The 144,179-nt window shown below is 37.0% G+C and overlaps 1 protein-coding gene, 1 non-coding gene and 1 pseudogene across 2 annotated transcripts; 1 reads left to right on the top strand and 2 right to left on the bottom strand.

The window, feature by feature from the left end:
* The first annotated feature begins 41,454 nt into the window (after nucleotides 1-41,454).
* On the top strand, nucleotides 41,455-131,274 carry FAM83B (family with sequence similarity 83 member B). Its single transcript, XM_019457450.2, has 5 exons — nucleotides 41,455-41,519; nucleotides 60,463-60,984; nucleotides 116,830-116,994; nucleotides 117,770-117,894; nucleotides 124,758-131,274. Exons 2-5 carry the CDS (start codon nucleotides 60,541-60,543, stop codon nucleotides 127,057-127,059), a joined length of 3,036 nt encoding a protein of 1,011 aa, XP_019312995.2. The 5' UTR covers nucleotides 41,455-41,519; nucleotides 60,463-60,540; the 3' UTR covers nucleotides 127,060-131,274.
* On the bottom strand, nucleotides 114,052-114,165 carry LOC128777915 (small nucleolar RNA SNORA51). The gene has a single exon (XR_008423219.1). It is a non-coding gene; the product is annotated as a small nucleolar RNA SNORA51 (small nucleolar RNA).
* Nucleotides 131,275-132,190: 916 nt separating the features above from the next.
* LOC109271823 (transmembrane protein 258-like) lies at nucleotides 132,191-132,578 on the bottom strand (annotated as a pseudogene).
* Between the last annotated feature and the right edge of the window lie 11,601 nt (nucleotides 132,579-144,179).

Here is a 144,179-nt window from a genome sequence, read left to right as displayed (position 1 = left end):
TATTTTTGGTTTGCTCTTCTGAGCAACAAAGAAGAGAGAGAATGTTTTTAACACTAAGGTTTTCTTCGGGGAACTACAAAATCACTGATGGAATCATAGAAGTTAATTGAGAATGTTTTAGTTTTGAAGCAGTGGTTGGGCATACATACAGATATACCCAATAAGTGCTAGGAAACCATTTCTGAAGAGCTTTTGAGAAATGCCAAAGATAGAAATCGAGACTCAGGAAATATGCACAGAGAAGAAACAGTTAAAGGTCACTTATGTATGTATTCAACAATTTTATCCATTGCCTTCTATATTTAAATGTACAGTGCTAGCAGCTAAGGATACATTGGAAAACATATGGCTAGATAGGACTATCCTTTTGGAGTCTATATTTCAGTGCAAAGGGGGGAGAGGGTGGAAATGAATTTCTGAGGCTGAGTATGCGTGCAGAAAATAGCAGATGGCTACTATGTGGAAACTAGGAAATGTTCACTTTAATAAGCAAGAGGAGGAAAATGAATTATTAACAGTGGAGTAAGAATAGAAAAACAGTAGAGGAAGAGTCAGAGACTTTAAAAAATAATGAAAACTATTGGTGAATGAAAGATCATAGTTTGAAAGTAGATCTTTTAGCTTAGAGATTGTTAGAAATAGATTTTTCAAAATAGGAATACTTGTGTGCAATTTAGACATGATTGCTATTTTTCTCTTAATCCTTTCCTCAGAATTTCTTTCTTTCTTTTTGAGAGTCATACCAAATTTTCTTTGTTCTTACTTTTGGCCCTGTGGTAATTCCCCGGACCAACCTCCATATGTGTTTGGAAAGGCTATATTCAGGCATGATTCCCACATAAGCTTTGCAGCTTGCCTATGAGGATTTTAATCCTTCCTACAGATACTTTAACTATGGAAGCATTTGGTACTTGCCTTATTCAGCAACTTAAAAGAACTGTAACCCGAAACTCGACACTGGATTCACTGCTGCTACATAGAAGACTGGCCATGTAATTTGTGGATTCCAGTGAAAAATGATAATGTTGCATATCTTATTCAAAATTATTAAAATTTTAAGATGGTGACTGAAAAATATTAAACAAGTATGAAACTCTACATGACTACACAGATCACACAGATCCACATGATCTAGATGTTTGCCAAAAACTCAGTCAAAGGATATTCTGTAGGCCATTCAGTCCAGTACTCTTTCCTTCAACACTGTAACATATTTCTCTGAATTAAGCATGGCCAACTGAGAATTTATGCCAAGTAGAGTAGTTACATAAAATATAGCAAGTCCAGTTAAATTAATTTTCAGATAAATGAAAAATAATCTTTTTAGTATAAGTATGCCATATGCAATATTTGGGACATACTTGAACTAGAATTTATTTGTTGTTTGTCTGAAATTTATATTTAACTGGGAATCCTATATTATTAGTTGCTAATTTTGTGAACCCTAATTGCAAGATCACATCATCTGACTCTTTGTAAAGTATGTTTAATATATTTTTCTTCAGAATGTTGTCCTATATGGAGATAATTTATGAGGGGATAAAACCTAGTAAATTTGATACAGTAGCTTTTATAAGTTTCCTGTTAAAGACATTGTTCCTTCCATTATAAAATATTGTCTTAAGGAAATCCAAAAGAGAAAACTCTTTTAGGTATCATTTTTATATATATTTATGCCTCCATCAGTGTTTGTATCTTTTAGACATAAATGAGATACCTGGTACCATCATAACCATGTGGGAAACTTAATTCCTGATTTTATCTTATCTCTCCTGTGGTTGTTTCATCTTCTTTCCAATATCCTCATTTATTTATTTGTTTTTAATTTTTATTTTATATCATTTTGTGATATATGTGTTTATATATGTGTATATATATATATATATATATATATATAGGCAGTCTGTTTTGGAAAAAGCAGGTAGTGATTAACAAATCAAATAATTAACAAATAAAGAGGCTTCCTGGAAGATTTACATATTGTTGGTAATATTAAATTTCTTACTAACTCTAAAAGTATTCACCAAAAATAGAGTTTCAAATAACAGGAGAAATCAAACTGAGCAATATTGTTTAATGGTAGGTCTTTAACTTGAAGTTTAGATATTTGATTGGTGTTATACACTCATAAAAATTATGCCCGTATGTGATTACTCACTCAACAAATACTTATTATTGATTTTATTAGAAGAGTTTAAAGTCAGAACATTAAATATATTACATAAATTTTAAAAATCTACTCAATTATACAACTTTATTGTTGATCATGTAGAATTGAATAGGTTTATGTTATGTAAAATAAAAATAAATGTTTAGACCAAATTGTTCATTCCTTTTTCCCAAAAAGATTGGTACAAATCATTAGCTTTTGAATTGACTTTTATTTCACTCTCTATCCTACCCAAATATTAATAAATTACACATATTGGCTCATTTATAACAGACATTCACTGAATAAAAAATTTTATTCTTCAGGAAGATTTCTGCCACTGTTATCAATACACACTTTAATTAATTTTATGACTAAAGAATCTTACCATCTGGGAGACAAATGTTTGCAACCCTTCAACCATAAGAATAAATATCTCCTATATGTGAACAATGAACAAATAGATTTTTTTAGTGTTTATTTATTTATTTTGAAAGAGAGAGAGCTCACACATGCACAAGTGAGGGAGGGTCAAAGAGTGAGAGAGGGAGAGAATCCCAAGCAGGCTCCATGCTGTCAGTACAAGGCCCCAGACAGGGCTCAAATCTCATGAACGTGAGATCATGACCTGAGCTGAAATCAAGAGTTGGATGCTTAACCAACTGAGCTACTCAGGTACCCCATGAACAAATAGAATCTGAAACTAAAAACATAATGCCATTTACATTAGCACTCCACAATGAAGTATTAGGTATAAATCCAACAACATGTATATAAGATCTGTATGAAGAAGACTATAAAACCCTGAGAAATAAAGTCAAAGAAGAATTAAATAAATGAAAAGATACCCCATGACTGTGGATAGGAAGACCAAATATGGGCAAGATTCAATTCTTTGCAAACTGATGTATAGATTCAATGCAATCTCAATTAAAATCTCAGAAAATTATTTTATGTATATCCACTAATTGATTCTAAAATTTATTAGGAGAAGCAAAAGACTCAGCATAGGGAATATAATATTGAAGGAGAAGAATAAAGTTGGAGGATTGATGCTACCTGATTTCAAGACTAACTGTAAAGCTATACTTATTAACACAATGTGGTATTGGAAAAAGAATAGGTGAATAGATCATTGGAACAGAAAAAAGAATCCCAAAATAGACTCCCATGTATATTAGTCAACTGATCTTTGGCAAAGGAGCAAAAGCAATATAATGGAGCAAAGATAGTTTCTTCAACAAACAGTGCTGGAACTCTTGGACATCCACATGCAGAAAACTGAATCTAGACACAGACATTACACTCTTCACAAAAGTTAACTAAAAGTAATCATAACCTAAATGTAAAACACATAACTATAGAGCCACTAGGAAACAACATAAGAGAAAACCTAGATGACCTTGGATCTGGCGATGCCTTTTTAGATACAACACCGTAGACACAATCCATGTAAGAAATATTAATAAAGCTTGGACTTCATTAAAATTAAAAACTTCTCTGCAAAAGAAAATATCAAGAGAATTAGAAGACAAGTCGTAGACTGGGAAAAACATTTCAAAAGACACATCCGATAAAGAGCTGTTATCTGAAATGTAGTGAGTTCCTAAATCTCATAATAAGAAAACAACTCACTTAAAAATGACTATACGACATTATTAGTCACCTCACCAAAAAAGACACACATTTGGCAATTAAGCCTATGATGATCCACATCATATGGTATTAGGGAAATACAAATTAAAACAATGAGATACCAGTACATAACTATTAGAATGGCCAAAATCTGGAAGACAGATGACAGTAAAATACTAGTGAGAATGCAGAGCAACAGGAATTCTCATACATAGCTGGAGGAAATACAAAATGGTATAGCCACTTTGAAAAACAATTCAGCAGTTTCTTGTAAAACCAAATACACCTTAGCCATATAATCCAGCAATTATGTTTCTTGGCATCTACCCAAAGGAACTGCAAAGTTGCTGTTCACACAAAAACTTGCATGCTGATGTTTATAGCAGCTTTATTCATAATTCCCCAAATTTGGAAGCAACCAAGCTCTCCTTCAGGAGGTAAATGGATAAACTGTGGTACACCTAGACAGTGGAGTATTATTGAACAATAAAAAGAAATGAGCTCATGAGTTCTGAAAAAAAAATGGAGGAACCTTAAATGCCTATTGCTAAGTGAAAGAAGCCAATCTGAGAAGGTTATGTGGTGTATTATACCAAAATAGGACGTTCTGGAAAAAGCAAAATATGGATACAATGAAAGGATTAGTGGCTGGGGAGGGCTCAGGAAGGAGCAGAAGAGATGAGCTGGCAAAACAGAGAGAATTTTTATGAATGAAAATGTATGATATTGTAATTGTGGATATATGTCATTATATATTTGTACCAAACTATTTAGTGCTCAACACCAAGAATGAATCCTTAGACAAACTATGGACCCGGGTAATTATGATGTGTCAATGTAGGTTCACCTTTGGTAAAAAAATATAACATTTTGGTGAGTAATGTTGATAACTGGGGAGTCTATGCATGTGTGAGAACAGAGAGTATATGGGGAATCTCTTGTATGTTTTTCTCAATTTTATTGAAAACCTAAACTGTTCTAAAAATAATAAAGTCTAAAACAAAGAATGAATCTCTGATTTAATTTTTATTTATTATTGAAGTATAGTTGACATACAATGTTATATTAGTTTAAGGTATACAGCATAGTGATACAATTCTATACATTACTCAATGATCACCATGGTAACAGGAATCTTACCTATTAGGAATCATCTGTCACCATACAACATTATTAACAACACTCCCTATACTATACTGTTCATCTCCATGATTTATTTATTTTATAACTGGGAGTTTGTACCTCTTAATACTTTTTATCTATTTCACTTATCCCCCTACCCACCTCTGGCAACCACAGTTTATTCTTTGCCTTAGAGTCTGTTTGGGTTTTTTGGTTTTGTTATGTATTTTAGATTCTACACATAAATGAAATCATATGGTATTTGTCATTCTCTGTCTGACTTATTTCACTTAGCATAATACCTTCCATGTCTATCCACAAATGGCAAGATCTGATTCTATTTTATAGCTGAGTAATATTCCATTGTGTGTATAGGCAAATATGTGCATATACATATATTTTTACATATGTATATATACACATATATATGTACATGTATATGTATATACAAATATATCACATGTTTATCCATTTGTTACTCATGGGCACTTGGATTGGCTCTATACCTTGGCTATTGTAAATAATGCTGCAGTAAACATAGGGCTGTATATATCTTTTCCAATTAGCGTTTTCATTTTCTTTGGGTAAACACTCTGTAGTGGAATTATGGGATCATATGGCATTTTTATTTTTAATTTTTTGAGAAACCCTCATACTGCTTTCCACAATGGCTGCATAACATACATTCCCATCCATAGTACACTAGGGTTCCACTTTCTCCACATTCTTGCCAACACTTATTTTTTCTTGTCTTTTTGATACTAGCCATTCTGACTGGTTGGGGGTGATATCTCATTGTGGTTTTGATTTGCATTTCCCTGCTGATGAGTGGTGGTAAGCATCTTGTCATGTGTCTATTAGCCATCTGTATGTCTTCTTTGGAGAAATGTCTGTTCATGTCTTCTGTCCATTTTTTCATTGGATTATTTGTTTTTTCAGCACTGAGTTGTGTAAGTTGTTTATATATTTTGGATATTAACCCCTTATCAGGTATATCATTTGAAAATAACTTCTCCCATTCACTACATTGCCTTTCTGTTTGTTGATGGTTTCCTTTGCTGTGCACCACAAAGAATAAAATACCTAGGAGTAAATTTAACCAAGGAGTTGAAAGACCCATTCTCAGAAAACTATAAGACATTGATGAAAGAAATTGAAGATGACACAAATAAATGGAAAGATATTCCATGCTCATGGATTGGAAGAGTTAATAAGGTGGGGTTTTTTTTAATACCAGCATAATTAATGTACAAAGTTATATTAGTTTCAGTGTAGAATATAGGGATTCAGTAAATCTATACATTCCTCAGTGCTCATCAAGATAAGTGTACTCTTAATCCCCTTCAACTATTTCATCCATTCCACCACCCCCCCCCCCAACCACCAGTTCATTCTTGAGTCTGTTTTTGTTGTGGTTGTTTATCTGTTTGTTTTTTCTCTTTTGTTTCTTAAATTCCACATATGACTGAAATCATGTGGTATTTGTCTTTCTCTGACTTATTTCACTTAGCATATACCCTTCAGATCTGTCCATGTTGTTGGAAATGGCAAGATTTCATTCTTTTGGAAGAGTTAATATTGTTAAAATGTCCATAATACCCAAAGCAATCAATTTACAGATTCAGTGTAATACCTATCAAAGTACCAATAGCAATTTTCACCAAAGTAGAATGAATAATCTAAAATTTTTTACGGAACCACAAAAGACCTCTAATAGCCACAGTAATCTTAAGAAAGAAGAACAGGGGTCCCTGGGTCGCTCAGTCAGTTGAGCATCTGACTTGAGCTCAGATCATGATCTCACAGTTCATGGGTTCAAGCCCCGCATAGGCTTCTGTACTGACAGCTTGCTCAGAGCCTGGATCCTGCTTTGGATTCTGTGTCTTCTTCTCTCTCTGCCCCTCCCCTGCTCGTGCTCTGTCCCTCTCTGTCTCTCAAAAATAAAAAATGTTAAAAAAATTTTTTTAAGAAAGAAAGAAGAACAAAGCTGGAGAATCACAATTCCAGATTTCAAGATATACATAAAGCTATAACAATCAAAATAGTATGGTACCCACGCAAAAATAGACAGATCAATGGAATAGGACACAGAACCCAGAAATAAGCCCACACTCATATGATCAATTAATCTATGGAAAAGGAGATAATAATATACAATAGAGAAAAGATAGTCTTCGATAAATGGTATTGGTAAAACTGGACAGCTAAAAAGAATGTAAAGAATGAAGCAAGATTGCACTCTTGCACCATACACAAAAATAAACCCAAAATGGATTAAAGATCTAAATATGAGACCTGAAACTATAAAACTTCTTGAAGAAAACAAAGTGATCTCTTGTATAGAGCTTTAGCAACATTTTAATGGATGCCTCCTCAGACCAGAAAAACAAAAATAGAAATATACTATTTGGGACTACACCAAAATAAATATTTTCTTATTTAAAGTTATTAAAATAGGAAGATAGATTTCTACAAATTTATAATATGTTTAGAAATCTAAATGTTATATCATTAATTATAAGAATAAATGCATTCTTTACCTGTCAGTGTTTATCATATCTGTATGTGCTAGAAGCATCTTATTTTTTTTTCCTAGAAGAGATTCTTTAATGTCAGTACATGCATGAAGTGAGGCTTTTTAATAAATGAAGATTCTTTAGACATTCTTATCCCTTCAACCTGAGGGCAATACCTAGGAACCTGTATTTCAATAATTACAAATCACTAGGCTTATAGTCATTCTCCAAGTGAGTTTCAGATCTCCTGGGAGAAACATAGCTCTACAAGTATGAACGATGTTTGTAAAAAATCTTCAGTATAGAGGTCAGTATGCTTCTCTGTGAAAGCAGTATATAGTTGACCCTTGAAAACACGGGTTTGAACTGTGCAGGTTCACTTATACGTGGATTTTTTTTTTATAAATAAAATATAATATTATAAGTGTATGTTCTCTTCCTTATGATTTGCTCTTTTTTTTAAATGTTTATTTAGTTTTGAGAAAGAAAGAGGCAGAGAGGGAGACAGAGGATTTGAAGTGGGCTCTGCACTGACAGCAGAGAGCCTGACGCGGGGCTCAAACTCAGGAACCATGAGATCATGACCTGAGCTGAATTCTGACGCTTCACTGACTGAGCCACCCAGATGCACCATCTTCCTTATGATTTTCTTAATAACATTTTCTTTTTTCTACCTGACTTTATTGTAAGAATATACAGTACATAATACATACACAAAGTATGTGTTATTGACTGCTTATGTTATCAGTCTGGCTTCTGGTTAACAGTAGACTATTAGTAGTTAAGTTTTGGGGTCAAAAATTATACATGGATCTTTGCCTACATGGGGTGTCATGTTCTTCAAGGGTCAACTATAACCAGAAAATATTGATAATTTTTTAATGAGATTTCTTTGACCAACTGTATTTATAATATTTGTAAAAGTAATAGTAATGAGTTAACTATTTCAAATTTCTATGTAATGTCCAATGTCTTTCATTATTCGGTGACGCTCTGATTTTTGTTTTCATTTCTTTCCTATCCAGCTAGGGTAAGGACCCATAGAGGAACAAAACTTGCCACCCAAAATGTGTCTCTTTGGAATGTGGATTATCTTAAGCTGGTTATTTTTAAGAAACTGAGGCTCAGAAAAAGCCTTTGACCTTTCCTCTAAATGCCAAAAAGAATTTAGATAGAGGACCTACTCCAGGAAGGGAACCATCACCATAGATAACAACTGCATACAGTTGACCTTTGAGCAATGTACAGGTGAGGGATGTTGAACCCCTTTTCCCTTGCAGGTGAAAATCAGCATTTAACTTTTGACTCTCCAAAAACTTAACTAAGACTACCATGGACTGAAAGCTTTACCGATGCCCATAAAAAGTCCATTAATACATATTTTGTATGTTATATGTATTATATGTTGTATTTTTACAATAAACTGCACAAAAGAAAATGTTATCAGAAAAATCATAAGGCAGAGGGAATACATTTACAGTACTCACAGTAAAAAATCCACATATAAGTAGATTCAAACCCATGTTGTTCAAGGGTTAACTATAATATGAACTAAGTATGGTAGACAGGGAGGAACTAAGGAGTCTTAAAATTCCTCTTTATGTCCCATTGTTTCTGTATAGCTTGGCAGCAGACATTTGTTTACCAAATATTTACTCTTTTTCATCTTCCTATGAATTGCCCTTTGAAGTCCCAGACCCCTACCCCTCTCTCTGTTAGTTCAAGATGATACATACATTTCATTTTCCAAACTGTCTTTCAAATCTTTCATGTTTATGTGGAGTTCCTGTACGTATGTAATTAAATTTGACTTTCTCATATTAAGCTGTCTCGTGCCAATTTAATTCTTAGACCACCCAAAAGAACCTTGAAAGGTAGAGAAATATCTTTTTTCCCTAACAAGTCATACCTGTAATTTAGGGTAACTGACAGACCTTTACGATGCAAACAAAATTTAGAAAGACAGGCCAACTACTTTAGAATAAAGTAATTGAGCAGGAAACTTTCACTCTCACTGAGATAAAAGACTTGATTATCTTGATGCTTCACTCTGAGAGTTATTTTTCATTGTATTTGGCATTCATCAGACATATTTAAAGACCTTTCCACCTCAGTGGGGTGAAGTTTTAAAAAAACTGAGCAGCTGGTAAACCTAGTGAAAGGTCTGAATTGGGCCAAGATGATGACATATGTGTGGAAGGAAAGAAAGTCATTTATATGAGAAGAAAGTGTCACTACAAAGAATCTCCATGAAAGAACTGGATAGGGATAGTCAAAGGAACTACTACTCAAAGTGTTATAACAGAGGCTACTAGTGGAATGAGCTGGATGGTTCATAACAGTCACTCCTTATTTCTGCTCAAGGTAGACTCTGTAGGTCACAATAAAGGTTGTGAACTTGAGATACAGGATGGTTCAACACAGCTTTCTGGACTCCATCTGAGTGCTTGGTCACTTCAGGATTTCTGTTTGTTTTGTTTTGTTTAAACTGGGCAACCTGATTTGGCCATATATGTTAAGAAAATAGTAAAGGGATAATATTTCTTATCAGGAGATAGTGATTAGCTAAACTGTTAAATTCAGATCATGTAACAAATTAGTAATGGTATATTGACTAGTATTGATACTACTTAGATATTAATACTATTTGGAGTAATAATGTTAAATTATTGATAATTTCTGCTTAAGTATCTGCTATATATTTCTCACTAAATGCATCATATTAAGTCTGGTTATGTTTAAATCAAGCATTTATGGTTTCAAGCTAGAAGAGCAATGTAACATGATGTAATGTGAATCAGAAGTCTTAGATTCTAGCCTTACTGCCAAGATTTCATTCTAATTAGCCATGTGATCTTTGGCAAGGTATTTCACATTTCTTGAGATTTTGTTTCCTTTGCTCATTTTTCAGATATATTACCAATATGATACAAGATCACTTATACAAAAATGTTTGTGAGCTATAGAAAGCTCTACAAATGTAAGTTATTATTTTCTTATAACACGCAATGTAAACTATATATAAAATAGAGAATATTTTTCATGCTCATTTTAAAATAACTAGCTATTCCAAGTTAGAAAAGTTTTCTTGGAATAACTAGTTATTTTAAAAATGTTTATGAGGGGTGCCTGAGTGGCTCAGGTGGTTAAGCGACTGATTCTTGACTTTGGCTCATGTCATGATCTCACAGTTTGTGAGTTCAGGCCCCACACTGGGCTCTGCACTGACAGTGCAGAGCCTGCTTGGGATTCTCTCTCCCTCTCTTTCTGCCCCTCTCCTGGGCAGCGGCTGGAACTCATGTTCTGTGAGATCATGACCTGAGCTGAAGTTGGACACTTAACCAACTGAGCCTCCCAGGTGCCCCATGTACATGGCCAGTTCTTTAACTTAGAACCTTATAAACATCACAAAAATATTCAGTGAAAACAACTGAGTAGAATATAAGTAATTCTCAGAGACCACCCTGGGAAGTCCCATAAATAACTCAGACAGACTTAAAAGGTGGGGTTGGGACTCTACTCTCATAAAGGTGGAGGCTACCATATTTGTAAGTAGTAGTTATGTGGCTTTATTCATCTCCACTCATTGGTAAAGAGGAGTTTACATACATATAGTAAATTCTACTGAATATAGTGCTTCTACTATACATATAGTAAATTCTACTGAGGTGCTTCCTTATAATAGACCTTCAAGAAAAGTCTCACCTACAGTGATAGTCATGTCTGGTTTAATTCCCTTTCCCACATGTCTCACACAATTCTTGCTTTATGCCACTTGGTCTATTGAAGGTATGCCAGCTCTTTCTTTTCAGACTTTTACATCTACATTTTTAAGTGGACTTATTCAAAGTATCTGTGCTCATCAGCAGGTTTCCTCAGAAGTCTTTCCATCTCTCCAAAGTGACCTGACACATACTGGGTTTGGCTGTGGGTGCTGCAGCTCTCTGTATCTCTGAGAACAGGGCTCTTGAGGGGTATTTTGCAGTGTAGGGGAAAAGGGTTGCAGTACAAAGAAAAGTTTAATCCCCTTTGGCTAAGCAGTTCACTTCCCAGTAGAAGTGGTATCAGAAAATTTTTGTGCCATTATACAAGCTTATTGCAGCATGACCTTAGAACCCAAGTCATGGGCCTCCATGATAAAGTTTAGACCTGAGGGATAAGAGTCAAAAGTGGAGCTGTCCAACTGAATGGGTTCTTCTTGTTTGGGCAGGAAGCTGGGAAAGACCCCACATTAGATGCAACTTCAGCATTGAACAGAAACAACAGACTCACCAGGATATTCTTCATCCAATAGGAACTGAGGTTGCTATGGAAACTGTGGAACTCTTTTCTGAACCAAATAAGCACTTTAGACTGCATGGCTGTACAAACTCAGAGATGGAGAAGGAACTCCTGTAAAAATACTGATAGAGGCAGTGCCAGCTGTATTAAACTTGATTTGGACAATCCAAAAATATGTGACACCACTTCCATTGTTGTTGTTGTTGTTGTTGTTGTTGTTGTTGTTTGTGGTAAGAACACTTAAATTGAGATCTACCTTCTAAGTGTACAATACAGTATTATTAACTCTACACACAATTTTATATAGTAGATCTCTAAGACTTTCCTTTTTGCTCTTTTAGTGTTATTAGGTTATAATAAACTAATATTGAAAGTGAAATAACATTTTTCATCCATCAGATTGTCAAGAATAATAAAGATTTATAATATATAATATTCATAATAATGAGAGAAAATTAGTATTATGCACTTTTGATGAAAGTGATATATTTTGAAATACATTGTTCTGGTTTACTAACATGAGGCTATCATCGTAATCCCAATTAGGAACCCCTTCATTTTTCATAGTCTGCCTTGGACCTCTCCCATCAAAATTTTTAAATCTCGGAAACAGGAATTACTCGCCTATATGGTTCCTTGACCAAAACTCAGTGTGTTAGAGAACATGGTTTCAAAGAGAGTATACTGCTGGCTCATTTTCCTCCAGGCTCATCACTCTTAATGCATCTGTCATAAATGTGGTGAGAGCTGGCCAGGATATCAGCTCTACCTTATTCAATGCTCTTATAATGTTAATTTTTTTTAAATTTTCTTCACATTTTCTTTTTACCTAAAATTAAATTCATAGAAGTGAAACCAGATTGACACTGATTTTGCCTTCTCTGAATTGAATAAGTCACTTTTTTGATTAAGTCCTATTAATTTGTCCTTATATATTAAGCAAGTGCTAAAACACCAGAAGGTCCACATTACCTGTTATCCCCATGGATGCAACCCAGTTATGACTCTAAGAGTCAATTTCACTTCCCACATTCTTTGAATTTCCACTCTTACTAGTGTATCTGGTTACAGTATGGTTTATCAATATTAGACTGGATATTAATTATATGACAATAATATTGAGTAAAATAAGTATGAAAAATCAGCACATCCTTTTATGGTCTATAAAATTTAATTATATCTAAATATATATAAGGCACAGTGCAAAGGGCTATATAAACATAATACTATTCTGACTTCTATTAGTTACTGTTTGCATGGAATAGCTTTTTCCCATTCTGTCACTTTCAACCTATTTGTACCTTTTTGTCTAAGGTGAATCTCTTGGAGACTGCATAAAAATGAATCATGAGAGGTGTTTGTTTGTTTTTGTTTGTTTGTTTGTTGGGGTTTTTTTGTAACCCATTCTTCTAATTTATACCTTTTTATTGAGGTGTTTAATCCATTTATACTTAAAGTAAATATTGGTAAAGAAGGATTTACAATTGCAAAAAATATACCTTATTGCTAGTTTTGTATTTGGGCTTAACTTACACATTTGTCTTCAATCTTTGAAGTTTGCCTACTTAACACTGACATTTTCTGATGAGAGGACTTACCATTTCATTTAAAAAATATTTTTGTCTATTTTTGACAAATACTAAAAATTTCTGAAACGTAATCATCTTATATAATTATACCTGTTGAATAGAAATTCCCCATTTTCCCCTCCTCTTTGCCCCTGGTAACCACTACTCTCTGCTTCTTTGTTTTTGACTATTTTATGTATGTCATATAAGTGGCATCATGCAGTATCTGTCCTTCTGTGACTGGTTTATTTCACTTAGCATAATGTCCTCAGGAGTCATCCATGTTATCACATATGGTGGGATTGTCTTCCTTTATTTTTAAAGCTAAATAATGTTCTATTGTAAGTTCATACCACATTTTCTCTATCCATTCATCTGTTGATGGAAATTTGGATTGTTTTCTCATCATTGCTCTTGTAAATAATCCTGCAATGAATACGGGAGTACAAATATCTTTTCAAGATCCTGACTGCAATTCTTCTGGATAAATGCCCAGAAAGGGGATTATAGGATCATATTTTTAATTTTTTTGAGGAACCTCTATATTGTTTTCCATAACGACTACACCATTTTACATTCCCAATAGTATACAAGGAAAACAAAATAGTATACAATTTCTCCACATCCTCATCGACGCTGCTATCTTTTGCTTTTTTGCCAATAACTATCCTAACAAATGTGAGGTGATATCTCATTGTATTTTTTTTAAGATGTGTTTTATTTTTAGAGAGAGAGTTCACGAGCAGGGGAGAGGGGCAGAGGGAGAGAGAGAGAATCTTAAGCAGACTCCACACTCAGCATGGAGCCCAACACAGGCCTCTATCCCATGACCCTGGGATCATGACCTGAGCCAAAATTGAGTCAGACACTCAACTGACTGAGCCTTGCAGGTGCCCCTCATTATAATTTTAATTTGCATTTCCCAAAAGGTTAGTGATGTTTAGTATCTTTTCATATACCTGCTGGCCATTTGTATATTTTTTTGGAGAAATGTCTATTCAAGTCCTTTGCTCATTTGTGTGTATGTGTGCTATTGAGTTAAAGATTTCTTTGGATATTAACCCCTTGTATTGTTAATACACCAGCTAATATATCATATATACTCTATTTATGGTTTGCAAATATTTTCTCCCACTCCTTAAGTTGTATTTTCACTCTGTTATTGTTTCCTTTGTTGTGCAGAAGTTTTTAGTTTGATATAAATCTAATTGTCTGTTTTTACTTTTGTTTCCTGTGCTTTTGACTGTATATCCAATAAATCATTGCCAAGACCAATGTCATGAAGGTTTTCCCATATGTCTCTCCTAGAAGTTTTATAGTTTCAGGTACTGTGTTTAAGTCTTTGATCCCTTTTGAGTTGCTCTTTGTGTACTAGTTAAGATAAAGGTCCAATTGATTATTTTGCATGTGAATATTCAGTTTTTCTAACACCATTTTTTGAAGAGGCTGTCTTTTCTCCATTGTGAATTCTTGTCACTTTTGTCAAAGATCAGTTGACTTTAAGCCTTTCCACATCATGTTAAACAAAGGCTAGGATCTCTGAAACATCTTCTTCTATGAGTTTTAGGGCTTATGATATTATTGATTTTATTGATAATGCCTAGTGGTATAAAATAGAGATTAAAATACTGGTAAGCACAGCATCCACAGCCTTGACAGTCTACTACCACCAGTGGGTTATTTATGGGGTTTTTTTCTGATCTAATTAATCCCTCTGCCTTTCCCCCCACTCATATAATTGAGATAATGTTTATAGGCTGTGCTTTGGGATACTCAGATGAAGGATGTTATTAAATGTATAGAATATTTTGGAGATATAATCTAATTAACCACCACTTCACTCCTTGGGTTAAGTGTCTCTAATTATTTCTTTGTAAATTTGTAAACTAGAAATGATGAGGTTAAGTGATGTGCTGAAAGTAATATTGTAAATTAGGTACTGTGTTAGAAATACAGCCTAATGATTATAAAACTTACTGGTATAAATCTGAATAGAATCAAAGAAATTCCTTGACTGTTTTAGCTAGATTTTTCTGACTGGTTTGGTTTAAAAAGAATGCCACTCTAATGTAATAAACGAGAGTATTATAAAACATTGTTTTCTTTTAAAGTCCTTATATTTAATATTCACTGCTATTATAGTTATGCAAAGTCTGTGAAAATTCTACAGACAGAATGAGATAGTAATCCAGGAATGGAGTTAAAATGAAAATGCTTTTGAGGTACCTGGCTAGCTCAGTCGGAAGAGCATGCAACTCTTGATCTCAGAGTCCTGAGTTCGAGCCCCATGTTGGGTGTAGATAAATAAAATGAAAATCCTCTGAGTGTTAATTTGAACAGTGAGTTTAACATCTAACTTCTATTCCTTTGGTGCGAGAAATCATGAATTTTATACATCTTGAATTAAAATATTTGTTCTCCATCCTTTTTATCTCTTGAATGTTTTCTTAAACTTTATTCTGTACATGTTTTGGGATATCTCTTTTACATGATATATTAGCTTTCTATTGCTGTTGTAAGAAATTACCCACAGCTTTAGTGGCCAAAAACAACACAGATTTATTATCTTATAGTTCTGGAGCTCAGGAGTCCAAAATGGGCTTCACTGGCCTAAAAGCAAAGTGTCAACAAAGCTGTGTTCTCTCTGTACTCTCTAAGGGAGAATCTTCTTGCCTTTTCCAGTTTCTAGAGGCTGCCCACATTTCCTGCTTATGGTCCACTTCCATTTTCAAATCCAGCAATGGCTGGTCTAATCTTTTCCCTGTTGCTATTTTCCTGGTTATCTCTCTTTTGTTTTCCTCTTACACCTATAATAACTCTTAAGATTGCACAGAGCCCCTCACCCAGATAATCTAGGATAATCTCCCCATCTCAAGGCCAAGTGATTAGCAACTTTAATTCCATCTGGTTCCTTAATATTTCTTTGCCATGTAAGGTAACATATGTTCCCAAATTCTGGGAATTAAAAATATAGACATCTTTGGAGGGCCATTTTTCTGTCCACCACAGATGCTAAGAAATGAAGACTCTCCAATGAATAGTAGGGATAGGAAACTGTTGCCATAACTAATCTTATTAACCTCAAAAATTTTAACTTCTTTTTAGCATGCCTAAATATCATTTTAGTTGCTTAGGAAATATTTTTTGAATATCAAAGCTTTTGTTTCTTAAATTTTTTATTATTAAAGAAGATGAAAATATTTCTGGCTTATCATTATCTGAAAATACGCAACAAATTAAATAATGTAATTATATGTGACTGATAACAATATCAGCTAGTCAGCATACATACATAGAATTTGTAAATCTGCCTGGTAATAAGAATACAATCTTAATCCAGGAGAAAAGTGAGAATTTTAAAACAGAAAACACCACCTTATAATGACGGTGAATGGTTCCTTTCTTACAAAATTATATTTGAAAGTGATCACAGACACTTCATACATCTTGAAGACTTTGTTCTTCTCCTTTTTATTTTTCTAATCAATAAATCTCTGCATTCAAGCTAGAGAGAAACTTTGTTACAGGCAATTTTTAATTATAAGTATAATTTATATCCGTATGATTATCAAAAAATATTGATTGAAATAAATACATTTCCAAAGAAATTTGCCAAATTTACCATTTGAAAACATGAGTCTGGGATGCCTGGCTGGCTCAGTCCTCAGAACATGTGACTCTTGATCTCAGGGTTGCGACTTCAAGCCCCATTTTGAGTGTGGAGCTAAATAAAATAAAATAAAATAAAATAAAATAAAATAAAATAAAATAAAATAAAATAAAATAAAATAAAACAAAATAAAATAACAAAACATGGTAGGCTCTAAAGCATTTGACATTCGAAAAATGTGGGTTCTTTCCAAACGTCGTCATTGTTTGTTGAGGACAGCCATCTTCTTCTAGACACTCAGTGTCACCATGTACCCTTCTCTTTCCTTTATCCAGGTATTTAATTTTGTTATTCTTTTTTTTTGGAAATGATATTCTTGCAGATGCCTTCCATAAACCCTAATCAACCTATACCAAGATTACTATAAGAACATATCACAAGGATTAGTCTACACTGATTCTTTTTTATTTGAAGGTGAAGGGAAAAACATCATTGTAACATTTATTGAACATTTTACTATGTCCTAGGCTGCATCCCAAATGTTTTAAAATATAAAACTCATTTAATGCTCACCTGGCCCTATGAATTAAGTATCTTTTTAACCTTGTTTACAGATGATAAAACTAAGATACAGGGAAGTTAAATAATTTGTCCAAGCTCAGGCAAATATAAGTTGTAAAGCCAGAATTCAAAATCAGATAGTCTGGCCTGAGAATTTCCATCAACCTGCTCATGATTCTATCTGGCAAGTTCTATAAGGCGCAAGTAACTCTGTCTTGGGGGCTTGTGTGACCAACCATACTAATTCTAATATTTTCTCACTCAAACAGATTCCACAGGGAACTGGAGGGCATATTTAATAGAGACAAGGGTCCACTGGGTAAAAGGGCCTCCATCACCAAAGGAGGAGAGAGGAGTAACAAGTCTTACCACTGTCAGACACAGACCAGCAGAGTCCTGCCTCGTCCTCCTCCTTTCAGCCTGCTAGACAATGCTGCCAGGTGCTCCCGTAGTACCTCTTACATCATGTTATTCTCCTACCCAGTAATCTAAACTGACTTTGTAATGCTTACAGGAGCAAGTCTGAACTACTCATCTGGCACTAAAGATTCTTATTATTCAGCTCCATTGTATTTATCTAATCGTCCACTTCTTTCAAACAAAGATTTTGTAATTCCAAAACCTGAGTCATCCTCAACTCCTCTCTGTCTCTTACATCTCATAGCAAGTCTATCAGCAAATCCCACTGACTCTAACTTTGAAACATATCCCAAATTCAATCATTTCTCAACACCTTCACTGCCACCACCCTACACCATGTAGCTATCATATCTTATTTGGACCATTGACACAGCTGCCTAACTGGTCCAGCTGCTTCTCGCCCTTACCTTTCTACAGAATCTTCCAAAGACTTCAGTGGAAACACTGCTTTAATATAAATTATTCCTCTGGTAAAATCCCTCAAGTATCTTCCTATATCAACGGTATAAAAATCTAAAGGCCTTACCAGAGAGTGAAAGGCTTTGCATAATCTGGCCCCAGCAATCTCTCTGACTTGATCTCTTTCCACTCTTGTGCTTGGTCACTTTGTATTAGTCATATTGGTAAATAGTATTGTTAGTAGATGCGTATTTAGGAGCAATTTCTGAAAATAGAGTGTCACTCCCTGCAGTGTTAGGATAAAGTAAAATGGAAACCTTGGGTTTTATATAAAAATATTGGCTGAAAATTCTAGGGGTAAAAATAATTATCATTACAGTTGAACTTGTGGTCTTTAGAAATACAGTTTTTTATACAGTTCTGTTTACAAAAAAAAAACAAACAAACAGATTAAAGGTCATCCTTAAACTCTTTTCTAGATTATGAAAAAACTTATTTTTATTTTAGCTAGATATAATGTATTAAAGAAAGAACATAGCATAAGAGATGTTAATAAATTTTCGTTTTCTGGAGAGAACTTATGAAAAGAAAAATCTGACTCTGACTTATCTTTTATCTGGTTTGAATTTTGGCAATTCCTAGCACAAAGTAAGCGTTAGGGTATCCCCTTTTTTTTCCCCTTTCTGAAATAAAATCACTATTAAAAATAATAAAAGCAGATTTTTTTATCTGCCCCTAAAATAGATATTTCAGAAAAGTCTTCATAATGGTTTTTTTAAACCTTAAAAAATAAATTTGATTTTAATGGAATTAGTATACAAGCTGAATAAATTAATATAAACAAATCAGCATAAAGCTGAATAAATAAATATCATTTTTAACATTTCTTATTCAAAATTGGCCTGGCTTTTGCAACTGAACAATGGATCCAATATTTAAATCAACAAAGTTAAACTATAAAGCTTATTAAATGATATAAGGGAGTAATTCTGCTTGCTTAATTGTGGTAAAATATACATAATATAAATGTTAGCATTGTCATTATTTTAAGTGTATAATTCAGTAGAATTAAGTGCATTCATATGGATGCCACTTAATTCCATTTTCAGAACTTTTTATCATCCCACACCGAAACTGTACTCACTAAACAGTAACTTCCCAGCCCCCTCCTACCAGTCCCTGGCAATCACTACTGTACTTTCCATGTCTATGAATTTGCCTATTCTGATTACTGCATACAAGTAGCATCATATAACAGTTGTCCTTTTGTTCCTGGCTTGTATCATTTGGCATGATGTTTTTAAGGCTTATCCATGTTGTATCATGTATCAAAATTTCCTCCCAGGGCGCCTGAATGGCTCAGTCAGTTAAGTATATGACTTTGGCTCAGGTCATGATCTCATGGTTCATGAGTTTTTGCCCTGCATCTGTCTCTCTGCTGTCAGCACAGAGCCTGCTTTAGATCCCCAGTCCCCCTGTCTCTCTGCCTGTCTCCCACTCTCTCTTTTTCTCAAAAACAAGTAAACATTAAAATACTTTCATCCCTTGTTAATGCTGAATGATATTCCATTGTATGGACGTACCACATTTTGTTTATGCATTCATCTGTGGATAGGCATTTGAGTTTTTCCACTTTTTGGCTGATATGAATAATGTCCCTTAAATATCATTCAAATTTTTGCGTTTAATTCCTCTGTGTATATACCTAGAAGTGGACTTACTGGATTACATGGTAATTCTCTGCTTAATTTTTTGAAGAACTGCCATATTGTTTTCTATAGAAGCTGCACCATTTCACATTTCTATGAGCAAATGCACAGTGGCTCCAGTTTCTCCGTATCTTCTTCAACACTTATTGTTTTCTGGTTTTTTTTTAATAGCCACCCTAAGTGGTATAGGGATAATTCTCTTTTTTTTTTAATCCAGCTTTGTTGGGAAACAATTGGCATACATCACTATATACGTTTAAGGTGCACAACATTATGGTTTGATTTACATATATTGTGAAATGATTACCACAATAGGTTCAGCTAACATCCATTTTTCATAATGATACAATAAAAAAAGAAACAAAAAGGAAAACAAAATTCTTGCTTTGAAAACTCAAAATTAACTCTCTTACCTTTGTTATATATCATACAGCAGTGCTAGCTATAGTTATCATGCTGAATGTTAACCCCTAGTACTTATTTATCTTATAACTGGAAGTTTATACCTTTTATATACCTTCTTCCAACTCTCCCTGCCCTCTAGTAACCATAAGTCTGATCTCTTTTTCTATTAATTTGTTTGGTTATTTTTTTTCTTTTTTTAGATTCCACATATAAGTGAGATCCTACAGTGTCTTTCTCTGTCTCACTTATTTCACTCAACACTTACCTCACTCAATGGCCTTAAGATCCATGCAGGTTGTCACAAATGGTAGGATTTCCTTGTTTTTCAGTGGTTAATAATATTTTATTGTATATATATACCACAATTTCTTCATCCATTTATTCGTTGATGGACACTTAGGTTGTTCCCATGTCTTGGCTATTATATACAATGCTACTGTGGACATGGGAGGGCAGATATCTTTTTGAGTTAGTGTTTTCATTTCCTTTGGATAGATTCCCAGAAGTGGAATTGCTGGATCTCATGGTAGTTCTATTTGTGATTTTTTGAGGATCCTCCACACTCTTTTCCATAGTGGCTGTAGCAGTTTACAATCCCACCAACAGTGCACAAGGGTTCCCTTTTTGCCACATCCTTGCCAGCATTTGTTATCTCTTGTCTTTTTGTTCATGGCCATTCTAACAGGTATCTCATCGTGGTTTTGGGATAATTCTTTTTTAATCTCAGAATGAGAAAGACTTTTCCAAATATAATACAAAAAAAAAAAAAAAGAACAGAAGCTGTGAAATAATATATCAATGAATTTCATTACTTAAATATAGACAAATTAGAAAATTATTGCAATTTTCAGACAAAGGGTTAACTTCCCTAATTTAAAAAAAAAAATCCTTCAAACAAATAAGGAAATAATCATCAACCAATTGAAAAGTGAAAGAATAAAAATGCTAACAGAATAAGAAAGGCAAATAGATCTTAAATATATGAAAAGATAGTATGTGTCTCAGGTATATAGTTCAAAATGGTCTAATGATATTAATTGTATTAGGCTAATGTACAGAATCAATAGTAATTAGTCAATAAATTTTGTATGTTTTATTTTAAAAAATTTTTTAATGTTTATTTATTTTTGAGAGAGAGAGAAAGACAGAGCATGAGGGGGGAAGGAGCAAAGAGAGAGGGAGACACAGGATCTGAAGCAGGCTCTAGGCTCTGAGGTGTCAGCACAGAGCCAGTTGTGGGGCTCAAACCCACCAAGGAGAGATCAGGACCTAAGCCGAAGTTGGAGATTCAACTGACTGAGTCACCCAGGTGCCCCTTGTGTATTTTAATTAACAATCTAGAGTCTCCAGGAAATAGAGAAACACAATCTACTTAGGACTAGGACAAAAGAAAATTAAAAGTTCTTAACTTGGAACTCAGCTTAAAAAAATTAATTTCTTTTGAAGCAAGGTAAGAGATAAATAACAACTCTAAGGTATTAAAATATGAGCCAGATTATTGAATTCGATTAAGTCAAGTTAGTTTCAGTATAGTTGTAATTACAGAACAGAAAGAAGATAGGGGAAATTTTCAACCAAACGTCTGTTTCTAGAAGAAAACTTGAACTTCTTAGATATTAGTAATAGAAAATTATTGGAGGGAGAAATACAAAAATCTCATTCAATACTCCCATCATCAGAGTTTGAAATACCTAATCACATCATTCACATACATGAAGATCTCTAAAAGCCTTTGCTCACCATAAAGTGTGGCTTTAGTGAGTCTTTAACTATTTAAGTATAATCCTAAGAAGCCTCATTAACTTTGAGAACGATTTCTTCTTGAACAAAACTTCTTGGTAAGGAAAATCTATTTAAATTTCATAAACGTTTGATATGGAGGTATGTGTTTAACTGTCTTGTTCTGCATCAGGAGATCAGAATGATCAAAAACATTCATATGGCAGCACTTCTAATCTCACCCATGAAGCCATTATTAAATGAGTAATTAATATTCTTATAGATGTCTACATAAAAGCAAAGCTAATGAACTCAAAAAAATTATTTTCTGCAACAGACTTTAACTTTTTCCCACCTCCCATCAATAAACTTAATTTACTCCCTCATTATATCCTAAATGCCTTCTATGTGCCAAATGCAATTCATCACAAGCATGATGAAGTCTCTGCCCTTGAAAAGACTACATACTAATAGGAAGAGATCGCAAAAATCAAAAAACAACAGCAACAACAAAAAGTTACATAAGAGTAGGTTGATAAAGAAAAATAAAGAAGGGTGAAAGCAACTAGTAAATGAGTGGGTATGGTTCTCCTGTGTAGAGTGGTTGGAAAAGACCTCAGTAATGAGGTCAGACCTAGGAAGCCATGTGAATATTGAGGGAAGTCTAGTCTAGCCAGAAGGAATGCTGGGTGCAAAGGCCCTGCAGTGAGGCTACATTGTGGGATGTGTAAGCAACAGCAAGGAAGACAATGCATGCATAGAATAGTAAGCACGGGCAGGGTGGGTGGGAAGTCAACGACAAATTAAATCATAGAGGTAACCAGAGGAAAATTTGTATATGACCTTTCAGGTTACCGTGAGAACATCACCTATGACTCTGAGTAATATGAGATGCCATTAGAAAGTTTTAGAATGATATGATCAGATATATATTTAAATTTTCACTCTAGCTCCTCTATGCAAATAGCCATTAGGGGGGTAAGAGTAGGGAGATCGGCTAAGAGGCTCTTCCAGTAATTAAGGTGATAGTCTCTTTCCAGTCATGCAGTGGTTAGGTATCTGGACGGTTGTTTCCAAAAACAGCTACAAGTGCTGAAGAATACACTATAGGAAAGTGTAGCAGAAACTGTTAGATGCCCCCCAATATTTACTTTTCTCTTATTCTTCGGTAATAGATCATTAGCTCAACACATCGATGGAAGAATTCATGTACTTCCCCAGTTCTCTTATTGTTAAGCATGGCCAAGTGACAAAATTCTGGCTAATAATAAGTGAAATTTTATGTGAAACTCCTTAAAGAGTGGGAATAAGCTCTTTTTTGTGCTCTCCCCATCCAGCCCCTTGTGCCTCAGAATACAGACCAGTGCCCAGGCTGGAGCAGACATCTTAAATTGTGGGGCAATTCTCTTAATATGATGGAACAGTGAGATAGAAGTCCCTGCTGACTGTGGAACCTCCTGGAAAGTTCTTTCTTGTTCATACCACTCCTTGTGTATTCCAATTAAATATAGTGAGATGAATGCAGGTTGACAAGTGTGGAGGTTTGTGCAATAGTCCAAGTAAGAAATGACCAGAATTAAGAGACAGTGGAATAATAATAAGTGGGGAGATTCATAATATATTTTAAAGAACAATCCAACAATATTTGTTGGTGGATTGAATACAGATTATATTGTAAAAGGAGGAATCAAACATGCATCCATATTTTTATCTGAAATAAAAAGAAATGGAGTTACTATTTACTGACTTGAAGAAGATTACAAGTAGGGCAGAATTTTGTTTTATTTTGCTTTGTTTTTGAAGTCTTAAAATAGCCAAGACTTTATTTTGAATATATTGGTTTTAGATGCTATTATACTCCCAAATTGAAATATGGTGGGGGCATCTGATAAATAATTCCACAGTTCAAGGGAGAGGACTGGGCTGGAGACAAAATTATGGACTCATCAGAGATCACTAGGGAATAAGTATAGATAAAGAAGTGATCAAAGGATGAGCTGAGAAGCATCAGTGTATATGAATCCAAAATATGAGAATGAATCTGCAGAGAAAAATCAGAAGGGACAGCCAAGGAGGTGCCTTAGAGGCCACAAGGCATGGGATAGGGGATTATGTTCCAAGGAGACTAGAGTGACCAACTATGACAAATGCTGCTGATTGAGCCAGTTAAATGTAAATCAAGAACTGACCATTGGCACTGGCAGCATGTATGAAATGAACATGGATGATTTTGTCAAGAGCTGTTTTTGTTAAGTGGGTTGGGCGGATGGGGGTCGGGGTGGAGGTCCTCATTGGAATGGATTTCAGAAAGAATAAGCTAAGCATCAGAGACTCCTGGTACAGACAACTCTTTTTAGCACCTTTGTTATAAAGGGGAACAGAGAAATGAGGAAGTCACTTTTTATTTTTTTTCATTTTATTTAATATGGTAAATACTATAATGTGTTTATATGTTAAAAAAATATTTAATAGAGAACATCAGTAGAAATAATGAAGCAGGAGAGAGGAAGCATGTCCTGCCTTTGAGTGGGTGCCAGGGGTTGGAATCCAGTGCACATGTGGAGGAATTGGCCTTTAGCAGGAGTAAAAATAACTCATGCAAAGGTTAGAGCAGGATTTTATTTTTAAGTTTTTAATATTTGGTTGCTGGAATGTTGGGACACTTTCTTCATGTTTCTTCAGTTCTCTCAGTAAAATAAGAGAAAATGTCATTAGTCAAGATTGGAAAGATATTTGAGGTTCAGGGACAGAGGAGAAAATGGGAAATAGAAAGTACAGCGTGGAGTGAATTGTACAAGGGAAGTAGGGGGGTTGCTCTAGGTGTTTCTGGAAGTTAATAATCATAAATATAAACAGGGACCAGTCAGCATGGTGGTGAGCTTTTCTCCAGCTGTAGTCTCTCCTTAGGTGTAGGTGTAGAATAGGCGGAGGGTTGTATTCACTCAGGACTGGGCTCTTGACCAGGATAATACCATGGAGGGAAGGAGGGCAAGGGAATTGGGAGTATGCATAAGGAACCACTGTAATGATGGACTGTGGAATCTAAGGCAGGGAGGGGAAAAGTGAGGGATGAAGAGGCAAAGAAGAAGGGAAGGTGTTGGAGCTGATGAACTGAAGGTCAACTAGAGTTAGAGTCTTAGATATCAGAGGTGTAGTGGGAACAAACAGAAGAATGAAGGTGGTGCTTAGAGAGTGTGATGTCTGGCATTGATATTATGGAAGGGGCATCTTTGAGGGTAATGGAAAAGTGCAAGGTGTGACCAGGAGAGTGGTTACTTGAGATAAATTGAAGGCTAAAATTGTTGAAGAGATTAAAAACCTGGTCACCGGCATACACTAGAAAGTTGATCTATGTGGATATTCATTCACCAAAGAATTCAAGAGCAAACCAGGTACCAGAATCTTTGAAGAATTAGAAAGGATAACTAAGTAATCTAGATGGCAGCAATAAAGAGAGGTGATAGGTAGCCAAACAACTCATGTACTTCTCAAACAACTCATGTACTTCTCAAACAACTCATGTACTTCTCAAACAACTCATGTACTTCTCAAACTGAACAGCCTGAGGTATGTGAATACACTGGAACTCTGAGATAATCTTGTATTTGATATAATATTGATTCATTTTAACTGTTTTTATCAAGTGCTCACAATGTACTAGGCACCATAGAAGGAAAGGCAAATAAGGGTGGCACAGTTTCTGATACTAAGGAAATCATTCTAACAAGGGAGATAAACATGAAAATAAGTGGTGATGCAGTGAAAACACATTCCAGCAATCTGTGGAACATTAACAAGAAATTGTGATCGTAGTGAATTGTTAAAATGAAAGCTTTCTGGACCATATAAAAGTCATCCCTGGGTGCAGTTAAAATTTGCATCTACCTTTCATGGATTTTCTCAAAAATATCTAGTGAGTACTATGTAAAAGTGTACAAAGTGTGGTGGAAGATACAATGATATATTAGATTCAAATCCTGTAGTTATTTTGGGTTATTTTATGATGAGTCATGTCATTGGTAAGATTTCCTATGGTTAACCTTTTTTTCCAGATAATTTTATTTAGGCAGTCACGTGAGCTCCGTTCAGCAAGGGCAAAACTGTTCTTTCATGTTACATCAAATTGTCTGAGTCATGTAAGCGTTTATTTAAAATTTAAAGCCAGAACTTCAGCTAAGAAAAATATCAGGGGAAAACAAAACTGGATACTGAAGACAGAATGCACTAAGTGCTATCTCTCTGAGCATATTCACAAGATTTTTACTGAAAACTTAAAACAGTGGGGTATCATTTTTTGTTTTGTTTTGGGGGACTTTTTGGGATCCGATAATAGAGTCTGTCAAATGACTCATAATGCCACCTGATGGCTGATATTTACCTCTTAATAACTATCATACTATGCTAGTGAATAACCAATTCCAACAAAAGAACTTGTTCTCTTCCTGGGATTTATTCCTTACCTTTTCTGTTGGAAGTTTATATCACAGTTTATTTAAAGGAATTCGATAGTTATTGATTCTTTAATTTGTAATAATAACTTACTTGAAGACTTTCTCAATGAAACATGTAACACTATACGTTAACATTCATTTCATCACATTTAAATTGGGGATAATAACGTCTATCTCACGAGGTTATAGTGAGGATTAAATGATCAATGTGAAGCTATGAAAAATGCTCAGCAAATTTTAGCTAACGTGGCTATTATCATTACCATCAAATTATTATTATAACACAGTCATTTTATTTTGAAACATCTGGCTACAAGTGAACAGAACCCAACTACTAGTAGGGCAAGAACACAATGAAGCTTAATTGAATGTGCAGAAATCAAAGAACGACATAAGGGTTGGAATGGCATTGAGCCTCAGAAGACAATAGGATTAGGCCCAGGAGAGCCATCAAATTTCTCTTTCCATCTCTTTTGTTTAGCCCTGCACATCTGCATCAATATTTCATCTCTGCATAGTGGCTCTCTCTGCTTTTCTCTGAAAAGGCAGTTTATATGTTACGACAACAGGTTAACTCACAGGCACTGTCACAGCCCCTGTGTTTACCTCAAGGTAAACTCAATGTTGTAGTTCAGGTCACATGCCGGGACTAACTACCTAACTCTCAAAAACGTTTCTAAATAGAAGAGAAAATGTGATGAGTCCAACTGGATTCAGGAATCTCCTCCTGACCTTGTTAGGATCAAAGAGTTGATATAATTTAAAAATGACTGTCTTCTTACCCTCATGATGTTTAGGGCAGCTTCTGGACAATGGAGAATTATTGGTAGCACTGCAAAAAAGACGTACTATGTCCTGCTCTTGATTTCTTAGCACATATATGTCTTTCTTTCCATATATCCAAATATATTCTATCCATCCTTCACCTGTTTGATGCATAACAACGCACACTCAACTGCTCCATCACTGGAGGAAACCTAAAAACAAAATCTGTCATTTCACCCAGAGGCATGCCACAGGGCACGTATCAGGACTTTTTAGGAGAGAAGCAACTCAAATTAATTTAAAGTGGAAACTTATTAAATCATTTAACTGGGAAGTCCAAAGATATTTCTAGATTTAGGCTCATTTAGATTGCAAAGTTCAAACAATTTTCCAGTATGTGTATCTCTACATCCACTGCTTCCCTCTGTATATTGCCTTAATATTCTTTACTTCAGAAGGACTTTATCCATGTGTCCAGGGGTGACAGATCACTATTAGATTCATGGTTTATTATCCCAGTTTTCTCTCCACTATCAGATATACATTACAGAGAAGGACTCTTCTGATTGATCTTGATTTGGTCATAGGCCCACTCAGAATCAGTTGTTTTATTTAAGAAAAATGGTGTTCTGTCTATGTGCAGGCCTGCATCATCTGTTTACTTCTGAAGCTGGGCGTATTTGGGAGCAGTAGGGACGTGCTCTATGATTGACAGCCCCACTGGAACCTCATGATTGGGAAGAACAGATCCACAAAGGTAGAAGTGCTGGCAAAATACTTCCCAACTCATTTCTAAATTCCAACCATGGTTTCCCAGCATCAGCATTAAGACCAATTATTAAATGTTTTCACCTAACTTGCCATATTACTTACAAATGTCACCAAATATATACTCAGTCCCTCTCCAAAGGACAACAAATCAATATCACCTTTAGATGGCACAGCCACAGATGGGTACTCCTCCTGGAACAGGTCCAGATGTGGGTCTCTATGATGTACTTAACCACAATGAGGGGGGATGGGATAAGCCTCTTATTTGTGATAAAGGGGAGAAGAAAAAATAGATAGCTGTTACTGAACCTCAGCATAAATCATATTCTGTAGGAAGTGATAGTAAGGAACTCCTCTTTGGCTGTGGAGTAAATTCTAGGTCTGGAGTAAATTCTGATCTGCCTCCCTTTGCTCTCACTGCTAGGAAGATTACAAGGGTCCATTTTTCACAGTGGACATGTCTAAAAGGAATAGATAAAGGGCTCCCTCCATAGCACTGTAATTGCTTAATCTACCCACTTTCTTTAGATATGGTCACAATGACTTGAGTGTTGAATTAATGGTTGAGCAATAATAGATCCCTGTTTTCCTGGCTTGAGGGTTCTCTGAAAATTAAATTTTCTAAAATTCCCACTCTCTACTTGTTAATTTATTTCTGAAATTTCCACAGAATAATTAGCAGTAGAAATCCTGGATCAAGAACACTGAATCCACTGATTTTCTCCCCATAATTGTTCTAATGCTCTGCTTATCTCTCAAAGTCACTGCTACAGGGCTTCCACTTAGCCCACAGCTGATGGTAGTAAGGATAAGCGCACCTCTGCCTTGTCCTACTACATCCCAGAAGATAATGCATTCATTATTTACCTCCTAGAGAGAGTATTAACTCTGTCAGTCTGGGTACAAATATTAGGAGATGTTTGGAAGATGAAGTCTATAACTTAAACTATTCCTTGATACCAATATTATTTTCTTATCTCTCTGCTTTCACTTGTTCTCACTTTATGGGGGGACAAATAATTTGTTCTGTTTTATGATTAGCAAGGCACTGGTTCTCTTTCAGCCATCCCAGATTCCTATGTTGTGCTTTGTCAACAACTCTAAATGCTGTTCTCCTTCTGCTTGCAGATTTCTGGCTTGGGAATCCAACCTTGTCCCATTCTTGCAAGATCTCACTGGAGGCTGCTAAATTTGCTACTATTCTCGTATATTTGCTAGGGCTCCAAAGGTTCCACCTAAGGAAGGCAGGGGGTCTGAATTCTAGGATACATCGGAGACTTATCAAATATTTCTGCCTTTCAGTCCAGAGACAGAGATCATTGCTGCTCACAATGACATCTGGACTCAATTTCCTATTTTAGGGTCCTGTTACCTGCAGAATTCTTTTTCAAGATACTGTGGGGAATCAGTTTAGGAATCCCCTGGGCTTACACCAATGGGTTAACAAGGCGTAAAGAAATACAAAGCCATTGAATGCTCACACCTGAATTTGGGTAAACCAGATTGGGACCCCAAGAATAGGGAGGTGCAAAGGCATCCCAGAATATAGAGGGAGGGTCAAAGACCCAAAATAGGAATGGGCACAAAGTATCCCAATACAAAGGTATATGAGGTAAACAAAATTAGGCATGCAGGGAAAAAATGGCCCCCAATTTAGTACTATATCAGAAAAGGTGCTTTCACAGGAGGAAAGGGCCAAGTTAGGTAAACAGGTGAATTGGACTATGGACCACTGCACTGCAGGCAAAGCAGCCTAGAGCGGAGATGGTTAAAGAGAGAAAAAGTGCCTTATTAACCCTGAGGTTATTCCCCCTATCTGTCTCATCCCCTAGGCTAGCTAAGATAAATGGATCCAGCACCTCCTGTCTGCCGTTAACAACTATCTGCCCATCTGCCCAGCACCAGGATTTTGTTTTATATTGACCCAAACCCCAAACACTGTATTCCTTCAAAACCCCCCTTTTCCCTCACATCCCTCAGTTAATGTTCCCAGTTTCTTTGTCTCTTTGTACACACCTATCATGTTTGTAAACCTTCTGATTTTAATAAATATGGGGCAAGGACCCTTATTCGGGGCTCTTGTCTTTTCCCAGACATTAGCAATCTTTCACTTTAATCCTGCATCCCCCCTCTTGCTAGACAAGAGAGAACATTAGACTTAGAATCTACGACAGACACCACTTTATATATGAGGATTCTTTGAGGTGCAAGTGTCGAAACACAACTTGGATAAAATATAGCACAGAATGGGTTTGATGCTTTTATACTTGGTTGTATCTAGAACTCAGTCATCATATAAAATTCCTCCCTCCCTCACCCTCCTGTTTATGGTTTATTTTTCTTCATAAATTGGTTTAATTTCCTCCTCCATCATTCCTTCATGCAGTTAAGAAAGGAGTCCAGTACTCCCGGCTCCTTCACCTTAGAAGGAGCTTAGTTTGACAATCTCAGCAGAAAGACAGCTTCTAATTCTCTAGTTGCATTGCGATATTTTGTTACAGTTTTAAGCTTTACAACATAATCCTCTATGTCACTTAGGGATGCATACATATGTGAAGAAAGAATGTGTCAGGATAGACGTGAGAATGAGAAACAACATATCGGAGAGCATGATTATCTCTGTGAGACCACGGGAGAATGAGCTATGGTGGGGTACCTAGGAACTTTAGCTGTATTGGTTTACATGGATCTTTGTTGTTTTATTCCTTATACATTTTAGTATGCCCAAGATATTTTATAATTTAAAAAAGAAAAAAAAATGATGTTAATGTTGGAAGTTCGATTCCAGAGACAATCTGATTGGCCCTATTTAGGTGATTTGAGCAGCCTGTCCCCCAATTTTTTCTTTTCCAATAAAATGTGGAAGGCTAGGTCATATGCTGACATCATGGATGTGGGTGGAATGAAGAGGTGCTGTGATTCTCAACCCATTAGCTACAAAAGGAACAGGGGAAATACGGTTTTCCAAAAAAAGGGGGTTATTGGTTGGATAAAAAACAATTGAGGGGCTTTTTAATGGGTTAATTTTCCCCAAATGAAATTCATTCCTTCTCTAGTTCATTTGAAGCCTATCCCGGTATGGATTCTCATCACATTATATCTCATGACCTAAAAGTATAACATTGACCATGGTCAACATACCTGATAAACAATGATGGGGGAAAAAAAACCAGGATGAGTCTTTAATGAAGTAAATCTTAATCTTTTCCTTGTGCAGTACACTTCCGGGCCACCCCCCAGAGGAGCATGAGGAAGGCTCCTCTGTGTGTGGGCGTGTGTGTATGCACACACACATCGGCATGCAAACACCTCTTACTTCCTGGTGGTGCTTGGATTTGGGTCTGAGAGTGACCCAAGTGGATAACACTCCCCATGCTATTTGTTATCATGGCTCACTGTTCCTCAGAATTTCACACTGCCCTGAAACCTCCTGGACTGTCATCTGGCTTCATTTTGGGGAATTCAGTTTGTTTAAAAAACGTTTCCACAAGACACTACCTGTAAGGACGCTCTCCAAAGCCTATTTTACCATCAAAGTTCTCTGCCTGTAATCATGGGCTGTCACCATTTCTCAACCATCCCCATTTCTCTCTGATGTTGGGCCTAAGCCACAGATCATGATGGGTAACAGTGGGATCCTTCCTTACCAGGACCCCATCCTGGTCCTTTCTCATGACAATGTAGTGATGGAATGAGCTTTACACTGAAATGCAGAGATTATTACTATCAGACACAAATGTTTGAAGGCTGCTTTAAAGACGTAAGAGTGGGAGAGGGTAATCAGGTTTGATATATATGCTCTCAATATTTGGATTCTCTAATTTTTTAAAAACATTTTTTAATGTTTATTTATTTTTAAGAGAGAGACAGAGAGCAAGCTGCAGAGGGGCAGAGAGAGAGGGAGACACAGAATCCGAAGCAGGCTTCAGGTTCCAAGCTGTCATTACAGAGAGCAACACGGGGTTCGAACCCATGAACCGTGAGATCATGACCTGAGCTGAAGTCGGATGCTTAACTGACAGAGCCACCCAGTCGTCCTTTTTTTTTTTAATGTTTATTTTTATTTTTGAGAGACAGAGGGAGACAGAGCATGAGCAGGGGAGGGGCAGAGAGAGAGGGAGACAAAGAATCAGAATCAGGCTCCAGGCTCTGAGCTGTCAGCACAGAGCCCGGCGTGGGGCTCGAACTCACCAAGTGTGAGATCATGACCTGAGCTGAAGTCAGATGCTTAACTGACACAGCCACCCAGGCCCCTGGATTCTGTAGTTTTTTAATCCGTGCCTCAATTTTATCCATCATACCTGGTACATCTACCAACTGTAGTTCATGTGATTCATGATTTTTTGATGTTGTTTAAACCTCAAATATTTTAAATAAGTGACCCAGGTTTTCTTTATATGCTTGCAGCTGAATGAAGGACTGAAGCATATCCTGGGCTAAACCTAAAAATTTCAAGGTGCAAACAACTCACTCCCACCCATGCCCTTATTTGCTACTATTTCCACAAATGTTCGTCATTGGTAGGTGCTCAAAGTCTCAAGAGCCAGCAGATAATAGCTCAAATACTTTATTGTGGTATGGTATGGACTATCAATTTCTTCCCCTGGCATGAGAAAACCCTCCCTGAACCTGACCCTTTACTGACTTAGCCAGTTCCACATTCTCTGAAGGTCTATTATTCTCGCCTTTCACCTGATACTAAAATGAGTCATTAGTTAGAATTTCCTAGATCACAGGCAACAGAAACCAGCTTGTATTTACAAACATAGGAATGGAAAATACATTATGAAACTGGACACATGTCCCATGGTCCCAGGGCAGGATTGCATTCAAGCCCACAACAGAATCTCAATTTAGGAAATGGAAAACAATTAGGACAATTAGTGTTGTCTTTTGTTCCTACTTTGCACTGTCTCTTTGTGTCCCCATCCTCTTTGCAAATCAGGTTTGTTTTTCTGTCTATATGACTAAATACAGTTACTCCACAGACTGATTTGATAGCTCCAGACACACTGAAGTTGTCTCTAAATTCCAAGAGAAAATCTGATTGGCTTAATTTAAGACAAATGCCTTCCTTCTCTTATTTCATAGGTTGTGCAAAGTGAAAAATTAATTTCTGGGGGGTTATTTTGAAATATCAGATGACCACTTTAGAATATGATCATCCTAAATGAAGCATCAGAATGCAATTCTGAGACACAGATACTAAGACTGTGTTTCTGTTTTAATTCATCATAGAGCTTGCCTTGGCTTTGATGTTTGCAATAGATGCAAAATGTCTGTAGTAATGATATCCATAGTAATATCGGATTTTTGTATGGTAATTGCAGGTTTTCTAAGCTACCCAACATCAATTTAAGATCAGTCAGCATTATTATAATTATACCAGATCTAGGGATATGGAAACACAAGAATTTAAGTTGCCATGTTAAGGACTCATGAGTCACCCAGGATTTGAATGAAAATCACATGGCTCTAAAACATGGGCTCAGTAAATTTAGGTAATGGTATTATAAATCAATCTCTGTTCCATCTGAATTTTTATTATCTTCTTACCATTTTTTTTTATGCCAGATGCTCAGTATCCCAATAATTGCTTTTTATAAGAGATTTTTAAAAAGTAAAAAAACTGTATTCCTTGTATAGTAGCAAATACCATGCAATCTGTTTATGGAAATAGTATTCTATATATTTTTGTAACTTTTTTCCCTTTGGTTAAACATTCTCTCTTAATTCTTTTTTTCCAACTAACAACCATAATGATGGTGGATTTTATTTTGCCTATGTTTGTAAGCAGAATTGGAGCCTTAGGGAACATCTGCTTAAAGTGAAGTTTAGTATTTAAATTAAATTCCAGTTTAATCTCCACTAGGGAAATATACTTTTGTCATAAGGGGAGAGTGGTGAAGGCAGAAAAGGGCACTGTTCGAAAGTGTTTCTGCTTGTGTTTATGTGTGAATAACTTCTCTCTAGTGGTTATAAAAATGATTAAGAGATAAATTTTGATATTGAAAGTTTGATATTGAAGAATGTAGAAGTCACATTTTTGAAGCTCACAGTCTCTTCCATTTATCCTTTTCACCCTTATATCAATTCTCAATTCTCAGAAGGAAAGAGGAAATGTCAGCTACAGGAGTTGTTAAGAGATAAAAAGGGAGAGCATGCCAGCATTACTTGTAACAATGAAAGACAGGGCATACTCAGGTATAACACTTAATGAATTCATTTACTTCATCCATTCTCTCCTTCATTCTTCATGTATCTATTGAGTCCCTACTATGCATTAGGGGTACAATGATGATGGGAACAGATGGATGCTTCTCTGGGAATTAGTGGGAGTTCTCTGGGAACAAGAGAAGTCAGGCTTTGCATAAATAAACCTACAATTATAATTTTGATAGTTTTTTTAAAAAAAATTTGATGTTTATTTTTAAAGGAAAGAGAGACAGAGCGTGAGTGGGGGAGGGGCAGAGAGGGGGGAGACACAGAATCCTAATGGGCTCCAGGCTCTGAGCTATCAGCTCAGAGCCTGATGTGGGGCTCGAACTCACAAACTGTGAGATCATGACCTGAGCTGAAGTCGGTCGCTTAACCGACTGAGCTACCCAGGTGTCCCAATTTTGATAGTTTTTTAAAAAATGTTTTAGTGTTTGTTTATTTTTGAGAGAGGGAGACAGAGTGTGAATGGGGAGGGGCAGAAAGAAAGGGAGACACAGAATCCAAAGCAGGCTCCAGGCTCTGAACTATCAGCACAGAGACTAACACAGGACTGGAACCCACAAGCCACAAAATCATGACCGAAGTTGAAGTCAGACGCTTAACTGACTGATTCTCCCAAGCGCCCCTAAGTTTGATAGTTTTTAGGAAGAAAAGGCACATGAAATTTTATAAACCTAGAACTCATCTGGCATGAAAAGCCAGGAAGGCATTCCTTGGATGAAAGCATCATTTAACTCTGAAGGAGGAGCTCATAGATTTTTTGTTTTTAATATATAAGAATATTTAGTTCAACATTGTAAAAAATAGAAAAATATCATCAACATAAAATTCTAATAAATAGGGGAATGCCGCATATAGAATAGATATCCTCACAAAAGGATAATTTAAACCCACTAAAAAAACTAATTGGTGTATTACCTTTTGACACAGGGATTTCCATGAAGTGATATTGAGTAAGAAAAAGAATATTTTTTAAAACAAACAAATACAGGAATAGTTTTACAGAATAAGTTCCTCAAAGAAAAAGAAGGGGAGCAGGGTTAAGATAGTTTTTCAGGCAAAAGAAAGATCATTTGCAAATGCCCTGAGGAAGAGAATCTGTTGAAACAAATTAACTGAAAGGGTTGATAGGGCTAGATCTCAGAAAATAGCAAGTGTATGGGGCACCGGGGGTTCAGCTGGTTAAGTGTCCAAGTCTTCCTTTTGGCTCTGGTCATGATCTCACGGTTCACGAGTTCAAGCCCCACTACTCTGCTTTGACAGTGCAGACCCTGCCTGGGGTTCTCCTGGCTCTCTCCCTCTCTCTGCCCCAGTGCCACTCGCGCTGTCTCTCTTTCTCTCTCTCTCTCTCTCTCTCTTTCAAAATAAATAAACTTAAAAAAGGAAAGGAAAGGAAAGGAAAGGAAAGAAAAGAAAAGAAAAGAAAAGAAAAGAAAAGAAAAGAAAATGGTGGGTAGAGGGGGGTGGGGGAGGAGGGGAGGAGATGCCCTGTGGAAGCAGAGTAGCAGGCCAGACCATGCATGAATATCCATGTGAAGGACTTAGTTGTTATCATTCAGTAAATGTTTTATATTTTTGAACTATTCATTCTTTTATCACTTAGCAGTTCTATGCCATCACTATGCTGGCCCTGTCAAGTACCAGGTATATATTAGAATCTAGGATACCATGCACGGTACAGAGAAATTCCTGGTAAATCCTAGTTTTCTACTTGGCTTACCCCTCCTTTCTGTCCTGCTTCTCCCATAAAAGGGCATATAATCTGTTTCTGTGGTTCTCACCACTCAGACCCAATGCCCCTCTATGATTCTGAACAAATTAGGTTAACAAGGTCAATGTCCCCTTATTATAGTGAAACAGAATGAAATTTCTTGATAAAATAACCTATGTACATATTTTTAAAAAGTGATGTCATGCCTAATTATTATAAGTATAAGCAATTTACAAAACATGCTCTTTGTTTTTGTATATAAATATCCACACACAACTAAGAAAACATGAAGTTGTCAGAGGCCTGACGTACAGACTCCTACATCAGGAGACGGATGAGTTTTATTGGTAACTCTGATGCAGTTCCATTAGCACTGTGATTTAAAAAAAGGAAAGAGAAAATGTCTAAATTAAAAAATATAGTGTAATTGGATTCCTAGGATTCAATATATGTTCAAACTGTGCAAAAAAAAAAAAAAAAAAAAAAAAAAAAAGTCTTGTATTTGTATGCAAAAAAGAGAAGTCCTAGTCTTAGCTAGTCTTAGGTAATTATTAATGGCATTTTCACCTTCATTATGTCCAGCAGGACAGCTGTTAATTGTACAAGACATGGGGTAATTTTCCATTGTGAAGGACATATTATAGGACATATATTATTCCAGACCTCATCCACCAAGTTCCTGTAGAGCCCTGAATCATTATAGCGTTTTCCAAATGTCCCCTATGGGTTGGTATCTCTTCTACCAAAAACTACTGATCTGATTGGAAGACAAGACAAGACAGAGGGAAGATTAAATTATACCAGAAGATAACAGCCCAGAAAACAAAACAAAACAAAACAAAAAGCAAACAAACAAAACAAAAAAACAAAGACAATAGTAGGGATGTTAAAAGGTCACATATCTTTGGTAGCAAAGTAGAAAAGGGATTAAAGCTTAAGCATTTTAAGGAGCCCACACCAGCAAAGCTAAGGTTAGAAAGGATGGAATAGAGGTGAGTCTTGAGTGATGGTATCCTACAAAGAGGCAGAAAGGAGCAAGAGGGCATCACAGGCTGGAGACCCACTGAGCAGGGGTAGACAAAGGCATGAAGTGCAAATGAACCTGCTATATCTGGGAGACATCAGTGATACAGAGTTGCAGACATCTGCAAATTAGACCTTCCGGAAAAGGCAGATGGAATTGGCAGTTCACTGATTCTCCCTCTCCTCTCTCTCTCTCTCATTCTCTTTTTCTTTTAATTACAAAAGTACAATTTATATTGCAGACCTCAGTTGACCTCTGTGAAATCTAGTGCGGGTAAATATTGCCTCTAAGGACACCTAGAATGATCACTGCTGATGTGTTTCTACACAATTTATACAACATAGGATAACAATGGATGCCTGTGATTGTGTTAGTAATTTTGGTGATAATGACTGTTACACATTGCCATGATCAAATAAATACCTCTGAATATGGCATTCCTATTCATCCATAACAATGACAAATAGCTCATGACTTTTTAGGAGAAGTAATTTAAAACATATTTAAATTGGACAATGTTCCTATGTTTTAGCAAATACTGACCAAAAAAAAAAAAAAGACTAATAATGAATATTTAAAACGTTGAATAATTACAATAATCAGTACTTTATATCAAATGTCTTCTATTAACATTACTTCATATTCTGTCCCTCCACTTAATTGCATGACTATGCATTTTACCAGTAATACTGGCAATATTTTAAAAACCCCTGTGTGTGTGTTATGGAAAATGTAAACAACCTTATACGTCTTTTCATATATTTGATCTGCTGAAAAGAGAAAGAAAAGAAGGAATGTCTTCATGCAAGGATAGGATCTAATGAGTTTACCTATTAGAGAGGACCATGGTTTTCTCCTGTTTTGTCATTTTATTTCTCTACCCCATTCCCTGAAATAATTTGTTACAATGATCTAACATTTTTAGATACTTACAGATTAAAAAAAACAACAACAACAACTACATAGTACTACATAATAATTTTGAAGAGTGGAGAAAGTACAAAGTATAAAAATGTATTTTTCTGGGCACGTGGGTGGCTCAGTTGGTTCAGCATCTGACTTCAGCTCAGGTTGTGATCTCCCAGTTTATCAGTTCAAGCCCCACATCAGGCATTAATCTTTTTATCCTCTGCCTAGTGCCTGGCACAATGACTTTCCTACAGAAAATGCTCTATGTGTTGAACTAGTAAAACTTACATAATACCTTATGTAACAATTTACATGTGGCAGATATATGAAATGATTATAAAGTCAATAGTTTTCACAGCAGTCTTAACATGAAATGTCTTAAGACTATGAAACTAATGTGATGATTCAGCCAGTAGTAGGTTTTGCCAACACTATTAGTAATTTTACTTCCTAACTTCCCTCAAAGTACATTGGGGAAATGTGTTTCTTCTTAAATGTCTATTTATTTTTGAGAGAGAGAGAGAGCATGAGCAGGGGAGGGGCATAGAGACAGGGAGAAAGACGGGCTTTCTCTGGGCTGCCCTCTCGGAGCCTGACGGAGGAGGAGCTTGAACTCACTAACCATGAGATCATGACCTGAGCCTGAGTCTGACACTCAGCCGACTGAGCCATCCAGGTGCCCAGGAAAAATGTTTTTGATAAACACATCTAGTTTATTACTCTGTGTGTGTTTTTTTGGAAGAGAGAGAGAGAGAGAGGCAGAGAGACAGAGAGAGACAGATAGAGGGAGAGAATCCCAAGCAGGCCTGCACTGTCAGTGCGGGGCTCAAACTCACACACGGTCATGGGGCTCACACGGGGCTTTCAAGGGCTTCAAACTCAAACTGTGAGATCACAATCTGGGCCAAAATTGAGTCTGATGACTAACCTACTGAGCCACCCAGGTTCCCCTAGTTAGTTATTGTTATAGGTGACATTCTTTCTGTTAGGGGTGGCTTTATCTGCCTTGAAGCCTTGTCTTAAACTGCATTAAAATACATATATTTTTAAAAGTCTTGAAGTGGGGCGCCTGGGTGTCTCAGTCGGTTAAGCGTCCAACTTCGGCTCAGGTCATGATCTCACAGTGTGAGCTCGAGCCCCACGTCGGGCTCTGTGCTGACAGCTCAGAGCCTGAAGCCTGCTTCGGATTCTGTGTCTCCCTCTCTCTTTCTGCCCCCTCCCCACTCACGCTCTGTCTCTCTCTCTCTCTCAAAAAGAAATAAACATTAAAAAAAAATAAAAAAAAATAAAAGTCTTGAAGGGACACAAGCTTAGTCTATTGATACTCGCTTTTGTCATTATTCAGTTCAAATTCCAACAGTTCTGTGAAGCCATCAGCAATCCTTAATGATATAAGCAGTTTATCATTTCTTCCTCTTACCTGTTAAATAAAGACCTACGTGCTTTCCACTTCTAGTTCCTCACACTGGGTTGTGCTATTAGCTCCCTTTCCCTGAGCTGGTGTCCCCTCTTCACCTGGCTTAGGCTCCTTAAGGGTCAGGTCAATTTTACATCTTCCATCCCTCTAAGGGCAGAAAGCCTTTAGCACAGTATCTTTCATAGATTCTCCCTCTCCACTTACAGTTTCCTCTCTTTCATTAGCTATTTAATAATTAACACTCTAGTAGATATCCTTCTTTGAGATTTCACTTGATTTATGTATGAATGAGTATCTTAACAAAATTAGATTTCCTATGGGCCCATTGTAACTTATGTGGTCTAAATATTCTTGCTATTTTTAAGTAAGTGTATATTTATGAATGCAATCCCAAATACTCATAAGAAACATTCAGAATTATTTTTGCACATTGAGAAAGCAAACCAGTAAGTGAAATACCACACAGATAACATGAATTGAATGAGTCGGATGATTGTGTATCAGAAATGAAGACCAGGGTTGCAAAAATATTGGGGTGCTTGGGTGGCTGAGTCAGTTAAGCATCTGACTTCAGCTCAGGTCATGTTCTTGCAGTTTGTGAGTTGGGGCCCAGAGTCGGGCTCTGTGCTGACAGCTCAGAGCCTGGAGCCTGCTTCAGATTCTGTGTCTCCCTCTCTCTTCTCCTGCCCTGCTTGCACTCTCTCTCTCAAAAATAAATAAACATTATAAAAATTAAAAAATATATATTAAAAGGTTAGACATGTAAATTACAGGAACAGAAGACAAAAGTCACATATATAAAAACCAAGATAATTCTCTAGATACTGTGGAAAAAAACAAACTATAAATCACAGATAACACAATCTGGAAGCCTACTTTGTTCTGTCTTGGAACTTGCTTTTACTTTCTGACTTAGTCCTTTGCTCACTGCTGCTTCAGCATCTAGAATATGTAAATCTCATCCTCCAGTCTAAGTCTACTTACTCATCAATCAAGACCTAACTCAAATCCCAATAGTTTCACATTTTCCCCAAGTGTTTTATTCAGGGCAAAATATCCATAAAAGTCATTTTTAAGGTCAATTCCATTTTATGATAATTTACATATCATGCCAAAAGCTTAAAATGTGCTTATTATGACCCTAAGTTTCATTTTTCCCGTACTAGGCTGCATTTTTAACGTTTGCTGCAAGTGGCTATACTTTGAAGACTATATGGTTATACAATCATCAGAAACATTCCTAACAGATTTACGGAGCTGTAGACAAATTTTTAAAATAAATTTTATTTAAATTATTAATAATTGCTGTAATTATTTTGTGTTGAAACCAAATTATAATGCCTCTATTCCCCTAACCTTGCTCCTAGAGTGACCTGCTTTTCACGCAGGTATTCCTATTTTAAAGAATATCTTTTCATCTCAAGTCAGCAACCACAACAGTCCAGAGTGGATGCCCAATCTTTGATGATGTTTAAAACTGCTCTTTCACACAAAAAGGTACCTGCACAAGTACCGTTCTACCGCCTTTCCACCTCCTGGTCTTTTCCAAGCCTGGAAACACTCAGGCGGTTGGGTAGGGGCCCGCATTGCTGGGCTGATTGGAATTATCTACTGCAGGTCCCTTCCGCCCCGCTCTCCCGAGGGCGGTGCAACCCTCCCCTCCCCCCCCCCCCCCCCCCCCCCGCATTCCAGAGCCTAGGACGCAGGGTGGGGGGGGGGGGTGGTGGTGAGAGCTCAACCCGCTCTCCCGAGGCCCACCCTTCCCAGGTAAGCGCGGGGGTCCTCTGGGGTCTCCAGGTGTCGGGACTCGCCATCTCCCGAGAGCCCGGAGGGCGGAGGGGAAGGAAGACTTTATACTTGGCGGGTGGAGGCTTGGGTTTCTGAGTTCAGACAGGTTCCGAGGCGCTTTCTGGCAGCGCGGGGTTTGGCGTGACACGACTCGGGACTTGTTGCAACTGGTCCGCCCGCCCGCCTGCGCTCACTTAGCTGTGCACCCAGGCCGGGGAGGCGCGGTCGGGGCCGGATCCCGCTTCCCTCCGCCGACCTGACGCGCGGCAGGTAACTCCCCTCCCCTCCCCTCCCTCCGCCTCGCCGCTTCCTGGGAGGCAAACGTTCGGCGGCGGGCACGGCTGCGCGCGGCTCGGGGGCGCTCCTGGCCGTAAGTGGGGCTCCGGGCTGCCCTCCGCGGCCCGGGCGGGCGGGGGCGGCGGGGTCCCGAGGCTGCACCCACCGCGGGCCCGCCCGGCAGGGGGAGGGGAAGGGAGGGGAGCTCCCCTGGGGAGCCCGCGCGGATCGGCATTTCGGTCTCCTCTGTTGGGTGTACTTTCTCTCGTTCGCGTGTAGGTGAGAGTGCGTCGGGAAGTTTGAAAAGTTGTCTCCGGCGGGGTGTGGGCTCGGGTTCCCCCGGGGACAGGCGCCGCCCCCCGTGGACGCGGGATCTGTTTCCCCCGCTGCTGTCCGAGCTGGCGGCGGACCCCGGGGAGGAAGCGGTGGCGAGGGTCTGGGAAGCGCCTCGTGGGAGGAAGTAAAGGGGGGAACGTGGTCGGGCCGGGGGCGGGGTGCGGTGGGGGGCGTAGGCTGAAGAAGGGCCAGAGTGTTCTTTCGATCTCCCCTGGGGTTTGCAACTGGAAGGGAAGGTTACTCTTGACCGAATCTCGTTTCTTGTTTGTATCCAATCCGCCTCCTCCCCCGAATTAGTCCAGACCTGTGCTTTCCAACCTCGAGTCGGCCGGCCTGAGTGTGGGTCTGGGTCCTTGGTTCGCTGGCTAGGTGATTCTGGTACATACCGGATTTTGAGAACCACTGCTCTAGAGGGAAAGGAGTTTGTTTCTGGAAAGGTACTTGGAAAGGTACTCTTCTCTGTGACACGTTGGGGGAATTATCACCTATAAAATAAGGTGTGTGAGGAGGCATAGTGCCTGTGTGTTCAAGCTTCTGCGTTCGTGTGTAAAGAGACAGTGGTGCTTTGTAGGGAGGAGGGTGTGGGGACACAGGATACCATGCTGATCATGCATGGAGTGATGAGGTTCTTGGTTCTAGGGTCTCGACCCAGAAGTGGAGATGAGAACTCAGGAGTCCAGAACACTGAGAAAAAGCCATGCTGGCGACAGGAAGTCAAAGCTGTAGACCAAGATGGCCAGCAACTCATTTCCAGATTCCCACACATTTTGCCAGGTCACTGGCAGACACCTCCCCTCTTTCCCTTTCTCATCCCCAACCAATGCAAGAGCCCCAGGGAAATCCATGACTGAGTCTGAATCAGTCCCGACAAGAGATAGGACAAGGCTACAGCGATGAAAGGGAGGGCCTTAGAAGAGAAAGTTACTTAAAATTTTTTTTTTTTAATTTCGTTTTTCAAAATAATTAAATAAGAATGCTGTGAAACAGGATGGAGTCAGGGTTGGGGGTCGGTCTTTTTTTGTTATGTTTGTTTTTTTCCCTGTCTTCCTGCAATTCCCAGAATGGTGACAGTCCCCACACCTTCCAGTTTCAAATTCCACCCCCTGGCTTTTGGGTTTAGGGCACACGTGGTGGACACGCCTATTAAGGCTGCTGGCTGCGCCCTGCACAGCTTGCCTGAGGGGCTGGGTGGATCCTACCTTTAAAGCTGGCACATTCTAGACCACAGATGCTCAGAATTTATTGTGGGAAGCTGTACCTATTGAATAGTTGCTGAAAGGGATTGCATAGGAGACAAACCACACCTCTGGTGCTGACTCAGTGATGTGTTTTGTCATTACTCTTCAGAGATTATTACTGTAACTATAACTGACTAAACTCTTTTGGGATGGGTTAATTAATTTTATTATTCCTTCTGTTGTATCTCCTCCTGCTACCATATCCCCTGTTTATACATTGAGTGTTTTCTTGACCATGACTTCTCCTGCACCTACTTTATTTCTTATTCCATTCCATTATACAATAATAAGTTTCCAAGATGTAACATTGTAGCTTAAGTCTTGAGAATCTGGTGGCGAAAGTATGATCCCAGCAAAGCAGTCCTCTTCTCCATAATCAGGTTGGAGGAGAGCTTTTGAAAAGGCCCCACTTAATCTTAATTTAACTAATTATTTGTCAAATTACAAGTTGTCCTTGTTTAGCTAGTTAGGTAAGTTTGCATATCTGTCCCTCTGTAACTTGTAAAATATGAGTGCTACAAGGATGTTTCACAATTCAGAGTCTGTTCCACACAATGTTACTGCTAATTTTGCAATGCACTTTTGTTTATTTAATTATTTCTAATCTGGAAGTGGCATGTATTTTATAATTTTGTTGGTGAGTTTATCATTTGAGAGTCAGAATACGTTCTCCCCACCACCCCCCAAATAGCGTTCTAACTGTGGATTTCAAGATATTGTGGGTTAAATTTTATGCAAGTAGCATCTAAGCTCCATCACAAATTAAATCCACTGACATTTCTCTGAGAAAACATGCTGGAGCCTTCAGATGGAGCTTCCTTATTACTGAGGTAGGCCAGTGGGCATTAGCATTGTTTTGTGGTGTCTGTCTCAGCTCACAAGGGGCATGGGTGGAGGTGGAGTGGGAGAAAGTTGGCTCCAGGTTTGGGAAGAAGGGTTTATCAAGGAGCCAGGAGGCTAACATATATAGGAAGTAGGGGTAGGGTGATCAGGGAGGCAAAAGATGTTTTCAGCAGCTATGATGCTATGAGGAAGATGAGACTGGATTGGAGAGATGATCCAAATATAAGGGTTATTTACCCATTGGGCACATCTATGTTGGAAAGTGTTTGAATCATGTGATCATGTCTGATATGAGGAACCTTTTCCTCTGGGGACATCTAATTACTACCCAGTTTGTAATTTCGTTTTATTTTCATACTGTCCTTAGGAGTGAGGCTAGATGTCCCCTAAAGGCACATGACTTTTATCTTTTGAGCTGTGTATGAAGTAATTTGTAGACAGCACCCATCTCTGGGAAAGGTAAGTTAGGGACGGTCAGCCTGTTGAGAACTGGCATAGGGTCAGGTGTAATCTCCATGTTACTGGCAGTGGCCTATTCTAAAGAGTTTACACAAAAATTATGCAGTCCTGATACCTAAAGGTTACGACTCTGTGCTCTTATACTCAATCCGTTCATTAAACTTGCATGTATTGACTATTTTGTGCCTAGCAGTGAGTTCCACTCTGGGTAGGAAGGTAACAGGATACTGTTCCTGGATCTCAGGAAGCTGATATTTAAGGGACTTAATAATTATAGTCCATTCACTTAGTGTTTCATTCCTATTCTCTGAAAGTTCCAGCCGGCACTGTGTATGTTCATTAATCCTCTGTGAAACTGAACACTAGCAGACCACTTCGTCATGATTTTGGACAAAGTGCCTAAATTCTCTTGGTGTCTCAGGTTTTCCACTAGCCTGTCCCATCCTGCTCTGAAATTCTCTGTGCTTCTTATTGAGGGTACCATAAAATAATGTTACCTAACATCTCCCCATTGTATCACTGGGAAGCTCATTGTTTTCACTTCTTTTGTCAGATTATCATTTCAAAGGGTTTTAGTTCTCTATCATCAAGTTGCTTCTCTGATTGTATAAGCATTACTCATTTGGGGAAGAAGAGGCAGTTTTCAAAGCCCTAAAAAGTGGCCTCTTCCACCTCAATGGCTGTAGTAGAGTCCTCAGCGGCATGTTCTGCTGTCCTTTATTTCCTGCACAAGCAAGCGAAGGCTTCCGTTCTTCACAGGACTTGGCTCTACTTAGCCTCCTTTGGCTCGTTCAGCAGCTGTTTACAGATGTTTTAAAAGGATCATCTTTTTCGATAAATGTAACTTCTGAATTGTTATAGAAGGGTGAAATAAAGCTAAGCTGTTCTTAGATTAAGGAGCTGTTGACCGTGTTCCCCACCGATTCCTGGCTTCAGGTGAATTTCTTCCGTTCCTTTCTCATCTCTTGTTGTCCCTCCAATCTTCTGTCTGCTCTTATGGTTTCTGGCCTCTTTCTTCCTTCTTTGTGCTTCTCTTCCTTTACTTTCTTTTCCTCTGTCTTCTCTTCCCTTCTTTCCTCGTCCCTTCTCATCCTTTGGCTCCTCTTCTTTCTCTGCGCCACATTTCATCTTTTCTTTTTCCATCTCCCCCATTTCTTACTTCTATTTATTTGTCTAATTCTCCATCTGTTCATCCATTTATTTGTCTTTATTTCTTGCTGTCACCTTTCAATAGCAGCACAGTTTTTTATTGAGGTACATTGTTTCTTTTTTTTTTTTTTTTTTAATGTTTATTTTTGAGAGACAGAAAACAGAGCATGAGCAGGGGAGGGGCAGAGAGAGAGGGAGACTCTCTCCCCTCTGAGCTGTAAGCACAGAGCCCAACACGGGGCTGGAACTCACAAACCACGAGATCATGACCTGAGCTGAAGTCACATACTCAGCTGACTGAACCACCCATGCGCCCCAATTTTGGTACATTGTTTATTTCTAAAAGTCTGTAAAATTCAAATAGTATTTAAGTCAAATAACATATTATGGAGGTAATTCTGTTCTCTAATAGTTAAAGTATATTCTAAATAAAATTGCCAGTTCTATTTTAAATGTTTGATACCCTTTTCAACAGTCATTTCTGGCATTTTATACATTAAAAAATATTTTCCTTCACAATGGAACATGTGTACAATGATCATCTGATTAAAACTAAATATTGGCCTTATTTGCTATGTTCAATAATTTCCATCTTTGCCTTTGTTATACTCAATTTATTAGATAAGCATTTTACGAAAATCGAGACTCTCATTTTTCTGTTTTCCAAAAACTAAAAAAAAAAAAACTAAAGTTGCAATAAAGTATTCAAGTAAGAGTACAAATCAGACAGTAAAAAAGAAGGATAATGATGTTATTGAAACTGGATATTGATATGCCCATACCCTCATTGTGCAGTAAGTTGAAATATTTGTTAATTGATGGATTGAAAAGTGGATTTATCACAGGAAAGTTACTTTGAGAGTTATTGTCTAGTGTAGAATGGTTCAAAGATCAAAAGTACTAAGTAGAGGGCTACAATACATATAAATGAACTTTAAAAAAAATCTCAGTAGGAAAATAATACTAATGAAAATTAAAATTACAGCATATGTCTACAATTTGTGTCTACTAACGTCAGGCAAAAAACATCAGTCCATATACAATGAAAGTAACATAAAATGTGCTTCAATGCAAAAGTTTATTTGTGCAATACTAAGCTAATTCTTGTATACTCATACCTGAAGGTATTCTCTGATAAGTCATTCATATCTTGTGTATACTCAAAGCCTTGATTCAATACCCTGTTATTAAGATAGGGTCTTCCCAATATGTTAAATTCTGTGTTCTGTTTGTAGACTAGATTTACTTCCATTTATCAGGTTAAATCTTACATGCAGAGGAGTTAAAACATGAAATATTAAAAGAAAAGACCATAAAATCTCTCTAAGGTTTGGATCTAAAATATGAGTCCACAAAAGTTTGGACAGGAGCCCATGAACATCCTAAGTAGATGTGTGCATGTATCACAAATAGAAGTGATTGATAAAAACATTAATTATTGGAGTGAAAGAAACTAATTATTATTTTTGGTTTTAAGATCCTAACATAGTGGTACCATTATTTGGAGTCTCTTCTCCCTTCTCCCTCACAGTTGCACTGACCTGGGCCTGAAGGACAAGTGGGAATAAAACAGAAGAGCTCCCAGGTGCAGTTTCTGGTTCAGGTCTAGAGCTTTATAAACACCCACCTTCACTCAGTCATTACAGTCATCCAGGGTAGAAACACTGTCAGAGGAATCAAGCACAGTTGTGAGGAGAGATTGCAGGGAACGCTGTTCACAAGTAATCCACAGGACCTAGAAATCCATCTATACAAATCGAGCAGCGAGCAGCATTTCACACACTTAAAAAAAAAAAAGTATTTATTTATACTTTTTTTGCTTAACTTCCATGTGTGTGAATGAGAGAAGCCAATGAAGAAGACAGTAAAAGGTCTGAACTAGAGTGGGCTAGTTTTCCAATCTGATTTTTGGGGGGAATTTCTGAGGGAAAATAAAAAAGAAGTACTTCATTTCAACTGTGATATAGCTATCTAAGCAGGCTTAATGAAAAGGGAATCCTGAAGGAAAAGACTAATAAAGGATTGTTAGACGTTGGGATTGCTTTGCGTGTTTTATATATCTATAGGGCTCTTTATACAAATTAAACTAAAATCTTACCAAGCTAGATATATTATGACATTTATTGGGGGGGGGGCATTTTAACTAAATAAACTTGTGTCTACTTGAGCAGTTTCCACAATATTATTTCTGTTTTAAACCTCTACTTTTTAACGGTCCAAGATTTTTGTTATTGCTGCTAAATACTTAGAACCCTGACTTTTGGTAGCCATTCCCAACATACATAAGGAAAATACATTTTCTTAAGACATTTTGTTTGCGAACTTTCACTTTAGCATAGATGAAGCACACTGTTTTTGTTACACGTAGTTGGAAAGCCACTTTCATAGTTCATATTGGAGCACATGTTTCTGATGATTTCCTACAGCACCTGCCCCTCTGTAATGTTAGCGTGCACCAAGATTGGCTTTCTTGTTGTCTCAAGTAGACTCAAAAGGTGGGACAAGAGTGCGTATGACACCCATTGAGTATTTCACTCCTTGGGGCCCTTGTAACCTGCATTGTGTGCATGCTCACCTAAATGTATCAAGTCTTTGTTACATATTCTATAGAGGTTCAGAACTGAGGTCAAAAGATCCGAACCCACTTCCTATGGTAATAGGATTTGTGGATAGGTGTAAAGTGGGGAGGGTTATTGAGGCAAATGATGGAGGGAATAGATAGATCCCTAGTAATTTCACCTTTGTGATTGATTACAAGTGAGGGAAGAATGGATCATAGATCCCAGCATACTTAGAATGTAAGACAATAGGCCTTATCTATGACAGCAGTGATACTCCAAATGAGGAATACCCAATATGACTCAGGCACAGATAAATTAGAATAAACAGCTTGGTGGCCTTCCAGGAACTTCCATTTTGGTGAGGGGGATATGGGCAATGGCAAGTAAACAAACACCTTGATTATTTTACATGATGGTAAGTGCTAAAAGTTAAATAAAACCAGGTAATAGAATTAAGCATAGCTGAAAGGTAGGTCTTGAAAAAAAAATTTTTAAGTGTATTTATTTTGAGAGAGAGACAGCACACAGGCACTCACACATGCACAGGGCAGAGAGAGAGAGAGAGAGAGAGAGAAGAGAGACTTCCAAGCAGGCTCCATGTACACCATCAGTGTGGAGCCCAGTGTGGGGCTTGAACTCAGGAAGTATGAGATCCTCACAAGAGCTGAAATCAAGAGTTGAATGCTCAACCAACTGAGCCAGCCAGGAGCCCTGGTTAGATCCTTTTTTTTTTTTTTTTTTAATTAAATTTTTTAATGTTCATTTTTGAGGGAGAGGGAGAGAGATGGAGCATGAGAGGGGTAGGGGCAGAGAGGGAGGGAGACACAGAACCTGAAGCAGGCTCTAGGTTCAAGCTGTCAGCACAGAGCCCATCGCTGGGCTCTCAGGAACTGTGAGATCATGACCTGAGCTGAAGTCAGACACTTAACTGACTGAGCCACCTAGCACCCCTCCCCTGCCCACCCCGGGTAGGTCCTTTTTAAAATGGGTAGTCTGGAATGCCTCTCTAAGGAGGTACCACATGAGTAAGACAGGAATGAAAAGAAAGAGAATTCTAGGCTGTTGGAATAACTAGTGCAAAGATCCTGAAATGGGAATTAACTTGGCATGTTTAATATAAAAAAGTGAGCCTATTAAATAGCGGGGAAAGTGTCCAGAAACCAGTGGAATATATGAGTCTGGAGCCTAGGAGAGCAGTCCTATCTGGAGATTTTCGAGAGTCATCAAAAATTGATATAGAATATTTCCTACTGTAAGACTGGATGACATTATCCTGGGGAGAATATTGACAGAGAACAGTGAAGGTACAGATAAGTAAAGTTCTGAAGTCTAAGCCCAGATAGTAGGAACACATTTGAAAGATACTCTTCGCCTCCTATCCTAGAACCCAACATTGAGGCTATCTCAGCAATGATTTTCAGATACCTTTGGCAGTGACAGTAGTCGGTATTAAAAACCATTTTCCCTGGTACTATAGCATTGTCAAGGGAGAAACAAACAAAACAAAAGAAAACTAAAACAACAGACACTTACCTGTTGTAAGTTTTGCCTACCTTTACAGTAGAGAGATGGATAGGCTTCTTGAAACGAGAATCTGGGTTTTCATGTGGATGATGTGTTGGATAAACTTAAGCATCACAGTGTTCTGTTTTACCATGTTGGAAAATACGGACTTTTAAACTTCTCAGCATTGCTCTGGAATGTATAGTTTAATTGCACCTTAATGATATACCAAACATCTATAATCATAACCTGTTTAAACACCCAGTGAATCCTTTCTTTCTGCTGAAATAAGTTCATATAATAACAGAACTGATATCAAAAACAGAGGAGAAATGAGTCCCACTTTATAACTAATTTGTATCATGTTGAAAAACAAGACTTAGAACTTTATTTCATGAAGATTAATTTAAATACGTAGAAACTATTTTCATAATGACTTAACATAATTAAACATCTCAAAATACAGTTCTTAGGGAGAATTCCCAATTGACACTTGATACCATTTCTATCCTTCTGACAAAGTGCTCATTTGAAATTAGTATTTATGTTTATTTTTAATAGAGATCTATGGATTTATCTATTTACTTTTACGGTGCTCATTAGGTTTCTAATTATTCTTTTAAAAGCCCATTTCAACAGGTAATATTTTGTATTATCAAAAAATTAACCTCCATTTAATTGAAACAAATATGTGCTTCAGTGTTAAAAAGTTCTGCATGGATATTATCATTTTTTTTTTTCTTTTTTACTCTCAAGTTAGTTAACCTATAAATGTAGTTTTGGCTTCAGTAGAATCCAGTGATACATTTCTTACATATGATGCCCAGTGTTCAACCCAACCAGTGCCCTCCTTAATGCCTGTCACCCATTTAACCCACTCCCTGACACTTACTGCCATCAACCTTCAGTTTGCTGTCTGTATTTAAGAGTCTTTTATGGTTTGCCTCCCTCTATGTTTGTATCTTATTTTTTCTTCCCTTCCCCTATGTTTGTTAGTTTCTCAAATTCCACGTGTGAGTGAACTCATATCTGTCTTTCTCTGACTGACTTATTTCACTTAGCATAATTCTCTCCATTTCTGTCCACATTGTTGCAGATGGCAAGATTTCATTCTTCTTCATCACCGAGTAGTATTCCATTGTGTGTATGTACGTATCCATACATACATGTGTATACATACATACACACACACCACATCATCTTTATCCATTCATCAGCTGATGGACATTTAGGCTTTTTCCATACTTCGGCTATTGTTGATAGTGCTGCTGTAAACATTGGGGTGCCTGTGTCCCATTCAAATCAGCATTTTTGTATCCCTTGGATAAATTCCTAGTAGTGCAATTGCTGGGTCATAGGGTAGTTCTATTTTTAATTTTTTGAGGAACCTCCACACTGTTTTCTCACAGTGGCCGAGCCAGTTTGCATTCCCACCAACAGAGCAATAAGGTTCCCCTTTCTCATAAAACAAATAATCCAGTGAAGAGACGGGCAGAAGACATGAATAGACACTTTTCCAAAGAAGACATCCAGATGGCAAACAGACACACGAAAAGATGCTCAACATCGCTCATTATCAGGGAAATACAAATCAAAACTATAGTGAGATACCACCTCACACCTGTCAGAATGGCTAAAATTAACAACTCAGGAAACAACAGATGTTGGCGAGGATGTGGGTATGATCATTGAAAAGAATTTATACTTCAGGATTTTTTTGCCGTATCCTGTTTAGTCAACTCCTTCTGTAATGCTGAGTTATTAAAGCAGTATATCATTAGCTTGCTATGTGGCACTTATGTAGTGAGCATTGATAATTGTGCTCACCACACATAATCTCAACCATCACAGAGCTTACAGTCTAGTGAAGAAGACAGAATAATGCATTTAAATAATGCATGGAAAGTGATAATATGTGCAGAAATTACTATGGGAGCTCCTTGCCGTAGCTCTGTTCCTAGCTGCTGGGAGCTGGGGACGACAGGGCACATCAGTGAGCTACTTACTCAGACCTCATTAAGTGTATGAGTTATTTTTATTTAAGTTTTTTCCTTTTTGATCCCTGAACCCATATGGCTTTAGTTTCTCATATTCTGTACTTGTTCATGTGTTGTGCTGTAAGACTTACTAAACTGTTTTATATGCAGGGTTTTGAATTACATCTGACAGTAAACTTAGAAAGTGAATGGAAACAGAGGAGGGTATTCTAAAGTAAAAAATAACTATTGGAGTAATTCCCTTAAAAAATTCCTTTTTTTTTCCTGTAGCAAAACTATAGATAGATAGATAGATAGATAGATAAACATTTGATAGGAACAGAAAAGTATAAAGAAGTTTTAAAAAAATCACCCATAAAACCACCAAGGCAGCCATTATCATTTGTATGTATGTGTTTTTATTTTTGCTTTTGGATTAATTTTCTTAATTATAATTCTGTTCTTATATGGTTTGATAGCCTGCTTATCATCCATATAGCATCATAATATAAGCATTTTTGCTTGCTATCAAAACTGGTATGGCAGCTTTTGACTTTCTTGGCTTTTTGTTTGTTTGACATTTGAAAATGGATATGTACAATATTCATTTAACTTCGAAAAAATGAAGCTGAACTGTGAAGGCTGACTTAGGAGAAACTGAGGACAGCAGGCAGTTCCTTGTCACACTAGAGTAAGAAACTTTCTTTCTTTCTTTCTTTCTTTCTTTCTTTCTTTCTTTCTTTCTTTCTCTCTCTCTCCCTCTCTCTCTCACTCTTTCTTTTCTTTCTTTCTTTCTTTCTCTCTCTCTCCCTCTCTCTCTCTCTCACTCTTTCTTTTCTTTCTTTTTTTCTTTCTTTTTTCTTTCTTTTTTTCTTTCTTTCTTTCTTTCTTTCTTTCTTTCTTTCTTTCTTTCTTTCTTTCTTTCTTCTGTTTAGAGAGAGAGTGGAGAGAGAGAGGGAGAGCATGAGTGGGGGAGGGGCAGGGAGAGAGAGACTCCCAAGCAGGTCTGTGCTATCAGCGTAGAGACAGATGCAGGACTCCAACTCAATAATCAGCCGATGCCCAACAAACTGAGCCACCCAGGCACCTCAAGAAACACTTTCTTAACCACCTCCCTCTTCCAAACAACATTAGCAAGTTTGTGGGTATATCAGATCTTTTCAGCAGGCAAAGTAAGTTATCATCTTAGAATTTTGAAGCCAAAGGTGCCTGGAGCACAACTTGTTAAACATGATAGGACTCTTTAAAAAAAAAAAAAATGTCCTCTGCTTGATTACATACAGAAAGAGGATACTCACTAAGAAAGTAAGAGAAATATAGATCCTTATTATTAAGTACAATTCTCTCCTATATTGCTGTGACCAGGGTATGGGGGTGCAAGATCACCTCTCTCGGGGTTCGCAAACAGACCAGATTCGGCCACTCGCCACTGACAATGTCCAGAGCAGAGGCCAACACTGGGAAGATAGAGGATTAGCCCGAAGACAGTGGACTGGGATCTTGAAGACTATCTCCAAAGGGCTAAAATTACTTCCTGGTTTATATAAAGCAAATGTGGGACAAAGGTTAGTGGATACTTGCTGGGAGGCATGAAAGTTCAGGCCCATCCTTGTCTTGGGGTCAGTCACGCGGGTCTTGCTGGCTCAGAGTAGGCCTTACTGTTTGAGAGCATAGTTTCATTTCCCCATCACAGGATGCTTTGCCTGCGGGGTCTTTTGCCTGAGTTAACAGATAAGCTGGAAAGAAGAATTTAGTCAATTAGAAAATGCACACTGAGGTCAAAATGGAAGTATTTGAAGTTGTGTTTCCTTACTATGTAACAATTTATTTTAGCGGATTTTAAGGCTGATACAGAATTGAGGGCCTCTATCTCATTAAACCTGACAGGAACCCTTTGCAGTCAGTACTGTTATTTTAACCATTTTTCTGATAAGGGACATGAGGCTTAGAGCCCTGAAGTCACATGACCAGAATCTTAAACCTATTTGTGGCGGAGCCAGAGACAAAACTTGGGCCATCTCACCCACTCTGAGTCACTGAGCCAACCAGTGATTTGTCACTCAGTCCTACTTTCCCACTTGACACAATTAAAAACTACTCTTCTGTGTCTCTTTCAGTGTTCTCTGTAGATTAAACACTAATTTTTCAGCTGTTCTTCAAGATGTAATCTGTCTTAAAGTCTGCTCAATCCTGTAGTTGTATGGTACATTTTTCTTGTTTTTAAAGAGAGAACCCTAAGCAGGCTCCATGCCCGGTGTTGAACCTGATGTGGGGCTCGATCTCTAGACCATGAGATCATGACCTGAGTTGAAATCAAGAGTTGGACACTTAACTGAGCTACCCAGGCACCCCGTCTGATTAATTTTTATTTTGTTCAATTTTTAAAAATTTTTTAATGTTTATTTTGAGAGAGAGTGAGAGAGAGCGAGTGGGGGAAAGACAGAGAGATGGAAAATTCCAAGTAGGTTCTGCACTGCCAGTGCAGGACCTGACGCAGGACTGGGGCCTTGAACCCATGAACCATGAGATTATGGCCTGAGCCGAAATCAAGAGGTAGATGCTTGACCAACTGAACCACCCAGGTGCCCCCTGTATAATTAATTTTTAATGTAAACTATTACTTTTACATTTGTTGTATTGGATTTAATCTTGTTCATGTTGACTTATTATTTTACCACTTTAAGGTCATTTTGAATATTAATTGTGGCATCTGATGTTTATGCTATTTATTTCTGCAAAGTGTAGCAATGCTTTTCTATTTATTCATCTGAATGATTGATACATACATTGATCAGGATCAGGACAAGATGGAACACTTTACAGCACAAGATGCCACCCTATTAGGATTACCTTATCCTGTTCATTGGACCTTCTGGAGTACTAGTATCATAATATAATGCCATTTAGGAGTAGTTTAGGTGTTGGTAAAACAGTAATTTGTTTTAATTCCACTTGCATTTTAAGCCGTGCTTAGAGTATTCCTCTGCAGTTTGACTATCTAGTATATGATCTCTGAGAAAAGGTTTGTTTGTTTGTTTTTTTCCTCCTGTGGATTTCTCTGCAGGAATCACTCAGTGATTCTAAGTGTCAGTGAATGATGATGTTTTAATGTCATTAACATATTTGGGGGCCTTTATAGTCTTATATCTGGACTAGAGTTTAAACTGGGGATTGAAAATATATTGAATAATGGGTATTTTTTTTTTTTTTTTTTTTTTTGGTCTTTATTTATTTTTGAGAGACAGAGACGGAGAGACAGAGCACAAGTGAGGGAGGGACAGAGAGAGAGGGAAACACAGAATCCAAAGCAGGCTCCGGGCTCCAGGCTCCAAGCTGTCAGCACAGAACCCCATGCGGGACTCCAACTCATGAACTGCAAGATCATGACCTGAGCTGAAATTGGACGCTTAACCGACTGAGCCACTCAGGCACCCCTTGAATAATGGGTGTTTTTTGAGTTAATCTGATAAAGCAATATTGTCAGACCATCACCCAGTGAAAAGAAATGAATAAATGTTTAGATATTGAGCAAATTGAATTTTTATTTGGGATTTATAAAGTGAATTAGAGATATTTAGTTTCCTTTTCATAAGTCTGATAACATAGGTGATTCTGTTTGTGATCTACACATGGAGATGTTTGCATCCAGACCCCTGTGACTGAGTGTGCTATATGTTTGTGTAGTCCTTGGCCTCCTGAAAAGCATACCCTGTGGAAGACTTAATCTGTACTAATGGACCATTTTGTTGTATGATTATAAAGCCAGCTGAGAAATTTTTAATAAGTTAGGATGCCACAATTTGATATCAAATTGCACTTGGCAGCTTGAATATTATAGTAAATTTTTAATTTAATAGTACCTTCTTTAATGTTTTAATTGTCATCTTAAATTTCTGGTAATCAAATTCAAAATCAAAGACAATCTTGACAGGTAAAAATTCAAAGGAAAAAGAGATCTATAATTTTCAACTATTGTGGACCATGGATTATGATTTTATAAGGCAGAGGTGTTCTGAAATACTCTTTAATGAAGCATTTTCTCATATTCTCTAGGTAGATATTTTGACATATAAAGTCAGTTATCCCCTCCCCAAAAAAAGGTTGATCGAGCTTTTTTGTCAATATTTGAAAGACTATCAAATGTTCTTTAATAAATTTGTTCAACCTTAAAGTGTGTCAGAGACCTAGTTTTATATCATAACATAAGCTAGAAAAAAAAGTGCTTGAAATCATTTCTGGATGGTAAATTATTTTTTAAAATTTCTTAAGTATCTCTATTTAAAATTTTTAAGGTTTAAAAATAAAGATGATTTTTATATGCATTTGTATTAGCTTCTTGGTGCCACTATAACAAAATATCACAAATTTTGGCTTAAAACAATGGAATTTATTTTCTCATCGTTCTGGAGGCTAGCAGTTCCAAATCAAGGTGTTACTAGGACAGTGTTCTCTCTAAAGGTTCTAGCGAAGAATCTGTTCCATGCCTTACTCTCAGCTCTAGTGTTGCCAGTAATCCTCAGCATTTCAGTCTCTGCTTCTGTAGTCACTTGGAATTCTCCCTGATTATTTGTTTGTGTCACTCTCCTTATAAGGACACCAGTCATATTGGGTTAGGCCCCACCCTAATTTAATATGATCTCATCTTAACTTGATTACATTTGCAAAGAAGACCCTATTTCCAAATTAGATCACATTCCACTGGGACCAAGGGCTTAGACTTCAACATACTTTGTTGGGGGACATATTTAACCCATAAAAGCATTCAGTAGTTGAATAGAAACAGCCTAAGACAGAAGTTGGAAAATGGACCTCAGAGACGACAGCAGCTGTGATCCTTTTTGTAGTTTTTTAAATTTGTTTATTTTGAGAGAGGGAGAGAGAGCACAGGAGCAAGAGAGGGGCAGAGAGAGAGGGAGAGGAAGAGGGAGAGGGAGAGAAAGAGAGAGAATCTCAAGCAGGCTATGCACTATCAGTGCGTAGCCCAACAGGAGGCATGCATCCACAAACCATGAGATCGAAACCTGAGCCAAAATCAAGAGTTGGGACACTTAACCAACTGAGCCCCTCAGGCACTCCCCTTTTTGTATGGGTTTCAAAGTCTTGACTTTGGGTCACCTGCTTGCACATTGCTAATCATAACCTTGGACTATTTGTGATCTAAGGAAGTTATAATTTCTCCTTGGAGCATTTTTCCATTGACCTGTTATTTCACAAGTCTTTCCCAATGAATCTTCTCAGATCAGAAACCATAAACAAGTATGCCATTTACATATTTAATTTTATAGTGAAACTACTGAAATGTTTTCCAGAGTAGCCCATGAATTGAAGTCTAGTGTTTACTATCTTGTTTTATGTCCTTTGTATTTACAGATTTAACATTGGGAATTTATACTTTCCATGAATGATACCAAAGATTCAGTATCAAATGAATTTGTAATGCTTTTGAGGCATGGTTTTGAATCCCATATTTTATAAGCCTGTTTTTTTTGGAATGAGTCACTTAACTAGCAGATGAGCCTACTGATCCGTTTAGCTTTTATATCATGGTGAAATTTTATTTTTCTCTACTCATTAACTCTATTACGTATGTTTATATAGTTTCTAGGAGTTTTAATGGTTATTAATAAAATAATACACCTTTGCCTGTTTAAAGGCATACCCAATTAATTTTGTCCTCAAATTAAACCCTTAAAATGTTCAGTGATTAAACTCCTGAGAGTGCCGTATTAAGTCTATAACTAAATACAAGTGCTATTTTATTGCAGTACCCATTTATGCAAGTGCCATTACCTTACTGTCTTCCCTTAAAATTTGTTTATAAATGGTTCCTCACAATTATCCCTTGTATACAGCTTTTGTGATAATTGTGTATCTCTAGAAAGTGGTTAGAAAGCATAGCTTCTCTAGCAGGACAACATCAAGCATATTTTTATTTTATTTAAAAAAAAATTTCATGTTTATTTATTTTGAGAGAGAAAGAGAATGTGTGCCCATGTGCAAGCGGGAAAGGGGCAGAAAGAGAGAGAGGGAGAGAGAATCCTTAGCAGGCTCCACGTTATCAGCACAGAGCCAGACATGAGGCTCAATCTCACAAACTGTGAGGTTATGACCTGAGCTGAAATTTAAGAGTCAGACGCTTAACTGACTGAGCCACCCAGGTGCCCCAAGCATATTTATTTTTTTTATCTTAATTCTTTTACATAATAACTCAATTTCAGTGCTCATAGCTGTTGCATTTTTTCTATGATGTCTTTTTCTGCATTGTATCTGGCATTCCTATTTAATTAGTCCCACAATGTTTTCCCTTTTTTTTTAAATATTCATTTGTTTTTTTCCCCTCATAATTAACTTTTCATCTGTGTTTTATGGTTTTATTTTGCTTTCATGGTCCTTTTGATCTCTATGATTTCTCAGCTTACCCATAGCTGAAGAATGAATTTTTTACAGTTACAGAGTATATATTTATGTAGGTAAAGCTCAGAAATCAATACAGTGTTTTCAAGCATTGTCATGCGCTTTAACTTCCAAGTAGATAATTATAGTGTTTACCATCACATTACAGGAATTCAAAAGTTAAATTAAAAACTTTAGGAAATAAGTGCTAAGGAAATTTAAAATTGTCACAAACCAGTAGTTAACTACTATCTTAAACAATTACAAATAATAGATGTAATTTTCATGTGATCACTGGATGCCTGTCCCTTCATGGACTGGAATTGTCAAATGAAAACCACAACTCACTAAACCTTAGGGAAATACACTTTAATCAAATGGATTGATTCTATGAAGAAAATAAAAGCCTATTTTTTGTTAAAAATGAGTCTAGTATCATCTACAGAAAAGAACCTTAATGAACATCAGAAAGGTCATAAATTCGTAGTGTGATACCAGGCACATTAAGTGAGCAGCTTGATGAAGATTTCTCAACCTTGGCACCATTGACATTTTGGGCCACATAATCTTTTAATGCAGGTGGTCGTCCTGTGTATCCAAGAAGTATGTTTAACATTATCCCTGGCCTCTATGTACCACATGCCAATAGCGTAAACATGTTCTTTTTTTTTTTTTCCTTGTATCAGATTTGACCTTTAGGTTTTCTATCCTTTTAGGCTTTGTTGGTAAAAATTTTGAGCCTAGGGGACAGGATTGTCTCCACTAAAAGAGCCAAGTGGACCCTATAATCTTCTTTCTTCTTTAGTTCTGCCTTTGTGTTGATTTTTTTCTGATCCCTCCACCCTTTAAGCAAAACTTGTGGCACTATTTTCCATTCCTTCACAACTGTCTCTCTGATTAGTGACTTGTTATATCTTTTGAGCTAAGGAGTTAATAAATGGTTATGGCTTTATGGGTTATCCTCCCAAATCAGATTTGAGTTTCGGTAGTCCTGAGTCTGAAAAGGCTGGGTTAAGTGGAGAATTTTAAATTAAGACAGGGCCCTTAACAAAGATGTTTTTGGTCAAATTAGCCCTTTAGTGCTTGTAGCACATCATAGAACTTTATTTTGTTTGAATCTGCACAATGGAGAGCATGGCTTCAAAAGATTGGAAAGGCCCTTATTTGAGATAAAGTCTAGTTAGGTATCTTATGCAGTGAATGAATGACAGTTTGTGAGCATTGAGAGGGCTGGGGTATGAGCTTGGTTAGGCAGATTTGGATTCCTAAGAGAAATCCCTGAATTATCTTTGATATCTTAAATTTCTTTATCACCTAAATGCTGTCAAAGCATCTAATCTCAGGAGTTCTTACTTTGAATCAGCTCAGAAATATTGTCACTTCTTCACTGGGTGTTTGAACACTGAAAGACCTAGATAGTTGTCTCTCAAGTCCCTAATACTGCCAGACTAATTGTTTTAAACACTGGTTTTATCGAATCGCAGAAATCTGTGTCCCTCCACCTGGCTGCATAGTGTCTATTCAAATTTATCTCCTACTTCTAGTGAAAGGAGCATACTTTCCAGCAGACCAACTTTTTTTTTTTTTTTTTTTTTAACTAGCTCATGAATATACCAAGCTCATGCCTGTTCTGTGCTTTTGTTATGTTTTTCACTCTTGTGTGGGATTAAAATGCTCCTTCTTGCCGCCTGATCATATTCTTACTCATCACCCCAGGTTCACCTGAAGCCTGCGTCCTGCACAGGGCTATCCATAGCTTGTTTATTCCACATTGATATCTACTTGCTTTTATGTGAAAGCATTGACTACAAGCAGTACTCATTTTGGTCCTTAGCAATATATGGCTTTGTTCAAAGTGATAATAGATTTGTGTGTATGTTTCATTTTGCCTCTTCAGCTAATTCATACATTTCTGGAAGGCAAGTGTTTCATGCTTTTTATATTTTTAGTATGGGATTATATGCATAACAAGTACTTAGTAAAAGCTTCTGTTAATGGATAGACAGGTACTGATTGTATTCTATTAAAAAAAAAATTGTAAAACCAAAATCAAGAAAACTTATAGGAACAAACACCATATGTAGTCCCAGATTAAAGTTAAGAAGGGTGATCTTTCTGGATGTCATTGAAAAGGTGTATTTCCTTAGGTGAGAAATTGAAAGTAAAGGTACCTTGGAAAAGAGTAATCAACTAGTGGCCTATAAAAGGAAATCTGGGGACGCCTAGGTGGCCCAGTTGGTTAAGCGTCCAACTTCAGATCAGGTCATGATCTTGCAGTTCATGGGTTCGAGCCCTGCGTTGGGCTCTATGCTGACAGCTCAGAGCCTTCTCACTCTCAAAAATGAATAGATGTTAATAAATAAATAAATAAATAAATAAATAAATAAATGGAAATCCGTTTAGCTCATTTGTAATACATCTGTGAATTATGGTGCAATTAATGCCACTTTGGTCGTGACATGTATGTCCTATTGAGCTACTGGTAGTGGAAATGAGTAAATGTAAAAATAGTGATTGATGTGGGTCAGAAAACATTTCGTTACAGAATTCTAACTGATCTTCATTTCTTTCTGTTTAAGCACCCAGATACCTCTCGTCACTGCACAAATGGACATTTGAAAGTGTTTGAAAGTGCTGGTTGTCAAACACTCGCGAGCATGGAAACCTCGTCAATGTTGTCCTCACTGAATGATGAGTGTAAATCAGACAATTACATTGAGCCTCACTACAAGGAATGGTATCGAGTAGCCATCGATGCACTGATCGAACATGGGTTAGAAGCATACCAAGAATTTCTTGCCAAGGAACGAGTATCAGACTTTCTAGCTGAAGAAGAAATTAATTATATTTTGAAAAATGTCCAGAAAGTTGCACAAAGTACAGCATATGGTACTGATAACTCCTATGATGATACCTCATCTTCAGGGACTTACTGGCCCATTGAGTCTGATGTGGAAGCTCCAAATCTTGACTTAGGCTGGCCGTATGTGATGCCCGGACTCTTAGGCGGTACCCATATAGACCTCCTCTTTCATCCACCAAGAGCACACTTACTTACAATTAAGGAAACTATTCGGAAGATGATAAAAGAAGCAAGAAAGGTAATCTTTTCCGTTTCTAAATGAAATTGTTTTTCAGTGAAACTTTTTTAAATTGAAGTATAGTTGACATACAATGTTACATTGTTTCAGGTGTGCAACATAGTGATTCACCAAGTCTATACCTTATGTGGTGATCACCACTAGTGCAGTTACCGTCTGTCACCATACAACACTATTAAAATACCATTGACTGCTTTCCTATGTTGTACCTTTCATCCCTGTGACTTACTCATTCCACTCTAAATGAAAAATATGAAATGTGGAAAAGCATCAAAGTAGTATAACAAATATGTATGTTAAAGGAATCTCTATATGTCTGGACCATGCCTGTTATTCTCAGGAAATACACCTGTGAATACAAATACATGGGAGGATTGTACTTCCCATATCTTGTGTATATTTAACAGAGTGGTGTTAGGATCCTGTTCTAGGTGCAGATTTCCTTCTCTTCTTACTGTACATCCACCTTCTTCTGCCCGCGTGGACTGGGAATGGGATGGGACACATGGAGTTCAAGGCACTTCGATTTTCCTTAATGTGTTTTTGGTAAATCAGTTGAAATTTGTTTTGTACTCAAAAGGACTGAGCCCAATTCTTGCTGTAGATATAGTTTATACTCTTAAATAAACCATAGATGTACTTATTTATTTCCTCACTTTTGTGGAAACAGTATGAAGTCAGGCATGATAATGTAAAATTCTGAAGTTAGATCCTGAGGTGCTTTGCATTTTAGGGCTTCTGTGCTCTTTATTAAATATTTATATTGGCTTATAAATCTCAGAAATTCTATTTTAGAGCTTGAATTAAACTGTAGACATTCTCTTTTAATCAATCAAATAAAAGTTACTGAGTATTTTCTAGGTACTCAGTACAATCATAGACAATTTTGAGATTATAACAAAATTTCCTAAGCTGTTCATTAAACTCAGCCTAGAATTTTGAAATGAATGGATAAAGAATTAATATTTCTTGCTATAAAGTGTCTATTTCTTATTTACTGATACCATGTAACATAGAAATGTGACCTAAAAGGAACCCGAGGATCCACACATACATGACATGGCTTTATTTCATGTCAACAAGACCCAGAAATGCTTCAAAAGCTTGATTTTATGAAGTACAGAAATAGAAGACCCTTGAAATCCACAATGACATTGTAGTTTGCAAGACAGGCAACTAAAAGCCTTGCAATCATGTCAGGGAGACATGATGTTCTGAGGCTAATGTCAAATGTAGGCTTTGCAAAAGTAAGGGGATTTTTTCACCGCCACACCTTTTGAATTCAAACAATCTGACTTTTAGCCATGAACTTAGCAGTATTACATTAAAGAAAGTACTAATCTATCCCATTTGCTAAAAATTAGCTACAAAATCAGGTATGTGGTAGGGGTCCAAATTTATTGAATGAATTGGACTGTGAGTTCAATTTACTATGGGTGAGTATTTTTAAAACTGTACTATCCTATGCTCTGTGGACTCATTATACAATTGTGTTTTGTAAAACAGCAGAAGGAAAGTCAAGAATATAGAGGGGCGCCTGGGTGGCGCAGTCGGTTAAGCCTCTGACTTCAGCCAGGTCACGATCTCGTGGTCCGTGAGTTCGAGCCCCGCGTCGGGCTCTGGGCTGATGGCTCGGAGCCTGGAGCCTGTTTCCGATTCTGTGTCTCCCTCTCTCTCTGCCCCTCCCCCGTTCATGCTCTGTCTCTCTCTGTCCCAAAAATAAATAAAAAACATTGAAAAAAAAAAATTAAAAAAAAAAAAAAAAAAGAATATAGATGAATCCTTATAAATGTAAAATAACAAATATCTTGTACCATAGCATTTGCTAATTTCTGTTTAGGGAGACAGTGTATTTTTGAACTATAATAATAATTGAAAATTGATACATCAGTGAAGATTAATATTATTATGGTAAACTTAGTAGTTATGAATTCATCAGCCTACACCACAGCTGGTTTCCTTTGGAGCATTGCATTTCTGTGATGCAAAATGAGTCAGGAGATACCATGAGTTTTTGGGTTAGCATTCATTGGAAACTGAACGTAGTCATGACTGTTGTATTTTTCTTTCTAATGTGACAGCTATTTATTTAGTGAGCCTCTAAAAGTAATATCCTCTGCTTGCTCATTGTCTGCTGGGAATTCCCACTTGCAATGGCAAGATGAGGATCTTGAAGTCCATACTGTTAAACAGTGATCTAATGTTCTGCTTCTCTTCCACAAAGTCAAAATGTCATGATATAAGAAAGAATTGTGCCTGTATTTGATTTTGTGTATACATATCCAAGCTAAATTCAAAGAGAATTATTTAAACCTTGTAAATTGAGTATATAGCAATTGAATATAAATCATACCAGATAACTTAGAGTTTTGTTTTGTGTTATTTTGTTTTCCAAAAGCATTGGAGAACATTTTAATTTCAACTCAGATGCATTAAATATCGAGGTCAAGTGGTCTATGTATGTATGTAATGTATATTTCTCCAGTCTTTTGGAAATACCTTCATGTGCCACAATGTCTATTTAAGGATTTTTGAAGTACTCCAGAAAAGAGTTATTGACCCCATTTTTACAAAAGGTTACACTGTTTAGCCCATACCAGACAAGGTCTTGTGAAAAAATTGTTAAATAAGAACAAATATTATTTTAAAGTGAAAGCTTATCAGAACACATTGCTTTGTAGATTAATTGTGGTTTTTATGGCTTTTATGGCTATCATTTACTCAGCAGATATAAGTTAGTTTCTTATAATTTCAGAATGAATGGGAGCTCTTTAGATTTCAGGATCAACTTCCTGTTTTCAAACTATTTTCAGAAGATACATTCTCTTTATTAGATAACTCTCAATGAATTGTCATGGCATTATGAAGAGGATGTTTGTTTTTTTTTTTTTTCATTAAATGTTTGAGTAATGTATATTTTGATGAATAGAACAAATTTTCTTGCCTTCACATTTCTCAGGCAAATTCTTTAGGTAATCAACATTATACAACTGTTGAGATATGAGGCCAAACAAGTAGGGTTAGGAACCAGCAAAGCAGAACCGACGAAGTGATCTCAGAGAAGAATTTCAGTCCATTTTCATTGTTCTGTTTGCAGTTGACATAAGGTATTATGAAAATAAAGGTCATATTATGGGACAATCTGAAAATAATGTAAAGAATCCAAAAGCATTTTTCTTAGAGGTCCAGGCATTAGAAGTCTGACCACCAAATTAACTTTCTAGTCCCTTGAGAATGGAAATAAAAATGATACCATATCATATCCATCTTTACTGGCAATATCTTGGTTTTAAACTTCACTGATTTATGTGTTCTTGTTTCTATCTAAAGTAACATAGACTCTGAATCATTCTACTTTGATAAGCAGAATATACTCTTTATACTATTTTAAAAATCCATAGATTTGTTTTTATTCATTTTATTTTTGCCAGTTGTCAGAAGTTGTAAAGAGGTTTTTTTGTTTTGTTTTCTTGTTTTTTTTTTTTTTTCCTTTTGTTTGTTTTTTTCTTTGTATGTCTGCTTATTTTCTTATTAGAGAATCTTCCTCTGGGAAAATCTAGTTATAGGTAACTTCTTACTTGTGCCCTAAGGGGGCCATATTTTCATTTACTGGCTCTTTTCTCTAACTCCTTCTTAGTTTTCCCTGTGCGCTTGCCATAATTACATTTGGGTCGACTTTATAAAGTCTGATAGCGTCTAGCAAGACTTTTCCCAGGTAATTACTTGTCTCTCAAGAGGTGTTCCCAAGATGATATATGTATGTATTACTAATTACTGTGAACACCTCTTATGAAAGCATCCTCTCTAATTACTTTAAAAAGCTATCTTTCATAAAAGTCATTTTTCTTCTAGCCAACCCAGTGGTGGATATTCATAAAGTTATAATTCCTGATATGTGAATGCTTAACCAGAATGCTGTTTGCATCTGTTTTCTTATTCTAGGCTAGCTTCTTCTGTGACGTGTGAATCTTACTCTTGTGAAATAGGGACTCAGGAAGACACGTAAGCAAGAGTCTAGTGAGAATTGGGGCAGAGTAGTACCTGAGGTGTTCTATACTGCCTCTCTTAAGTTTAAGTCTTGGTTCCTACATGACTCACTGTTGTTGGGTGTGGCTGTTATGGCCTGGGGAGCTATTAGTAATGCCTAGAAACTTTAACCACCAGTTGGCCCATGGCCACAAATGGAAAGGTGAACAGAGGATGGGGCTTTTCCTGGGATTTGCCTGGCATTATAAAAGCAGTACTAGACTAGAGGCTCTTTTATCAGGGGTCTACCACTAACTAGTTAGAGATTGAACAAGTCATTGCACCTCCTCAGGTAACTTCATTTATTTAGTGAAAGTCATGAAGCAAAGCCTTTTAGTGTTTTGTTGTTGTTTATTTAAATTCAAGTTAGTTAGCATACAGTGTAGTACTGGTTTCAGGAACAGAATTGCATGATTCATCACTTACATATAACATCCAGTGCTCATCCCAACAAGTGCCCTTGTTAATGCCCATCACCCATTTAGCCCATCCCCGTACCTCCCCTCCTGCAACCCTCCCTCTGTTCTCTGTATTCAACAGTCTCTTATGGTTTGCCACCCCTCTGTTTTTATCTTATTTTACTTTTCTTTAACTTCCCCTATGTTCATATGTTTTGTTTCTTAAATTCCACACATGAGTGAAATCACATATTTGTCTTTTTCTGACTTATTTCACTTAGCATAAAACACTAGTTCCATCCACAATTTTGCAAATGGCAAGATTTCATTCTAATATTCTTGTCCACATCTCTGATAGCGCTTACCAATTCAAGATTATTTCAATATGTTATACTCCTTGTTGAATTAGTTCATTATATGAATAATTTTAATTGTGTCATAGTGTGTCACTTCCATCTGTATGACTTTGTGATCATATCCTGCCCAGCTGAGTGATATGGATCTATTTATCAATGCCTTTATTAGGCTAGGATCATCACTCTCCTAATGTTCCCAATTTTTATTTAAGACTTTCCTCTTTGCCTTTCTTATTACAACTCTTACTGTGAATACTTTCATGCTTTGAATTTGAGTCAAAATTATTTCCAGGAAATGTGTTTTGCTTAGATTTAATGACATGTTTCGATCTTGTGACATTAATTTGAATACCTCTTCTCTAAATAAAATGCATTACATGTTTATATATGAATGATATATAATATATAATATAACAATATAACATTGTATGTGTATGTATATGTGTATGTATGTGTGGGAGAGAGAGATATCTTGTTAAAATTGCACAGACCTTGCTATACTAACCATTGCTATCTCTGAATAGGAATACTCTTTAAGCTCCTGGAGCTATACAGGAAGAAAAACTCCCCATTCTTCTCATTTCATTTACTCACTCCCTTCTCTTACTATTAGTAATAGCTCTAATATTTAGCTTTAATTAAGTTAAACTAAGTTGATTTTAATAAAATTTATTGTCAAGTTGGCTAACATACAGTGTATACAGTGTGCTCTTGATTTTGAGGGTAGATTCCCATGTCTCATTGCTTACATACAACATGCAGTGCTCATCCCAACAGGTGCCCTCCTCAATGCCCATCACCCATTTTCCCCCCGCCCCCCCCCTCAATCAACCCTCAGTTTGTTCTGTGTATTTAAGAGTCTCTTATGGTTTGCCTCCTTCCCTCTCTCTAATTTTTTTTTTCCCCTTCCCTTCCCCCATGGTCTTCTGTTAAGTTTCTCAAGTTCCACATATGAGTGAAAACATGATGTCTTTCTCTGATTGACTTATTTCACTTAGCATAATACTCTCCAGTTCCATCCATGTTGCTAAAAATGGCAGGATTTCATTCTTTCACATTGCCAGGTAGTATTCCATTGTATTTATAAACCACATCTTCTTTATCCACTCATCAGATGGACATTTAGACTCTTTCCATAATTTGGCTGTTGTTGAAAATGCTGCTGTAAACAGTGGGGGTACATGTGCCCCTATATATCAGCACTCCTGTATCCTTTGGGTAAATTCCTAGCAGTGCTATTGCTGGGTCATCGGGTAGTTCTATTTTTAATTTTTTGAGAAATCTCCACACTGTTTTCCAGAGCGGCTGCACTAGTTTGCATTCCCACCAACAGTGCAAGAGGATCCCCGTTTCTCCACATCCTCGCCAGCATCTGTTGTTTCCTGAGTTGTTAATTTTAGCCCTTCTGATGGGGGTGAGGTGGTGTCTCAGTATGGTTTTGATTTGTATTTCCCTGATGATGAGTGATGTTGAGCAATTTTTCTTGTGTCAGTTGGCCATCTTGATGTCTTCTTTGGAAAAGTGTCTATTCATGTCTTCTGCCCATTTCTTCACTGGATTATTTGATTTTGGATGTTGGGTTTGGTCAGTTCTTTATGGATTTTGGGTACTAACCCTTTATCTGATGTCACTTGCAAATATCTTCTCCCATTCCATCAGTTGCCTTTTAGTTTTATTGATTGTTTTCTTTAAATAATGCTCTTCTTTAAGAGGTTCATGGAATGGTATGAAGACTCTGAATCTTGGAGTCAGGGCTGGTTTGAATCTCAACTCAAACAGCTGTTTGTATTAGGTATTATACTATAACCTCTCTAAATTTTATTTTTCCCATCTGTGAAAGGGAGATGCTTATACTCCCTAGGATCCTTGTGAGGATGGAATGAAGTAGTTGACATGTCTAACATGACACATACCACACATGTAATACAGTATGTGTGCTGTTGATTCCTCCTCGTTTTCCATCACCTCCTCCTCCTCTTACTACATTATTCCAGGCCTTTATTAAAAAAAAATATATTTTATATACATATATAAAATATATATTATATATATTATATGTTATATATATAACATATAATATATATAATATATATTATATATGTAATATATATTTTATGTATGATATATATTATAATATATTTTATGTATGTAATATATATTTTATATATTATATATAATATATTTACGCATATTTTGTTTATATTTATTTATTTTATTTATATATTTATATATTATATATTATGCATATAATATATGCATAATATTTTTATAATTTTTAAATAATATACATATATTATATATTTATATATTATATGTATATATTTTATATATATATTATATGTATATAGTATATTTTATATATATATATTATATGTATAATATATATAAATCAGTCTGTATTTTTGTATCATTGTGATTTGGCATTTGTTCTTTAAAAGTGAGAGCAACATTTGACCAAGTTTGATATCCACTGAGATAGTGTGTTACTAGGAATGCCAGCTAGGATTATTAACTCTTCATGAAAAGGTTATTCCTAAAAAGACTTAAACCCATTTCTGAGGTATTAAAATGATTATAATGATTATAATGATTATGCATACCACATCAGCTGTAGAGCAATACAACATTTTCCCAATGTTTGCTTACTATTGATGAAGAGGTAATATTGACTCAATGTAAATATATTTGAAAATAAGACGTATATGAAGCCAGCTTCAGAATGTGCAAAGAAGGTATCCTTTTTTTATAGAAAGTTGTTGAAGAAAAAATTCTAAATTATCCTTTCTCACCTAAAATCTGAAACCTTGAAAAGAGTGCTCTGGTGAAAACCTAAGGAGGGGGAGTGAGAGGGGGACATATTAGTATAGATCAAGGGGAAAAAAAATCATTCCATTTTCATCTAGAATTTTAAAGTGATAATTTTATTAGATTTTTTTTTTTTTTTAAGAGAGAGAGTGGGAGCGAGGGGGGAGGGGAAGAGAGAGAATCTTCAGCAGGCTCTACTCCCAACACCTAGCTGGGTGCAGGGCTCCATGCAAGGCTCAATCTCACGACCATTAGATTATGACCTGGCTGAAATTGAGTCAGATGCTTAGCTGACTGAGCCATTCAAGTACCCCAATTTTATTAGGTTTTTAAAGAAAGGCATTATACACTGGTTTAATATTTATGAACAAGAACAAGATTTTGTAACTTTTAAAGTTTATATTTATTATAGAACTGTCATTTGGTGTCAAAGTTGGTTTAAGTAACCGAGTTCATGAGATAGTATCACTTGTTGAATATTTCTGATATAATTCAAAATTGATAAGGAATATTATTTAAGGCTTACCATAATTAGTCTTTTTAGATGTTTTATCAGACACTGTGTTATCAGGTGAAATCTAAAGATCACCATGATTTTTTAACAGATTTTCATTTGAACATTGGCAACTTAAGAAAGAACTTAGCTTTTAATAAGAAAAATTAGAAAAACTTAACAGGGGTAATAAATTTATCAGAAACTCTGTCTTGATATATTAACATATTATCTCCATTAATATTTGGAAGAGAACAATATAAAATTTGACTTATTTCAAAGTGCATTTGACTTCTCTGATTAGGGGAAAAAAATAAGTTTATTTATTTTGGAGAGAGAGAGTGAGAGTGAGGGTGAGCATGAGCAGGGGAGGAGCAGAGAGAGAGAGGGAGATAGAGAATCCCAAGCAGGCTCTGCACTGTCACCATACAGCCCAATGAAGGGCTTGAACTCAGGAACCCTGAGATCGTGACCTGAGCTGAAACCAAGAGTCCGATGCTTAACCAACTGAGCCACCCAGGTGCCCCATGGGGAAGTATTTTTAAGACTGTTTTCTCTACTCAATTATTGCCCTTTGGTGCTCTGTTTTTGTTTGTTTGTTTGGGTTTTTTTTGTTTGTTTGTTTGCTGGTTGTTTTCCCCTTCAAAGTAATCCATGAGAAAGTTCCTGTATGGATTGCATGTGGTATGTACAATCTGTATTGAACTTTGAAGTACAATTATTAATATTTGGTTCTGTGTATTCTGGGATCTCTGAAGTAGATGCTTATTTTTTATGATGATTTCCGTTTAGTCATTTTCCTTCCTATCACAGGATTAAAATAAAAACCAAATACTTAGGTAGTTACTGAAACGTGTAATATTTTCCTGACAACACACTTTTAGTAGTTTGTTGGAGTGGCTAAGCTAATGGTCACCATAACACATTATGTCCCTAAGATACCAGTTTTCCTAATGTTTAAATAACACCTAAATTCCAAAAGGATAGAATTGTAGAATCTTACAAACTCAGATCCCTTTAGAACCAAGCTAAAAATGTAATGAGTGAAGTGTTGCTCATGGCTAAATGAGATAAACCTGGGACCTGAAGTGCACATTGAGGCATCTTATCAAAAGTTAACTTTCATAAGAATAAGAGGATATAACTGTCCTTTACTTATTTGTCCTTCTAATGAAATGTAAAATGTAATGGGGGTTTCCTGCAGGAGCCTTTGAGATGGTGAGGGCTGTAACACCAGATTAACATTTTGTACGTAAAGGATTCTGCCTGCTTTTTTATAGTTGCCACAGATTCATCATATAGTGTATACCTTTATATTAATTATTCTTTTTTTAAATTAGTTACTCTTCAAATTATCTCAAAAGAAATTGTTGGCTTTTATCATCAGGACTGAAACAAGGATCTGATTTTGAGTAATGGGTTTATGTTATGTAATCTAGTAACAGTAATAGCTATTATTTATTGAGCACTTACGTGTCAGGCACTGTGTTAAGCACTTTACATGCATTACCTTAAATTGATCTTCACAACCACCCTGTGAATTATGTACTTTTTATCGTCTATATTTTACTGATGGATAATCTGCTTTTTTGTGAGAGGTATCACTCTAGAGAGTGGTAATGATCCAAAGTGATCATAATTGGAAAGTAGTGGTGACAGGCCATTTCTAAATGGAGGTATCAGAAGATATGATTGAGAGGGTCTAGGATTAAGACCAATTGGTGGAGGTGTGGAAGCACTGGTTTCTAAATGAACCACATACAAAAGCCTTTCTGGGATTGCTATTAGAAGTCAAAATAACGTACCTGCCATTGACAGAAGGTTATGATAGCTTGATGAGATGTAGAATGCAGACTCCATCAGGAGGCACGAAAAAGAAATGGGTTCTCTTGAGTTCAAATGCAGGGGAAATCTGAAGAAGTGAGAGAAGGGCAGTGTGATAATGAAGTTCTCCTTTGGCCCCTTCAGGCTTCAACTATAAGGGGCCAGTCTTTGGCCAACCTTATAGGTAAAAAATATGGCAGGATGTTCATTCATTCAAGCAAACATTTAATGCCTACTGCATGTCAGGTACTGTTCTAAATTCTATGGGTACATACATACGAGTGTAAAGTACATAAGAAATCCTGCCTTTGAATGGAGCTTACATACAAATGAGGTAGATAATAAGCATAAGAAATGAGTAGTGCTATGAAGAAAAAGAAAACAAAACACAAATATGGTTGGGTAAGAAGGATTTAGAGTGGTGGTGGCTATTATTCTTCATTTTAAATAGGGTGTTCAGAGTAGGCCTCATCAAAAAGTGACTTTTGAGGAAAGAGGAAATGAGCCATCCATCTATTTAGGGCAGAGCAGGCTAGATACAGGGTAAGCTATAGGCCAGGAACATGGCTTCCTATTTGTTAGAGGATGCCAGTAAAGATGCCAACTGCTGGACCCAAGAAAACAAAGGGGAGATGAGTAGGTGAGTAGGTGAGTTTAGGGAAGTAACATGGAGGTACTCATGAGACATTATGAGGATCTTGGTTTATGCTTTATGTAAAATGGGGAACCACTGGAGAATTTTGAGCAAAAGAGACACAGTCGTTTTCAAAAATGCTCTATTTTAAAGAATACATCTGGCTGCATTAGTGAAAGTTGACTATAGGGCTTAAGAATAAGTATATCAGAGGCTTTTAAAATAATTCAACTGTGAGATGATACCTTAGTTGGTCAGATGGCAGCCGTGATGGTTAGATTTTTGGATATATTTTAAAGACAGGGGTGTGAAATAAGTTAAAGAATACAAAATTACTCCAAAGTTTTTGGCCTGAGCAATTAGAATGATGGCATCGTTATTTGAAGTTGGTGTAACTCATCAGAGAGTTGGAATCAGGAAGCACAGAGACCAAGTTACAGAGGCCTCCAAGTTACTGTTTTCACCACTTTCCCAGGATGGTTGACAAGTAACCTCACCACCAAGACCTACAGACATCTCTGAGTGGAGATTCGGGTTCACATTTGAATCTAAACACAGAGAGACTGGACTTGGAGATCAGTCCTGATCCAGAGGGCACAGTTGAGGGATGGAAAGTAACTTAGATAAGATTAGGATACAAAGAAGTAGATAAATAAGGAGCAAGAGATAAGCCTGGCTGGCTCCTGACCCTGACTTGGGAAAGCAGGAGCTTATATAACCTGCTGAGAAGTGGAACCTCCCAAAGGCAATGGTTTAGCCACTCTCTTATACTGGGTCAGGTGAGCGAAAGGGAGAGTTGCTGGGAAGATGTCCCTTGGGAAGTCACTTTTTTCATTGGTTGTTTAGGTGAATAAATTTGGCATTTTTAGACAGTAGGGAGTGTGGGGCCAGTAGAGTAGGTTTGAAAAAGGAAGTCAGGGGTTGGTGGGAGAGGTCCATTGACCTCAAATTGTGGAGATCTTTCAAACCAGTTCAGTGGATTTGCTGGTAGGAAGTCATGAAATGTTTTTGAGTAAGTCAGTGATGCCAGGAAACCTGGTTTCGGACATCATAACATTTAGTTGGTTAGTTAAAACAAAGGGGAAAATATAAAACAGCTTGTAATATATGTTGGGATAATGCTCACCAACAGGCTAACAATAACTTGAGGCAGACTAAAATTCAACATAAAACAAGATGTCTTTCTGAAGTGAAAATATATGTACTGTTCTCTTCTAGAATAGAAAAAAAGAACTACTTAATTCTGTATCTATAGGAAGGTGATTTTGAAATGTCTTTTTAAAAAAATTTTTTTTTAAATTATTTTTGAGACCGAGAGAGACAGAGCATGAGCAGGGGAGGGGCAGAGAAAGAGGGAGGCACAAAATCCGAAGCAGGCTTCAGGCTCTGCGCTGTCAGCACAGAGCCTGACGCGGGGCTCGAACTCATGAATCGCGAGATCATGACCTGAGCCGAAGTCGGACGCTTAGCCGACTGAGCCACCCAGGTGCCCCAAAGTGTCTTAAAGCTACTATTTAAATGTCTTAATTACAGATTTTAAGTCAAAATGTATTTTTGACAAAAACTTTACCTGGGGGTGCCTGGGGGCTCAGACAGTTAAGTGTCAGACTTCAGCTCAGGTCATGATCTTGTGGTTTGTGGTTTGAGCCCCAAGTTCTATACTGCCAGCTTTAAGCCTGGAGCCTGTTTTGGATTCTGTATGTCTCCCTCCCTCTCTGCCCCTCCCCCACTCACACTCTGTCTCTCTCTCTCAAAAATAAATAAAACGTTAAATTTTTTTTTAATTCAAAAAGTTTACTGTATATGCATAATTTAAATCTGTACGTACCTATTGAATCCCTGCTATATGTAAGACACTGTTATGTCATATAAATGGAAAAGGAAACACTTCAAGTGGTTTATAGTATTAATATTTGGAAGCTGTGCTAACAGATTCATAGAGATATATTGATAAAATGCTGTAGGTGTATGAACATTATGTGAGTGACCTATGTATTATAAAGGATCTGAATTTTTTCCCCCACCTTTTTACTTTTAGGTATTAGCAGATTATGGAGGCATTTCCTAAAGTTTCAAAGCAGAAAAATTTTGATATAAATAAAATACCTTCAAAATATTTATTGGCAAACACAGCTTACTAGATCAACAAATGTATTTAAAAATGGTATATTTTTTCTTATTATCAGAGTACAGGTATTCCTTATAGAAAACATAGAAGAATACAGGAAATCATTAAGGAAATAAAATTTAGAAATTTTCTTCTCTGTAAGGTAAATAGATGGATAGAGAAATCCATGGGCACACAGGTGTGTGTGTGTGTGTGTGTGCGCGCGCGTGTGTGTGTGCATTTTAATGCTTATATATAATCTCTGAAATAGAATGTTCATAGGTAACATACTTGAAATCATGCTTGAAATTATGTATAAAAATTTGCCTCCTATTTTTTTTCACTTAGGATTTTTCCCATAATAAAATAATTGATTTCCTGTACTGATAAGCAATGGCTTAAGAAAACAGCAACAGTGGGAGTTGCCTGCCCTGGATGCAGGTAATAAGGAAGTTCATTATCTCCAGGGAATTTAAAAACAGGATTCACTGAAAGACAGTCTGCTTTTTATTACATGCTGGCAATTGTAAACAATGCCAGTGATAACATACTGCTCCTCATCAGAGCAGACCTTGCTGCAGGGAGACCAGATTCCCGCTACCCCCCACCCACCCTCACCCCTTCTACCATTCCTTGATACACCAGTCCTGACATGATGAGAATCTCATGGTAATATTCCTTTAGGAAAGAACAAAGCTTCTTAACTGTTTCTGTCTAATCATTAGGCACTCAATAATTAGTTGATTCGTGAAGCTTTAAAAGCAGAAAACATCAGTAAGTATACATTTTCTTTCACAAACCAAAACTTTCCTTTGGTCTGTATTAATTTCTTACTAATAATCACCTTTCAATTTACCCCTTAAGAATTCAAACAACTATTTTAAACAAGTGAATAAATGTGAAAAGCAAATGTGATATTTAGCCATTTGGTTAAATACAATCCAGTAGGGGCTACCAGAAAATCCATAATCATGGGGAAAACAAAAGCATTGTCTGTGTCATAGTAGTCATATTGAAGACTGCTGAAATTCTGGAACAGTTGGTGAAAAAAAAAAAAGAGAACTGGGGTTTGTGGCTATGTACTCTTTTTGACAAATGGGCAGTTGGAAATTAAGAAAGTCTTAAAGTCCACAGTCACCCAACTGATTGGTAACTATTTGGGTAGATGGTATTCAGCTTCTAGATTTCCATTACCAGACTTTTATTTTGTTGCTTCTCTGCTGGGGAGGAGAACTAAATTTCTTCACCACATTAATGACATCTAATGTTTATCGAGTGGTATATGCCAGGCAGTGTTGTAGGCTCTTTGTATGTATTAACATATTTCCAACAGCTCATTTCAGGGGTGAGGAACAAAGAGGTTAAATAATTTACACTAGGATTTAGAAGTAGGAAATGGCAATGCTGATATTTGAGCCCAGGCAGGGGGCCCAGGCAGGGCTCAAATTACCTCTAATAGACTCATCAGTATTACCTCTAGAAGACTATTTCATGTTGCTATCATGCAAACCAACTGAATATGCAACCACACTTGTGCAGGTACTGTTACAGTTGATTCCTGATGATCTACCGGATAGAGTCCAACTCAATAAGCATGGCATATATGAGACTTTTTATATATGAAAGAGGCTCTTCATGAATCCTTTGTGCTTTATGTCCTTCCTCCTTCCATTAGTCACGTTAAACTCTGGTGTTATTAAAAAAATATATATTTATTTTTATTTATGTTTTTACATTTTATTTATTTTTGATAGAGACACAGAGCACTAGTGGGGGAAGGGCAGAGAGAGACAACGGAGACACAGAATCTGAAACAGGCTCCAGGCTCCAAGCTGTCAGCACAGAGCCCGATGCGGGGCTCGAACTCACAAACTGCAAGATCACGACCTGAGCTGAAGTCGGATGCTCAACCGACTGAGCCACCTGGGCATCCCTAAAAAAATTTTCTTTAATGTTTATTTATTTTGAGAGAGAGTGAGCAGGGAAGGGGCAGAGAAAGAGGGAGACATTATCCCAAGCAGTCTCTGCACCATCAAGCCCAATGAGGGGCTCGAACCCATGAACTGTGAGATCATGACCTGGGCTGAAATCAAGAGTTGGGCACTTAACTGACTGAACCACCCAGGTGCCACAAACTCTGGTGTTATTGAATTGCCATTTTCTGGTCTTTCCATGGTAGCTTATTCCTTCTTAATTTTGTAATTATTATTCCCCTATTTGGAGCCCCCTTTTCTGTAGGTTTTTTTTTCTTTTTGCCTCCTATTCAATTTTTAAAAATCCATGTTAGATTTTACTTATTTGAGCCCTGATCATTTCTCTTGCCAGACTTTGATTAGTCACCTCCTATGATATTGTCACCTTTGTAATTGTCCTTTGATTTTAGATGAGATATAGTCTCCATTCTGTCATAGGGCTTGGGATTCTCATTCTTTTCTTTCTCCTTTTTTTAAACTAGTTTTCTTTTTAAGATTAGATTCACTTTTTAATTGAAATTTAATTAGCATACAGTGTTATTAGTTTCAAGTGTATAGCATATTGATTCAGTAGTTCTATGTTGCACAATACTCAGCATAAGTGTAGTCACCATCTGTCACAATACAGCATTACTTTTTTTAAATTGATTTGTAATAATTTTTTTTTTTCTTTTTTGGATATGAATTCTTGTTAGATACATGTATTGCAAATATCTTCTGTGGTTTACTTTTTTACCCTGGTAATGGTATTTTTTTGATAAACGAAAGTTCTTAATTTTAATGTAGCCTAATTTGTTAATCTTTTAAGATTAGCTATTTTGGTGTGTCTTGGGGGAAATATTTGCCTACCCTAAGATTTGTTGGCTGTTAGAAGTTTTATCTTTTATATTTGGGTGTACAGATCCTTCTAGTGTTGATTTATGTGTATGATATGAGGTTGGAGTCCAAGTTAATGTTTGTATGAAGATCTAGTTGACCCTGCAACTTTAATTGACAAATCATCCCTTCCATGTTTTACTGCAATGTCATTATTGCTATAAATCAAGTAACCACTTATACACTGGTATATTTCTGGGCTCTGCTCTGTTGATCTGTTTTCTCTCCTTGTGCCAAGACCACAGTATTTTAGTTATTACCGTACCTTTATAGCAAACACCTCTGTGTAGTAGTGTAAGTCCTCTGGTTTTGTTTTTCTTTATTATTGCCCTTGCTATTCTAAATCCTCTGTTCTTCTGTAGGAATTTAAAAACCATCTTGTCAATTAAAAAAAATCTATGATTTGCATTGACATTACATAGAACAGTTTGAACAGATTTGGGCTTTACAATATTGAATCTTCCTATCCATGAACAAGGTATGTTCTTCCATTTTTTACTTATTAGTTTCTCTCAGTGAGATTCTGTAGTTTTCTGTATATAACTCCCATGCATCATTTGTTTGTTTTTTTTTGTGGGTTATTTAGTATTTTTCATCCTATTGGAAATGATACCTTAAATTTTTTTGTTCTGGGGCACGTGGGTGACTCTGTTGGTTGAGTGTCTGACTCTTGTTTTTAGCTTAGGTCATGATCCCAGGGTTGTGGGATCGAGCCCCGCATCAGGCTCCACACTCAACATGGATTCTCTCTCTCTCTCTCTCTCTCTCTCTCTCTCTCTCTCCCTCCCTCTGCACCTTTCCCCCATTCATGCACTCATGCTCTGTTTCTCTCTCTAAAAATAATTGCTTTTGTTTTAATTTTTTATCTTCTTTGCTAATATATAGAAATACATTTTTTTTTTTGTATTTTGACTTGAGTCCATTTATTTGATAAATTCACATAGTCATCTAGTAGATTGGAAATTTTGTAGATATGCCATCATATCTGTAAATAATGTTAGTTTTATTTTCTCATATAATTTTCATAGTTTTTGATTACCTTATTTTATTTCTATGTCTTCCATTACAATGTTAAATATAACATGAAATATGAATAGTACTTACTGTGGATTTTTTTTCAACATTTATTTATTTTTGGGACAGAGAGAGACAGAGCATGAACGGGGGAGGGGCAGAGAGAGAGGGAGACACAGAATCGGAAACAGGCTCCAGGCTCCGAGCCATCAGCCCAGAGCCTGACGCGGGGCTCGAACTCACGGACTGCGAGATCGTGACCTGGCTGAAGTCGGACGCCCAACCGACTGCGCCACCCAGGCGCCCCTACTGTGGATTTTTTTTTAAGTTTTATTTGAGGGAGGGAGAGAGAGAGAGAGGAGGGGCAGAAAGAGAGAGAGGGAGAGAGAGAATCTCAAGCATGCTCTGTACTGTCAGTGCAGAGCCCGTTGAGGGGCTCGATCTCATGAACCATGAGATCATGACATGAGCTGAAATCAAGAGTCTGGATGATTAACCAACTGAGGCACCCTAGGTTCCCCTTAACAGACTCATTTCAATTATAAAGTCAACTGACCTTTAATGTTATTTATTTAAAGATAATGTATTTTTTTCTGTGTCTGATTTTAAGATTTTCTTTTCCTCTCATTTTTAGTAGCTTTCATATGATGTAACTATATGAGTACTTATTTTTCAATTTTTTTCCCTCTTGGACATAGTAAAGCTTCTTTTTTTTTTTTTTTAATGCTTTTATTTATTTTTGAGAGAGAGAGAGAGAGAGAGAGTACAAGCAGGGGAGGCACAGAGAGAGAAGGGACAGAGGATCTGAAGCAGGGTCTATGCAGACACCCTATAGCAGAGAGCCCGATGCAGGGCTTGAACTCACAAACCATGAGATCATGACCTGAGCCAAAGTCAGACACTTAACTGACTGAGCCACCCAGGTGTCCCTGGACATATTAAAGCTTCTTAAGTCTTTATCTTAAAATATTCCTGCTCTTTTGGAAATATCTCAGCTAGCATCTCTTCAAATATTGCTTCTGTCTTACTCTATTTCTCCTCTTCTCTTAGGAATTCTAATTAGAAGTATAATATACATCTTTGTTTCTTTATTTAAAACATCCCATATAAATTTCATATTCATTTTTGTAATTTCTATAATTTTCTCTGCTTCATTCTGGATAATTTCTGTATAGCTAGCTTTAAGTCACTAATCCCACATTTAAGTATAATTTACTCTTAAACTTGTCTGTTGAGTTCTTAATTTTGGAATTGGTATTTTTCACTCATATGATTCTTGAATGCCTAAATAGGTTATTTTAAAGTATGTTTATGATAATACTAATATCTGGATTACCTGCAGGTCTACTTCTACATTTATTTTTCTCTTGGTGTTTGGTCATTTGGTTCTGTCCTCTCACATGCTTGGGAGTTTTTGATTGAATACTGGATATTTAGTATAAAAAATTGTAGAGATCATCTCCTTTAGAGAGGATTTAGTTTTCTTTGGATTGATAGCTAGAGCAAGGTTAGATTCCCTTCTTCCAGCTAGGGCTTGAAATATAATGAGGCTGAGATCTAGTCTTGTAGAATAGTGATCTATCTTTAGTTTTCACTTACCGCTAGGATAATACTTCTGGGAGCCTCTTTCCTAGAAGAATCCAAACTCCAATGTGATGTTCATAAAGTTTTTTTAAGACTTCTCCCCCTCTTATCAGTTTCTCTTTGGTTTCTCATCCTTTTATTCAGTGAAAAATTTAAGATGTGGCAAATGTCTTAAGGGCAGTACCATAAGGAATTTTGAGTTCAGTTTATTGTGATTCCCTTTGCTCCGTGATTAGAGGTTTGTCAAGTCCTTTTTACCTTTGTGATACTGGACTCCAGTTTTGTTTGTTTGTGTGTTTTCTCTGTCCCCATGAGATTGCTGAAAGGTCTTCACCATAAATTACTGTTTGGCATCAGTAGCTTGCTCTGAATTGGCAAATGTGAAAAAGTGTTAGATGAAAAACTGGAAGAAGAAATTTGTCTTACCTTGTTATTTCTCTTCCATCTATGATCTTGGCCCCACAAATCCTGGCTCCCTTATTATTTTTTCCCAGAGCTTATTATATCCAGTAGGAGAGTTGGTCCCATAAAACTACCATTGTCTTGTATTAAAGAAGTCCCTTTTATTATATTTTGAATGCATTAGTATGATTAAGTATCACAAAATCTGTATGTGAATATAAGAAAAAAATACACATAAAATATATTAAAGGAGCTTAAAATAAAAACAAATGATAAGCTATCACTATTTGAATGTTTAGATAAAATATTTAAAATTTATATCTAGTACTAAACTACAGGTATTACTCATTCAGTTAAAGGCTAGTTTTATTTTATTCTTATTTTGAGCATTTCCAACATTTTTATAAAAGGAAACCATCCTGTATCTTATTTTTCCTTCTCATGCCTTACTTTTTCAACATTTTTCTGTGCAGTACAAGTCATGAAACTCATTATTTTAACCATTTTCCCAATGAAATTCTGTCTGTATAACCTACAAATGATAAATTATTTTGTTTAAAATATAACTCAAAAACAGGGTGCCTGAGTGGCTCAGTCAGTTAAGTGTTCGACTTCGGCTCAGGTCATGATCTTGTGGTTTGTGAATTTGAGCCCCACGTCCGGCTCTGTGCTGACAGCTCAGAGCCTGGAGCCTGCTTCGGATTTTGTCTCCCTCTCTCTCTGCCCCTGCCCCACTCCCACTCTCACTCTGTCTCTCAAAAAATGAATAAACGTTAGAAAAAATAAAAAAAATAAAATAAAATACTATTGAAAAATAATATACATGTGAGAATGTGTGCACATATATTCTATCTATGTAAGAATAGACATTCATGTGTACTTATGAAGGTATATGTACAGACTTCCAGTTTCCCATGTTTCAAATATTAGGGACCTGCAAGTCCTTGAAACACACACATGTTTAACTGTTGGGGAAGTTTCATAGGGTTTAAGTTCTCCTAGGTTTAAAGTCTTAAAAAAAATAACTCCATGTATCATAAATGTCATATACATATATAATTTAGTAATAAAGTTTATATATGTATAACTTTATATAAGTTTATATATAACTTTATATATATCATATACGTTTATATAAGTGTGTGTATATATATATGTATATATACATATTTACGTGTTTTATATATATATATATAACTTCTTTATTTTATATATATATATATATGTATATATATATTATAATATATTATATATATTATGTTCTTCCCAGTTGTATTCTAGGAAACATGAGTTTGGGAAAGTGCAATATTAATTTTTTTTCAAGTGTATGTTTATTTCCTCTTTTTTTTCAAAAACATTTGCCACATTCAAACAGTAAATGTATTCATTGAGCCAAGTATACTAACCTTTTCTCTTTGGAAGTTATATTCCAAATAGTTTATTTCAGTTAACAATCCAATTTAAAAAACCATGAGGCTCATTACTAAAATAAAAGATTGCCCTGTCAGCTGCCATTTCATGTTTTTGTACAAGTAGACCCATTCTGATTCAATCAGTGTAGCTTTTAGGATTTATTTACATAGTTTCACAGTAGCAAAATCCCTAGAGCTCAAAGTCACAGATTTGCCAGAACTTAGTTTCACATAAATGTGTACATCCACACTGTTTTATTTTTAAAGGTAAGATCAAAGAAATTGAGAGGCCAAACAATTATTTAAAAATAATATTTCGGGGCGCCTGGGTGGCGCAGTCGGTTAAGCGTCCGACTTCAGCCAGGTCACGATCTTGCGGTCCGTGAGTTCGAGCCCCGCGTCAGGCTCTGGGCTGATGGCTCGGAGCCTGGAGCCTGTTTCCGATTCTGTGTCTCCCTCTCTCTCTGCTCCTCCCCCGTTCATGCTGTCTCTCTCTGTCCCAAAAATAAATAAAAAACGTTGAAAAAAAAAAAATTAAAAAAATAATATTTCAGGAAATGTGCCCCAAAGAATGCACTCATGTGTTACTCACGTGAAATTCTCCCAACTTCAGAAGTAAAAAAAGGTCCATTTTTCTCCTGGTTACTACTGAAGAAACTGCTACAGGTTGTTGTAATCTATGTAACAATATATTCAACTCATGTAGTCCTATTACTGAGAAGAAACTGTGATAGAACAACTTTTAAAAGCTACACGTTTATCCTGGGGCTTAACATTTAAAACTGGCCTGAACAACTTTGTTCTCCTCGAATGCCAAGGGCTGCTTTGATAAAATCCCCACAGCTTCCTTCCCAATTGGGCGTTTTCCAGGTGAATTCCTTTGCATTTTCAGTTTTTTTGCCTCAAATGCTACCCTCTCTTCTGATCTGTTTTCTTCAGAGGAAGAAGAAAAATCTGTGATCTTGACCCCCACCCCTGCAATTCTATTACTTTGATGTTTTGTTTGTTTGTTACTCTAGTTGATGTTAGATTAGTTTCAGGTGTACAACATGGTGATTCAACGACTTTATATGTTTTGCTATGCTCGCCCCAAGTGAGTTCCCATCTGACACCATACAACACTGTTGTGGTATCCTTGACTACATTCCCTATGCTGTGTGCCTTTTATTCCCATGACTTATTCATTCCATAACCGGAAACTGTATCTCACACCCGTTATACCCATTTTGCCAATTCCCCCACCCCAACCATCAGTTTGTTCTCTGTAGGTCTGATATAAGTCTGATTCTGCTTTGTGTCTATTTGTTTTGTTGCTTAGATTCCACATAAAGGTAACTTCATATGGTATTTGTCTTTCTCTAATTTATTTCACTGGACATAATATCCTCTAGGTGCATCCATGTTGTCACAAATGGCAACATCTCAATTTTTTCTATGGGTCAGTAATTACCCCCCTTCTCTCTCTCTCTCTCTCTCTATATATATATATAGATAGATATAGATATTATATATATATAATATCTTTAATTATAGATATTATATACAATTATTATATAACATAATTTATATATTCTATATATTCTATATAATAATAGTATAGAATATATCTCTAATATATATAGAATAACATAGAATATATATAATATATATTTTATATATATAATTATTATACATATAATATATAATAATTATACATATATAATAATTATATAACATATATATATTATATCTCACATTTTCTTTATCCATTCACCTTATACATGGCTATTGTAAATAATGCTGCCAAAAATATAGGGGTGCATATATCTTTTCAAATTAGTGTTTCCATTTTCTTTGGATAAATACCCAGTATTGGAATGATTGGATCATATGGTATTTCTATTTTTATTTTTTTGAGGAACCTCCATACTGTTTTCCACAGTGATAATACCAATTTACATTTCCACCAAGAGTACACGAAGGTTCCTTTTTCTCCACATCCTTGCCAACACGTGTTATTTCTTGTCTTTTTGATTCTAGCCATTCTAACAGATGTGAGGTGATATCTCATTGTGGTTTTGGTTTGCATTTCCTTGATGGTGAGTGATATCGAACATCTTTTCATGTGTCACTTGGCTGTTTGCTTTTTGTTTTTTTTTTAAATTTTTTAAAATATTTGTATTTATTTTTGAGAAGAGAGAGACAGAGCATGAGTGGGAGAGGGGTAGAGAGAGAAGGAGACACAGAATCCTAAGCAGGCTCCAGGCTCTGAGCTGTCAGCACAGAGCCCAACGCGGGGCTCGAACTCTCAAGCTGTGAGATCATCACTTGAGCTGAAGTCTGATGCTCAACCGACTGAGCCACCTAGGCGCCCATTTTTTGGGTGGTTTTTTATTTTGGAAAAAAAAAAACCCAAAAACAAAACAAAACTTGCCTCCATCCTGCTATCTTCTACCATTTTTTATCTCTTACTTTTTAAGCATTATACTTCCTTAAGAAATAGTTTCCATCAAGTGTATTTCCTTATTTTTCTTTCCTCCCATTTCTGCAGTCTGGATTTCTGTTTCATTCTTCTCCAAACCTGGTGCCTTATATGTCACTGTTGTCCCCTGAGACACACTGGCAACCTTTTAATAACCCTCAGTTTCTTCTGTTTTACTGTCAGTAGTGTCCACTTTTAATTCTCTTGCCATCAGTTTCTGAGATAATTCTTCATTCTTTTCCGGTACTTCTAACCATTGTTTCTTAATGTTTCCTGGAAGTGAATGTTGAAGAGGTTTTTGTGCTCGGGTCTGTCCTCTCTCTGCATTTTATTCCTTAGTGCTGCTTTCCATTTCCACACCTTCAGCCACCAGTGCTATTTACAAGTCTGATGTGGCCTGTCTTCTGAACGCTGGCCTTTCATTCTAGCTGACAGTTCAGCATCTTTACCTCCTTGGCCCACGGAACTTTCACACTCAATGTGTCCAAAATAGCAGCTAGAAGCTTCTGAGCGTCACTGTACTCTCCCTGCTATCTTCTCTCTGGGAAAGGTGTCATCGCGTTCTGACACCGAGGCCCAAATACTTTGGCATCGCATTTCATTCATCTCTCTCTCAGCTTACACCTCCAGTTCTGTGTAGACTGGACTTAGTGACTCCCTTGTGATGAAAAGAGCATAGCAGAAGTGATGGCTTGACCAGATTATAAGAGACATAATGCTTATTCCTTACTCTCTTTTAATTACTTTCTCTGGGGAAGCCAGCTTCTGTGACTTGAGGACACCATGGGGAAGCCCATGGGTGAGGAAATAAGACCTCATACCAACAGGCCTGTTTGTAAATAAAGCCTCTTGGGAGCAAGATACTACTTTCCAGTCAATTCCAGACGACCACAACCTCGACTCTGAGTGAGAACTATCCAGTTACGCTTCTCTCAAATTTTTCTCTCACATAAAACTGTGCGATAATAAATGTTATTTTAAGCCACTGAATTTGGGGGGCAATTTGCTATGCAGGGATAGGTAACTAATACAGGAAGCCTGATCTCTACTGGTGAGATGAGATTACTCCTTAGAACTCTCTTCATTTATACCACTGACATGTTCCTTACCACTGTCTATTTGTATTGCAATTATTTGTCAATAAACTTTATACTTTGGTGTGTTAGGGCAAATTGCTTTACAAGTGTGAGCTGTCTAATAACTATGTGAATATAGGAGGCAAATTTCTTTATCACTTCAGTAACTTAACACTTTACGTCCTGGGAGATTCTAGATGTGAATGTTTACCATCACCTGGAAGTTCTTAAAAGATGGTCTCAGCATCTTAAGTTTTATATTTCCAGTTATGTTGTATGTCAACACCCATGAACCAATTAAAATGTTGTGATTCTAGTAAATCAAGTTACAAGTTACATAAAGAGCCAATTTCTAAATTAAATCTAAGATTGAATACTTGAACAAAGTGATATAGATGGGAAGTGATTCTTTTTTATAAAAAACCTTCAAAAGTTTAGCACCAAAAAGTCTCCTTTGATAACATTTATAAGCAGAGAAATGTAAAAAGGAATCTCAAAGAGTACTTTATAATGGACATTTTTATGTGTGACACCTCAATATTTTATGACTATAGTCTTCCTACTTCTCCATTTTAGAAGTGATTTGACAATCTAATCACTTGAAGTGTTACAAGTGCTGAAGTATAATTGGTTTTTTGTCATCTTATTTTAACCTGAATCAGTATGTTTTATGGTGGTCAGAGAACAGTACTCTTTAATTATTTCATGAAGAAAACTCTTCTTTTCAATTTGGACATTTATATTTGTAGAGGGTTAGTTTAAGGGTGAGGGAGAAGAGTTCTTTCTAGGCTCATATTTAACAGTGTGTCTTTTGCTCCCTAATCACATTAATTCTATAGTACATGCAGCCAGTGGCTTTCCATGACTGTGGTGTCCATTGCTTTAAATGGCTGTCCCGAACATTCCATATCTAAACTCAGGAAGCAATGGATCTACCAACAGCTTGCAAACTCCCAAGTCCTAGCACCATTTTTTTTTTTTTCCTCATAGAATAGTGGTCAGATGGTACACATAGTCTATTGGTTTCTGATGATTCTCTTGATTTTGTTTAGGATGACGGTCTCCTAGGTAAATTGGGGAAATACAAGCTACTTTGTGCAACTTAACATATGTGTGTGATGTCTGCCAATAAAAAACACATATCTCACGGAAATGGACAGATATAATCTGGTTTATGCAGGTGTCTTATATTTGAGAGAACATACTTGAAGTGCTTTTAATTAAGAATATGTGTCATCTTAGGGAACCTAACACACAGAACTCTACAGGGGTTTGTCCTCAACCATCTGTTATTAGAATTAACATTTTTTTTTTGACTGGAATATAACACAAAGCTTCTTCCTGAGGTTTTAGTAGATGACATATTGGCAAGGATACAGCCCTTGGAATTTAGGATTCTAGTGGAGAGTGGCTTTGTTTGGCCAGAAAAGGCTTAGAAATCAGCAGGGACAAATCTGGTATTATACCTTTCAGAGAAAAGCTTCCAAATATACAAGTATATGTGGCAGCTCAAGGCAATGGTTTTGAGCATGGGCTCTGGATCCAGGCTGCCTGACTTTGAATCTGCCAACTTAACTTTTACTATGTGCTAGGTATGGTGCTGCGTGCCTAAAAGAGTATTTCATTTAATCCTTGAAAACACTGTAGGGGTGTTTTATGTTCCCATTTTTCAGAAAAAGAAACTGAGATTTCAGGAAGTTAAGTAATTTGACCAGGATTAATAGCTGATACACCTAGGAGATCGAAGACTGGAACCTGTCTCTGACGTATTGCCAGAGGGTTTACAAATACTGTATGGTTGTAGACTTTGTACCTCAGAAGGGATGTGGGAAAAACAGTAACGACAATAATATCCAGGTACTGGAGCAATGAGAATGAGCATTACAAGGAGCTATTGAAGAAAGGACCACTCTTGAGCTGGAGAGAACAAGTTTTGGTTTGACTGGAACAAGCGTATTATTGGGATGGTAAAGAGATGTCAAGGCCCCTTCAGTCCTTCTCATTTTAGCCTTGCATAAAATTCTATTATACGTCTTTGTACTTCTTTTAGACTTGCATGTTTCATTTTATATTTGTGTATCTTTTCTATCCTCAGGTACATCTGCCAGTTTGCGGTTCTGGCTTTTACTTTCACAAGCAGTATGTGTTCGAACATAGTTGTTTCACCTGAGAGTTTTAATACACACATACCAAGGCAACACATATTCTGAAAGTAAGCATGTAAGGTTCATGTTCACAGTTTTTACTTTGTGTGGGTTGTATGGATTGTGTATAATGGTTGTTTCTATTGAGAGACACTTTAAATTAGGAAAACGTGGTTTTTTTTTTTAATGTTTCTTTATTTTGAGAGAGAGAGAGCCCCTGCATGAGCAGGGGAGGGGCAGAGAGAGAGGGAGAGAGAGAATCCCAAGCAGACTCCGTGTTGTCAGCGCAGAGCCTAACACAAGGGCGGAGTCTCATGAACTGTGAGATCGTGACCTGAGCTGAAATCAAGAGTTCGATACCTAACTGACTGAGGCACCCAGATGCCCCAGGAAAAATGGGTTTTAAAACCCATATAACCAATAATATAGCACAGATTTTTAAAAATCATTGTTTAAAACACTTTATTGATTGCCTAAACTGAAAGTATACACCTAATTGCTACCTTTCCAGACTTGGAAACAGACTGCCTGTTTATGCTAGAACGATGCAAGGAAGCAAGAAATCAGTGTCAGTCCTGAAACAGCCAATATAGGACAAAAAACAACGTTTTGGTGCAGCATGCCTCTGGGTCCTCCTCCAGACCTATTTACCTTTATTTTCCACACAAACTCCCTAATCTTTCCCAGCCTCTATCAGATTACAACTATTAAATTAGAATACAAGGAGCCATACTAATAAGAAAAGGAAAGGTTAGTTTGACACCTTGATAGCAAGAGAAAAACTGTTCAAAGCATACAAAAGATGACCATGGGCATAGCAGTTAAGGCTCTAGAATACAGTGATTGGCACCATCAACAAGTTTTTAAACTGTCATTGTCTTAGGGTACCTTTAAATAATTCCGGATTTGAACCAATTTCAGTCTACTACGTTTGACAAGTCAGGGAAGATTATTCTATATATAAGAATGTTTTTCACTTAAAAACAACGAAATTCTTTTGGTACTTAGAGTCACATTTCTACAACTATCAGGAAAACGTACCTGGTTTGAGTGTATATATGTTAGCCAAAATCCTTAGAAGGAACTCCTTTGATAAAAATCAATCATATTTGTTAAAAATTAAACATAATGGAGTATTATGGTCAAACCTAGATTCTTAGAGGTCAGATGGAAAAAATAGGAATGCAAAATAATATAAAAATACATTTGACACCGTCCTAGTATTTAAGTAAAAGTTGTCTGTGGATTTTTTTCACGTGAGTCTTCTGTGTTGTTGTTAATACTTCATATATTTTTCTACTTAACACTGCATCCATTCCTTCCCATGTCCTCTCCCTGAGACCCTTTAGACTACTTCCTTCCTTCCAACAGACCTGGAACAGCCTTACCTGCTAATTCTCCTGCTGCACTGGTGTGGCAATAACCCACCATGAGGCCCAGCGGAAAACAACAATGACATCTGGAAAGTAGGGAAACCACAGATGGGATACAGCTCTGGGTACCATGGTTAATCTAAAATAATATTTATAATTTTGCTAATAGTGAAAGTCTTGATTATATCACTGTGTATTCTCAGTAGTTTAGATATTATAAATAGAAAGCTGCTTAAATAAAGTTAAAATTTTTGACATTTACTTACATAATATTGTATTCTCCCTGAATAGAATATAGGGGCAGAGGGTTAAGGAAATTTTCTTAGAACTTTTGGCAGAAATCCTAATAATTTCCATCTGAAATGTTCTGCAGATGTCTGGAAAAATGCAAAAGAACACAAAACCTAACTGCTAAGTTAGGTGTCAAATTCAGGTCAGAGTGTTTAAGCTTCTGTATGGTAGATTTATATTCTGGAACTTCTTAGCAACTCTTTTTTTCTGGACTAGGAAGATAATGTGAGAATAAAGACATGGAAGTAACATGAAGCTATCTAACAGAAGAATTGAACAGCTCCCTTCACAGTCAGCAATGCTTTTGGCCAGCAGATAGGGGTTAGGCATCTATAAAATAGAAATAATGCCTGTATTATTTTCCAAATCAGCCAACCTTAAAGTTTCAGGGATTTCAGTGTTACAGCACAGTCAAGTTAAACAATCAATTATTTGTACCAAAGAGAAGACCTGAATAAGAAAAAAATATCTGAATTACTATATATTTTTACCGAGTATTGAGAGACATATCCAAAATCAGGGTATCACCTACATACTTTTCCTTATTCTACTCAGGTTGGCCTTTCTTAGAGTGGCTAAAGTTACCATCTTCCTACCCCTTTGGATGTTCAGCTACGTTTGTTTTTTTCTTAAGTAGCGTTTCCAAGGAACCAACATAACTTTCTCTGTATATCCCCTGGGAGTTAATGCCTGAGATGATCAAGAAGCTTCTGGAACATTCAAACTGGCCTCTTGGTGCCCTCAGTTGCTCTTCTCCTCCCACGATGCCTCTAGTTCAGAAAAGAATTCTCTGCCAACTCCCAAGACTGTGTGGGAATAATAGGAATCCTCTGGAGACTCATCACTAGCTGTGTTCAGGTGTGAAGCAGGTTTGGGTTCTCATTATACTTTGTGAAAACTCAGACATGGAGATGGCTGGCCTTGTAGGTCATTTGTTACTTGTTGAGAATTGGGACCAAAGCAGAAAGAACAAATTGCTGCCGATCACTAGTTCCCAATCACTGTCTTCTGGACATCTCCTGAGTGCCTCATGTACCCCAGACTTATTACTTCCTGAACTCTTTATCTTTACCCTTCTTTCAAATCAGATACTGTATTTATATGTTCTGAGTAGGGTAATGCTATCGCGATCTTACTGTGCATTCAAAATAGTAAACTTGCAATCAGTTTTTAACTCCTCCGTCTCCCATATACCTTCCTTTCCTCCCATTTAAAATCTTTACCAAGACCTGTGGATTCTCTCACCAACACATGCCAAATTGGTTTTATCTGCTCTGTCCCCAGTGCCGTCTGCTCTACTTTGGGCTTGCGTGGTCTCTTGCCTACATCGTTTTGGGAACCTCTTATCTGTTCTCCTGCAGTGTTCCTTCCTGCTGATTTCTCCTTAACCTTCAAGTTTTAATTAAATGTCTTCTCTACTAAGCATTTCCTGAACTTCCCACCTTAGTCCAGTATTATCTTCCATGCTCCCATGCACGTCTTACTCATGCTGTGATTCACATCTTTGTTTATGCCTCTGTTTCTCCAACTCAACTTTGAAGTCCTTGAGAAAGGACCTTTGTCTTGTATACTTTAAAATTCCTAGCCCATGGTAAATACCTAGCATGTTTCTTAAATAAAGTTGATAGAAAAAGTTGTGATTTGTTATGAAATCCAAAATTAGTGGTATAAGTTGAGAAAGCAGCAGTTAGGAAGGCCTTATTATTAGATTTTAAGCAGACGTTATTATGTACAGCATTTATGTTAGTGGAAGAAGAAGTGGCAGGTTTTCCCTGACATCTCTCTTTTAGGTATTTTAAAAATCACAAGCAAAGAGGGGCACCTGGGTGGCACAGTAGGTTGAGTGTCCGACTTCAGCTCAGGTCATGATCTCACGGTTTGTGGGTTCAAACCCTGTGTCAGGCTCTGTCCTGACAGCTCAGAGCCTGCAGCCTACTTCAGATTCTGTGTCCCCCTCTCTCTCTGCCCCTCCCCTACTCATGCTCTGTCTCTCTCTCTCAAAAGTAAACATTAAAAAAAAAATCACAAGCAAAGATTATTTTACACTGTGATTTTAGGATATAGTAGTAAATGCAGCAACTCTGTGCCTGAATCAAAATACACATTTTGTCTTTTGTCATACCTAATACTTCAGCACTCTACTTCGTTCTGTCAGTGTCCACTTAGTTTCACAGCTAAGGGAAATTGTTCAACTGAATGCTTTTCAAGTGTTCATTCTCGGATATTGGTGACTGAAGATAAGTTGAGCTCCAGGGACCAAGTGACCCAGAGCACACTTTTTAATCCTAATAAAATGAAATCATTCAGGTAAAAAATAAGCAAAAATAAAACCTGTATATGAAACAGGTTTTTTTTTATTTTATACCGTGATGTCATTTATTCCATGATAAATAGTTTACAGATGATTATACAATGCAGTTTCACATTTAAAATTGGCTAAAATTTTGTGAACAGTTACATTTATGTGCAAAATGTAATTATGTACATAAAGTTATTAATGCAATAATTATTACAGCATACTTCAGCTTAATGGGCTTTGCAGCTTTTAGTATCCTCATGCAAATTATTACAAGGCATGACTTGAAAGCAAGAGCATAGAATTTATCTTTTTTTTTAAAGTTTATTTGAGAGAGACTGAGAAAGCACAAGTGGGGGTGGGGGGCACAGAGAGGCGTAGAGAGGGAGAGAGAAAATCCCAATCCCAGGCAGACTCTGCATTGTCAGCACAGAGCCCATGAGAGGCTCAAACTCACACAACTGTGAGATCACGACCTGAGCCAAAACCAAGAGCTGGAAGGTCAACCTACTGAACCACCCAGGTGCCCCGAATTTCTCTGTCTTTAGATCATTGCCTTTCAGTGGGGTGGAGGGATTGGAAGACAGTGAGGCATTTCCAGCCTCATCCCACTGTGACAGCATATCAGAATCTGTGGGGGCCTCTTCAACTGCTCATTCTTCCTGTACCCAGTAGGAATCGCCATGTGTGATGACAGCTTTTACTTGACAGAAATGTAGTATTCAGAAAATAATTTCAGTGTCACAGATTCTTTTCTCTTACTCAAGTAAATGTTGGTGACTGAGGGGAGCAAAAGGGACATATCAGTGATATGTAACATATCACTCTAACATATACATAGCAAATAAATTGCTTGACAAATTAAGGCTTTCTCTGTGCTTGTAGCTAAATGGTGGCATGCCTCAAATATGTTCCTTTAATAAGGAAGTGAAGGGGCACCTGGGTGGCTCAGTCAGTTAAGCTTCCAACTTAGGCTCAGGTCATGATCTCATAATTCATGAGTTCAAGCCTCATGTCGGGCTGGCTGCTGTCAGCACAGAGCCCCCTTCAGATACTCTGTCCCCTCCCCTCTGCCCCTCCCTCACTCACACGTGCTCTCTCTTTCTCAAAAAGTAAATAAATAAATAAATACATAATAAGTAAAAATAAATATTAGTAAAGAAGTGAGAGATACCAAAACTGAAGGGCATGATAGACTACCCATTCTACTGAGTAGGAATGGCTGGGAAATGTGGGTGCAAGACCATAAGAACTCTGTCTACATGTGTAATTGCTAAGTAATGTCACGTACTGGTATACTCAACATTCAAAACAACATTAATTGTGTATGCAGACATTAAAGGGCAGTCATAGGTCAGAATATAAATTTTTTCAATAGAAGATTGTTCTGTGACACTAGTCAATTTTGCCAAGTTGCTGGCAACAAAAGCTATCATTGACACGTGTAGAAAAAACCAGGAATCTGTCTATATATCTAGCCAAACCAGGATTCTTGAATGGTCTGAAAACAAAAAGCCTGAAGGCTAAAGATGATAAATGTCTCAGAATATGATCTATATTGCTCCTGCTTTTATTTTGAGTCTATTATCCTTGAAATCTGTTGCCCTCCTCTCAGTACATTTACCCCATTTCCTAGATTGGAAACACCAACTGGGACTAGGGGATTTGGTAAACACCTAGCTGAATATAGCATGTCAATAAGCAAAATGTATCAGGTTTACAGGGTTGCTCACCTTTATGAGAAATTTTGTATTCTTCTCCTCTTGAAGCAAATGTGGTAAAAGCCTGTTATGATAAGGCAAAGAGGTGATGATCTTATTTCCTGAAACCATTATGTTAAAGAATTTCCTGTCCTATGAAGGAATATGTAACACATCACATACCCACTGAAAGAAGCTTTTAAAAATATTTTGGTGACACAGCATTGCCATGATAAAGGTAGTTAATAAAATAACATGTAGGTTCTTATTAAAAATATAGCATTGCTTCCTTTATCGGTTCCTTCAGATTGAAACAGAGAAAAGGCAACATTTGCTGGCTGAAGTCATGCTGTTGAGGTAGTACCAAGTTCTACCTTGGAATGACTTTGAAGGGAAGTCAGTATTTTACATTCACATCATTTTTATTAACCAGTTTTATAAAGAAATAATTTGAGGTAATTAAGCACTTTGACAGGTCGATGTTGTTTAGTGACAGGTGTGCCATTTGTATGGCAAGTCGCTAATATGACAGACTGCATTTTCTTTCAGGAGTCCCTCTCCTGCTTCCTTTCCAAATCTGTAGAGGTCAGCTGTCTTCCCATCCTTGGGTCTTTCTTATTTAGGGAGGATAAGACTGACTTTATTTGCATTCAGAATATGTGAATGTTGCCACCATTTGCTTGAACCACTTTCAGGATAGTGGCTTATTTCATCTAATTTCATGGCAAAGGGATTGCCTTTTTGGGTCAAACATTGTTTCCCGTATCTCTCTGTTTTGTTTCTGACACTGAAATCAAACTGCATGTTTTGAGATAGCAGAGTAATTGTGTTTCATGATGTTGACTCCAAAATTGGAAGACAGTGTCCCCAAATGCCCCTAGGTATCTATTTCAGAGGCATATGCGAATCTAAAAATCCTGAATTCACTTTCAGTAATTTTGGACCATATTTCCATTGTTTTTGACTGTGCTGACTTCCAGAAGTAGAAATTTTATAAGTCTAATCCCCATATGGAATTTCATATTATCTAAGGACACATTAGTAGTAATTGTCCAGGTCTCTCATGAGATTCTTTATAACCATGTTGTGATAATATCTTTCTGAGAATTCTAACCAGTTTGTCTTGGTTATTGGAGAGACTATACATGCCCTTCTTAATTATAGTTCTCTTGTTTTTGACAATTTCTAATACTTTCAGGTTTGTCCTAAGATAAAAGGACTGCAGAATTCCAGGCAGAACTCCCTTACTTTGTGTAAGAGTGAGATTGTTCTCTTCATTTTATTTCTACTACTCCACTAGTGATGTCCAAAATCTTTTATACATGTCACCCATGGTTCACTCAGGCAGAAATAAGTCTCATAAGACAGATTTTTTCTAGGGCCCCTGGGTGCCTGAGTCAGTTGAGCATCTGACTCTTAATTTCGCTCAGGTCAGGATCTCACAGTCCATGGGATCTGGTCGAGCCCTGCATCAGGCTCTGTGCCTGCTTGGGATTTTCGCTTGCACTCTTTCTGTCTCTCTCTCTCTCTCTCTCTCTCTCTCTCTCTCTGCCCCTCCCCTGCTCATGCATGAGTGCCCCTCTCTCTCAAAATAAATAAAGATAAACTTAAAAAAATTAAAAAAAACAATTTTCAAGAGTGTTTTTTCAAACATTCAAGTACATAAATCTCTCCATCGGAGTTATGTGTCCCCTTAGGCTAAGCCCAGAGAGTTGGTCAGGTGTGATAAAAGGGTATAGTTTGTTCACCTACTAACTGTAAAGAATATTGTCAGATTGTCATCTAGGAAAATTGTTCCAGTTTGTACTCCTGCTGAGATTTCATTTGAGTACCAAACTTTTTTTCTCATTACCTGCCAACATTGAGTGTTGTCAATCATTTCAGTTTTTTGACATGATGATAGGTAAAACACGACAACTGGTTTAATTTGCACTCCTGTCTGTTGTTGAGGTCTTGTACATCTTCTCCTATGTTTATTGGCCATGTATATTGGCTTTAATTATTAGAAGTATTAGTCTTTGTTTTCTTATTTCCTAGCTCTATTAATGTAATACATCATTCTTTTTCAAGTGTTCTATAATCGTCTTTATCAAAAAGCACCTCGAATGGGTTTTTTACTCGTTCTTCTTTCCTGTATTTTTTCTCCATCCCTTTCTACTATTTTTATATTGTTAGTATCACACTGTTTAATTTTAACGAAATATTATATATCACAGTTACTCAGATTTCTGTGAATTTTTCTATATATTCAAGTCTTATTTTCTAGGCAAATATTAGAATCGTGATCCACATGTTTATAGATCATATACATATAGAGTAGGTTCTAACAGCACTACCCACTTCTTCCTCCCTAAGGAATTAGTGTCAACTCTTATTCACTAGGGGAAGACTTCTTTGTTATCCTGAAAATTACCTCATGCACCCTAGATTGTTATTGTCCCACCCCATTTAGCCAAGATATTTGCTTTTTATTTTAAGGCTCCTGTGACTAATCACAAATAGATTAAAGTCTTTGTTTACATATTGTTTGTTCAATGTTCAGTTATTAAGTAATGAGTCAATTTTTTTTTTTTAAGTTCAATTATTTTGAGAGAGAGGGACTGAGCACAAGCAGGGGAGGGGGAGGGAGAGAGGGAGAGACACTCTCAAGCAGGCTCTGCTCTGTCAGCGCAGAACCTGACATAACACTCTGTCTCACACACAGGGAGATCATGACCCTAGTGCAATTCAAGAGTCAGATGCTTAACTGACTGAGCCACCCAGGTGCCCCAAATGAGTCAATGTTTTTAAAAATTATAATTGAAAGACTCTTTTTCTTATAAAAGGCTCTAAAAAGTAGTTGTTGTTCTCAGATATTTAATCATGTTAAGGAGTAATGATCAGTAAATATGTTGATAGGAAGGCACATAACAACAACTTCACCGGAACAAACAAAATTTGTTCAAAAGCGGTGAGTAGCATTATCTTCCAAAAGTCCTAAGGCACCCTGTCAAGTGAATTTACAGATATTACCTTTCTATCTAGAAGTAGTATTGCCCCAAAATTAAGTATTGTTGTTATCTAGATTATTGCCTCCCCACTCTTAAGTAATTTAAGATAAACAGTCATCCACAGAACCCTGCCCACCTTCCTGCACCAATAATACCTCTCACAGTGTCTGACAGAGAATGAAAGCTCAGTACACAGTGTTTTCTTTTTTCTTTTAGAGAGCAAGAGAGAAAGAGAGAGAGTGTGTGTGTGAATGGGAGAGGGGGCAGAGGGAGGGAGAGAGAAAAAGGGAAGCAGGTGGAGAGAGAGAGAGAGAGAGAGAGAGAGAGAGAGAGAGAGAGAGAGAGAGAATCCCAACCAGACTCCATACCTAGTACAGAGCCTGACGTGGGGCTAGATTGTAGGACCCTGGGATCATGACCCCAGCCAAAATCAAGACCCAGATGCTCAACCGACTGGCTACCCAGACACCCCCACGAGTTTTTTTAAATAAAAAATAAACAGATGGACATAACCCCACCTCTGCCCATTTCAGTTGTATTAGTGTTTGTTTCATGGATGGGCTTAAGAGATTCTGACTGCTAAGACATTAAGAGATTCAGAGACTGAACCTATAGACGACATTTGCACTAGAGCTGTGAAGCCATGAATACTAAGACTCCAAGTCTAGCTTGGGCTACATGAACCTGACACAAGCCAGAGTTGCCAAGTGGCAGTGGGAGGCAAAAACTAACTTTGTGGAGAAGCCAATGGGGTCAAGAGAAGCAAAGAAAAAAATATATCCCGAGGGACAGAGAAAAAGGGGAAAAGAGAAAATGAGAGAGGAGGAAGAGACAAGAGGAGAAGGGAGGGGACAGGAGGGAAGACTGACTCCTGTAAGGAAAAAGAAGGATGTTCTGGCAAGGCCTGGGGACGGTCCCCAGAGGTAGGAGCCAATGTGGAAGGCAGGGATAGAGTAGGTGGAAATCAGGAGGAGCTGCACCTGCCCATGTCTTGCTGCTTCCTCATTGTGAAGTCTCTTCTGTTTCCCCTGAGGGTAAGAGGGAGGGGGTAGGAAAGGACTCAGGGTAAGCAAAGATCGAAGGCTTTGGAGCAGTTTGAGGTCACTGTGGGCTTCAGCTATGCCTCTCAGAGCTGCTCTCATCATGACCACGTGCCAGGGATCAATCTACTCCTCAGGAAACAGGTCCCCCCGTTGTTCCAATATGAAGCCATCCATGTATGTGTGATTGTGCTGACAGAAATCAAGGAAGAATCTGAATCTTGCTTCAACTAACCATCCTCTTCCATCACTACAGAGAATCTAAATTCCACTTAAGTGGAACTTTAAAAGGACCACAACTTACAGAATGTCTAGTTAAGTTTAGAAATAAACTAGGTCATTTATACTATTAACAGATAAAAGCACCAGAGCCTGTGACAATGATCCTATATAGGTAATACATGGGCCTAACTGAGCTGCCACTTTATCTGTTTTCTCTGATTATATCATCTAAATTTAAAGTTAAAAAATCCGTGTTTCCTACACTTAGAACTCAATCTAACTCTGTACTATAGACTGTATGGTCGAAACCAGTTATTAACTATTCTCACAGTTGCTATAGATTTTCTTTAATGGAAATTTGATATAACGTTGTTAAGAATTATCTTTAATTTTTGGTAAACTATTATGACTGAATAACAACGTGGTAAAATATCCATCCACAGGTACAGCAGGGATTATGCAATCTCTTTCATCCTATATATATTCATGAATGCTTTTGGTTAGATGTCCTTTTCTGGTTATATTAAAATTCATTCTGTTTTATGAAGTACCCATTTCCATTATATTTTATTATTGCTACGTATTTAGAGTAAACAATACCATCAAATATTAGCCTCATTACAGTTATATGGAAAAAGCCTACTTTTTAATATGTGCCTTGCATCCATTTTTAGCCTGTGCCTTTTCTTGAATGCTGGTTAAACATAAAAAACACAAATGTTGGAAACATTCCGGCCTCTTTTGTTTTTGTTTCTTTAGTGCTGTATAGTCATTATCTAAAGAAGTCATTATACTTTTAATTAGACTAAAGAAGATAATTCGTATCATTGTTTTATTCAGTAAAATAATATTTACGAATGTGTTATTTTTCTTAGTGTAATTGTATTTACTGATCTCAATTGTTTGGAAATGTTACCATGGAGAACAATCAAACTGCAAAGCATTGTTAAAATGTTGCTAAAATATAGAAGTAAAAAGTTTCATTCACTGTGGCTAACATTTTTGAGTAATGTCAGCCATTCTCATAAAGGAAATGCTGTATCTCTTCAGTTCCTTACTCTCTTTGCTCTCATTTGATCTTTATGTTCAGCTTCTGTACCTAACATCTCATTAGCTTGTAACATAAGGAGCCTACTGATAGCATGAGACCAAGGAAATAGAAGTCTTGGTGATACTTTCATGGGGAATGTGTTTTATAAAGTTGTTTTTTGTTTTGTTTTGTTTTGTTTGGGTTTGTGTGTGTGTGTGTGTGTGTGTGTGTGTGTGTGTGTGTTTAATAGAAGCATGGAGTCTCAGAGTTTGAAAGAATTTCAGAGGTCAGAATTGACCTAATTTATTCCTTTGATCAATGAATGAATTCTTCTATTCTATGGAGGGCTCCAGTTAAACATTGTAGGGTGACCAAATTTCAGAGAATGTATTAAAATTTGAAGGACTCTCACCCGAAACCAAGTTTTAGTATATATATTAACTAGCTAGAATTTAAATAAACACTTGAAATAAAAATTTTAAAGGAATCTCAATTTCTAAAGCTAACATTTCTGTATAATGACTTGGAAAGAGACCAAATATCATAAATATTATGATAATATATTTTATTTGAGTCACCATATGATTTTTTAGGCTTATTTATTTATTTACTTTGAGAGAGACAGAGATAGCATGAGTGGGGGAGGGACAGAGAGAGTGAGACACACACACACACACACACACACACACACACACACACACACAATCCCAAGCAGGTTCCACACTACTGGTGCAGAGCCCACCTTGGGGGCCCAAACTCATGAAACCACAAGATCTCGACCCGAGCCAATGTCAAGAATTGGGCACTTAACTGACTGAGCTGCTCAGGCTCCCCAGAGTCACGTGTTTGTTTGTTTGTCAAAAGAATGGCATTAAACAGATGTGATACTGAACCTATTATGAAAGAATATCCACTACAGGGCTTAAAAAAAATTACCATTACTTATTTAAGGTTCTCCTTTACCAAAATTTAGAGGAAGAAAAAAATAAGTGGACTTGACACTTGCTACCTCGTTTGTTGACCAAATAGAGATCTTTGCCTTCTTGGGATTTCATGGAAAAAAAAAAAAAATGCCTAGCAAATGCTGGCAAAGATGTTGGGAAAAGATATTCTACTAATAGAAGTTGTAGTCAGTGATTTCATTCACTTTCATATTCCTTATTCCCTCGTTCCGTTTTTCCCCCTCCATTTCTTTATTAGAAATGAAGCAGTTTCTTTCATGTGCCATTCTATTTATACTTTTGCAGTACTGACTCTTTAAATAGGTGAGGTTCTTCCATTTTTAGAAATATTTATAACTTATGGTCCTACCACCAAAGAGAAGAGGTCCTTTAAGCATTCCGAAACCTGTCTTATTAAAATATCCTGTGAATTTTAGCATGGACCAGCAGATCATTCATTCTGATTCCTTGACTTTTTTTTTTTATTTTTTTTTTTTACATTTATTTATTTTTGAGAAACAGAGTGAGACAAAGCGTGAGCGGGGGAGGGGCAAAGAGAGAAGGAGACACAGAATCTGAAGCAGGCTCCAGGCTCTGAGCAAGCAGTCAGCACAGAGCCTGATGCGGGGCTTGAACCCACGAACCGTGATATCATGACCTGAGCCGAAGTCAGACACTCAACTGACTGAGCCACCCAGGCACCCCCTGATTCCTTGACTTTTAATTTTTAAATTAATGAGATAGATTTTTCAAATAACCACTTTTCAGGCTATACTTTTTAAGAAAAAAAAATCTAGCCATAATTTTCATATCTCATGTAACTTAGGCATATATGGGAAATCATTCATAATGGGTTTATATACATGTGGAATGGAGCCTCTCAGACTAGGCTTCTGCCCCATGGTGGCTTTAGATATGGCTCTACATAAACTGTAGAGATAAAGTAGAATTAAATAATAGTTAATTCTGTGATAATAACATGGAGATTGTCAGAAGTTTTTAAACAAAATTCAGAACATACAGTACAGTTTTATTCCAAGAATGCAACTCTGCATCAAATTATACTTTCCCTCTTATTATCAATGAAGCATTTAATCACACAATTGGGATCAAGTTGGATTCTACCAAAAGAGATGGCCGTGATGTCCTGGAGCCCCCTCAAAGATGCACACTTGCCCCTGATTCAGTCAGGACTGGGGTCATACGGCATAATATTAGAGTGCTGAACTAGAAGAAAATTAGTTCTTGTCATAACTTCATCACTGTGTGATATTAAGTAGATATCTTAGTTTCTGTGGTCTTTACCTTTATGTCATGGGTGTCATTGGTGTGTGATTCTGCTTGTCCAGTCCAACTCATAGGGTTGTTTTGAGAAATATGATTCTTATTAACACCTTCCACAGTGCAAATGTTATTATTCCCAATTTACTAAGACCCACATTTTTTTACATGCTTACCTGTGGCAATTACAATATACTTCAGGACATACTGTATTTGCAAAGCAGGCAGATAACCTTTAGAAAGCTTCTAGCTTTTTCATACAGGTGCACATACATAAAATACTGCCTACAAACCAAAGAGCAGTAAACATAGTAACAACAGCAGTCAACAGGCTCCACCCATATCCTTCCCAGAACTCCCTCAGTTTTAAATGAAAAGCACCATGAGTTGTTTCTGAGACAGTGCTTTATTTGGAAAATCACAAGAATTTTGAGGAGTTCAAAAGAAGAAACGTAAATATTCATTTAAAATATTTGCTTGTTTACTATTTCAAAATAACTATATGCTTTGGAGAAATGGTAGAAATTTAATAAATTTTATTGAGTTCTATTGGTAAATTGATGGGGACACAAAAATTATTGAAGTTTACCTCCCACCCTCTGGTAGCTTATTACTTCCTTGAAAGTAATAAGTAATCGACAGGGCTGAATGAAATAAATGTTATGCTAAAAGTATAAATAGCTTGTAGATGGAATATATGGAATTAGGATGTGGTTAATTTAGGCTCAGGGAATTGGCCAAGGCTTTGTGAAAGGGGCCTGCAAGTAGACTAAAGTTTGAAAGATAGGATTTTCATAGAGAAAAGGGGAGATGGGGATTTTAGACAAGAGAAACTGTACAAGTGTAATATGAAAGATGGGGTGAGAAAATGGTCACAGAGGGGCACCTGGGTGGCTCAGTTGGTTAAGCATCTGACTTCGGCTCAGGTCCTGATCTAGTTTGTAAGTTCAAGCCCCACGTTGGGCTCTGTGCTGACAGCTCAGAGCTTGGAACCTGCTTCGGTTTCTATGTCTCCCTCTCTCTTCACCCCCCCCCCCCCCACTTGTGCCCTGTCTCTCTCTGTCTCTCAAAAATGAATAAACATTAAAAAAAAAAAAAGAGCATGGTCATCAGAGGGGGATGCATGGAATACGCAGTGACGTATGAAACTAAGAAGAAAGTTAGATGGTGAATGCCATTGTAAAGAATTCACATTTGATTCTGTAAGTTATTTTCAAATAGTCTGAAATGCAGAATGGAATTTATGAAACTGGAAGCTTTCTCCTGAATCCCAGACCCCAAAAACCAGTAGCCTATCAGGGTTTGCACCTACTGTGTCATATTGCTGAAACTCGACGGACCTGAAACCAAGCTCGTTCTTTTCCAGCCTCCCATCTGCCTGTGTCTGTCATTGACAATAACAACTACTCAGTCACCCAATCCAGAAATCTGGAAGTTTTCCACAAATATTGTCTCCTCATGTACCCTGCCATCCAGTTGACTGTCATATGTTGTTTTTGTCACCTACTTCCTTAATATCTCTGAAATCTGGCTTCTGTTCTACATCTGTGAGCCTGTTCGCCTCTTGCTCCATGCTTGTCAGATCTGTTTTCCACCTTTCTCTGCCCTTTGGTTTTCAAAGGCTGTTGGAGTAGGCCACATCACCTGGGTCCTTGCTGCCTGCCTTCCTCTTGGGGGTTGGGTGCCCACTGGGAGATGCCAGCAGGAGAGTAAACACAGGACAGAGAAAAGTTCATTTTCTGTTTTGTTTTGTTTTTTGCCTGGCGCACTCCCTGCTTAAGTGCCAGGCTTCCGTCTCCCTTCTTGGTACCCTTAATTATGCCCACATTTCTGTAGTCTTTTTATAAATTTTTCAACATTAAAACTCTGAAGGAAATCTGTTTTTCTGCCAGAACTCTGAAGATACAATCCTCTTTGCTAATTACTTTTCTGGACTTTTGCAGTGAAATTCTAACTGGTCCTTCTGTGTCCAGACTACATTCTTCACACTGCTTTGGAGAACTATCTTTTTTGAACATGTGATGTTATGACAGTTTGTATAATAGGAGAATATTCTATAATGACCAATATACAGCATATGGCATTATGTGAATAACACGATCTCAATTTTGTAAAAAATGTGCATACTCCAGTATGAAAGGGAAATGCCGTTGTCCCTGGAATAATTGCAAAAATATTGCTATTTTTTTTTATTTATTCTGTTTTTGGTTCATTTTGTTTTGTTTTGTAATTTTTACTCTGTGGATAGAATTAGACAAACTGTATTTGTATAATAGACAAATATTGTATAACTTTTTTGATATTATAAAAATGTCGCTAACTGCTGGTGGTATGTTTACTTTCTGATCCAGGTGCTAGAATTGAAAGAGATGCCCCTAAATTTTACTTAGAAGGCTTGAGTTCAATTAAAAAAGGGCAAATCTAACATTAAGTCTAAAAAAACTGTGAGATGATCTTTTAACTGGATATATGAAGTAAAGTTGGGAGTCTTTTCTAGATCCTCATGAATTGTACTTTAACTCAAAACTAAATATGTTACTTAAAATGAAGGGAAAACCAAAGGGAGAGATCTCGAGATTGGGAAGCAAACCATAAGATACTTTTAATGATGGAGAACAAACTGAGGGTTGCAGGAAGGTGGGCGGGGAGATAGGCTAAATGGGTGATGGGTATTAAGGAGGGCAGTTGTTGTGATGAGCACTGGGTGTATGTGATAATTCACTAAATTCTACTTCTGGAAACAATATTACACTATATATTTACTAAATAGAATTTAATTAAAGATTTGAAATTAAATAAATGAATAAATGAATTAATGAATTAATTAAATGATGCATTCTTTCAGATATTTAAATCCCCAAGAGTATTTTGCATAACCCTTTTCTACACTCTTCTCAGAGGACAAAGTACTTTGGGTCCCTTATCAGTTGGCAGTCTTACTGCTGCATTTCATTAGCTTAACAATAAAAGCTTCAGGTTGGATTTCTTATTGAATTGCTCTACATTTTAATGATTTGGATAATTTTTTTCTTCTGCTCTGATTATCTGAATGTTTTAATGCCTATCTGGTGTAAGTTTCTTTTGCCGTTTGATCTATTTCCAACAGTGAAGCCTCTCAAGAAACCTAAATTACAGGCATATTTAAATTAAAAAAAAAAAAATTATTTGCCCAAATTGAAACTCCAGTCTGATTTTTGTTAGAATGGAAGTACAAATTTGATGTATTATTCCAAGAGATATTTTGTATAGTTTCTCTGTTTTTTGTCCTTATCTCATTTTGTTCCTTTTTAATCATTGACTTTCCTTTTTCCTCTATTTACAGCTTGACTGACTGCTTGAGGATGTATTATATGGAACACATTTTATTTTTTAAATGACATTTATATAGGATATCAATCAAAGGTGATATATAAAGGCATGGAACTTTCTTAATTTTACAGATGAAAAACATTTGGGCTTAATGTAATGAAAATGGTTGGAATAAGTGTGATTATTTCTGCTTCTGATGGCAATCTCATTTTGATAAAACCTCAACTTTCAGATGCAAAATAATAAAACAGAAATGGATTTTATGTAGATATCTGACCAGTCTCTTCTAATGAACTACTTTAGGAAAACAAATAGATTATAATTTATAATTTTCTTAGCAGAGAAAGTGAAGATATTCACAATGGGATTTTAATAATGTTGAAAACTTAAAAATAAAATAGCTGCTAATAAAATACAAAATCTGTGTCTTCTTACTAGAGCCCAACTAAAAAACATTTGCTGTTTTGTGTCTCTGTATCATTTGTTTGTATAGAATGACTGTCATTAGGTGTTCAAAATGCTTAAGAAACGTGAAGTTTGTGGGAGAGGGATTACACAAGAAATGGTCCAAGTAATGTGGCTGAAGTTTTTCAAATTAGCTTGATGGTCTGCTGAAAATTATTGTCCATATCTGCTAGCTTTTAGAAACCCTGTTACCTATACCATAGGTATGCTATCTTGTAACTTTCAAGCTCAGTGAAAAATATTACACAACTCACAGAAGTCAGTATTGTGAAAATTACCCAATAGAGAAAAGAGGAGTAGTCGAATTAAATTATCAGGGGATGAAATATAATTTGACTGTAGGGTAGAGACACTGGAATGATGAATTGTATTAAATACAAAAGCCATCACAATTATTTCATGCCTTTAATGGAACTCCTTGATATTTAAGTTCTTATTCAAATAGAAATTACTAGAATAAATAGGATTTGTGGTATTTTTGCCATGAAGTAGGTTTGATTTTTTGTGTCCTGTTAATTAGTTGTTTGTAGTTGACATTAAAGGGAAATAGTTATTGCCCAAATTAAGAATGTAGCCTTTTAAAGCAGGAATAGAAAGTTTTGTGGTAGTTGTTTTAATTATTCAGGAATAATTTGGTTAAGGCCAATATTATTAATTAAGAGAACAATGAATTGAGAAATGTGAAACACTCTACTCATCTTCTTGTTAAATTAGGAACTATGAAGTTCTGCTCAAATACAATAAAAATGTCTATTCTTCAAGCTGTGTTATCACCAACATTTTTTCTTAATAATAGAACTATTTAATGATCCTTTGTCATGTGCGTATGATGCTTACCATCCTTTATCATGGGCCACTGACCAACAACTTGATATACATCATCTTAATTTCCCCAACAATCCCTACAGGATAGGAGTTATTTATTTGATTTGATAGATGAGAAATTTGAGGCTTACATTAACTTTTCTCTCTGGAGTTTACCCCACTAGAAAGTGGCTGATTCCAGATTCAAATAGATATGTAGGGACAGACATTTGTAGAAGAAAAGGAAAACTCTAAAAGTGACTTAGGAAGAATGAGTACAAAAGTAAATGGAAAATTTAGCATGGATGACATGAGCTAAGAAGATAAACATAGAAAACAAAAAAGAGAGAGAGAGAAAGAGGTGATAAGATGGACCCAGTCAAAGTCTAGATAGTTTCATGATTGCTTATCTTGTTAGGGCAGTTTTCAAACATACATGAAAGAGAAAACAATATAATGTAACTTCTTGTGCCCACCACTCTGTTTCAGTAATTACCAACTTGCTGTCAATTTTGCCTCTTCCATATTTGCCACTGCTGCTGAATTAAGTTAAAAATAAATTCACATACAATGTCTATAATTGTTTAGTTTCATTCTCTAAAACATAAGGGCTTTTTAAAAAACTACATTATCAAACCTAAAAAAATCATTAATTTTATTAAATTTCCATTGCGTATTGGGACGCCTGGGTGGCTCAGTTGGTTAAGCATCTGACTTCAGCTCATGTCATGATCTCACGGTCTGTGGGTTTGAGCCCCACATCAGGCTCTATGCTGATTGTGCAGAGCCTGGAACCTGCTTCGGATTCTGTGTCTCCCTCTCTGTCTCTGCCCCTCCCCCACTTTCTCTCCCTCTCTCTCTCTCAAAAACTAAATAGACATTAAAAAGTTTTTTTTAAATATCCAGTCAATATTAAAATTTCCCTGTTCATTACATAAATGTCTTTGATAGTTGTTGAAAATTGCTGGGAAATTTCTCAACTTGGTAAAATGTCAATGAGAAGTGTATTTTTTTTTTTTTAATTTTTTTTATCACAGTTGGTCTCTCACTTTACACTGCAGACTCTTTTCATGTCCCTTTAACTTCTTATGGGATTCCTGACACCAGCTCTTTTTCATTACTGTGCAAGCCCATGGTCTAAGCTCTTCCTGGCCACACCTAAAGGAACACTTTATCTGCAACTGAGAAGTATTTGTTGTTTCTTTCAGTTACCACCCGTTTTCTGTTCCCTGTGGTCTTAGCACTTTCATATAACCTAATTCAAAGGCAGACTTTTCCTCCTGTGCTGACCTCATGCCATTCTAACACCACTGAGATCTTACACCATCAGCCAAGTCACCTCTTTCCTATTTTGTTCTTTTGGTGTCCACCCAGCTTTTCAAGTTGCCTAATGCTGAAGTTTCAATGGTTAAAAAAAAAAAAAAAAATTAAAAAAAGAACAAAGCATGGATGAGTGGGTGGGTGGATGGAAGGATAGACGGACAGATTGGTGAATGGATCGATAGGTAGGTAGAAAAGTCAAAGAATACAACTTTTTAGCACATTGTCACACTGTATGGGCTTTGCTTACATACAAAAATGAAACACTACTTTTGAATTTTAAGTTTTCTTATAATGGTGCAATAATTATGCATTTAATTTAGGTCTCTTATCCCTAGTGATCCCTGGCTAGCTGCTCTGTGTTGTGTTTCTGAAGCCCTCAGCCACTGAGTCTTGTGAAAACATCCTTTGCAAATTTACCTCCACCCCTAATTTTTATTCCTGCTTCACCATCCACATTGGGATCCTATACGTTTATGCTGCATTAGGATTGAAACCCCCCTAACTCCTCTACCTGCAGGTGGGTGTTCCAGTTTCTAACTCGTCCCATATATACCAACATATTAATCTTCTCAAGTATTGTTTTGATCACATCATTCTTTGGCTATAAAGCTTTAACTGTTAACCCTTTGTGCCTTATGGAATCTGTGATTGGATGGGCTTTCAAGGACTTCCCCTGCATTCTGGGCCAAATTGGCCGTTCTAGTCTTGCTAGCCTTATGGCTAACTCCTCAGCAGATTTCCGTGTCTCAGCAGAATTGGATCACTAGCTGTTCCCACTCTAGTGCTGCCTTGCCTCTGAGCCTCCCTTATGATTCAGCTCCCATTACCGAAACCCTTCCTCCTCTTGAGGCACAGTTCTTTAAAGTTCCTAACACACCTTGATTTTTACTGTTTCTTCCCTCTTTCTCTTTCTGACTGCAGTGCCCTTCACTCCTTTCTTCATAACAGACACCCCTTTATATTGCAGAAATTCACATACACACCATTTCAAGCACATGGATGATTCTGTTTCAGAACAAAAAAGACCTCTCAGGAGTCTCAGGAAAAAAGTTAACTTTAGTCAACTTAACAAGACCTAAATTCTGGACCTTAGACTTAAGAGCCTCATCCATTTCTTTAAAGTAACATTCTTTTGGGGGGGGGGGGGCTGGGTGGCTCAATTGGTTGAGCATCTGACTCTTGAGTTTTGCTCAGGTCATGATCTCGGGTTCATGGAATCAAGTCCCACACCAGGCTCCACACTGAGCATGGAGCCTGCTTAAGATTCTCTGTCCTTCTGCCCCTCTCCCCTGCTCATGCACTCTCTCCCTATAATAAAATGAAATAAATAAATTTATTTTAACCTAAGTTTTGAATAATGATGTCTGACATCAGATTGCCATTTTAACAATACCAGTTCTAAGGGCTCACTGTCCTAACAGATTTTAGTTATCTAGTTGTCTCATTTTCCCCCGGGGCATTATGCATAGTAAGCCCTCATATACTTGAAGGTCACAAAATTGGAATAAGAGGAACTTGTCACATGACATTTAAAATGCATCTGGCTCAGATGCCAGGGGATTAAACTAACTCTACTTGGCCAATAGTACAGAAAGGTCAAGTTCATGCCTTCGGTCATTCCCCTGTCCTTCTGGACAATACTTAAATGAACGTGGGCAGTATTTATCTCTGCGACTCTGATTCCACAATTTACCAACCAACTGCCATTTTCTTCTGTTGAAGCATCTACTCTTGTTTATGTTACTGTCATTTATCTAGATTCATTTTGCTGTAGTCATAGTGTTCAGACCTCAGTCTCTCTGCTAACAGATGCTGGAGTGGTGCTTTGATCCACTCTTTAATGACATTTAATTCTTAGAAGGTAGTCTCATTCCCTTATTTAACAAGATCTAAGGAGGCACCTCCCTCATCTAGGTTCCAGGTACCGATGACATACAATTCTTAGTTAGAAGGAATTTTTCCCTTATAGGAGTTTGGTCATAATTTTATTACGGCAGATAACACATTGATCTACAAATGAATCTCTTATAAAATGGTGCCCTTCTTGAGAGCAGACACCATGTAGCTACTTCATCCCCACAAAAATTAATTAAACACCTGATCTGTTTCAGTTATACCTACCTTGGGAGCTAGTTAACAAAGTAAATACACTCAAGTTTTTGGAGTTAGTTACAGAAAGACCTAGCTAACCCAATAATTATAGAATACTTAGAATAATTAAATATATTTTAGTCTAAATAGAGGTTTTAATTAAAATTACAGTTTTTATAAGACTATAAGTTAACTTTTTAAGAATTTTCCACTCCTGGGGCACCTGGGTGGCTCAGTCGGTTCGGCGTTTGACTCTTGGTTTCGGCTCCGGTCATGATCTCATGGCTTCGTGGGTTCGAGCCCTGCATTGGGCTCTGCGCTGACAGGGTGGAACCTGCTTGGGATTCTGTCTTCCTCTCTCTCTGTCTCCCTCTGTCTGTCTGTCTCTCTCTCTCTCTCTGCCCATACCTGACTCATTCTCTCTTTCTTTCTCTCTGTCAAGAGTAAACATTAAAAAAAATAAATAAATAAACATTTAAAAAAAAATCCTTTTGACAGATGGAGTTGGGTTTTGCACCAAGTCGGGGGGATTATAACTTGCTGGTTGAATGGAACCAGGTTTGGGGCTGTCTCCCCCTTGTCTCAGCTCCCAGTGTCATTACTGGGGGGAGCTTCTGCTTAGGCTTTGTCAAGCGGACTGTTATTGTGGTCATATAGGCTTGGAAGCCCTGGGCTCTTTTTTCCCCACCATCACCAACTCTCCAACACCTCAGCTGTGGGAGCTCATGCGAGGAGACCCTTGCCAGGCCAGATTTCAGGAAGAATCATTTTAGGGACAGTACTAGGAAAATGAGAACATGTAAGAGGACTTAACTGAAATCAGAGAAAGGAGTATGGCTCTTCTTTGTACTTGCTTTCAGGCTGGTTAGGCCTGCTTCTAATTCTTTTTTTTCTTTCTGATTTCTTGAGGTATTAGGGTAAAAGCTATTTTAAAAAGCAAAGATGCCTATGGGGCGCCTGGGTGGCTCAGTCAGTTAAACATCCAACTTTGGCTCAGGTCATGATCTCACGGTTTGTGGGTTCGAGCCCCACATCGGGCATTGTGCTGACAGCTCAGAGCCTGGAGCCTGCTTTGGATTCTGTGTCCCCTCTCTCTGCCCCTCCCCCACTCATGCTCTGTCTCTCTCTGTCTCAAAAATAAATAAACGTTTAAAAAAAAAAACAAAAAGATGCCTACTTGCACAGAGCTGATAGAAGGCTTTGCTAAAATTATTCATTTCTGTAGCTGTCTCAGTGCATCCTGACTACATAAAAATACCCCAGACCGGGTAGGTTAAGTAGCAGATGTGTATTTCTCACAGTTCTGGAGTCCAAGATTGAAATGCTGGCCAATTCAGTGTCTGCTGGGGTCTCCCTTCTTGGTTTATAGCAACTGTCTTCCCACTGTCCTGACATGGTTGTAGGTACAAGGAGCTCTCTGGGGTCTTTGTGATAAAGTCACCCTACCCATTCACAAGGGCTCTGCCCTCGTGACCCAATTACCTCCCAATGTCTCTATCTCCAAATGCCATCACACAGGAAATTAGGATTTCAACAAACGAATTTTGGGAGAACACAGGCACATTCTTTAACGGTGTAGAAGTATTTTCAATCGTATAATACAACGTAAAAAATGTAGGAAATAATTTTTGCAATGTCTGTTTGGAGTTGTCACACATGTATACTAGTTCTATAAATTTATGTTGCAGCCACAATATGACCCAAACATTCCCCCAGATGTTGAGTAATTGGGAGTAAATCAACAGTTGTTAAAATATAGAATTTTAGAACTTAGTAAAATGCAAGATCTTCTCTGGTGTATTTAATGTATGATAGACATCAGTGAGATTCAGAATCATTTCAGTGACTTCTCTAAGGTAATTTAAGATAGACCAAGCAAATGATATATTAATAACAGTTATTAGTATAGATACTTAAATACCTGCATTCATAATGTAGGCATTCATAATGTAAAGCTGTAACTTACTAAACAATAGTATACTGTGCACCATATATGAAATTTTACACAAAATGAACATTTTTACTTAGGCTACAGAGGATAAGGGCCAAAAGCACTTATTCTTAATATCAGCCTCTCTTTCCTCTGAAATCCACTTAGCTCATTGCTTTTGATATTACAGACTCAAAAAATATATATTCCCTAAGTGATCATTACTCTTGATTTCTATTACTCAATTCAAAGTTTTCTAATTGTGTTGAATTTTATTAAAAATATAGCTATTATAGAACTCCATTAATTTATTTTTTTTTTAATTTGAACTCCTTATTAGCTTTTCTTCTGTTAGAAAAAAATAAATTCTCCTGTATCTATGCAGGCAATTACCAAGGAAGTCTGAACCCTTTCAAATGGCGCTTAGTATTTTGAAGCATAAAAGGCATGATATTCAGTTTTTCAATTTTGAGGATGATAATGACAGTTCTGTGACTACAGAACATTAACTCAAGGTATACTTACATTTCATGAAGTATCTAGGTCATATTAGAACATATTGCTAATAGCTTTCTTTCCTAATGGTTTACAATGAAAAAAATAAGATGGGGCTCAAAATTAACATTTAAAGATTGTGAAACACGTTTCTAGGGAAGTGCAAGTATTGAACATTAACATTGTGATAAACATTCTCTATCAAATCTGTCTAGAATTTTCAGTTCTTTTCATCCTATCGCTAAGTTCTGCCTTACCTTTATTTTTTGGCATTTTAGTGCATTTATAGATATGAGCATTACACTAAGAATAATGACTTCATAATCTCCAGTCAATATCACTCAGTAGAATTTAGATATTTTCAATATGAATATTGCTATCAGACTCATTTTCTCAAGACGGTATTTTGGCCAGATATTTAATTTTTCAGGATTTAAATTGCACTCCATATCAAATCTAAACAGTGTCAGATTTACAAGACCTTTCATAACCTATATAAATCCTAACTAAATTTATTCCATATCCATTAATAATGACCTTTGTGTTTAACTTTAGGCTAATTCAATAAACATTTAAAAAAATATTACTGTCATTTTCATTCTAATCTTTGCCTCTTTGTCTTTGCAATGCTGGTCTTCCAGGTTGGATGGCTAAAAATAATCTTTACCTTTTTTTAATTGATTGATTGAGACTTGGGGAGGGGTAGAGGGACTGGGAGAGAGAATCTTAAGCAGGCTCCACACTCAGCAAAGACCCCAAGGCAGGCCTTGATCTCACGGTGCAACTGTGGGATTACTACCTGAGCTGAAATCGGGTCAGACGCTCAACCGACTAAGCCACCTAGGCGCCCCTTTACTCATATGTAAGGCTTATCCATGAAGCTCTGTTAGTCTGTTTCCTTCTGCCCTGTACCCACCCCTAACAACCATGTACATATGGAGCATTTGTTTTTCTTCCTCTGAATTACTCTTACAGTGTATTACTTAATTGATTATATAATCTCCTGAGTGGCCTTAAATTGTGTCGTGATTATGAACTTATGAGAAATTTAGTGTCAGTGTTTATGTTAAGTTCATTCAGTGTGACCTCCAGTGTCTGGGTCACTTTGAGAGAATTTGCTACTGTGAGAAAGGTGAAGTGCAAACCAACATTCTTGAGTCAGGTTCTCAAGCTACTGAAAGATGTGAAGTTTCACTCATTTTTTTTTTTAACTTTTACTCATTTTTGAGAGACAGAGACAGAGTGCATGTGGGGGAGGGGAAGAGAAAGAGGGAGACACAGAATCTGAAGCAGGCTCCAGGCTCCAAACTGTCAGTACAGACCCGAATGCATGGCTCTAACCCATGAACTGCAATGCGAGATCATGACCTGAGCTGAATGAAGTCAGACGCTTAACCAGCTGAGCCACCCGGGTGCCCCTTCACTCAAATCTTAACAATGACCCAGGATTTCTTTCTAAAAATGTTCTAAGTCTCATGTGGCTGATGAATGCATTTATTTGTTTACTTTTTCAGTAAGAATAAAACAGGAAATAGTGAAGAAGCAAAAGGAGAATTTAAATAGTATATAATATCACAGTGGTTTAATAAATACCATTAATGTGACTGACTGGTTTCTTTATTGACTTAAAAAGTCAATTGATGTACCTTTTGAAAAGCCTTATACTAATCGGGTATATAATATTTCTTTCATTGTATATAGTCATTTCTACAACATGATGTGATTTAGGTAACTAACTGGGAATTTAATACTTTCAGATCAGGTTTGGCATACTTCCTTTGTAATTATTATCCCTTTCCAGGAATATACCCACCATAAAAAAAAAAAAAATGAGCTACATTTTATTTTGCCTTTCTTGGCACAGCTGAAATTTTCTGTAGACTTTTTATAATTTTCCATCTAGTGAGGGTGCAGGAAACCAGAAGTCCTGATAAGCTACCTGACTCAGTTGACATCAGATAAGCTTGTCAAAGATGTGTAATCTAGTTTCTTGGATCCTGATCCAGTGTAATATCTGTCACACAAGAGAGACTATAATTTGTTCTACATTTAGTATGCTAGAATCATCCATTGGCTGACTGACTTCAATTACTTTTTGCAAACAGAAACCTTTATTTATCGTGGTGATGTGTTTTGTTCATTTCCAAAGTCTTAATTAATTTGTTACATGAGACTCTATCAAATAAAAGATAAATTCTTTAGATGTGCTGATTAATTTCATAAACAATACCATGTTGCATAATAGTATTTCCTTATTTAAGAAAAATTGCTCTCTTTAAAAAAAGACTGTTCTATACATACGTTTTTAGAATTTATTATGTAAAATAAGTTTATAATATGGACATTTTATTTTCCTTATGTCAATGTTCTACATCATCATACCACTTGTTATTGCATAATAAATGCATTAATTAATTTGATGTGATTTAAAGGTTTTTCACATATTTAATTTTATAAAGAATATGCACAAGACATGAATGAGGTTGTTATCACTATCTGTTTCCTTCTTCTGGCACCTCCTACCATTCATAAATAAGAAAGGGGGTCATGTGAGGCTACTTAAATGATTGAAATTGTTCTTCCTAGAAAAATATCTGATTGAAGTATGTTTCACAGGTAGTTTGAAGAATATCACCAACTTGTGTTATTTGGGTGTGGTCCAGTATTTCGTTATAACACTGTATTAGAGTAAATAAAAAGTTTACATATTATCCGTGGCTTTCTTCATCTTCTAACATATTCACAATGGTCCATGACATTATTCCGACTCTTGTTGCCATGTGTGTCTTCCATTCCTTCTCATTTCTTGACATGTTTTGTTCCTTGGTCTCCATCACTCTTTTCAATACTGTTCCTGTGTCAACTGTATATTAAGAGATCCTTCTAAAGACCAGTTCCTTGCCTCCCGTGATCTTGTCCTACCTATACGTCAGCCATTGACTTCCAGCCATATCCTTGATAATAGCATAGCCTTAATTGAAGCGCCTTTATAACCTAATTCAGGTATCCCCATCTGACTATCACTTCTATATATATTTCTGCCTTATTCCCTCTGGTACCTACTAGTATCTAATATTCCTTTATTTATTTCTTTTTCTAAACTGTATGCTGTGGAAGCTTCCAAAAATAGAAAGTTGTATATAGAACCCTCATGTACTAGCAGCCACTTTCAACAATTATCAATTCATTGCCAATTTTGTCTCATCTACTGTAATGTGAAGTAAATAAAGGTAACATTTCATGTTTATATTAATAACTATATTTTAGATAATACATGTTTATATTTTTTATTATATTACTATCAACATAAAAAAATTAACAATAATTTTTTAATAGTTAACTGGTCTTTTTTTAATTTAAAAAAAAATTTTACGTTTATTTATTATTCAGAGACGGAGTAAGACACAGCATGAGCATGGGAGGGGCAGAGAGAGGACGAGACACAGAATTTGAAGGAGGCTTCAGGCTCTGAGCTGTCAGCACAGAGCCTGACGCAGGTCTCGAACCCACCAACTGCAAGATCATGACCTGAGCTGAAGTCGGACATCCAACCGACTGAGCCACCCAGGCGCCCCAATAGTTTTTAACCCCAGCCAGACTTCATATTCATTGATCCCACCGCCATTTTACTGCCTGTCACATCCATGACATCCTTTTTCCTCTCTTTGTCTAGTTTATTTATTTTTTTATTTTTATTTTGAGAGAGAACAAGCAGGGACAGAGAGAGAGGGAGAGGGAGAGTCCCATTATAATCTAATCTCCTTATACTCTCATGGCCACAACTACATCCAAGGTTACATCAAACTTTTAGCCTGCTCCATGTTTGTATCCCTGCAGCTGACTAAAGTTGGAGAGTAACTGACAGCTACATTGACTATTCTCATTTTATTTACTTATTCTTCCATGCCCTCCCATTCGTAGTACAGACCAGGCAAAGGACCTGTCTGATGGTTGGATTTACTCCTTTCTGTGCAGTCAGTATAAGAATACAGCCTGGGGTAAGCACCATGAGGTTGACTGTTCTCGTTTTAAATTTATGGTGAGTCCTTATTACTGCCCTGTAATTAAACTGTATTTCTATGGTCTACGCTCTTTCCTACCATCCTATTTAATACCCCTTTCTTGATCTTTTAACATGTCTTCCATAATCTAGGGTGTTCTTAGTTGCAGATCTTGCTTCCCAGTTCACGGGAAAAATTGAAGCATTCACAAGAGATCTTTCATAGCACCATTACCACACCTGCTTTTCCACCAGCATCTGCACCCTCATAGTTGGTTTTCTGTCTTGATGTTATGGATGATCTTTTACTGGTCTTTATTCTCTGTGCTCTGATTACTTTATGTTTACATTAGATTCTTTTATTACCTACTCAGAGACATTGTTCCAGCAATTCTTTCCGTCCCCACCCACCTCCCACCATCTCTTGCATCATGAATTTTCAGTCTTCACTGGAGCATTTCATTAGCATACAGGCATGCTATTATTTCTCTCACCCTAAAACAAAACAAAAAATTACAACTCCTCTTGACCCAGCTTTACCCATGGCTACCTCTTCATTTCTATGCTTCTTATTACAGCCAAATTACTCAAAAAGAGTTGCCCATACCTGCTATTTTCAGTATCTGTCTTCCCATTCCCTCTTAAATCCCTTACAGTGAGGCTTTTGCTCTTACCATTCCACAAAAACTGAAGTGACCGTTGCTGTTTCCTTCCCTTGTCTTAGGACTCAGTCCTTGGTCTCCCTTTCTATTTATCCAGTCTCCCTTGGTGACTTGGATTTAACTGTCATCTCTACACAACTGACATCCCATTGACATGTCTGGCCTAGACTTCTCCAATTAGCATTCCACTTGGCTCCTCATACTTAGCTAAAATTTAGTATAGCTGGATTCTTCCTTCTCTCAGTTGATGACAACTTGGTCCTTTAGGTGGATGAGGCTAAACATTTTAGAGTCTCCCCTTTTCCCCCCTTTCCTCTCCCATTCTATGCTCAATCCATTCAGAAATCCTGTTGCTCAAAGGCCAGCATTAGGCCATTTGATGGTGATGTCACTGACGGTGACTAGGACAAGGACCATCCTTCTCCTAGCTAACATCACCCCTCACTTAAATTGCTCCTTTAGTTCTAACTGGTCTGCCTGTTTCCACCCTAGTTCCTACCCTTAGGATCAACACAGTAGCCAGAAGAATCCTTTCAAACATAAATCAGATATATTACTACCTCCACTTAAAAGCTTCTAATAGCTTACAGTCTTATTCAGGACAGAATGCTGAAGGCTTTATAATACCTTCAAGGCATTGTGATTACTCTCCATTTTTCACTCCATTTCTGCTGTCTACTTGCTGTTTCTTGAATATGCCAGGCAAGCTCCTGATGTTGGGCCTTTGCACTGCTGGTACCCTCTGTCTGGAACACTGTTTCTCAAGATATCCACGTTGATGACTAACTCAATTCCTTTTTATGTCTCTGCTCAAAAGACACTTTCTCAAAGAGACTTACCCAGAAAGGCACAAACCCAACCTTCTCAATTTCCAGGGGTTCATGATCTCCCTTATTCTGTTTTTTTCCCCAATAAACTTACCATATGATAGCATATTACCGAATTTATCTATTATATTTATTGCTCCTGATTTCTTCCCCCACCTAAAATGTAATCTTCACCAAGGGCAGGGATTTTGTGTTCTTCTGTAGTGCGTAGAAGGTGGTCAGTCGAATGATTCCCCTTTTTTTCGGCATTATTTCACTCCCACTGCTTCTCAGAGTCAATAATGGTTCTCTTGCCAATAGTTAACTTGGACTGTCTCCATTTTAGGGGCCTGTTTTTAAAGAAATTTCTCTCTTTGTTCATCTTCTTAATCATACTGCCTTTGTGACTTTTTTTTTTTTTTTTTTTTTTTTTCACTTATTCTGTCTGTTAAGCTTATTTTAGGCAAGTGTATTTAATTTTCTAGTCTTCAAATCCTATACCTTTTCTCAGCTTTGGCCCCTTCCTACCTAGTTTCCATTTCTGTAAGATTTTTTTTTTATGTTTATTTATTTATTTTGAGAGAGAGAGCAAGCAGACAAAGGGCAGAGAGAGAGGGAGAAAGAGAATCCTAAGTAAGCTCCGTGCTGTCAGTGCAAAGCCCAGTGCAGGATTTAATCACATGAACCATGAGATCATGACCTGAGCCAAAATCAAGTGTAGGATGCTCAACTAACTGACTGAACCACCCAGGACCCCTTGTAAGATTTTCTTTCTCTGTCCCAGTACTGCCAAGACATTTATTATTGACAGCTAGTTTCAGAGAGCTTGCTTTTCCCTAGAAATGCTTCCCACAAAAACTTGTAACACTTGTTTCCACCTTCCATCTACCTGTCCCATCCCGCTACCCTACTTGCACCCTTGCAATCTGTAATTTGGATTCACCCTTTGCTCAGCATCTTACTAAACTGCAGATTTCCTTTTATTTAAAGCCAGTATGAAATTATTTTGTGCTACAAATCTGTATGTAGTCACTTGTTTATTTTCAATATATTTTTGTATCTTCTATTTTAGGAAGCTGCATACACATTTGTGTATACATTTATAAGTAATATGTGTTTCATTATTTTCTGTTTTATTGCTGGAAGAAAGCAATTTATAAACCTTTCCCTATTGGGTATCTAAAATTGTTTTGCCTTTTTATCTTTAATAGGTCATTGCTTTAGTGATGGATATATTCACAGATGTGGACATTTTCAAAGAAATAGTGGAGGCATCAACTCGAGGGATATCTGTATATATTCTGCTTGATGAGTCCAACTTTAATCATTTCCTAAATATGACTGAAAAACAGGGCTGTCAAGTTCAACGACTCAGGGTAAGAATTCCATGTTTGTTTTTTCTTCAATTGTTTTGTGTACCATTTTTATCTCAGTTGAATTTAAGGCAGGTTAAGCTATATTATTCCAAATATATCTGTATATAATATGTATCTATGTCTACATATATGTAACACACACAGAAATATATTTAAGGTGGCATAATGATTAATCGCAGAAGTGTATGCTTGTACTTTTTGAAATGTGACTGAAACCACACATTCTCATGATGGTCTATAAGATGCTTTTCTTGATGATGGAGCACTTAAGTTTCTGAGTTAACTTTGCTCAGTCATAATGAGTGCTTCAGTTTCTCCATGCATATAACCTTGAAACCACTGACTCAAGTGATTCTTTCATTCAGATGTTACTTATCACAATCATTAGGCACAGTGTTTTCAGTTACATGTGGCTTCTTTAAAAAAAGTGTGGATTTTCATTGTAGTTATTGTGGAATCATGCCACTATAACCTGAAAGGCTGTCTTACAATAGGATCCTAGGTGGTTTATAAAACCGTTCTGTATAAATGTAACATAATGCCTCCTGTTTATGTTATGCTAAGATACATCTATATTTTTTAGTGACTTTTTCTTAGGTGTTTTTTGGGGGGGTGATGTTTAAAAATTTGCTTTTACTATTTTTTGTTATGTGTTTTTTACAAAAAAGATTATTTCAAGTATACTTTTTTGGTACTAAGATTTTATATTGACATATATTTCACATTCAAAATATCTCCTTTCTAGTTATAACTTTATATTTACATGTAATTCTAGAATATTCGAGTGCGGACAGTAAAAGGCCAAGATTATCTTTCAAAAACAGGAGCAAAATTTCATGGAAAATTAGAACAGAAGTTTTTGTTAATTGACTGCCAGAAAGTTATGTATGGTTCTTACAGGTAAGATCATTGTGTTTACCTCCAGTATCATTAATCATTTATAGAATTTATTAGTTTCAAATATTAATGTAATCTGTTTAGATATTTCTTAGAAATAAAAAAGAACCTTTGCATGGAAGCTTGGAGACTTGGGTTTCAGTTCTGGCTGTACCTCTAAAGAACATTAAGACATTGGGGAAGTCATACAACTTCCTCGTGCTCCAAGTTCTTCATCCCCAAATTGAGATGGGTAACAAACATTTCAGGTTCCCTATAGTTCTCTAATGCCAAAAGTTTTTGTTCCTTATGAAAATCGTTGCAGTATGAGCTTAATAACATTTATTCATAAAAATAGAAGCTCTTTATTGCTTTGAAGAACCTGTCAGATTATTTTTATTTTAGTATTATTAAGAATCTGATAGTCAGTCATGTAGTCACTATGTATAGTACTACCCAAAATGCATTTCAGAGTCTGGCTGTTAAAAATGCCATAATAGACACTAGACAAGGTTACACAGGTTACTATTATCGGCATCATTCAAGGTCCCCATTGGGAGAATACCTCCTCCATTCCTCTGTTCCGGCTAGTCTCTTCTACTTATGTCATCCCCAGTCCTTACCACTTATCTACAAAGCAGTTGTTTGCATCTACATTTATCAGTGATGAAACTGAAGTTCCAGAAGGTTAAGTGACTTGTCAAAACCCCACAGCTAAAGGCCAACAGCAGTCCAGGGCTGGCAGCCCAGTCCAAGCTCTGCTTGTTCCAGAGTAAAAGTGCTGCCCTAATACTCTCACAAATTCTGGGCATCAGTCCTGAATGGGATGTACAATCAGATTGTATCAACAGGCAGATTGAAATACCAACAAGCACATGTGAACTTCTAGGTCACCAGGGCAGCACAGACTCCCAAGGAGCCAGGAGAACTATGGGGGTAAACAGGGCAGTGCGAGGGGAAACTTTTGCTTCTTCCCTTAATAATTTAAAAAGTCCACAAGAAGGAGCCAGTATGTTGATGTGATTGGCCATGGGCAAGTTGTTTAACTTGGTTCCACTTAGGTTTGCTCCGCTGTAAAGGATAATCCTCGAGCCTATCTCACCTTCTTGTCATGAGAATTAAATGAGTTAATGCATCCGTAACCCCTAAAGTCAGCTATTATTTTAGGTATATTTTAGCCACTACTACCTGGTAACTTTCCCTTTAAGCTCAGAGACCTTTTTTTGAAAGTGCTGTTTGTAGTTCTAAAGGAAAACTTGTTAAGAGCAGAAATTACAACCAGTGCTTGAAATTAATGAGTCCCTTTAAAGACTCATTATATGTGTATGTATTTGTTCAGACCCACTTGGTTTTACAGGGTTTTTAATTGAAATTTTAATTAAAATTAGGAGTTCGCTTGACTTCTAGAATGGTATTTATTAATCTCACCATAATGAATGCTTTCTGTTTTTATTATTTAACTTGACTTTTAAGATTACCTTGAACCATAAATTCACCTTAACTTTGTTTTGCTACCACTAGGCATTAATAGGTGCTGTATATTGAGATGACAATGGCTAAACTACTTTCAAATTGATATTGGGAAAAGCAAACAAACCACAGGAACAAAAACCCTTTATCTTTCTATGTACATCATAAGCCAGAGGCAGAATTTAAGTTACTATTTATGGAAGTGAGGATCGAATGCCTAGTACTGCAGATGATAAAAATTCACCCAAACTCTTATCTAACAACTCTACTTTCCTTATTAGTCCATGTTAATTTTAAATACACTTCTTGAAAAAAATATGGTTGTCAGCCCTTTTTTTTTTTTTTTTTCTTTTCTTCTTTCTACTAATTATCTCGGACCTTTCCTGTTAACAGTATTCTAACAGGATCTGGTGGAATAATTATGAACCAGTCTTCATAGAAACTGGTTAAAAATTTAATTATTTTTGGTGAAAACCAGTCTTTGTCTCATATTCCAATATCACCATCATTTTCCTTATAGCCCAAATCAAAATGCCACTGTCTTTAGTTCAAAATTCTTTGCCCTAAAACGTCTTCCTATTCTAAACTGCAAGCATTTATTTCCAGAGAGGCCTGATGTCAGCACTAACCACAGTCACACATTGTGTGACGGTTCAGTCATTGTGATGACAGTTTTATCGCAAAAACAGGACAAGTGTTTTGGTCTCTCATGATACTAACATTGATGAGATAAAACACATATACTTTTTATCAATGTGTGCAAATTGAATTGTGAATTGGATGCCCTTGTTTGAAATTGTCGTATGAAATCTGGAACATATTTAGTAAAGTAATGTCTACAAATTTGACTGGGAGAGAATTTTATAAGCATTTTTTTAAATCTTGCTGTCTCTATAAAAGCTACTTTCACAAGACAAGTTTCACTGAAGTTGTTGGCTTCCAGGTGCCATCTCTGGTCAGACTTGAAGATTGTCACGTTGAGAGATCCATGCTACAGCCAGCAGCATGTCACTGCTTTCACTCCGTAGACTTCCCTGTGTGATCCCCAGCCAGGAACTCAGAGTTTTTGAGCCTCTTTTTAATAAGTAAATTCATAATCACATTCCCAACTGCAGGAGTGTGACAGTGGGTCTGGGGGGAATGGGAGTAGTAAGTTCACTTTATTTTTTATCTAGGTAAATATGTGCACACTTTTTTAAAAATCAAATATTACTAAAAGATATGTTATACAAAAGTTTTTGTTCTCCATGTCTCTCCATTGCTGGATCCTGATCTCCAGGTGCAATTATTTAATTCTTTGAGCTGGTTCTTCCCATACTTACTCCATTCTCTTACATAATGTGATTATACTGTGAATGCTCAATCTATCACTTTTAGGTATTATGTCTTGACTCTATCGTATGATGATTGAAGGGTTATATTTCTATTCACCCATATCCACTTTCCCTCCTGCTTGCCATTCACCCCGTACAGTTTTATCAAAATTGTTTGCTAAGTAAGAAGTCTCAATTTACATTACTAAAGTTGTGTCAGAATTGATCGCTGATGAGTCATAGAGTCATTTGTGATATGCTTCCTTTTTTATAACAAAGTTAATGACCATTTGGTTTTGGTTTTATTCATTGTCTTTGCTTTCTGTTTATCTATTGCTATGTTTTTTCCAGTTGATTCTGAAGATTTCTTAGCACATGAACAACTTTTCCAAATGCTCAGTTACTGCCAAGTTTGTCGTGTCCAATCTGGACTGGCAGATCTTTAACCTGAAACACTGCTAGGGTTCTGCAATTTCCCGTATTCCTGGGCAGTTTGAGCCACAATTTCTTGTATCCCATCTTAATCCTATTTTTCCTTCTTTTTTGTTTCTAAGTCATAGTTTTTTCTCTCATTTGCTCAAGAATACTTTCCGTCAGCATGGAATTTTTTTTTAAGTCCAGAAATTTATAATTTTAGGTGGTTAATGACTTAACTAGAGATGGAACTCTAAGCTGAATCATTTTTCCTTCAAATTTGAAAGACATTGACTGACAATCAAACATGCTGTTGAGAAGTCTCAAACAGTTATTATTCTTTTTATGTAACTTTTTTTTTTCTCCTTTCTAGAAACATCTAAGGTTTCTCTTTATTCCCTGCTATTCTCAAATTTGTTATGTTTCTAGATCTAGGTCTTTTTTATTTATTGTTCTAAGCAATCCAAGTACTCATGTCTTTCAATTCTGAAACAATTTCTCATATATTCTTTGCTCATTTCTTCTCCTCAGTTGTCTCTATTGTCTCTCTCTCTGGAATTCTTATGAACTGGATATCTGCTCCCATTGTTTTTTTATTTTTTTCCCCTATGATTTTCTATCTGGGAGTGGATAGAATTGTAACGTCTGGGGGATTTTCTCAATTGTTCATTCTAACACATCTATTATAACTTAATTTTTTTTTTTTTTTTTTTGCTATAGGGGCACTTGGGTGGCTCAGTCGGTTAAGTGTCCGACTTCGGCTCAGGTCATGATCTCATGGTCTATGGGTTCCAGCCCTGAATCAGGCTCCATGCTGACAGCTCAGAGCCTGGAGCCTGGTTTGGATTCTGTGTCTCCTCTCTCGGCTCCTCCCCTGTTTGTGCTCTCTCTCTCTCTCTCTCTCTCAAAAATAAATAAACATTAAAAAAAAAATTTGCTATCAAATATTTTGAATATCTGCAAATTTCACCATTTTCAAAGTATCCTTTGTGTGTGTGTTTTTTTTTTTTATAGATGCATGATCTTCTCTATTGCTTTGAAGACACTGATTATAGTTTTTATGTGTCTGTGTTTTTATACATATTCTTATTTGTGCATTTTCTGTTTTCTCCATTTGTCTTTCTCCTGTTTGTTTTGGTCTCTGTTTTGCATCTAAGTTTTTAAGCTTTATAAGGAATCTTCTAAACTTTCATTAAATGTCTGCTGATCTTTTGCTACGTATTGATAAGGGACTCAAATGCTTATTGGAAATCGCATGGGAAATCCTTATCAACTGTTGGGTTTACAGGAGGGTGATTGGCTGAGGTTCTCACATTTTATAGGAAGTTCCCTGAAGGTCAGTAAAACAATTCTTTTATTTGGGGCTATTCAGTGTTTCCAGAGAATAATCTTCAAATTGAATATATACCCTTGAGTGTCTTCCTTTTACATATCACAATATTGTTTTCTGATTTACCAAACCTGGAAAACTTTTCCAGTTGTAACATATTCCCCAGTACCATTACCTTGTCAGTTTCCTAAGCTCAACACGTGGAGGTTATTTTTATTTCAGAAACTATACACATCCTTTAGGACATGCAGATATTCTGGTTCTCTCTTCTTGTTACTGGCTCAACATTTTTACTCTTTATTCCAATTTCTGTACTGGCTTAGGCTCTTATCACCTTATGTCAATTCTTTTACTCATCACAGTAAATGCAGTCCCTCATCCTTCACATCTGTGTTACAAAGAGCTACCGGGAAAAAAATCAGTCCTCAAACATCATTTTATTTTAATTGATCCGAATTTGGAAATAAATCCTGTACAAACTCTCTGCTTTCCAGATTTTCCCCCTTTGCTCATCAGTCTGTAATAAAACTTCTTTACTTCAGCTAAACAGAATTTGTTTTCTCTGTTCAACCAAAAGAAGGCCATTCTTGCTTCCTTTCTTTTCCTGTATGTTTCTTCTTCCACACAAACTGTTCCATGCCTTTCGTGCTTGAACTTCGGGGTTATCTGGCTTCTTTCAGAATACAGCCAAAACCCTGCTTGTCTCTGGGGCTTTTCTCATAGGTGATAGCTGACTATTCAATTCCTTTACTTGCTCTTTCGCACAAATTTTATATTCATATCTGCAGTGGGGTTGAAAATTCCTTTAATCATTCACATTGTGTCACTTATTTTAAGTCAGCCTGGTGGCCCGCACATCTGCACAAAAAGACCACCCGGTAAATGATTCTTCTCATACCATGCTTTCAATAAGCATACTAGACAAAACTGAGTATATCAGAATAGTAAGATTCTTAAGTTGTACACTCCTTATGATATTTTGTATATTTTAAATTCTTACTCTACACATTCTCTTAGTATTTTCATCTGCCTTTGCTATTGTGTCCCCTCTATAAACAGTAAGCTCGTTCATTGTAGAGAATGTCTCTGTCTCCTTTTTCCTTTATTAACCCCTGTTATGTCATGTACAGTATTTGATATATAGCATACTAGAGATTCCTTTTTTAGCTCAGTGACTCTGTGTTACATTATCTAAATTTTTACATGTCAGATTTATATTTTTATATGAAATTCCAACTGTCATTTTTAAATTGTAGAAATTTCACAAAGTATTATAAAGTAGTTACAAACATTAACTTCCTAGAAATTGTATTTTATATTAAAAGATCTCACTTGGCATCCCAAAGCCCTGGCTTCCCAAAGTATACTTACTAAGTAGGCCACAGAGATAAAATGCATGTATTAGCAAAGGCCTATCTTGCATTTTAACATTCTAGAACTATAAGGAATGGTAGGATTATGCTAGCAATTTGGACATGAGGAAACTGAGGCCCAAGCTCATGTGGGTGGATAGCTCAGCAGAAGCCAGGTCTCTCAACTTTCCTACTGATACTGGCTTGCCTGCATTCTGCCAGGATGCTCTATATAAAATACAATGTTTTTTATTCCATAACATCTTAGTAGGCAATGTGCAAAATGTACACCAGGTTTTTCTTTGGACTTGTAGAAAGTAATGTCAAAAATTATGGGTAGTTTCAAAGCCAGGACTTGAATTGCTTTGTTATTTAAAATATGAATGGGGGCTGGCACCTGGGTGGCTCATTTCGCACCTGACTTTGGCTCAGGTCATGATCTTGCAGTTTATGAGTTCTAGCCCCACATCGGGCTCTGTGCTGACAGCTCAGAGCCTGGAGCCTGCTTCGGATTCTGTGTCTCCCTCTCTCTTTGCCCTTCCCCTGCTCACACTCTGTCTCACTCTCTCAAAAATATACATTAAAAAATGTTTAGGGGCACCTGGGTGGCTCAGTTGGTTGGGCGTCTAACTTTGGCTCAGGTCATGATCTCATGGTTTGTGAGTTCAGGCCCTGCGCTGGACTCTGTGCTGACAGAGCCTGCTTTGGCTTCTGTGTCTTCTTCTCTCTCTGCCCCTCCCCACTCATGCTCTGTATCTCTCTCCTTCAGATATAAATAAACATTAAGAACATTTTTTAAAAATGTTAATTATGAAATGGGGGAGTAGGGAGTTCCAGGGACTGCAAGCAAGTAACGATTGAAGATGTTCTAAATTGTCGTAGCTGAGGAAAACAAGCAAAAAATACTCTTGTTGACATTAAATGACAAATTTTGCTTAGTGGATTTATATATTGTCCTTAATCTTTTAACAGCAAAATTAAAATTTTCCCATTTTGATTCTTTTCCAGCTACATGTGGTCGTTTGAGAAAGCTCACCTCAGCATGGTTCAGATAATCACAGGACAACTTGTTGAGTCTTTTGATGAAGAATTTAGAACTCTTTATGCCAGATCCTGTGTCCCCAGTCCATTCGCCCAGGAAGAATCAGCAAGGGTGAAGCATGGCAAATCACTCTGGGAGAATGGCACCTACCAGCGTTCAGTTTCTTCACTAGCTTCTGTTTCCAGCCAAAGAAACCTTTTTGGCAGACAGGACAAAATTCACAAACTAGACTCTAGTTACTTCAAAAACAGAGGGATATACACTCTAAATGAACATGACAAATATAGCATAAGAAATCATGGCTACAAGCCTCATTTTATTCCAAATTTTAATGGTCCAAATACAGTCCGTCAGTATCAATCCAGTCAAATAAATGAAAATTGGAAGAGGCATAGTTATGCTGGAGAACAGCCAGAAACAACACCATACCTGCTGCTTAACAGGGCTCTGAATCGAAACATCAATCCTCCAGGTAATTGGAAAAAGCCTTCGGATAGTCTGAGTGTGGCGTCCTCATCACGAGGCGGCTATGCAGGTCACCGTAATACACCTGCCCAGAGTTTTGCTGATCGGCTTGCCCAGAGAAAAACAACAAATCTCGCAGAAAGGAACTCAAATGTGCGGCGGTCTTTTAACGGGACAGATAATCATATTCGATTTTTGCAACAACGAATGCCAACCCTTGAACATACCACAAAGTCGTTCTTGCGTAACTGGAGAATCGAATCCTACTTAAATGATCATTCAGAAGCTGCACCTGATTCAAATGGATCGGCTCTAGGTGACCGGTTTGAGGGCTATGAAAGTTCTGAAAATTTGAAAGCCAACGCCCTTTATACTCATTCTCGGCTTCGTTCCTCTTTTGTGTTTAAACCCACTTTACCTGAGCAGCAGGAAGTTAACAGTTGTACAACCGGCTCCTCAAATTCAACTGTCGTCGGTTCCCAGGGAAGCGACACACCTAAGGAGGTCCTGGACACCCCTACGAGTGTACAGCATGTGACAGACAAGCCCTTGCCGGAATCAACTCCGAAGCTCCCATTGCAGTCGGAGGCACCCAAAATGCACACCTTGCAGGTTCCCGAAAACCACTCAGCTGTCTTACATCAAACTACAAATGGCCATCCAGAGTCAAACAACTATTTATATACATCCTTGTGTGTAAATAAGCAGACAGAAAATCCAAAGAATCAACAAAATGAGAATCTGCTCAAAAGGCGAAGTTTTCCATTCTTTGACCACTCAAAAGCCAATTTAGATCACGGACACAGTAAGCATTATGTATATAGTACACTCACCAGGAGTCGAGTTAGACAACCAGAAAAACCCAAAGAGGATTTGCTGAAAAGTTCTAAGAGCATGCACAATGTGACTCAGAGCGCGGAAGAGGACAGGGAGGTCATCAAGAGAGACCCTCCGAGTGGCACTACCACCAAGTCAATTTCCATTGCTGCTTTGCTTGAAATGAATAAAGATGAACCTAGCAAAGAACTGACTTCAAAAAAGGAAGTTAAAGGTTCGCCAAGTTTTTTGAAAAAGGGGTCTCAGAAGTTAAGGTCATTACTTAGCCTTACCCCAGAAAAGAAAGAAAATCTATCCAAAAATAAAGCACCTGCCTTTTATAGAATGTGTAGCAGTTCTGACACGTTAGTTTCTGAGGCTGAAGAGAATCAAAAACCAAAGAAGTCAGAGCCAAAAATTGATTCATCTCCCAGAAGAAAGCGTTCTTCCTCATCAAACTCTCAAGGCAGTATTCACAAGAGTAAGGAAGATGTAACAGTTAGCCCATCCCAGGGGATCAGTTCTCCATCCGAGGAAGGTAGTAAAACAATACCTTCTTCAGGTCCAGTTGAGAACAAGTTCTTGGAAAGGGCAGGTGATGCTTCTGCCCCTAGATTTAACACCGAACAGATCCAATACCGAGATTCAAAGGAGATTAATACAGTTCTTGCTCCTGAAAGAAAACCAGCTTCTTCTCCAAGACCAAAGCCCAATGAGCTTCTAAGATCTCACTCAACTGACAGGCGCATTTACAGTCGTTTTGAGCCATTTTATAAGATTGAAAGCTCTATTCAGCCTGCAAGCAACCTGCCAAATACTGGTGTGCATCGCCCAGAAATAAAATCCACAACTGTGGGCAATAGTTATGGCAGGTCCAGCCCACTGCTTAATTACAATACTGGTGTATATCACTCATACCAGCCAAATGAAAACAAGTTCCGAGGATTTATGCAGAAGTTTGGAAACTTCATACACAAAAATAAGTGAAATACTGTAACTTCAAATAGTTTTAAAAATACAAATGACTGTAACTATAAATATTTGTCCAAAGAACCCTGTGGATGGTTTTTGTAACATGCCAATAGATTTCTATAGGGACAGAGTTTGGGGGTATGATGTAAATGTTTACCAGTGTACTAATGTATACAGTAAAGTTCTGTGTGATAAAGTTAGTTGTACTTAATTGCAGTGTAGATGGAATGTCTCTATACACATGACTTTTAAATGGTAGTGGTAAAAAAAAATGTAATTGTTTTCTTCGGACTGAAGATCTACTTAGGTCTCAAAATAGAAACTTTAGTGGAGAGATGGTGTATGGATTTTAAGCATTCATTCTAAAGCCTTTCCCTTGAAAAAAGGATCATTATACTCTCAATGGCCCTTTATAATATATCTTTATGGGTTCTCATATCTTCACATTATGAGAAAATAGGACAAAGCCTTTTTGGGTTTTAATTATCTTTAAATTCTACAGGGTAACTTGTTATATTTTATTAGTGTTTTATTAATTTTCCTGTGGAACATATGCAACTGGTTGGGCAGCAGCAGTACAATTTAAGTTATATAGCTCAGCACATCTTTCATTTTAACTGAGGTGTTTGCAGACTCTCAGCCTCATATAGTACATGGTAGGAATTTCTTTTCCTAATTTTTTGAAAACCATCCAGGTTGTCTTTCTTTCCACTCTGGACCAAGGGAGCCTATATTCCACTCACCAGTCAGCTGCTGAACTTTTGTAACCATTCCTTCTTTGAAACTTAGAGCAAGCAATAGATATTTGGGAAACTTGAATTGTAAACTTCTGCCTAAATTTTTATCTTGGATTAGTATGGCAATGCTTAGTGTTTTGCTTACAAAAATCCATGATCTTTTTTACGCTGTGCCAAATACAATATGACTGTGTACTGTTTTCATAAAAGTTCTGTGATGAAACTGAGAATTGGTATCTGGCCCATTTCTTCCATGACAGTCAAGCCTGGTTGAAAGTTTTAAATCCTTCGATATCTTAATCTGATGATGATATTTACATCAGAAGATACCCTTTGCCTTTCTTAGAGTAATGAAATTAAAGGCCCACATCCATTAAAGAGATTTAACTTGACTTTACTTCATCCACAAAGTACAGAATTCAAGAAACAATGGATCATTTGAGAAGTGTGAAGTGTTTCTGTAAGACTTTAAATATATTATTTAACAGCTTCTGAGCTGCAGTGTGGCCAATATGTTGTTTTAAAAATTCAAGACTAAGTTAAATAATGTCTATGTCATTAAATTAAAAGAACAGCCTTAAAATGTCAGCCATTAAAATAATTGTCCATAGTATTAAAATACCATGATAAGAACATGACAAGAGAAAACATGACAGTAGGGAAAATAAAACCTAACATTTATTGAGCACTTTTATAGAACCTATTGTTCCCACAACAATTATTTTGCGGTACCTTTGTCCTCATTATTTGTAGGTGATGATTGAGGTGATAAATGAGAGGTAAGGCCCCTAACTCACACAGTTAAAAGGTAATGGTGCTAAAGTGTCTAACATGCAGTCATATCCCTCCCAAATGTGTTCAATATTGGCCTCACCTGAACTATTGAGAATCAAATGAGAGAATGTTTATATTTTCTGATTCAACAGTAATCCGCTAAGAAAGGTTTACTTGAATTCCACTGGACAACAAGGACACGCAGGGGCTTAAAATAATCATAGTAGGTGAGATAGGGAATGAAATCGACATTAATTTCCGATTGTAACTTAGCCGGCCAGGTTTAATTGCTAGGCCACCATTTTGATCTTGTGCTGGTTAACCTGTGACAACAAAAAGAAGGAAAAGGAACCATAAGTGAATTTAACCTGTGTTTGTGCTAGGGAAAGCAGTCCATTGGGTTAGGAAGCTGGGCAGGGAATGGAACTCAATGTTAAATATATGATCCCCTTAACTCTTGACAATGGCCCTGTGAAGTACGTACATCCTTTTTTGCAAATGAGAAAACTAGTCCTCAGAGAAGTTACAAAATCTTCCAAGAGTTGCATGGCTCTGAATTGGTATAACTGGGTTTAAACACAAAAGCCTGTAGTTTTAATACCTTTTTTTTTTTCTTTTTGAGAGAAAGTGACCAGGGGAGGGATACAAGGGGGAGTTGGCCAGAGGCCCGAAGCTGGGTCTATGCTGACAGTTGCAAGCCCGATGTGGGGCTCGAACTCATGAACTGCAAGATCATGAACTGAGCCAAAGTCAGACGCTCAACCAACTGAGCCACCTAGGTGCCCCCTGTAGGTTTGGTACTATACCTTACCATACCTTGTTGGCTTCTACTCCACCATGATTGAGGAACCTTTCCTGAAAGTTGTCTCTCTCCTTTGCTCTATCTTTACAAATTGTAGAAATATACCAGTAACTGTACAGCAATACCATTTTAGAAACACAAATCCAGAATATAAACTCAGTTTAACATTATTCATAAAAGTGGGTTTTAAGACTCATAATCTTATTGTTATAAGAGTCCCATTGTTTTGGAAAGCTGTGTAATAGATTGGAAATTTAGCACAGTTCCTAATAAATTAATATCATAAAAATAAAATTGAGAAGGAAAGTTATTTTTCTTTCTTGAAAAATAATAACAGGAAAAGTAGCCAGTTGTATTTACAAAAATACTGTTGTATTTACAAAAATTTTGCATTTTTTAAATGACCTTTGGAATGTGCATTTCCTTATAATCAGATAAATTCAGTTGCAATGAAAAAAACCTAATTGCTAGTGGGTTAGTTTTCAGAATCCTCTGGCAATTGTATAATCTTCATATATTAGTATAAAATTATTAAAAATCATTAGAATTGGAGTCCAGTGAATGAAAGAGATTTTTCATTTTGCTCTTAGAAAGTCATTTTTGTAATTATGAACCATGGTCCTTTACCCACTCACCAAAGGCAGAACCCATAGCTAACCAAACCAAATTGACTTTAATATTACCCATTCTTTGTCTCTTAGATGGGTCAAGGGGATAAAGGGCTAAGGGGATAATGGGCTAATTGTCTTTAGGCAGCTCTGAAATTGGAGTCCCTAAAATGTAGAGCAAGATAACTTTGAAGCTGAAATTGCATAGACTAGTTTTAATCATGTTTAATTACAAGCAAAAGCTTGTTGCTTTTTTGTACAGCCACTGCCATCATTTCTGGAAGCATAGATAGCTTTTAAATAGTCCCTGAATCGCTCCTTTCCCTAGTGGAATTGAGAAGTGCAGGGTGCTTTATTTCATCTACCTGTGACAAGTAGCTTGGGCTTTTGCACAGATTTATATTCTTCTACCTTTTTTTCCCCTTTTATTTATTTTTTCCTCCAGAAACATCTGTATTTCAGAATCTATACTTTCCAAAGTTTCTGTGGCTGAGAAATTCCTCAGGGTTAAGACTGAGTAAGCACGTAATACTTCAGATAATTTACTCAAGAGTTTAAGTTTTAAACAGACACTATCCAACTTTATGGATATAATCATTTCAAGCAAAATACTTTTTCTCCCCATATCAATATTGGTGGAAAGATAATGGCACTTAGATGTACTTTCATATTACAGTTTGGTAAGGCAGTTTTTACTCTCTACATCGTACATTCGTTTGTACGCAGAAACTCAAAAAGATAGGTACAATTTCAAGGTAGTTTTGGGCAGATGTCTTCAGAATAGTTGAAGTGCCTACATCCTGAACATGCTGGTATCTCTCTACTATTATGATTGGGATTAGCCACATTTCTAATGTGGTGTGTTGAGTGATGGGTATATGTTGGCAGTCTACTTTTTATGGAAGCAAATGACCTTGTTTAACCAAGACGACATCTAGTGTGATCTAGATAAGCAAGGAAGAAGTTGAACTCTGGCTACATTCAACTTTAACTTTACTCCAGATTATCCAGTTATTCAACTCTTATTCCACAGATACTTGTCTTTCGTGAATATCTGTTAACTCAATGTGACTGGCCAAGGGATGTAAAGAAGAGTCTTTGTTTCACATTAACTACATGTGATACTGTTTGAAAAAAAGTTTGTCTTAATAGTCAGTTTGGTTCTAGAATACTTAAAATTAAAAGGATGAAATTATAAACCAAAGAGTCAATTTTTGTATACATAAATGTTATCAAAGAAGTATTCTTCCAAATTAGCCTGGTTTTAGATCTAATAAATAAATATTAACTAATTTTGTACAAACATCAATATACTGTATGTTGTTTGTTTTTTATCTTCAGATATATATGCATTTCTCCATTTAAGCATACGTTTTCACTTAGCTTTATATCATGAATTTAAATTTATGCACATTTTAATGTTTATGAATTTTGAAATAATATCTTAAACACTTTAGGTTTTATTTTTGATTAGCAATTATATTTCATACAATAATTTATCCATATTTGATATCCAGTGACAATACTCTCCCTTAAGCACAATATCATATACATTCATTCTCTATTTCTATTTCTACTGGAATATATAGTTATTTTAAATAACTTGGCACTTTGAAAAATAGAGGAAATTTTGTTAAAAAATTGATAGCTGACCTTTGTATAATGTTACAGCATTTAGCTTGTGTAAAATATTCTTAAGGTGCATTTGTACTAGATCAATTAGTGACATTAAATAATCTAGAGTCTGAAAGTTATTTAAAACTCAAAATGCATTTTTTTCTAGAAAAAAATGCCCTTTATATCACAGATTAAGATGCAGTCAAATACTGTGTATTGGGAATTAAGTAGTGTTGTTTTAAAGGCAAATGTAAGTAAGTATAATTTAAGTAGGTAAGTATAATTTTAAGGAAAAATCTTGAATTTTTCTCCATTTACCATAAATATAGATGTTTAACAAAAACCTAGTTCAATGGAATGATAAGGAAAATAGATAAGGTTTTACTTTTGTGACCATACTAAGACCAACCTGAGGTAATTGGACTAAAGATGAAAGGGGACTGAAAGGAGTAAACGTGTGCCCTGCCTGTGGGAAAGAATTACATGAGGTGAAATTACCTGAGCTGAAAGCATTGAGAGACTGAAGCAAGAGATATAGAGATGAAAACTCCTCTGAGTTAACAAAATGCAACATGCCAAATGAGACATTTCTCCCATAATAATCTATTTCAACAATCTGCCTTTTTTGTTTGTTTTTTGATGGTCACACATATGCCTTTATTCTGAACAGCAAATAGGACACTTCCAGCAGTAGTAAAAAAAAATAATAATAATTTACAAAAGTGAGAATTTGGTGAAGTCTTCTGGTTGGAACCCTTGGGAGCTCGTATGTAGATGACAACCCAGAGCAGCAAGAAGCAGGACTCCAAAGCCCATGAAAAGCGAGGCAACCTCGGAGATGAGGAGATCTTTGCTGATACCCCGACTGTACTTGGTACCTCATAAACAAAGAACTAAGCACGAAGAAATGCAAATGGCCAACAGCACCACAGTCAGATGGGGGAAGACAGCCAGCTTCACTGGGCTGGTTTATCTACTCACAGCCTCAAGATCCATTTTGCTAGGCACAGGGTAATCCACTCCTCTGCCACTGGAATCCAATCTGGCTCATTTTAACACACATACTGGGAACCTACTTTGTTCCAAGTATTCAGGTTGTAGTAGAACATTGATGTAAGGGAAAAAAAGAGAATGTCTGGATAATCAGATGCTGCTGCAAATTTTCATGAGTGTTTTAAGAATAGCCCAAACTAACAGCAAAAATGTGTATCTTACCCAAAGTCTGTCCTAATTTGTGCCTTGATGTACTCCTAGTGTCTAGCAAGTGCACAGAAGAGTTGCCTGATAAGTAGTCTGTGTATGCATTCTATCATTTCCTTAACTGTAGTTAGATAAATCCGTACATTAAAATGTACATATTATAGGTATCTAAATAGCCATTTGTACTAAAAAATATGGATGGATAAATGCAGCAGGAGTCCTAGCTTAAATTTCAGCCACATTTACCCTACAATCTGGACATCTTTACAGGTCCAACAGATCCGTTTTCTGAGGATACATATATTGGAAGAAAAGGAAACCCCTGATGAAGAATTCATTCTGAAGGAAAATGGAGTAGAGCTGCTCAAATTCAGCTCAGAGAAACTTGGCGCACAAGGGAAGGAAGTGGTGACCATATGTAAAGTCATTCAGATTGTCTAGCAATGTCAGTCATCTATGTGGGACTGCAACAGAAGAGTGACTTCCCTAAAATCTCCACAGATGATACATGGAGAGTCCAGTGTCAGGGTCGCCGCCATGGGTGCCTTCACCATGACCCTCAGCACACAGCCTCCCATTTTCAACAGCAGCGTCTCTGCTAACGCTAAGTTATAGCTACAACTGCAGACTCTACGCTGAACAACAATGAGGTATATCTACCAGTTTTGGTGTGAGCAGCGATTGGCCACGTTACCACAGGGGGCCAGAGCAGAAAAGAATAGGTACCATGAGGAAGCCAAGATAGTAAAACCTTCTAGGGAGTCCTAGAACATATACAGTGGGGAATTAGGAGGGGTGGAAATTCCACCAGAACATATTTAGATGGGAACTTACCATTCCCTTATTACTGAACTAGAATGGCTTGGCCAATACAAGTCATGTCTGTCACATATCCACAACAAACAAAGTGTTTATGACAAAATTCACAAAATGAATTTGATAGAATGGTCTCCACTGTTTTAATTAGAAAGAGGTAAATGGGAGGGGGGAAGCCAATCCCACCCCCCAAACAAAATAAAAAGAACCTTTTATCAGGGACTTAATTTAGAGAACAACTTTCAGGGTACATCCTGATATCAACACATTTTACCTTTACACTTTTTTTCTAGCTGTAGGAATAAAAATTTTTAACAATCTTTATGTGTCTCGATTACCAGGGACACTCAACTAGATTTAATAGACCATTTTTTTTTTAATTTTTACTTTTATTTATTTGTTTTTTGAGAGAGAGCATGAGCATGTACTCCAGCTAGGGAGAGAGGCAGAGAGAGAGAGGGAGAAAGAGAATCCTAAGCAGGCTGCATACCCAACATGGAGCCCAGTGCAGGGCTTTACCTCATGAAGTGTGAGATCATGACCTGAGCCCAAATCAAGAGTCTGTCACTTAAGTGACTGAATCAGCCAGGCTCCCCTAGTAGACCACATTTTTTAAAGAAAGTTCTTTTGGTGTGTGTGTGTGTGTGTGTGTAGCTTTACAAACTATCAAAATTTTATTTTGGTTCACTACTAAGACTAAATAAATTAGATACTCATTACATTAAAATAAGTGTTCTAGTTAATAAGGGTCTACGATAAAGCTCAGAACTGGATGTGTTTTTATAAATGGGATGTCAACTGAAAGAAAGCCAACCTCAAAATAGGTTAGTAAATGCTTTATTTGTTGTCTTACTGAGAACCAAAGCCCAGAAAACAGTTTTTTTCAAATTGCTTTGAGGAACTTCTCCCAAGCTTGTTAGCTTCAGGGGATGATATTTACAAAAAGGGGAAAGGGGTGTACATGCTTGTAAGCAGTTCTCCAAGTATGCGTGTGTCACAAGGTATAACTGGTTACATTTACAAAAATTAGGGTTTTCTGATTTCCACACAGACAGGAAAGCAAGACCCTTAGGTCCTCTTAATACATTGTTTTTTTGTTTTTGTTTTTGTTTTTTTTGTTTTTTTTTTTTAATCGTATCTGATTGTCCAAAAGTACTGCCTGCTTACCTCTACTTAACTAGTTTTCTGGTTCTTCCCGTTTTTGATATCTCATTGAGGTCACTTGACACATTCACAGAAGTGGACATCAGTTACCTACGGCAGTTTACGTGCACATTTCCCCTCTTAGTCAAAATGCAGCTTATGGCAGACAATGGTGACCAAGTATCTCTTTGTCCCAGGGCACTAGGAAGGTTCATGCCTAGTCAGATAAATGAGACAAATATGTCTTAAAAAGGATAACCATCTGCAAACTTCTAAATTTGCTAAAGTTTAGGAATTTTATAGCCTGAGGTATTTCATTGTGTCTAGGTATAAACTGCCAAACCTTATACAGAACGGTATATATTATTTATAGTATCCAGACGTTTGACCATCATTAGCTCAGTGCAAGTCTGAGTAGAGCCGTGCACACAACAAGAAGTTAATTTGTATAGTAAATATGTTAACAGTAAAAAGGCTAATGTCTTAGCTAGAAACATTAAAATAAGTTTAAATCAAGAATATCAGAACTAAACCAGTTAGCTAACATTTCCCCAAGACTGGGTGTTGGGTCACTTAAACCTGATATTTGGTATGATTAGCTTATTCTGGCATGGTGGAGCCCCCTGACTTAATCTAACCTCATGGGGAGTCAGCCACACAAATATGTCCCATATCTGGAATCAATTTTCACCAAAAGTCCTTGTGGTGTGGTTACAAATTAACATTCTCCTCCCTTTTGATGATTTTTTTTTCCTTAGAATAACATCACAGATCAACACTGTTCCCTCTTAGCTGGAGTTTAACTGTACTGTTCTGGACCTGGTAAGAAGTCTGTTTCATAGCTCATGAACCAGTCTTAGTCTTGGGAACAGGTCAGTTCAGTTAAACAGTTGTCTCATTTCAAGAGGTGGTCCTACAGATGGGTTCTCAAAGTTAGCCCACTGTGCAAGCAGTTAGATTTACTAAGAACAGAAAAGAAAGAAAAGAAAAGCACAGGTTAATGGGGCAAATTATAAATTCAATGTCTGAGTCCTGAGTGCTATCAGTGAGATGATTTCTATGTTGGCTCGAAGCATCTTCAGATGGAGTGAGGGTGGGCAGTGCAGTCTGATAGATTTTCCTGATTCAGTTTGAATGTCTCTGGTGATCTTTCTGTGTGGCCCATACAGCAACAGCCATGAAGATTATCTAAAAATGGCCATTGTGAAAACTAAAGTACTAAGCAATTGTGAACTGTTTGTCATACCAGTATTTCTTAGATGAACGAATTTATGAATACACTTAATACATTTTAGAAAGATGCCTTCTTGTAGCAAATTTATCAGCATGGTACAAAATATGTTTCTTAATAGACCCAAGTATCTTTAGTTTCTCTATATTAGGAAGTCAAAGGTAGATAACTAACCTATGTTAGTAATTAATGTTTTAGTATCTTGTCTTATTTGAAAATGATGTAGGTATTTAGTGGCTATCCTTCATATAATTTAACTTAGTAAACTCGAAAGTTTTAAATTACCAAAACAAACAAACAAAATCAGGGGACATACTTTAAGCAGACACAAATATTGCTGAAAAATTTATAAACTTTTCTATCTACTTGTTATTAATAAAAAAATTGAGATGTTTATCAGGTTCATCAGCTATCATTTTTTAAATTATCTTTCTTGCTGATAAATTCTGTAACAGAGGTAAGATGAGCTTATTTGAGTTTTAGTAAACCAAGGTAGAATACAAGTATTGTATTCAATGTTGACAACTAAAAAAAATCCTATTTTAATTAAACCAACAAACCTCAATTAGCGTTTTTTTAAGTTTTTTTTATTAATTTTTTTTCTAATGTTTATTTTTGAGAGAGAGACAGCACAAAGCAGGGAAGGGGCAGAGAGAGAGGGAGACAGAATCCAAGCAGGCTCCAGAAAGCTTGCAGGGGTGGGGGTGGGGCGGAGGTTGGGATCAAACTCACAAACCTGGAAATCATGACCTGAGCTGAATCAGCTACTTAACCAACCAAGCGACCCAGGCACCCGTTTTGTTTTGTTTTGTTTTTTTAAGAGAGAGAACCCGCCCACCCCTGTGAGAACAGGAGAGGGACAGAGAGAGGGAGAGAGAGAATCTCAAGCAGAGATGGTATTTGTGTCCCAGTTTTCTTTCCAGTTAGCCTGGTGAAATCTGAAGTGCTCCGAATGCTCAGCAAGCAACTCTCTCGTGCATCCCTCGGCAGAGCAGCTAAATTATCTGTATTATGAGCGGGAATCCCCACCAGACCACTGCAGGGCATACACTTAATGTCTGCACTCTCCAATGAGATGAGCTCCTGGCCCTTGAGTCTGGATTTCAGAATCTCATGTATGTCATTGTAGCATCGAGTATTCAAATTGACAAAATTATGAAGAATCTTTGATTTCTGGGATGAAGATTTGTCTCTCCCACAGAACTGCAACCTGTGCTCCACACACAACAGCGCCCCCTTCTGAATGATGCAGGAGGAACGAGACAACGTGTGGGTCCAGGAACCTGTGTTAGGAACAAAATGGCACTCTTTCCTGACTGTAGGAGAAAGAAAGAACCGTTAAGACCCGAAACCCGTGTCACACACGGAATGGCATCTTTTCTTGACTTTGCAGAAGAAAGAAAAGAAACAACAGTGAATAAGCTCTGGACCATCTACCAAGTTGGGAGGTCCAGATCCCAGGAAGAACTTAGTCTATTTATTATACTCCATCTAAGGAGACTGTTGGGCACAGAAGGCCATGCCAGTACCAAGGCTCCATTTCCTGGTGGAGTGCAGCTGAGAAAGTGGTTGTCTCTTCTGGGGTCTTTGTGGTTGCCAAATTGTCAACGGAAAGAAAGCCAAGCTCAAAATAGGTTAGTAAATGCTTTATTTATTGTCTTACTGAGGACCATAGCCCAGGAAACAGTCTTTGAGATTGCTTTGAGGAACTCTTCCAAAGCTTGTTAGCTACAGGAGTTATATATACAAATCCCTAGAGAGAGGATTCATGCTTGCAAGCAATTCTCCAAATACTTGTGTCACAGGTAAAACAGGTTACAGTTGTAAAACTTAAGGTTTTCTGGTTTCCACATAGACAGGAGAAAGACCTTTAGGTCCTCTTCATACATTATGTTTTTGTCATATCTGGTTATTCAAAAATATTGCCTGCATGCCTCCACTTAACTGGTTTTCTGGTTCTTCCTGTTTTTGATATCTTGTTGAGATCACTTGCGACATTCACAGAAGGCTGACATCAGTCACCTACTGCAGTTTTAGTCCACAGGGGAGTCCACACTTGGTTCGAGTTTTGTGTTCTCCCCCAAGCAGAATATAATACTGCTTTTTTAAAGACAAAAGAAAATTCCGTTGTTTGTTTTGCTAATTTAAGTATAACATAATGTGCATTGAGCTTTGCAAAGCATTTCTTAAAATGTGTTTTATGTGAATCAGAGTTAAACAACCTTTGTTCTATCAAGTGTTTTCACAGTGCTTGGCACAGGGAAGGGACTGACTGTAAGTGCTAATCTCATTTGATTTCCAGAGGAAAAACTAGAGAATATTTTGAATTCTAATCATGATAAGATGAAAGGCCTTGCTTTAAAATAAAATTAGATAAACATAAAAGGAAGAGCAGAGGGAAGGTGAAAACCTGAATGTACTTCTATCTTCTGGCAAAACACTTTTTGACACTGAACTTCTTTGTACTTGATTTCCTTTATAATACATGAAAATAATTATTTGATACTTTGTAGAAGTAGTTGAATATTAAAGATGTTTACTTTGTAATTTGGGTTCCCTCGAAAAAAGGGCACAAGGTAAATATTAACATAGTAGGACTAGCATTTTTAAAGTGAGTTTATGTAGTTATCTCCAGTAAACTCAAAGTTTGAGAAAGAGGTTGATTTCCAGATGTTGCAAATTAAAACTTGAAACATGTGAAGGTAAAATACATGTTTAAATATCATCTAGCTTAAAATGTTTTTGAGTGAGTTCCAAAAAATCAGAAACCAGACGTTTGGGGCACCTGGGTGGCTCAGCCAGTTAAGTGTCCAACTTCAGCTCAGGTCATGATCTCATGGTTCCTGAGTTCAAGCCTCACGTTGGGCTCTGTGCTGACAGCTCAAAGCCTGGAGCCTGCATTGGATTCTGTGTCTCCCACTCTCTCTGCCCCTCCTCCGCTGATGCTCTGTCTCTCTCTTTCTCAAAAGTATAAACATTTAGAAAAAGAAAAGAAAAAAGAAAACCAGAGATTACCAGTTGGCTAGAATGGAATGATGGCGCGGGGTGGGGGGTGTGCGGGGCAGGCCCATGGGCAGCAGGTGCTGCTCTAGCTCCTCTCGCTGCCAAGGTTCTGCTCGGGCTGTCACTTGCAGGGAGTTATAGCTCTTCCATTTGTAAAAAGGACAGCATCCCATTTCCTCTTATTGGACTCCTAAATGCAGTGGTTTTAGCGATTGTGAGATTTCTGAATGTATAATGAACATGAGAGGCCAGTTTTAAGTTATCTTTATCTCAAATCAGGGAATCCTAAAAACGTTTGGGATTCTGACTACTACCATAGCAATACACCTCAGTTTGGCTAGTGGCAAAACATGTGTTTAAAGTGTGGCAACCAGGAGTGATCCTTATCCACAGTAAATTGTGGATTTTAGACTAGTTGCATACTTTTCTACATCTGGCTCCATATTGACTTCTCCAAATTCAAGTCAGTCTTTCTTTCTTTCTTTCTTTCTTTCTTTCTCCCTCTCTTTCTTTTTGTTTCTTCTTTCTGTCTCTCTCTCCCTTTCTTTCTCTCTCCCTTTCTTTCTCTCTCCCTTTCTTTCTTCTTTCTTTCTTTCTTTCTTTCTTTCTTTCTTTCTTTCTTTTTCAAATCATTTTAGTAACCTGGCAGTGGTTCAAAATGTGGAAAGAAGATTCAAACTGGTTCCCTTAAAGGGGATGCTACCATGATTGCCTCATACAAACATGATCAAAGGCAACAATGAAACTGGATTCCAAAGAACATAGGTGGTAAGAAGGCTTTGTTGCTGGGTCAAGAGCATCTTGAAATGTTTCTTGATGGTGATTTGGTGTTGAGAGTATTAGTCATTTGAAGATAACCAAACAGGATGAGCCGAACAGCTTTGTTGTCCCAAAGGGTCAAGCTTCTTCAGTGTTGAGGTAATCCTGGAGAAAAAGGATCACACCGAAGCCAGAGTTGTAATTTCACCTTCTCATGAAAAGTAACTTCTTTTTTTAATTAACTTTTTATTTTTTTTATATTTAGTTATTTATTTATTTATTTATTTTGAGAGAGAGAGAGCAGAGGAGGGGCAGAGAAAGAGAGAGAAAGAGAATCCCAAGTAGGCTCCACACTGTCAGCATAGAGCCCAGTGCGGGGCTCGAACTCACAAACTGTGAGATCATGACTTGAGCTGAAATCAAGAGTTGGATGCTCAAACAAGTGAGTCACTGGGCACCCCTTGTCAGCAGCAACTTCTAACTCAAGTTTTCTTACTTTTTTCAGGTTTTTTTTTCTAAACATTAGTCAATATATAATCACCAAAAACCATTTGTAGGTGCATTTTTTAAAGTACTTAACAAATTATTTTTTCTGTGCCTGGAAGTTATTTGTCTTTATATCTTCCTATGTCAGAATACTAAAGAAATAAGATGAGTTGGCTTTTAATTCATTATGCATGGTATTAAATTACATCATCATACATCAAATACCATCTTTCACATTAGGGATAACAGGCCTCAAGGATTATGACATATATTTGTGGAAATTATGTGAACACGTAAGAACAATTATAGAAGGTGAGACGATAAGATAATGTGTAAGCTTATTTATTAATTTTTACCAAGGCTTATGGTTCTTAAATATAGTACTGTAGATGAATGCCTATTACGTCTTCCCCAAACTGTTACATTTGTCACTTTTTAGATAATCTATATGGTTTACTCTCAAGAACTTAGTTTTACTCAGCTGTTCATTATTTATTACATTTATTTGATCAGTTGAAATAGGTTTGAGGCTTGAAATAAAGTGTCACTATGTTGAGGAGACAGTAAAAAAGGTGGTTCAGTGGGACCACAGTATTCAACTTTATCATCCTGTGGAATTCTGCCATGTAAAAAGTATGTATATTTTTGTAGATGGCACCATCCCAGGAAGCCTAGCTTGTGCCGTAGAAAATAAGATTGAAAATGACCTTGGTAAATGGAAAAGTATTTAAAACTACAGAATGACATTCAGTTTTTAAAAATCTGAAAAACAGGCCATCTAAACATAAGTCAGGGAACAACTTGGATGCCTGGAGAGTCTATGAATCTGGACATTTATTTATGGTTGTAGAGCTAAGGAATAATCAGAACATAAGGCTGGAAAAGCCAAGAAAACAAGGAGAGTGCAGATGCTGGCACGCAGGGTGGAATGTAGGGAAGGGTGGGTGTTCAGGACTCTCCTTTTACACCAGGGTCAAGTCTGAATAAAGGACAGTTTCTTCGCCTGGAACAACACTGTTTTGGTCCAAGTAATGTTTCTGTTCAAAGATATAGTCAGGGACATAATTTTAAGATGTCACATTTTTTTTTTTTTTTAAGATGCCATATTTTGCCATGTGACAAAATTAGTGACATCAGGGAGATGAGGTACTTCAAAGTCTGGAGCCTTAGCAGAAGGTTGATATTTAATAAGAGAAAACTAAAGTGAGCACTGGAAGGAGGGAGATGAACACATGAAGAACTATTCCACTATACAAAACAGTGTTTTCCATTACCCATTAGCAAAAACAAATAAATTTAGTGGGTCAGTATTATGTATTTTTTAATTTTTCATGTTTATTTATTTTTGAGAGAGAGAGAGAGAATGCAAGCAGGGGAAGAGCAGAGAGAGAGGGAGACACAGAATCTGAATCTTTGTATCAGCACAGAACCCGACACAGGGCTTGAACCCACGAACTACGAGATCACGACCTGAGCCAAAGTCGGATACTTCACCAACTGAGCCACCTAGACTCCCCACATTATGTTTTTTTTTAAATCATTATGTTTTTTTTTAATAGAATAAGGGAGAATAAAAATAGAAAGTTCCAGAGTGCATCACAAGTAGCAATACCAAGTATTTAATGTCACTTTAATCGTTCACAATTGGGTAGGCATTGCTCATGATGGAAAATCATTTTTAAATACATTGAAAGAATTTCAAACACATACAAAAGTGGACAGATATTTTAATAAATGCTCATTATCCATCATCTGTCCTAAACATGCATCCACACCAGCTAAAGCTACCATAAGCACACTCTTAACTACCTCACCATTTCATATTATTTGGGAAGCAGTCTTTGTTGTCACACCTGTGTTTTCACTCTGTATCACTAAAATTTAAGGATTCTTTTCTAATGTAAACACAATACCATTATCAGTTATTTCTTAATATCATCAAAGACCTAAACATGTGTTTCTGTGTGGCATTCATGGTCACCATCTATCTCTCACTTAGGAGAAGTATGGGGCACTTGGGTGGCTCAATCAGTTGAGCGTCCAACTTCAGCTCAGGTTATGATCTCGCGATCTGTGTGTTCGAGCCCCACATCGGGCTCTGTGCCGAAAGCCTGCACAGGCTCCGGCTGTGAGCCGGAAGCCTGCTTCAGATTCTGTGTCTCCCTCTCTCTCTGCCCCTCATCCGCTCATGCTCTGTCTCTCTCTTTGTCAAAAATAAATAAACATTAAAAAAAATTAAAAAAAAAAAAGAAGTGTGCCTGACATTACTCATGGGAGATTGAGTAGGTGTTATATGTGGGAAATCTATGACATAATTTCTTTGATAGGAATGTGAAGTAGCATTCTCTGGGCTGCTTTCCATGTGGAATCAAGATTGTCCTCATTCTGCAAGGAAAAGAGGAGTAAAAATGGTATCTTTCCAGATTTTTCATCCTTTCTTAAATGTATGCATCTCTTGAACAATTTACTACTCACTGATTTATCAACTTTATTCTAAAATCACAAAAATCCTTATTTATAGATGTAATTACTACGCATTTGCCTTGGATTCATTTATGTAGTCAATGAAATTAAATGTCTATTGTTTGCTAGATGCCTATAGTTTACTTATATTCCCTTCCCTCCGGGAACACATTTTAGTGAGCAAAGAGTCACAAAAAACATAATCGCATGTGAGAAGCCATTCTCACATTCAGAAAATACTGAATGTCAGTAAAATGAAGTAGAGGATATACTCTAGACACAAGAGAAAGCATATACCAAGAAACGTATACAAGGCATGCCATTTTTCTAAAACAATGAAGAGGTTTGTGTAGTTTGATCTGAATGTTTATGGGGGTGCAAGGAAGGAAGAGTAAATGTCAGAAAAGAAAGTTCAGAGCCAAATTATATATCCTGTGTGTCAAACTAAAGCTTAGACTTCATCTTGGAAGCAGTGAGAAATCTTTGAAGTCTCTGAAGTATGGGGGACCTGCCTTTACTATGGTTGTGACTGATTGGTGATGATGATGATTTTGCAAAAAAGAAGTCCAGGAAGTGATGCTGAGAATTGGTTGGGAGGAAGAGTGGAGACATGGGGTTCAACGAGGTGGCTATTGCAGTAAATCCAAGGAACTGTTAGTGGGGGAAGAATTAATGCAGAGGCACTCAAGGATGAATAAGAGGGAACCAAATGGCTAAATAATTTGGAAGCAGAAAAAAAAACATGGTAACCAAATATATGATTCATATTGAAAGAAAGGGTGAGTGTTGGATATGTCTGAGGTTTTAGCTTGGAAGACCTCATGGTCTTCTTACCTGAGATAAGGCATAAAGAAGGAGTAGCGGGCTTGGTGTATGTTGCACTTGGGGTGACAAGGATGAGTCATGTGCAGTTGTTTTATGTTTCAGATGTCCATGAGATGCTCAGCTGTATGTAGCCATTAATGGTGTGTATGTGGAGGTCAGGGGGGGACAATGAGACAGATATGAAAGTAATCCCCATTGTGGGTGCCTGGGTGGTTCAGTCGGTTGTGCATCCGACTTCGGCTGAGGGCGTGATCTCACGGTTTGTGAGTTTGAGCCCTGTGTTGGGCTCTGTGCTGACAGCTCAGAGCCTGGAGCTTGCTTGGGGTTCTGCATCTCCCTCTCTCTCTGCCCCTCCCCCACTCATGCGCGCGCGCGCTCGCTCTCTCTGTCTCAGAGATAAATAAACACTAAAAAAAATTAAAAAAAAAAAAAAAAAAGAAAGTAATCTCCATTGAACTGGATAATTACACTGGGTACGATTGCCCAGGGAGAGAGGGAAAAGAAATAAAAAGAAAGAGAGAAGAGAAAATGCAGTTTTTAGCCTTATTTTTTTTTTGTACTAGTGAACACAAAATAAATGACTCTCCCCTGCTGAAAATATATTTATTTTGCTATTTGCTGTATATTTTATTTTTTAAATTAATTTTTTAATTATTTATTTTTTGAAAGAG

This window comes from Panthera pardus, unplaced genomic scaffold (genome assembly GCF_024362965.1).
Source record: "Panthera pardus isolate Hobbes unplaced genomic scaffold, ASM2436296v1 HiC_scaffold_17, whole genome shotgun sequence".
Taxonomy (NCBI): domain Eukaryota; kingdom Metazoa; phylum Chordata; class Mammalia; order Carnivora; family Felidae; genus Panthera; species Panthera pardus.
This window is presented reverse-complemented; position numbering and strand designations above follow the sequence as displayed.

What these genes read in the sequence shown, in the direction of transcription:
- FAM83B (XM_019457450.2), top strand. Translation starts at nt 60,541, where the DNA reads ATGGAAACCTCGTCAATGTTGTCCTCACTGAATGATGAGTGTAAATCA. An exon ending in GTCAAGTTCAACGACTCAGG is followed by an intron (nt 116,995 to 117,769) that starts GTAAGAATTCCA and finishes ATGTAATTCTAG; the next exon opens with AATATTCGAGTGCGGACAGT. An exon ending in GTTATGTATGGTTCTTACAG is followed by an intron (nt 117,895 to 124,757) that starts GTAAGATCATTG and finishes ATTCTTTTCCAG; the next exon opens with CTACATGTGGTCGTTTGAGA.